Source organism: Sciurus carolinensis, chromosome 3, assembly GCF_902686445.1.
Source record: "Sciurus carolinensis chromosome 3, mSciCar1.2, whole genome shotgun sequence".
NCBI lineage: Eukaryota > Metazoa > Chordata > Mammalia > Rodentia > Sciuridae > Sciurus > Sciurus carolinensis.
In genome coordinates this window covers 22,080,633-22,206,907 of record NC_062215.1, presented here as the reverse complement: position 1 = coordinate 22,206,907, position 126,275 = coordinate 22,080,633, and the positions used below count along the sequence as shown (strand labels likewise).

The 126,275-nt window shown below is 46.5% G+C and overlaps 4 protein-coding genes and 1 non-coding gene across 9 annotated transcripts; 2 read left to right on the top strand and 3 right to left on the bottom strand.

The window, feature by feature from the left end:
- Window positions 1–4,836: 4,836 nt before the first annotated feature.
- Cdc6 (cell division cycle 6) lies at window positions 4,837–41,613 on the top strand. Its single transcript, XM_047544860.1, has 13 exons — window positions 4,837–4,944; window positions 5,655–5,868; window positions 6,680–6,961; window positions 7,087–7,286; window positions 7,529–7,704; window positions 8,038–8,144; window positions 9,175–9,314; window positions 10,011–10,111; window positions 11,270–11,334; window positions 13,341–13,543; window positions 13,901–14,041; window positions 14,342–14,516; window positions 41,487–41,613. The coding sequence occupies exons 2-12, from the start codon at window positions 5,691–5,693 to the stop codon at window positions 14,429–14,431; spliced, it is 1,683 nt and encodes a 560-aa protein (XP_047400816.1). The 5' UTR covers window positions 4,837–4,944; window positions 5,655–5,690; the 3' UTR covers window positions 14,432–14,516; window positions 41,487–41,613.
- Window positions 41,614–41,842: 229 nt separating this feature from the next.
- Rara (retinoic acid receptor alpha) lies at window positions 41,843–63,625 on the top strand. Of its 5 annotated transcripts, none has more exons than XM_047544862.1 (8): window positions 41,843–42,028; window positions 55,777–55,925; window positions 57,164–57,305; window positions 59,304–59,464; window positions 59,698–59,874; window positions 61,096–61,300; window positions 62,116–62,274; window positions 62,888–63,625. In XM_047544862.1, exons 1-8 carry the CDS (start codon window positions 41,851–41,853, stop codon window positions 63,103–63,105), a joined length of 1,389 nt encoding a protein of 462 aa, XP_047400818.1. In that variant the 5' UTR covers window positions 41,843–41,850; the 3' UTR covers window positions 63,106–63,625. The 5 variants fall into 5 exon arrangements, with proteins under 5 accessions (XP_047400818.1, XP_047400820.1, XP_047400821.1 ...); XM_047544864.1 differs by lacking the exon at window positions 41,843–42,028 and adding an exon at window positions 49,397–49,445; XM_047544865.1 differs by lacking the exon at window positions 41,843–42,028 and adding an exon at window positions 49,471–49,632.
- Window positions 63,626–70,449: 6,824 nt separating this feature from the next.
- On the bottom strand, window positions 70,450–73,179 carry Gjd3 (gap junction protein delta 3). The gene is made up of 2 exons (XM_047546066.1): window positions 73,099–73,179; window positions 70,450–72,322 (listed from the first exon to the last, which is right to left on the bottom strand). The coding sequence occupies exon 2, from the start codon at window positions 72,316–72,318 to the stop codon at window positions 71,425–71,427; it is 894 nt and encodes a 297-aa protein (XP_047402022.1). The 5' UTR covers window positions 72,319–72,322; window positions 73,099–73,179; the 3' UTR covers window positions 70,450–71,424.
- A 4,694-nt stretch (window positions 73,180–77,873) lies between these two features.
- Trnap-cgg (transfer RNA proline (anticodon CGG)) lies at window positions 77,874–77,946 on the bottom strand. The gene has a single exon. It is a non-coding gene; the product is annotated as a tRNA-Pro (tRNA).
- A 7,241-nt stretch (window positions 77,947–85,187) lies between these two features.
- Top2a (DNA topoisomerase II alpha) lies at window positions 85,188–111,123 on the bottom strand. Its single transcript, XM_047547339.1, has 35 exons — window positions 110,989–111,123; window positions 109,876–110,031; window positions 109,588–109,678; window positions 109,038–109,101; window positions 107,274–107,419; window positions 106,949–107,046; window positions 106,520–106,732; window positions 106,017–106,190; window positions 105,610–105,711; window positions 105,372–105,509; window positions 103,919–104,057; window positions 102,521–102,678; window positions 102,073–102,198; window positions 101,471–101,581; window positions 101,239–101,344; window positions 101,040–101,149; window positions 100,725–100,817; window positions 99,731–99,845; window positions 99,510–99,631; window positions 98,458–98,606; window positions 97,682–97,913; window positions 97,136–97,270; window positions 96,811–97,011; window positions 96,278–96,473; window positions 94,547–94,638; window positions 94,293–94,457; window positions 94,079–94,162; window positions 92,792–92,974; window positions 92,236–92,326; window positions 88,308–88,460; window positions 87,963–88,086; window positions 87,802–87,845; window positions 86,971–87,111; window positions 86,562–86,761; window positions 85,188–86,047 (listed from the first exon to the last, which is right to left on the bottom strand). The coding sequence occupies exons 1-35, from the start codon at window positions 111,007–111,009 to the stop codon at window positions 85,919–85,921; spliced, it is 4,602 nt and encodes a 1,533-aa protein (XP_047403295.1). The 5' UTR covers window positions 111,010–111,123; the 3' UTR covers window positions 85,188–85,918.
- Between the last annotated feature and the right edge of the window lie 15,152 nt (window positions 111,124–126,275).

The following is a 126,275-nucleotide window of genomic DNA, read 5'->3' as shown; positions in this document are numbered from 1 at the left end:
GGGATTTGTCCCTGCCCTCTTAACTGACAAAGGCAAGGAGACTGGCAATTGCACTGAGGGACTCCCCTCACCCTTTGGCTTCTCAGCTTGAAACCCAGATTTACCTCCAGGTAGAGGTGAGAAAAAAAAATTGTAAATAGACTTGCTACAGAGCAACTCAGGGTTGGGGTGTGTTTTAATTCTCCTGATCACTTGAAATAATCTGTAGGCTGAGTGCTTATAGGAGTGGGGGAGAAGTGTGACTCCAGGGTTCTTCCCTTCTGTGAAACTCTGGGGGGTGGAGTGTGGGCATCAGAGGCCCTTTGATGGCACTACACTGAGCTGTCCTTCTGGAAACCCAACCTACAATCAACTGCGAGTCAGATTCTTCACATTCCAGTTGTAGTCTTTCTTTCCCTGTTGAATATTAGTCCCTAGCTATGTAGTCAAGGTGGCTTTCTGTTAAGCCACCCTAATTTAGGGAATGGGAGGGAAGAGGGATGAGCATTATAGCTCTGCCTTCAAGACTCAGCTCTTAAAAACAAAATGAAACAAAACTGTAACCACCTTCAAAATCACATGCAAAAGAAGAAAAAAAGGATAACTGACTGAAGGAAGGGTTTGGTTCCATTCAACTCCACGTTCATTGTGCCTTTACTCGTGTTAGATTTCTGTGCTTTTTCCTTTCCCTCTGAAGTAATTAAAATCTTCCTTGATAATTGCTGTTTCCTATTTTCTACTCTAGTTTGTGACTACTTGGTGGGTTCCTTCTCTAATTGTCTTAAATCTCATTCCACTGGTGGCTGAGGGTGCCTAACCTTGTTTTCTCGTGTCTAACCTTTGTCCTTTTCCACAGTGACCAACATGGAAGTCGCAGTTAACACTGAATAAAAGACTAGAATGATGTGTGTGTGCATGTGTGTGTGTATGTGTCCATCCATCTACATGTGGATTCACTATTTTAAAACATAATTTATTGTATGATTTATTTTGGAGATATATTCTGATTTCAGTGCTCCTTTTCCCAAATAGCACTGATTTTTTTCCCCCTTCCCCTCTAAAATGTGTAATCTGGTCTCAGGTTCAATTCTTTGGTACATTTCTTTCTTCTGAATGCTGTGCAGTTTAATTAAACCTTGCTTAAAAACAAAGACAAAAAACTGAAAATTGTGTACTCTTGTCTGGAATACCACCACAAGTGGTGGCATAGAGAGGGAAGAAAACCTATTGTCTCATATTCTGGGTAAGTGTGATGCTTCGATTCCAGGTCACTTGAGAAGGCAGATGTACTGACTTACACAGAAGCAGCATGGCAGTTTCCTGAGAGTTTTCTCTCCTCTTCCACTATGTTTTGAAAATTGCAGTTCTGGTTAGTCATGCTGATTAGGAGATCCTGACAGTCATTATTTTAAATATGTTTACATATATATATATATATACACACACACACACACACACACACACACACACACACACAATTTGCTACTGAACTGCTTTTTGCCCATGATTTGAGGGAACCCAGGAGGCTCCCTGACCTTGTGTCCATTCCTTGTATCCCTTTTGTTTCTACCTGTATTGTATGGCTGATTCTCAAATTGACAGTGGAAGAAAAGATAGGGGCCTTGGGCTCATGTGTACATTCTTATGTGGGTGTTGGCTGTTTTTCTTCACTGCTTTCTAAGCTGAAATCTTAGCTGGTTTTTTTGAACTTTGATTTTAGGTGTAAAAAATTCAACCAGAGATTTTTGCTTACCGTGGTCAGCTGATACAATAACCACTAAGGTTTAATGAGTTTAACTTGAACTTTCATTACTAGCAAAGGTCTTGAAATCATTTCCTATACTGAATCATAATGGGTGTGTGTATGAATCATTCTCACATAATTTAGATATAAAAACCTTATGAGGAGGGTGAGGGGAGGGAGGGGGGAAAAATCTCATTTCATTTTCATCCATACCTACCGGATTGGCTGAATTCCTGATTATTTGACCCATCATTGTTATTAATATGATTAATAAACTACCTATTTATTGATTTAATTGTTCTTCCTGACTTTAAATAGCTCACAAATGGAGCTTGCCTAAGTGACCCTCAACTTCCTAACCCTATAAGGTTTCTTTGCCTCACTAGGATGGTATTGCTGGTATGTGGGGATGCCAGACAGGTCCTTTCAGTGTGCTTGGTTTCCTTTCCATGATACTGTGTATCACTGAGTTAAGTGATAAGGACACCAGTTTGTTCACTCTAATTACTATGGAGGCACAGCTCCTTACTTTGAATGTACCTCTTAAGTATTTCCTGACCCAGTTTAGCCATGAACTAGCTAACTGGAAGGAAGTTGCCTGACTTCCTAGTACTCTGCAGACAGAGGTAAGAGAACTAAAATATTAACCTCAGGAACTGACAGTCCTAGAAGATAACTTTGGAGAAGAGCATCACCTTTGACACCACTGGAACCTAGTCCGGATTGTTTTTACACATAATTGAATTCGTTCTCCACTCCTAGATTAAGGGATGTGAGATTGACTGAATGGTACTGAGGAATGAACCCAGGGGCATTTTACTACTGAGCTACATCACAGTGCTTTTTATTTTTAATTTTTAATGTTTTTGAGACAGGGTCTTGCCAAGTTGCTTAGGGCCTCACAAAGTTGCTGAGATTGACCTTAAACGTGTGATCCTCCTATCTCAACCTCCCTGGTTACTGGGATTTTACAGATGTGTGCCACTGTACCCAGCTGGGGTGTGATATTTAAAGGACTACATATATGCCATCCAACAACACACACACGATGTTCATGCAAAGAGTGGATGTCTACTTGGCAAGAATGTCCTTTTCATTCCTTCTTTTGGCAAACGTGTACTTTACTCTGTATTGAACAGCTATGATGAAGATGAATAGGCATGGTCTGCCTCCAGGGAGCCCACAGTCTAGTAAATAGACTTCAGGGCAGCTGAGGAATTTCTGAAGTGTATTAAAAGGCTTCATGGGAGTTAGACCAGAAGGATGGTGAGCTGTATTCCAGTGAGAACAGCAAGAACAGGCACAGAAGCAATTAACACTGATGGCTGCGTGCATAACAATACTAGAGGTTCATGAGTAGTGAAAAGGGAGAACTTCAATTAGATAACCTTTCAGAAACTTTTAAATTCTGACATTCTGTGACACACTGCCTGCTTCCACAGTGGTCATTCACTTTTCTTTGACCAGTGCTATATTTTCTGGTGGTTTCATCAACTCCAATATGCACGTTAAGTACTTAGGTTCTTCTGCTCTCTCCCGTTGTAAATGAGGTAGGTTGTTTATTCAAAGCTGAATATTATTAAGGGAAATTTTTAGATGCCCAGTTTGTAAATAGTGAAGGTGCATCCTGGATTCTGTTATTCTATTAGGTCAGAAATACCAAAGCATTCTAGTTTTTCTTTGTTCATTTATGGCAGCCCGTGTTTTGTAGTTTTTAGCTGCTAGAAAGCTTCCTCAAATATACTCCATCATCTCTTCCTATTTAGAACCTGCATCTGTTTAACCCTCCCCCTATGATTAAGTGGTAAAAAATGTGATTTCCTGTCAAATTCTTCCACTCATAATTGTGTGACTTTGGACAAGCTTACACAACCCTCTCTACACCTTGTTTTCCCCATTTGTAGAATGGAAATACCAACTTTGTGGGTGCTTGTGAAGATTAATAAGCTGATAATTGTTAAACTACCAAGCTTAGCTTCTAGTATATACTTAAACTTTCTGTATTGGCTCTTATCTCCTATATGAACTAAGTACAATTAACAATCATAATATTGTTACGTGCCTATTTCTCAACGTTATAAAAAGGCTCTATTTGATATTGAAGGATAAAAGATAAATGTTAACCATCATCTAGAATTGGGTTCTGGCCTTTAAAGGAATCTGAGACTTAAATGGGTTATTAGTTTTGAAAGCTGACCTGCAAATTACTGCTCTAATTTGTGTTTTTCATTAAATGCTCAGCTTGCCTCATCTACAACTTTCTTCCCTGGCCCTGAAGTCCCAGTTTTTGGCCATAACAGATTTTAATATTAAGGGGTCATAAATCCATTCCCCACAATGTGTGGATTGATGGTAAGAAGGTGCACAAGATATAACATTCTTATCCCAAACAGAAATAAAGGGTTGGGATAACCCCGTTTCTCACTTTTGAAACACAAAAAATACTGTGTTGAAGCGTAGATAATAGAACTTTACCAAGAAACACAGGTTCAGATGCCAGGACATCAGGGTTCAGGCCCTTTATGGCCAACAAAATAGTGTGACCGTAAATCCTGTGCACTCCTTTACTTCATGCGTTGCAGGGCTGAGTTAGAGATGAATAAAATGCTAGCATCATTCCTGGCACACAAAACCGCCCCCAAAATGATAGGTATTACGTAGTAGTGGTCTGAAAATCGAACCCACTGGGATAATGAAAATGGATAGTCTGGCAGTAAGAAGAACGACGACATATTGACCCCTCCAGTCGAAAAGAAGAACGCGGAAATAGAGTCGTGTGGGGCAAAAACTACACTTCCCGCCCGGCTTTGCGGCTTGGAGGGCTCGCCTAACTAGAATCGCATCCGCCACCACGGCGCGCCTTTCCGCGGGGGCCCCGGATGTACATGTCCGCCCGGGCTGTGGGCGAGGCCTCGCGTTGGCTCTGAGACCTGGGGCTGTCTTATTGGCTGTAGGCTTTCCAGCAGGATTGGATACGAAGGAAGGGGAGGTGGCTAAGGCGCTTGGCGCGGCGGTGTCAGCCAATAGGAAGCGTGACTGGGCTTTGGCGCGAGCTGGGAATGCTGCGGCTGTGCAGATTTGGCGCGAGCTGACTTTTCTACTGCTGGTGTGTTGTTTATGTGGAGCTTGTGGTGTAGAGTCCCTGAGGCCGTGTGAGACGCGAGAAGGAAGCTGCACTGAGGTGATGCAGCCCTGAGGTTTGGAAAGGAGAGGATTGCCCGGTGAGGCCTGGGGTCTGGGAGCCAGCGGGTTGGGCGAGGGCTGCAGGTTCCCGTAAGGCCCCAGGTAAAGTGACGGGAAGAGAGCTGAGATCGCAGCAGGTCGGGGTCTCTGGGAAGAGGGATGTGGGCCCTCGAAATAATGTAAGGAACTGAAAACTGTAGGAAGGAAATGTTCCAGAGTTGAGAGCTGTGTGGCGTTGGGACTAAAAAGTGCAGGAGCAGAGGGAAGACCGAGCTTCAAAACTGTCAATGTGGCGGTTATGAGCTAAGTGGGGGTGATGTCCCGCATGCCTGGAGTGAGGAAATTGGAAGTACTGTAGAAATCAATTAAAATATTCTTACTGGGTCGCTCAGGTTAATAAGAAAGTGGACTCTGGTGCCAGAATGCCTGGGGTTAGTTATATCCCTTTTCTGTGATTTGGGGCCTCTGTGCTTCTCAGTTGTCTCATTTGTAATATAGGGATGATAATAGAACCTACCTCTAAGGTAGTTGTAAAACTTCAATGAGTTAATATGAGAAAATGCTTATAACAGCCTTTTAGGCATACTAGGTAGACAACACTGTTAGCTGTTATTGCATAGATTTGGGTGAGAAGCAGAACTGAATGCTAAAATACTAAAATAACAATTTACTTTTGAAGTGAATGTTGATCATAGGTATAAATAAGTTCTATGTTAGTTATTTTCCCTTCACTTTTACCTATTTACAGGCTGCCCTGTTCTTTGTATCCTGCTGTGTTGCCATCATGCCTCAAACCCGATCCCAGACACAGGCTACAATCAGTTTTCCCAAAAAGAAGCTATCTCGGACTTTGAACAAAACTAAAAACTCTAGTGTCACTAAACTAGAACCAGCAAATGTCCAGGCTATACCCTCTTCTCCTGGTGTAAAAATTCTGCCTCTCAGCCCTAGAAAACGTCTGGGTAAGCTTTCCTTGTATGAGTACAGCTTTTTGACTAGTAGCTCTCAACCTTTCTTTTCTCAGTGATGCCTGTTCTTTGAAAGACTTCTCTAAGTTCGGTTGAGACTACTCTATTCATTTTATTTATTTTCAGAATGGTTGCTAAGTGCTTACTAAACTTCAGAGTCAAGCCACTTATTGATATCACTTGCTGAACTAGTTAATAGATCTGGTCTTCAAGTCCTTAATACTGAACTTATTTCTGACATTGTTTTCAATTATGTTGCAATTATATGGTGTTATGAAATTTGCCTTCATGTTTGTGAAATCAAGAGAAACAAATGGATGACATTCTTAATATTTTCAAACCTTTTCTTATTTTAGAACATTGATTGGAACCCAGAACCGCTTAAATACTAGTCAAGTGCACCTTCAGCCCCAGAGCATTTCTTTTTAATGGGGTGTGATTTGGCTGTATCTGGAGATATTTCTGGTTATCACAGCTGTGCTGCTATTGGCATAATAAGTAAAAGCCAGGGATGCCGCAAAACACTCTACAATGCACCTATTGTTCCCCTTACAACATAGAATTATTTGGTCCAAGATGTCAGTGATGCCAAGGTTGAGAAATCCTGTTTTTTTACAACAATCTTAGAATTTTACCTCATTAGAACCTGATTTCTATGAAATAGTACGATTCAGTGACTCCATCTAGTGGCCAGTATTTGCTTCTAGGTGAGAAGGATGTTTATTTTGTGATGCTCAAGTAGACATTTCTCCTCTTTTCACTGTCTACTGCTATGAATGACCATGTTTTGATTTTAATGTTTCAGGTGATGACAACCTATGCAATACTCCCCATTTATCTCCCTGTTCTCCACCAAAGCAAGGCAAGAAAGAGAATGGCCCCCCTCGTTCACATACACCTAAGGGAAGGAGACTGGTATTTGACAATCAGCTGACAGTTAAGTCTCCTAGCAAAAGAGAACAAGCCAAAATTTGTCAAAACAAAATACTTCCCTCAGTTCAAAAAGAGCAGGAGATCATAACAAATTCTGAACAGAAATGTCCATTGGAGAAAGACTCTGCACATTTGAAACTATTCAAGCAAGAAGGTGCGTTCTTACATGCCAGCTGTTAGTCCAGCTGTTGTAAACAAAGCTGATGACTCCAAATGAAATCCAGTGGGTTTTTCAGTCACCTTCTGTTGTGTCTAGTTGTCCTTTTATGTCTGGTGCAGGTACTTGCTACCAGCAAGCAAAGCTTGTCCTGAATACAGCTGTCCCAGATCGACTGCCTGCCAGAGAAAAGGAGATAGATGTCATCAAGAATTTCCTAAGGGAACACATCTGTGGGAAAAAAGCTGGAAGTCTTTACCTTTCTGGTGCTCCTGGAACTGGAAAAACTGCCTGCTTAAGCCGAATTCTGCAAGACCTCAAGGTACATTGAGAATCTGAATTGTGATGTTTTTGCTAAAATGATACTTGGTTATTAAGGGTTGAGGAAGACTAAACATTTGAGAGATTGAAGGTTTCCTCAAAATAAGACTTCTTTTGTTTCATTGTCTAAATTTTTCCAAATGAAAGTAGAACTTCCTCTCGTATACTATTATCTCTCAAGTTACATCAAAGTTTACCTGAAGCCAAAATAACTCCCATGGTTTTTTGTTTGTTTTTTTCTAGAAGGAAGTAAAAAACTTTAAAACTATCGTGCTGAATTGTATGTCCTTGAGGAATGCCCAGGCTGTATTCCCAGCTATTGCTCAGGAGATTTGTCAGGAAGAAGTATCCAGGCCAGCTGGGAAGGACATGATGAAGAAATTGGAAAAACATATGACTGCAGAGAAGGGCCCCATGATGTAAGTATATCTCTGCTGCATATTGCTCAGTGAAAATCTGTAAGGTCTATTGCCCACAGAAAGAACGTTCACAATGTTTGCTCTATAAGAAGAGGTAGTTACATAAACTTGAAGAAAAGTATACTTTCTAATTTTAAATTGGAAAAAATGTTTTTTAACTAATTGCTGTGAAATGTTGGGGGTATCATTATAAAAGTGACTAGAGATTTGAATAAATTACAGTCTTCAAACTGGTCTCTGCTTTAGAAATATGACATAAAATTAGTCCAGATCAAATAGATTGAAGGCTTAAGAATGTGACTATGGATGCTAATTGTTTCTCTTTGTATATAGTGTGTTGGTGTTGGACGAGATGGATCAACTGGACAGCAAAGGGCAGGACGTATTATACACGCTATTTGAATGGCCATGGCTGAGCAGTTCTCGATTGGTGCTGATTGGTTAGTGCTTAGTTTTTAGTGTTACTTGGTAGTTCTGAAGCTTTTGGCTTTTGTTTGTTTGTTTCCAATACTGGGAATTGAACCCAGGGGTGCTTTACTACTAAACTACATCCCTAACCCTTATAATTTTTTCATTTTGAGGCAGTTCTCGCTAAGTTGCTTAGGACCTGCTAAATTGCTGAGACTGGCCTCAAACTTGTGATCCTCCTATCTTAGCTTCATTCAGTTTGGATAGGCATGTAGCTTAGTGGTAGAGTACTTGCCTAGCAGGTGTGAGGCCCTGGGTTCAATCCCTAGTATTGCAAAATAAATAAATCTGTTCAGTTTATTTATTACCTGTTATTTTATCTTAACCCAGCTTTCTGCCTTCATGCCAAAATAAGCAAATTACTATAAGATGCTAGTAATTTTAATCTAAGGAAAATTAGTTTTAAGTGACTTAGGAGCTGGTGCTATGGTGGCCTCTGTAGTCTTAGGTACTCAGGAGGGTGAGGCAGGAGGATCAAAAGTTCAGAGACAGCTTGGGTAACAGCAATACCCTTTCCATTCCTATGTTATATAATAACATTATATTATATTATTATTATAGCCCTATTTTATAAAGATCATTGAAGAAGCATTTCAGGCTTCTTTATGTTATTAATGGGCCTTATTATGTTATACCCTTCTGTCAAAAATGACCTAGGGGATGGGGGTGTAGCTCAAAGGTAGAGTGTGTGCTTAGCGCACAAGACCCTGGGTTCAATCCCTAGTACCACCTCCTCCGCTAAATAAGACATGAAACAATAGATTTTTTAAAATATTTGGTCCTGCTTATCAACAAATAATCTAAACCTACTTTGAAAATACCATTCTGTAATGACTATATACATCTTATCTAATAGGTACATTTTACATATTGGAGTGGGGAGGAAGGCAGGTCGAAAGCAACAATTGGATGCTGGTTTATAACTAGAAGTGTTTATCTTTCAGAGGGTTTAGTTTCCTTTTAAGATGATTTGACTGGTGATGATTTTTGCCTCCTCCTCAGGTATTGCTAATACCCTGGATCTCACAGACAGAATCCTGCCAAGGCTGGAAGCTAAAGAAAAATGTAAGCCACAGCTGTTGCACTTCTCACCTTATACCAGAAATCAGATAGCTGCTATCTTGCAGGATCGACTTAATCAAGTGAGTGCCAACTGTTATGCCAAATTTTGTTCCTTGGATGAACTTAGTTAAGGAAACCTAACTATCATTCTAAAATATTTTGCTTTGATTGCTTTACTAATGGTATGGGGCATTCCTATGGACCCATAGTGGGAACGTTTTTATGTGAATTTCCACACATGGCTCCATTTATTGGACTCCTCAGTGTTGAAATTAGAAAAGTTGAATGAATCACTCAAATGCTTCTTTTTCTTTTTTGGAACTGGAGATTGAACCCTGGGGTACTTAACCACTGAGCCATATCCCCAGCCCTTTTCATTTTTTGTTTAGAGACAGGGTCTCGCTAAGTTGCTGAGGCTGGCTTTGAACTTGAGATCTTCCTGCCTCAGCCTCCCTAGCCACTGGGATTACAGGTGTGCATCACCATGTCCAGCTTCTCAAATGCTTCTTTAATGGTCTTTATAAAATAGAACCTATGAACAAACTTTCTTTTGAAAGTGACTAAATAGTTTTGTGGGTTGTTGTTTTTTTTTTAATCCATATTCCTATAAAAATTCTTGAATGTGTGAAAACTGAAATATCTTCATTTATTTACAAACAGAAAAGGTATCTATCTCCTAATGAGTGGCCAGCCAGGTTTAGACTTAATTGTGAAAATATTTACATGTAGAACCCAAATTGCAGAGAAGATTTAAATTGTCTGTGTCTTGTCTGAAGGTGTCTGGAGATCAGGTTCTGGACAATGCTGCAGTTCAGTTCTGTGCCCGCAAAATCTCTGCTGTTTCAGGAGATGTTCGCAAAGCGCTAGATGTTTGCAGGTGAGTTATGGCACTGTAGGCTACTTTTATTTAAAAAACCTAGAAGTGGCTGTTAATTGTCTCATGTAACTCAAGTGAATGTGACTTAAGAGGCTCAATTCTGCTACTTTTACGCTCAGAAAAGAGGACTTGTTTCTCAGTGGGGAGCTCTGGATTTCCACCGTGTTAATGTCTGAAACATTATCAGTCCATTACCTACAGAGGGAGAAACAAATGAGATGTTGCTGGCACTCCCTGTGGTGATTATAGATTGGTTAATTACATTTGTATTAAAAAAGACTCCAGTTTACTTTTCCATTAGCTGGTCTCAAGCAGGTTTATTTATGAACCTGAACCATCTTTGCCTTTAGACTTTCTTCCCCTTCTTTCCTTTTGTAGGCACCCCTTCTTCCCTCCAGTTGGTAGTCCCCCCACAATATTCCAGACCTTTCTCCTTTCCCATCCCCCTGCCCCTCCTGCTGGGGAAAGCCTCTGTGCTGACTGATGAAATTTTTTCCCTCCCAGTAGGAACACTGGGTCCATTAAAATGATACTTGCTGTGCTGGCCCTCTGGTCCAACCTCCCCCTACTGCCTTACAGAAGATCCAGGTCTAGCTTATGGCTTCCTGTGGGCAAAGCACTTTGGAGAGAGCAGTGGGGGAGTAAGCTCTTCCTGTTGCTAGATTGCATGATCCTAAATTTAAAAGTTTCCCCTAGTCAGCAAACTACTTGAGTAAAGACTGTAGCTACAAGCAACATTCCTGTAGGCAGGCATGGTGTAGCCTTCACATATCTTATGTATATATAACTCATGACTCCCCTCTTAGGTCTGCTGTGTATGGATGGTGCTAGTTTTCTTTAGTCAGTCACCCACACTAATATCCTTTCTCCTACCCATGACATTTTTCCTCCTCCAAAATGTTATTGGCTCAATGTATGATGACCTACTTGGCATCTAAAAGAAGAACCATGTAGTGTTGAAGTTTCTCAAATCCCTGGTCCATGAATTATTTCAAGACAATTAAATCCCCTTTAACTGAGACATAACCCAGTTTTGTTTGGGGGCTTTAAATTTTTAAAACATGTTTTTAGTTAATGTGCCTGCTTTTGAGCTTGGTGGTTTGGTGTTGTATTTGCTTTGGCTCTGATTAAATTAATTTTAGAAATTTTTTTTTGTAGGAGAGCTATTGAAATTGTAGAGTCGGATGTCAAAAGCCAGACTATTCTCAAACCACTGTCTGAATGTAAGTAGTTTATCTCCTTTTGTCTTCCTTTATAATTGGAAGCTTAACTTTTCTGAGGAAAGAGGTAGAAAAATGAAATGAATGTAGTTAAATCCACACTCACCCATTTGTGTGTGTGCATGTTTAGTCAGTTTCATTTATTTTATTTTAATCTTGCCTGCCAATACCATAGTCCATGAATTACTGGAAATGAGCTCCCCAGGGTGTTACATAAATGGCTAGGATAGAGTCAGGTTTTTTTCCAAGATCTAGGAATGAAAACTGTCAACAGTAAGGTTGGATCAGCTTCTTTCTGGGTGCTTATGTTGAGTGCAAGGAGGTGAAAACAAAGTCTGGTAAATAAGGGAGAGTCGGGTAAAAAAAAGTTATGAGTTCATTTTGGGATATCTTAAGCCTTTAAACAAGTCTAGGAGGGTGGAGATACAACGATCATATTGCTACAGTAAACAGAAGGCTATCACAAATGGCAAAATTAACTTTCATTTCTCTCAGCCTTGTTTTAGCTGTGGCAGATGTAAATGACCATGAACTACATATCTTGTCGGTGTTTAATATCCAATGTTAATTTTTAGAAACAGGACAGTTTGATTTGGTTGTTTCTTCCTTCGTTTCTGCTTAAAGTTGCTATTAAAGTTGTTGCTATCACTAACTTAGAAAAGAAAATAACTTAAAATATTTTAGAAGTAGACAAATTTGTGTTTAGACTGAGGGTAGGCAATATATACCTAAGTGTATATAGACTTAAATACTGGTTTCCTGATTCTCTTAACCTCCTCCCTCCACCACCCTTTTCCCCTACCAGTAACATTTAGGCTTGTCAGTGGGTATCACTGGCACACACATTGTTAAAAGAACCTGTAAATTTCTGGCATAAATGATTAGACTATCCTAATTCCTATCTTTTCCTATCTTTTGACTTTTGATGTGTGTGGGATTGACTTAATGGTTCTCAAAAGCTATGTGAACATTGACTTCAACTAAATATAAGAGGGAACTTTCAAATACATAAACTTCTTTGAAATATAGTGAGTTCTGTAGCAATGAAGATATTCAAACAAAAGCTGGATAGGTGACCACATGTTGGGATTGTTTTAGAGCAGGCTCAGCCATTGGGTAAAGGGTAAGAATAGACATCTGAATTTCTTCCAATTTTAAGATTCTGTTACTTGATCTGTGAGCTCTGGTTTCTCCATTAGTCCTCTGCAGCATCCCATTTGTAGTAATGAAGTAGAAGCAAATTGTGTGGGGCAACTGCAAATGGTCTCAGGAAGTAACTTCCGGCAAAGATTGTTACAGAGCAAATCCCTCCTCTCCCTTACAAGTCATGCATCTACAAACAATGAGCCCATAGTCCTATGCAGCTTGTTGGCAGTTTCCCAACCTCTGACTTTTGAGAGGGTGCTGCTATCTGCTAGGATATCCAATGACATTTTCTCAAGTGTTACTCTCCTGCAGATCAACTTGGGCAAGTGAACCAAACCTCAAAGGTCATTTGAGGAGGCCATCTGAAGGACTGATATGGGATGACTTTATTGTCCACACTTTATCTACTCATTTGGTTCAAAATATTAGGTACTTTTTGCCACTATTTTCTTTTTTTTATGTTCTTAATTACTGGGCATAGTCATCATTTTTGCTTTGAGGTTCTATTCTTCTTTACCTCTGAGGCATTAAGAACTTTCAAGGCAGAAAACCATAGCTCTCTGTCCAGTCCTTACTCTTTCAATGAGATAGATTTTGTCTCTCCAACATTGAATTACACTCTACAGGACCAAATATCTCACTCAAATAACCCTACTTCCCAAGTCTTCCCACATTTCTTTGGCATCCTTCTGAAGATAGCATTGACTTTTATCCTTTGGCTCCTAGTTAGAGTTGGAACCTCTGCTTTGCCATCTTGTGACTGACTTGGATTTTGTTTAGCTAAAGCTTAGTATTATCTGTCACAACACACATACACATAATATTTGAAAAATGTAATGAAGCTCAACTTATTTACTTTATAGGTAAATCATCCTCTCAGTCTCTGGTTCCTAAGCGTGTTGGTCTTACTCACATATCCCAAGTCATTTCAGAAGTTGATGGTAACAGGATGACTTTGGGCCAAGAAGGAACCAAAGATTCCTTCCCTCTCCAGCAGAAGATCTTGGTCTGCTCTTTGCTGCTTTTGACCAAGCGGTTGAAAATCAAAGAGGTCACTATGGGAAAGGTAAGTTGGAAATCTCAGCAGATGAAGCTGAGGTAGAGATGAGAATCTGCTTTGCAGCACAGGTATTTTCCAAAAGGCCTATCATGCTCCAATTGATATGAATTTTAAAATGTATTTTAACAGTAAGAATTAATATTAGTACTGTATAAAAGGCAGCTGACTAAATTTCCCTGGGGATGTGCTTAAGCATTAACCATTAATCACCACCCTATCCTCCCTGACATTTCTGCATCTTTCTGTGAAGTTATTTAAAGTCCCTTTCCTGCATTACAGTATAGGTTTTTGGGAATTAATCTTCTGCATGCTTTTTCAAGGATGGTAACTTTTAAGCAACAGTTCTTCCTCTTTTCCTCCCAGTTATATGAAGCCTACAGTAACGTCTGTCGTAAACAGCAGGTGGCAGCTGTGGACCAGTCAGAGTGTTTGTCCCTCTCAGGGCTCTTAGAATCCAGGGGCATTTTAGGATTAAAGAAAAACAAGGAAACCCGCTTTACAAAGGTACGACCAACTGCTTCTTTGTGACAGTGCTTTTAATTGTCCTGTTTTGGAGAGTTGTCCTTTGCCAAGTAAAGATTCAAAATAACCACAATTAGATAAGCAATTTTTTTTAAGTTAGGGTTTTAGGCGTTTGAGAATAGAAGTGTGATGTGAATGAGATTATTTTTTTCCAGGCCATTGTAAAAAGCAGTGTTTAACTTGCTTGCCTCTAGGGAGAAAAGTTTAATATGGTAGAAATTAGTGTGGTAGCAACTTTGCTTTTATGAGTTCTTCACCATGAAAAATCTTTTCTCTTTTCAGGTGTCTTTGAAGATTGATGAAAAGGAAATAGAGCATGCTCTGAAAGACAGAGCTTTAATTGGAAATATCTTAGCTACTGGATTACCTTAAATTCTTCTCTTACACCCCACCCGAAAGTATTCAGCCGGCATTTAGAGAGCTATGGAGTCTTCATTTTAGTACTTTATACACTCAGGTCTGAAAACAAATATGACCTTTTTTTACTTGAAAGCAATGAATTTTAACCTATAGATTCATGAATATTAGCACAGATTAATATCTGTGGACCTTATTTTTACACATAAATTAAATGAATGAGTAGAAATTTTTAAATTATATTCACTGCCTCTCCCACATGGGTGTCTCTAACCAGTATGCTTGCAAGTGTACAGAATTGTGTTGTGGAATGTGTAACTATTTACCTCTAAGTTTCCTCAAATGTTAGTATATTTTCTTAAGAACTCAGAGATTAGGATAAGAAGAATGAAAAAAAAAAAAAAAAAAGCCCACATGGAGATTTGAAGAACATTTATTTCTTTTTGGAGAATATACTATGTTCATGGTGCTGAATTACCACATTGTGACATTTTAAAGACTCGGATTTTTTGGATACTCCTAACCTTGTGGGGGTGGTTAGAAGAATGTAACTCTACAGATTGTGAATATATTTATTTATTTTCAAGTTGTATTTGTCTTTTTAAGCATTCATATTTTAAAGAGAGCCCAGGCTTTCAGAAAGCAATGTGAAAATTTCTTACTAAGCTGTTCCACAGTTTTTGCTTCCCTCTAAGCCATTGGTTCAAGATGCTGCCATGTAGGGTTGGATTTTCATCTGAACGCATGTTTTTCTTGTCTTATTAGATGAATTAATCCATATGGTTATTTAAGACTCTGGTTTTGGTTTCTAGTGGCATTAAATGGCAATTCGTGACAGGGACACCAGAGGGCACCATTGCAACGCTACTTAAAGTGTAGGCTTGGGGCTGGGTTGGTTTTGAGGGAAGGGGTGGAAAGGTACTTAGGTCTGATTTGTTTGGGAGATTGCTGTACTTGTATTACTTGAGCAAATGCTTGAGATACAAACTGTGTGATATGAATGATCCAAGAGCCAGCGACTAAGACTGCTTCTCCCTGAGCTCTTCTGTTGTCTCCTGCTTTTCTGTTAGGGCCTGGGTTTAGGAACTTGATATGTGTACAAATGATCTGCTGGCCACTGTTTCGTTCATTCTGCCCACTGTATCTTTGTAAAGTGATCTGCACTGCAGCAGGTGGTATGGGATAGAAGAAGGGCAAGCAGAGAGGACTCTCTGAAATGAACACTACCCACTGGTGTATGTAGCTGGGAAGAATCTGTGAACGCAGGGCTGGATGCTGTTCTTACTCTCACACTGTATTACAGCATTCATTCCCTCAGGGCAATTTGCAAGTGGGGTACACAGTTCTGTATTGAAAAGGTTGGAAAGCATTTGGGGCTATAAGGGTTAACAAGCATAATTGCAAAGATTGTCCGAAGGCTGATGGAAAGCAGAGACTGAATGGGATTGAGAACAGATGCGAGGCTTGATTTAAATTACATTTTATTGGATGCTGCAGCCTTAAGAGACGTGACTGCTTTACAGTTTGTTTCCACACTGTGGGCAGCTGTCTGTTCTGTGTCCACAGTAGGATCCTGCCCAGAAAGGAGCGGCCTCCCCACCTCGTTGTGTTTGAGGCTTGGCGCCTTCCTCTTAACTGTAGAGCTGGAGTCAGGAACATGGCTTGACTCGCAGTGGGGCTGCTATGCCTCCTCCTTGGCTTCCAGCCAAGATCACATTTACAAATTCAAAGGGGCCAAATTTCTTTTCCCCCTCTCCCTCCTTTCTCTCCTTCCCCTGGTATTTGGAAATAGGGCTTTCTGTGGACTGGTTTGTTAGTTTCCTTTCCTTCAGTTCTCCCCCCACTGTCAATTTCTAGGTCATTGCTGCTCTTAAGACTTCAGCAATTGGAACAGGGTTGGTTCTGTCAATGATGCGTGAAGCAGACTTAGAGTCCCTGCTTGGCTTCCGCTGCCCTTGTGGGAGCAAAGGCTGATATATGTTTGTCAGTAAAGTCTTAAGTGTAATTCAGACAGCCGGGGAAGAAAGGAGGAAGAAAACTCTTTTCTTGCTATTTTTTTTCTCACTGAAGCCGAGAGCTACAGGAAGGTGGTAGAAGTTTTAGTGGGATGGGATGGGCCTGTGGTTAGTAGTTTTTGCCAAGATCTTAGGCTACTTCATATGTAGTAGTGGCAAAGATGCTGACCTACATTCTTTTTTTTTTTTTTTTTTTTTTTTTAAGATGGTGGGGTGTATGTCTGCCTATATCCTGGTTTGTCGTTTTTTTTTAATAGGTAGATTAAGCTTCCATAGTGTTGGTATTGCCATGGAAAAAACAGACACAAAAGTTGGTGTGAGTTTCAACCCCAGAGCTGCCCCTGACATTTCTGGCTCAATGAAGACTCATCTGTGGCTAGCTAACTTCAAGAGTGTGTGAGGTCCAGGCTACCCAGAGATCAGAAAAATTGGTAGAGCCCTGTTTTCTCCTACCTTCATTACTCCCTACCTTTAAGTGCCCTTTTAAGATGCACCAAAAAGAACTGCGAAGTGCCTGGTACAGTGGCGCACATCTGTAATCCCAGCAGCTTGAGAGTCGGATGCAAGAGAATCGTGAGTTCAAAACCAGACTCAGCAAAAATGAAACACTAAGCAACTCAGTGAGATCCTGTCTTTAAATAAAATACAAAATAGGACTGGGGATGTGGCTCAGTGGCCAAGTGCCCCTGAGTTCAATCCCTGGTACCACCCCTGAAAAAAAAAAAAAAAAAACTGGGAAGTCAGCTGAGTGTAGTGGTGCACACCTGTCATCCCAGCTATTTGGAAGGCTAAGAGGATCAAGAGTTTGGGATCAGCCTGGGAAATATGTGAGAGACTTTGTTTCAAAATAAAAAATGGCTGGGGATGTAACTCAGTAGTAGAGCGCTTACCTTGCATGTATGAAGCCCTGGATTCAAGCCCCAGTATGGCCTGGAAGTGGAAATAAGATATGGCTGAAACCATATTCTTTTAAAAAATACCTAGGTGAGGGGATGTAGCTCAACGATCGAGCATTTGCTTAGTGTACATGAGGCTCTGGATTTGATCCCCAGCACTGAAATTTTTTTTTTTTTTTTTTGTAATTGAGAGGTATTATGTTGATTACTATGGGAGAAAAAGAGGACCAAGATTGACAGGTTTTGTTTTTGTTTTTTCATATTGGGAATGGAACCCAGTGCCTCATGCCATGCATCATGCTAGGCAAGCATTCTACCAATGAACCACATGCCTAAGCCCAAGATCGAGATTTTATTTACATTGTATTTATCCTCACTGTCAGTGCCTGCTACCTGGTAGGTATTTAATAATTGTTCAATGATAAATGAATCAAGTAAGATGCTGCCTTTTCCCCATATTGACGATAGTTCTCAGCTGGAGGTAAACGTTGGTGCTTTTGTATGGAGGTAGAGCAGGCCCCTGTACCTGTAAAGTGTGCTTTACCTACAAAATGTGTCTTGGCATAGTTTTGGGGCATTTATTGGCCTTACAAATGCATTCCAATCACTCCTCTGATGTAGTTGTATTTTGCTTGAAGCAACTTCTGTGTTGCTTGAGGGAAACTGGCTACGGGGCAAGTCTTACCTGCAGGCTGGGAAGAGGGATTCTGTTACCAAGTGTCCCTAGATATGGACCAGAAACTGTGTCTCTAGTTGGCAGGGACATAGGAAGGAACCCACTTTTGATGTCCTACTTTTAACATCTGGGGAAAGTACTGGTCTCAGGTTCCTCCTGAAAAGATGGAACACCTTCTAAGACAGTCTCTTGAGCCGCAAACACAGCAGGTCTTCCTCTTAGAAGGGAGAAGGTGTGCTCCCCTGGCCTTCCCTTGATTTCCAACCCCAGCCCCAAGGCACTGGCAGTAGAAGCTAATTGGGTGCAAGGGGCCTGGGTAAAGGCTGAAGACTGGCAAAAGGAGAGGCAGCTCCGTTTTTTAAAAAGCTCTAATTGAGTTCTGAATCAGACTCACTCCCTTTGATCCCTCCTCTGTTTCCCACACTGCCTGAAAGAGCTAGATCAGCACTTTATAACAAGGGTGCGCCTGCTCCCCACACCCGCCCCCCCCTCCTGACGCTCTCTGCTGCCGCCATCCACTACTTGTCTCCTTCAGTTAAGATAATGAAGATGCTGAGAGATAAAATGTGTATTTAATAAGGGTGGGGGTAGGGAGGCGGAAAGGGGCAGCCAGGACCTTCCCTAGTTTGGGGCCTCGCCAAGACTAGCTGAAAGCAAAGCTAGAGTAAGACTTGGCCCCAGGGTGTGGGGGTTTCTGGGCCTCAATCCAGCTGACTTCACTGCCTGCTGTTTGCCCTAAATTCCCCCACCTCCACCCTCTCACCCTCATGCTCCTTTCTTTCTCTCCCCTTGCTCCCAATGGGAAAAAGGATTCTTGCTTCCACTTACTTTTCAGCTGGTAAGTTGGCCTTTGGTGCGGTGCCCCCTACCCCAGTGTCGGCTGCAAGGTCGGGCTAGGGCAGCCCCTGTAGCCAAGGCCTGTAGAAGCTGTGGGTTCACAGTGGGGGGTGAAAAAGCTGGAGTTAATGAAGACCAGCTGCTCGTCTGGGTTCTGCCTACAGCTAACTGGAGGCCAGCCTTTGGTGGTGGTTAGAGGTGGGGGGTTGGAGTGTGACCTCCATCCATGGGCACAAGGATATCCTGTGGCAGCTGGGCCTGTGCTGCTCTCTGAGCTTGGTTTCATCCTTAGTTTGTAAGAGAGTAGTCTGTTTCCCTCTTCCCCTACCCTCCCTCCCCAAGTAACACTCAGCCCTTATTGAGCTTTATAACTGTAGTGGTGGCCCAGCTGAGATCTGAGGATCTCCAAGTCCCTTTTGTAAACACTCATTAACTGCCTGGGAAGAACCAAGAGCCCTGTTTAACAGCTGGGAGAGAACTGAGGTACATTAGGGTGAAAGGCTTGACCTAAGCTCACCCCATGGACTCCACCCTGGGGCCCTCCATCCTTACTGTCTAGCTCCTTTCCCTAGTTCTTCCTGCAATACAGAAGGGGTGGTGGCCTCGCTGTTGCCCTCTCCCCTTCTAGGAAGAGGCCTGCTTTCTCCCCTCAAGTCTGTCATGGACTTCCCCTGGCCCTTCACCCCATGACATTTTCCCTGCTCTGCTGCTGGAGATAATGTGCAACTCTCCTTGCAAAATGTTTTCAGTCCAGCACTGCTGATTTCTCACCCATCATTTCCCTGGCCCACCTGGCCCACAAATTCTCCCTTTTGAGCTACAGAGAAATTGGCTATCCTAAACTGAGTCAGCGACCTGGAAGCTGATCGATTTATTGTGTTAAGAGGTCTTCTACCTGCTATATTTATCCAAAATGGTATCTGGGAAGACACTCTTTAACTTGCACATTCTGGTAATAAAGATCCAGGACCCTGTTGAGGGCTGGGTCAAGACACTAGCTGACCTCTAAATTCTGTAGTCTTTTCTTCCACTGACAGTTGCTATTTCTAGATATGGATATAGCCCAAAGACCCTTTTTGGTTTTTCCTTGTCTTCCCCAGCTACACCTGCTCAGACTTTCACCTGTGTATGCATATTGGCACACCCCACACTCCCAGACACACACCTCAGTCTAGTGATAAAAGTCTGCCAGTTTCTTGGGGTTGGGTTATAATTCAGTGGTAGAGTGCTTACTTAGCATGTGTTGGGCCCTGGGTTTGAATTCCACCATTGCAAAAGCTAAACAAAAGATTTTTGCCAGTTTCCAGTTGCCATCTAAGTCACCCTGCCATTTTTACTTGCTGACAATCTATTTTCCCCTGGGGTGGCCTCCTAGGCACTTTAAGAATAGTAGGTCAGAATGAGGGAGACTGCTATAGTGTCTGAGGAAGAAGACAAAAGTTGAGTACCCACCAATAATTAACGTTTCCTTCCCCAAATTCTTGGTAGCTGAATGGCTCAACAGAAGTGGTAGAGATTTACCCTCATCTCTTGCATCAAAGGTCGAAATCCATTGGCTCAGGACAGGCAGGAAGAAATTTTCCTTCTGCCCCTTGCCATTCTTGTCCTTAGCTTACAGCATTCATATGCTGTATTTGAGACCAGGAATGTACCTGTCCCCAGCCCATTACTCAGATTTCACCTTTCTGCCAGTGGGTTATTTTTCCCCCGTGGGTCCTCAACTCTGCACCTTACGACCCAGTCAGAGCTGGTAGTAGAAGGCGGGAGAGCCTACTGTTTAGAGAGTGGACTTTAGGACCCAACGGGAACCTGTGCCTCTAGCAGCAGCCTAACCCAGAAGCAGGGGGGAATCCTGAATCGAGCTGAGAGGGCTTCCCCGGTTCTCCTGGGAATCCCATCGCCCCCCTGCCAGCACACACCTGAGCAGGTAGGATCATGCACACCCCTTCCCAATTCTCCCTTTGCCACCTTTCGCCAGGCCCATCTGCTTCTGATCTTGCCGTTTCCCTTTTCACCAGTTCAGGCATTCCCATCCCTCCTCCCCCATTGCTCACTGTAGTCCTGGGATGTGGGAGCCTAGGAACAGTGGGGTGTCTGATAGCTCAAAACCCCTGCCCTCTCTAGCACCCCCCCCACATTTCCTTGAGGCAGTCTTCATTCTCCAAGAATGGAAAGTTGGGGGAAGGTCTGCCCAGGCCCCACACCCTTTGTACCCACCTTTGCAGTGTTGCCCAATACCCCTTCCCCCATCTCACCTAGACCAGAGAACTGGCAAGTGATGGGGTAACAGAAAGTGGAAAGAGCTTGAGGGACCTGAGCCTCCTAAGGGATTTCTCTCTTGCTTTCCTGCCTAAAGAGCTCAGGACTTTGACCCCACTCCCTACTCACCTGGTAGGGGAACCAATGTCCCCTCCAGGTTCATCTCACACTTGGGTAGCCAAGGGCTTTGCTAGAGGGTAGTGGAGATTATGTGCATTTTAGTGACCTTTTCCTCTAGGGTAAGTTCTTTCAACTTAGAGCCTTTATTTCTGCCAATACCTCAATGCCTATTTCAAAAAGCTCCTGTGTGTGTGTGTGTGTGTGTGTGTGTGTGTGTATGTGTGTGTGTGTGTTTTGGATAGAGGTTTTTGTGTGCATCTAAGAGGGGGGATCCAAGAGTATGGCCCAGGCCAGAACAGGCTCAGTCCAGGTGACTGGGAAATGGGGTGTAGACAAGACTGGGGAGGTTGACCAGCCATGCCAGCTCCCTGGGCTCCTTGGCTTTCAGAGTCTCAGGCTCCTGGTGTTACCCTAGAACTGGGAGGTCCCCAAGCTTCTGCCCTCCTGCAGGCTCTCCGGAAGAGGTCTGAATTTCACCTACTGTTGATATTGGCATATTTTTCTCTCGTTGTGGACTGACAGTCTCTGCTTTCTGAAGATCTAGGGCATATTCTGGTTTAGTGGGTTTATAGAAAGGGTGAATGACCTGTCTGAGAAAACATGTGTAAGTGTGTATTTTGCCTCAGTGAGTAGTAGACTATGGAGAAGGTTGATAGAGACTGGTCACACTTTGAGGAAACCCCTCAGGTTCTTAGTGTATAGTGGGGGTGGGTGGCATGTACCTAACTGGTAACTGTCTAGGTTTGAAGTGTGCTCTACATTCCTCCATGGCTCCCCAGGTCTCCTGAGGGTAGCCTCTGGAGGACAGGATAGATAATGGAGTGGCTTCAGACTTTACTCTGCTCTTGATCCAGGAAAGAAAATAGAAATTGAGTGTGAGCAGTGGACCAGGAATCAAGAGGCCTGAATTTGAGACTCAGCCCAGGGCCACTTAACTGTGCATTTATAGTCTTTCCTTTCTCCACGCCTCAGTTTTTTCATTTGTAGAAATTATCAGTAGCAAGCCAGATTTGTCTGACAGAGACACTGCCATTAAGACCCCATAAGATAATGTATGGTAAAGCCCAGTGCAAACAGTAGTTATGACTGGAAGATTCTAGGATGGGATCCTTTTTTTAAATCTAGGTCACTCTCTCTTCCTTCAGTTTCCTTCCCCCATCCTCGTCCATCTGGGGGACCTTGGAACCAGGCATAGCTGTTGCCCCAGGTACTGCAGAATTCCCCTAATGCAGATTGTAGATGTCTCCAGAGCACTTTGGTCAGAGTACAGATCTCTCCACCCTGCTGTTTTTCCTCTGAGGCTCCACAGCTACTCCCCTGAGCCCTGTCTCCACCTTCCTTCTGCCATTCCTGCTTTGTGTCCTTGTCTCTGTCTCTCCCCTGCCCAGTGGCCTCCTTGTCCGGCTCACTAGGCAGGAGCTCTAATCGGATTCGACAGCTGAGATATGTGTGGTGGCTGAGAGCAAGCGGGAGGGAAGCCAGTGGGAGGATGGTATGAGGGCTGCCCCTGGCACTGCCCAGGCCTCCTGAGCACCACGTTGGGCCTACTCACTGGTTGCTTGGCTTGGCCCCAGGAAAGGGGTGCCAGAGGAAGCTCAGTAACAAATGGGCTGGGGGATGGAGATTATGGCAGGGGAAACACACTGGGCACCTGAGGACCCTGTTGGTATTTGATGACCTTAATGTCAGTACCTCTGACTTTGACAAGGAGGTGAGAGCCAGGCTTGCCCCACACCTTCCAATTCCTATGGCTTCTTTTTCTTCTCTCCTCCTGTTGAGAAATACATTCACTTTTCCCATCCAGCCCTTTTGGCCAGTACCTCCTCATGGGTCACATCTGGGAGCTGCTGGGGGCACCATGTGTCTGTCTCTATCTGGGCCATTTCCTCCCCTCTGAGGTATTTCTCTCATTCACTCTCTGGGCTAGGCGCCAGGACTCCTGGGTTTCCCGCCTGCTTCATGGACAGGGCTCCCTCGCAGGCCTCCAGAGAGTCACTAAGCTGATTTCCTGCCTCTTGTATAGGGAGGGCATTCCCCTAGGACTGGGAGGTGTCAGAAATCCCAGGTGGGGTGGCGTGAGGGCACTGTAGCCCCTGGCACCATAGCACCTAGGCTTCTCCCTCCCAGTCTCTGACTCAGCTGGGGGGCAGTGCATGCCCAACCTGGCAGGCATGGCCTGTTCTCGCCTCCAGGCTTCTATCTTTACATGTGGGTGGCAAAGATCTTCTGCTGTCCTTTTTAGCTTTTTTCCCATGGTATCCTGGGGTGGCTGTGGAAACCCCTATATCTGCACCCATGTGTTTTGGGGAGCAGGGAATTAGCATAATTGAGGTTGGGGCACTATTTTGTCTTCCCTCCAGCTGGGTCAGGATAAAGGAAACTGGCACAAACTTCCCTACACCAATTCCCATTGCCTTAAAAGAGCAGCCAGTAGAGCCAGGACCTGCCCTTGCAGTGCCCACAATGTGGTTGGCACTGATTTGTCAGAAATTGGGAAGATTTCCTTCTAGACCGCTTGTGTCCTTTCTCCTCCACCCACAGGGTAGGGGCAGCTCTATGATTGTAGGCACTTATGGGCAAACCTCCCCCTAGGGAAGGGGTGTGGGATGCCCCTGAGATGGCCAAGTTGGCACTGGCCCCAGGTTGGAGTGCTGGACATGGTTCTGAGCTGGGAGTTGGTGGGGGAGGGCAGGGCATGAGCATCCCTGCCCCCCTCATTTCCTGCTCTTTGGGCAGCTGTGGGCGAGAAAGGCTGCAGGGACTATTTTTAGTTGGTCTGTCCCCTGGCAGGAGGGACGTGCAGAAAAGCACGGGGCAGGCAGAGGGGCTGGCCAAGGTGAGGGTAAGCAGGCAGGCAAAGGAGTGAGGAAGGGTGGTGGGGGGCGGCAGATTGAGCCTGAGGCATGTTGAGTATGAGCAGGAGCTTGCTGAGAAGGGTCTGGCCAGGTAGATGGGCCAGGCTTGGCACAGGAGTCCTGGGACCCCTCAGGGCTCTCTCTTTCCAAGTTTACTCAGAACTGGAAGAGACTGCAGAGGTTACCAAGGTTACAGGGGTTACAGAGAAGAAAACTGAGGCCTAGAAGGGAATGTGGTTTGCCCTAGGACCCTCAACCAGCCACTGGCTGCATTGAGACCTGAACCCAGGCCCCTTGGTCACTTCTCTGGTCACTGACCCTCCACACCTCCTAGGACTTCCTTCCCCTACTGCAGCAGGGGGACCTCAGGCCAGCACACATAGTCTGTTTCCCTCTCTGCTTGTTTATACAGGGTCTTGGGTAAATCCCAGCCTGGTTTGTTTATTAAGTCTCTACTATATGGAGAGAGTCCATGCCCAGGCTGGAAAGAGGCTGGGTTTTGTTTGGGTGGCCTGTGGCCACTGGTGTGAATGGAGGTGCTGGACAGGTTCCAACACACTCACAGGCTGGCGAGCAGTGGGGCTTGGAGACACCTTACAGAAGGGACAGCCCTTCCAGCTGCTCCATTTTAGAGACTTAGAGAGGGTCAGGGATTTGTCCATAGTTGCAGGATGAGTTAGGGACAGATGGAAAACAAGGACACAATCTCCATACTCCAGAGCCCTTTGTGAGTTCCCTCCTGCCAAGTCCAGGGCCTCCCCACAACAGCCCAGTAGGTCATGGTGGTGGTTTGCCATTCCCCTCAAAAAAGGAAGGGAGTGAGTCTAAGGAGTGGAGGGATTAGTACAGGCTTTTGATCACTAATCTGAAGGGAGCCCTCCTCTGAAGCCTGGAGGCAGGAATGAGTATTTGAGAATTGGGGGTTCAGGGGAAGAAATTTGGTGCAGAATTGTGGTCCTTCAGAATTCAGTCTGTGTTCTGTCTCCCTGAGGGCCATCATGTCATGCAGTTGCATGGGAAGCCATTCCTTGAACTATGAAGTGAATGGTGCCCCCTGGAGTTGTCCAGGGCCCAAGCTTGGTACATCCATCTCCTTACTTTCTTGAAATTAGCTTCAGACTCAACTGGGAGGAGGTGTTTCAGACAGGCCTCAATCCAATACTCTCTCCCGCATCTTGCCTCCTTCCTCTCAACCTCTCTGGTTCCTCTGCTGCACACTCCTCCCCACCAAGCAGCTCCCAATGGGCCACAAATTATGGTACAGGAACCCCTCCCCCACCTCCACTCAGTTTCTCTGTCTGGGGTGGTGGTGCTGATTTATCACACCCCTCCCATCAGTCCTGCTGCAGTGTGTGAGAAATCAATAGTGCAAATGGATTGAGGCTGTTCAGCTTGTCAACTCCCCTTGGGCCCCACCAACTCCACTGGGACTCTTGAAGTTACTCAGTCCCCTTCCACACATATACATAGATATACACACCTAGTCGTTGGGGCCAGAGCATTGAGCATAGGAATTACTCTTTGTGTCCATCTCTGTCTCTTTCATTCTCTGCTACATAGGCTGGGCTGGTCTTAGCATGACAAATACTCTCGAACATTTATTTCCTAGTTTGGGTGGAGTGGGGGTGGAGGAGCTCAAAGGGCAGTAGGCTGCCAGCCAGAGGTGGGGAGGGAGGCAGGTGGGTGAGGGAGATGGTGGGGGCACGAGCTGGAGAAGAGATTGGGTGACAGCCCACCCCATTAGCTCTGGTAACTCAATCCCTGCACCCCACCCTCCTGATTTCCCTCCCTCTCAACAACTTCAGCAGCTGTTGGCAGAAGCAAGACTGGCAGACGTATATGTGTATATGTGAGTGCATGTGTGTGTATGTGGGGGGTGGGTGAAAGGGGCTGTGGGGGCAGGGGTGCTGCCAGGACATGTTGAAGGAGACTCAGCCTGGGTACAACTTGGGTGGCAGAAGGAGGTGGGGCAGGTAGGAGAGTGGGTGGTGAGTGATGGGCAGGGGGCAGGCTGCAGGGGGGCAGAGCAGCCCAGGGGTCTCACAGAACTTGTCAGCACTGGAGCAGGGCCTGGTGTGGTGGGGGTGGATAGTAGTGAGGGGGCAGGGGCAGGCACAGCCTCAGCTCACTCCAGGATGCCGAGGCACCAGGGGGCGCATGTAGCCACAGAAGGGCACAGCCTACCCCTGTCCCTGATCCCTGGACTGTGCCTGTAGGGCAGTGCAGTCCCTGTGGTGACTAAGTCGCTTCTGTCCTGGGGCTGGCAAAGGGCCAGACTCTGCTCTTCTCGGTAGGTGAGTCACTGCCCTGGCATCTCCCCCGGATGCGGCTGAGTCACCCGGCCATGCCTGCTAGGCAGGTGGGCACCATGCTTGGGGAGGAGGTGGAGGGTTATGTGTGTAGCCCCCAGTGCCTTCTCTGATCTATCTGGCATGTGCTGGCCCCACCCATAAACCTGCAAAGCTAGGCGAGGATGGTGTTTCTCCCATGGACTCTGTTGAGAGGTTAAAGGAAGAGGCAGCAGGCTACAGAATGAAGTGGAATATGTTTGATTTGGAGTAAATGGTGTCAGGGGTGGGGGACAGGGGGCACTGAGGAAAGGACTGTGGGTTTGAATCCCAGCTCTGCCATTGACAAGCTATATGACCTTGGCAAGTTAATTTACTTTTTGAGCCTGTTTTGTCATCTATACAATGGGAAAAAGAGCCTTGTCCCCTTCAGGACTGAGTCAAATCAGTTGGGGTCATGAAGGTAACTGTGGGAAGAGCATCTTTTTTTAATAATCTGGAAGTAGGGGAGAAGAAGGATCAGATGAGGCTGGTTTCAGTAGAAGTCTCCTACCCTACCTGCATCCAGGTGGTCTTGGAGGGACAATTTTTCCCCATCCCCTCTTCAGATTCCATTTAATGAAATTCTTTAGGCATTCCTACAGGCTGTGAGAAGAGAAGGTCTTGTTTTGCTAGAAGTGTGGGTCCTCCTAGGGCTATTTTGTATCTCCTTTGACTATGGGGGAGCTGTCACTGGCTGTTGCACCTATCCAAGCTCTCTCTGGTTTCCTGTCAGTCTGAAAAGGGATCTTTGTTTTGGGAAACCAGGGCTCAGGTCCTCTGCCAACCTGTCTCCTGTATGTAGGGGAAGGGTAGGCACTCCAGGAGGAGTGTCTTTCCTAAAGAGTAAGGTACCCCTTGACTGGTGGCTCTTCTCCCTCTGCTGGTCTTCTGTTGCCACTTCCTGAGCACTCTTCTCCAGTGTCAGGTCCCTGGTGGAAGGAGCTGGAAGCTCTGTTGCGAGTTCCGCAGCTGGAGTCCAGCACAGCTGGAGTTCAGCTGCTACTGGGGATTGAAGATTCCTACTCCCTCCACCTCTCCTGCCTCCTAGAGTCAAGCTTCAGTGAGACTGGACTGTGGACAGGTGGTACTAGATGCCCTGGGCAAGGGAATACTCCAAAGGTGTGCTGGCTATGTGTTTGTACATATGGATGCAGTCTTATGGGTATCTGACCTCTGTGGGGTTGGGTTTGTGTGTGCATGAATGTCTTTCCTCATCTGCACATGGACCTACTACTAGGTCAGTTCAGAAGCATGCCCCACCCTCTGTTTCATGCCCTTGTGTGTGCACACATGTCTGCATGTGCTTGTTCTTGCTGGATGTGCATACATGTGTTTTGGGAGTGAATACATTCGATCCCTGAATGTGCAGGTAGGTATACATTTGTGTGAGGATGTCTGAATCTCCACGTGCTTGAAAGAGTGTACCTGAATCCATATGCTGGCAGGTGTATGTGAAGGTCGTACTGGTGGGAGGCAGTGTAACTGTGCATACCCGCTTGCATTTTTCTGTCTATGAACCTTCCCCTCTGGCCTCAGCTGGTAGGACCTAGTCTGGCTGGGAGGAGCCTGTGGAGGCTGGAAGTGGGCTGACTCTAAACCCCCTCCTAGGCTGGATCCTCACTTGGGTGGAGGCCCCTGTTGTCGGTGGGGCTCAGGCTGGAAGGCCCTTGGTGGGCGGGGGGGCAGGGTTTGGGGAGAAGGGGTTAAGCGTCAGCGTCTACATCTGGGAGCCATTGGCGCATTCCTGCCGGCTGAGCACATGTTTGCGGATGGATCTGGACGGGACAGGGCGGGAGGGACTGGGCGGGCGGTTCGCACCGGCAGACGGAAATCCAGACGGGAGCTGGAGACCGCCCCGGCCCAGCGGGCGGGAAGGGGTCTGGGGAAAAGCTGCTTGCCCTGCTGGGTCAATTTTCCCTTGCGGACTTCAGGGCAAAGCGTCCCACTAGCCCTGCCTGTCCAGCCTTTCCTTCCTTCCAAGACTAGGGGTCTAAGACCAGAGAGAGACAACCAGATACTTCAATTCTGACCCGGTTCCACAACCCATGCGACCGTGGGCAAAACCTGGGGCCCACTCTTGGCCTCCTTTTCTCATTTGTCAAGTGTAGGTTGTTGGGTTGGCGGGTCAGGCTGAGAGGCTCTTCACTGGAGTGACAGCCAGGGAGTGTGGCACTTCCCTTCCTGTGGGAAGTCCTGTGGGGGCACTTGTGGCCACTTCTCTGTCCCGGAGCGTGGTGGTGGAACAGTCCTAGGGACCTCACTAGGTTGTTCCCTAGTGAGTCTGCTCTCCTCACCCACCCACCCACAGTGTTCTGCTAGCGGTGGGACATGATCCTCCCAGAGTAGCAGGCAGGGAGGGGACTCCTAGCTGTGCTGGAGACTGGGGTCTGCAGATGGAGCGTGATCCAGATTTTGTGCAGCTGGAACATGAATGAGAACCTTCCAGGTTCCTCCAGTCTTGCAGAGAAGCTAGAGTCCGGATTTTCTAGCATAGATGGATACTCCTGGGCGCCCCTACTGGAAGGTCAAGAGCTACCCTTTTGGGGAAACATGCTTCAATGGGGCCTGAGGGGTTGGGTTGGGCCCGGATTCCTCCGACCCACCTGGAACTGGAGAGGTGTTTGGGGGGAAAAATGAGACCTTCTGGTGGGAGATTTACTCCTGTACTCCTTTTTTATAAATGAGAAAACTGATGTTCAGAGAAGGGAAGTGACTTGTTCAAGGTCACGCAGCTCTCAGATCCAGCTGATCCTGGAAAATAGTAATTATAAGAGACAGGGCCTTGACAGTGAGGGCAGGAGTCACTGCATTCACTTCCATGTTTCATCACCTTCTCTCTTCTTTCTCCCTTCCCAGGTTTAGGTTTGTGGGATGTGTGTGTGTTTGAGAGAGAAAGAGAAAGAGAGATATGCACGTCCCTGAGAGTGTGGGCCTGTGGTTGGAGAAGGGAGTACAGGTTGGAAAGGACATTGTGGTCCTTTCTCCACTGAGCCCTATTTTCATGCTTTCCGCAAGACTTCACCCCCTTCTAGCTGTGAGTCTCACATTCTGGCACTGAGGGAGGGATCCTCTCAGATTCCCACGGTCTAGCCTTCAGCTGGGAGCGTCTCCTTTAAGACTCGCCCTTCCCTGGGTCTACTAAGGAGAGAGGGGCGGACTTGAGCCTGAGAACCCGCCCCTGACTGGTGATTGGCCGGTGGGCGGGCAGGGGCGTGCTTGAGGGAGGGGGGCCTTCCCCCCACCCCTGCTCCATACCCTCCGCCCCCCCAGTCTGGGGCTCCGGGTAAAGTTTCAGCCTCCGCACGTGACTCGCCATGGCCGCTGCCGTCGCCCCGCGCCCCTGAGCCGCGGCCCCCCGGACGGCTCCTCTCCCGGGACCCCACAGCCCTGACGCCAAGCAGCGCCGAGGCGCCGGGTTGGACAGACGCCGTGCCCGCTGACTCTACAGACGTGTTGCGTCCCCCTGCTGCGAGGTAACCTCTCCCCCGGGATTCACGGGAGCCCTCGGCTCCCTCAGGCATCAGGGCCCCGTGGCCTGCTCTTGATAGGAGCCGCGGGTGGGGACCCAGTGCCAGGCAGTTCCGACCCGAACCTGGGGGTTCCTGGGCTTCCCAGCCGGCAGCCTCCGTGTCCAGGGTGGGGGAGCCCCTTCTGTGCGTCTGTCTGCGCCGGGTCTTCGCGCGCAGCCTTGAGGCGTCTGGGGCAGTCTGCCGTGCGTGTCCTCGGCGCTCGAGCTGTGTCAGAACCGCCACTGGGAACTCCTGCTCTTTCTTTTCTCCTCAAAACCAAGCAAAACAAAAAGACTTTCAAACCTGTTTGGGGAGAGATCCGATGCCCAACGGACTAGCCCCCTCCCTCCTTTCTCCTGTTACCTGAGCCGCCCTGTGGTTTGGGGAGAATCGGCAAGGGGTCCCACCCCCACCAGAGGGAGCTGATTGGGGGGCGGGGCCCGCCCAGCTGGTGTCCCACATAGAGTAGGGGGAGCCCTCCGAATTGGGTGCGGAGCCAGCACAGTTGGGTGGGGGGTGCCCTTGGGTCTTGTGTTACAATGGGGTTTTGGAAGCCTTGGGGTGGGGGGAGACCGAATAGACTGGCCGACCTTGCTCTGCCTAGGATGTCTGGGACCTGGTGCCACCCACGAGGCTTGGAAGCTGCTAGCCAGATGTGTGTATGTGTGTCTGGTGGCGGGGAGGGAAAATCAACTTGGCTATATCCCCTTTCCTCATCTTTGGGTACTGCCCTGCTGTCAGGCTGCTCCTTAGGAAGAGGGACAGGCCCCCAGTGTACTAACCTGGGGGTGGGAACCAGCTTACATAAAAATCAGATTTTAAAAAGTCTACTAGCCTTGGAGAGGTTTCTTTATCCTTCATCCTATCTTGGATGGGATGCACAGTATGTTGGCATGGAAGGGTAACCCCTGATCCCACCTTGTGTCACTCCCTCTTCTCCCACCAGATTACTTTCTGCCTGCTGCCTGTGTATGTGTGTATACACACACAGAGCTTTTAAATATATGTCTACACACATTATATATGCGTGTGTGTGTGTGTGTGTACTTGCTTTCTGAGGGGATTGTTCCTGAGAACACTCCCTGACTCCCCACCCTCTGTTTCTTACCCCAGCCCTTATTTCTGTTCCTCACTCCCCCCACCTTAGTGGGGAGATTGAGTGATGTCTCTTAGGCCTTTCCCTGGCTGTAGTCTTCATAAGGGTAATACCTTTTGGGGGGAAGTCATTCAGTAAGGACCCTCCTGGGACTTGCTAGGAAATTGGGGGTCAGGCCCCCAAACTCCTCAAGTTCCTCCAGGGCTGTATGGGGGAGGCTGAACTGGGGAAGCCCCAGGTTGGAATGGGGGTGGCTTGGAGCTTTGGGGCTTCCCCCTGGAGGGGTGGAGATGGTGAGTCTGGGGGAGGGAACAAGGGAAAGTATTTGGAGTTGGATATGTGGTTCTTCCTCCTGGAGGAAGAAGGGGAGTGGTTGTGGAGTCAGGGAGTTTGTGGCTATGAAAGGTGGTGCACAGGGGAGCTGGGACATCAGTACTGCAGGAGAGTTCTGCCCCCTCCCCCCCCAACAAAGAGGTCAACAGGGTCAGACTTGAGTAGGCCTTTGGGAATTGAGGATCTTGAATTTGCAGGGACTTTGAGAGTATGAGCTAGTGTGCCTGAGGCCGTCACTGCAGGGTTCCACCACCAGACTCTTGAGGCAGTATAGATGCAGTGGCAGTTCTGAGAGGACCCTGGGATTGGAACAGCTTAATCCTGGCCGCCTCCTCCTATAGCTTCCTAAATCTCACTCCCTTCAGTCTGACCCTAAATGCCCCTGCTGCCACCCTGGGATACCTCTCTAGTTTCCCTCCTACTCCCAACCCTGCGGCAGCCTGGCAGGAAGCTAGCTGTAGGCAGCCCCATCCTGATCACCCCTGTTCCTCCCCCGCTGGGCATAGTCACCCACTCATGCCATGACGTGGTTCCTGCCACCCTGTGTAGTGTGGGGGAGAGGACATTTCTTAGTGGCCTTCAGGTCTGTTTGGGGGATATCAACCCAGAACCCAGTTAATTAGCTCCCCTTCCCTAAACCTTTTGGTTTCTGAAACTGGCTCTGCCCTCTGGGACCTATCTCCCCAGGTCACTCCTTGCTCAGGTTCTAGAGTTGTAGATGGGATGGTCCTCAGAATTGTGTGATTTGAGGGTGGGGCCCGCCCCCAAATACAAGACTCAGTATGTAGATTTCTGTCCTCTGGGAGGCATGAGCAGGGCAGGACTTAGGCTTGGCTGGAGGGGTAGGTGTCTTGAGCATTGCCTCATGGGGTCTGTTTAGGAGCACTGCTTGGGATCTGGGGTGATGGACATTTGGGGAAGGTAATCCTATCCCTGTGACGATTAAGCAGGATAATCTCCACTTGCCCAGCACCTCACGCCCCTGTCTGGTGCTAGTGGTTTGGGAGTGTGGGAAGCTGGCAGGGCCCCTGGCAAGACGTCCAGAGTTGTCTTGGCTTACTGGGTTTTGGGAAAGGAGTGTGGCAACTGATACCCTCGGCTCCCAGGGCTTTGGCTGCACATCCTCTCTGACGCCTGCTCTTTCCTCCCTCTGCTCTCCTCTCCACCCTCCGGCTGCTGTCTGGAGCCCACACGGTTTGTGGGGGGATGTGGGGCGGAGGGCAGAGACTGAATCTCTGTGTGTGTCCAGGGAGTGTTCTGGGAATTGGCAGGACTGGCTGAGGGTATTTGGGTGTCCCTGCAGGGTGGGCGGTGTGTGGGGACCTGGCCCAGAGTGTGAGAATGTGTCAGAGTCGGTGTGTCTGTCCCCAGTCTGGCTTGGGTGTGGGTGTCTCTTGCTTCGTCTGGATCTTGCCTCCCGCTCTAGTCCTCATCCCCCTCCTTCCCCCCACCCCAGCCAGGACCGCCTGCTTACTCTCCCTCTCTCCCCACAACTGGAGCCTCCCTTGCCTGTTCCTGGAATTTGGAGAGGAGGAGGAGGAAGAGGCAGGCAGACAGACCTCCCACACTCTAGCCCGCCCGCCCGCCTGGCATCATGGGGAAATGAAATAGGTGCTGTGGAACTAAGTTTTCCCTGGCTTCCCCAGACCCTCCAGCACACAGTGGCCAGCCCTTACAGACGGGCCATGGGCTGCCTGCCTCTTTGGGCAGTGAATCTCCTTCTACTTAGTATCCTGCCCCACAGGGCCCCTGCTGGACCTCCAGGCACCACTTTCAGCCTGGGGAGCCAGTGGGGGGATTAGGCTGCTGCCAACTTGGCCAGCACCTGTTGCCAATCCCAACCCTGTAACTGGAGCTGACTAGGGAGGGGGCTGCAAAATGACAGGTGGAATTTCTGCAGCCAGGCAACCTCCCCACCCCCACCCCCAACTGGATAAATCTTTCCCTCTTGCCAGAACAAGGAAAACCTGCCCCTTGCCTCCCCAAGTGTCAAGCTGATCTCAGGGTTGATGCCCTGTCCTGCCCGATGACTCCCATCCCCATCACTGACTGCAGAGCCAGGCTGCACTCCTTCAAGTTTTCAGAGTTCTGCTGCCCTGGCAGGCTAGGGTGTGTGTGTGTGTGTGTGTGTGTGTGTGTGTGTGTGTGTGTGTGTTGGGGGGATGGCTGGGGGTGGTTCTCTGTTAATGTTTTAATTGCATAAAAACTGGGAGCTCAGCTCTGGGCCAGTGGGGAGTCTGGGTCTGGCTGGCCGCCCAGTTTGGGCTAAATATAGTCTGGGACATCTGCAGAGAAGAGGAGGGGGGTGGAGGGAGGTTCCATTCCCCCCCACCTCCAGCCAAGGTGCCCTCGTCTGGGCAGGCACCTTGGAGCAGGGAGTGGGATTCCTCAGCACAAAAGGCAGGGGAGAGGCAGCAGACGCTAGGCACAGTTGGGATCTTACCCACCTGGAGACCAGTAGATACTTGAGATGGACCCAGAGGCTCAGGACAGGACCTGAGTGGGATGTTCCTGCTGGATCCCCCACCCCCGCCCCAGACCGCCCCCCAGCTGCCTGAGGTCAGGTCATCTCCTTATGTTACTGTGCCCATCCAGCAGTGTGTCACGGTGACCCATTCACTGTGTGCCTGTGTGTACACACCTACCTTGGAGTGGCTTCCTTCTAGCCCCTCCCCCTGAAGCCTCTGTCCCCTGGGTCCTACTGCAGGTCCCCAACTCTCCTTTACTCTGTCCTTTGCCCCACAGTGAAACCTTCAGTCCAGGAATCGAGACTTGAGAAGGGGAAGCTGCGGTGGGGAGTTCTCTGATCTCCAGTCACGGCAGGAAGTGGAGAGGAGGGGGACTAAGGGGGGAACAGTGAGTGACAGGCGAGGAGGGAGGGCCCTGTCCACCGGGCACTGACTGTGCACATGATGATGGGGGATGGCAACCCTCCCAGAGGTGCTCCCTTTCCCTCCAGCTCCAGGTGGGGGAAACTCGAGGGACAGCTGATGCCCCAGGGGCTGTGAACAATCGTTGTCACCCCCCCCAACAGTGAGAAAAAAATGTCTTCCTGTCACGTGGCTGTCACTTCCTGTCCCACTGTGGTTCCCGGGGTGTTTGTTGTTGGTTGCCATGGTGATGGCTGCCGTAGGCACTACCCCTGGTTCTTGTGGGGAGAAAGCTGCCCCTCCCCTCAAAGCCCACAGTTGGGAGGGGGACTTGGGGGACCTGACTAGGGGGCCTTTTCAGACTGAGTGTGTGTGGTCTCTGATGCCTTAGGTCCCCCAGGGCCCCCCAGACTTCTGTCTGTGGGAAGGAGTCACAGCCACCTACTCAGACTGAGTGTTGGGGAGACTGTGACCGCATCTGGCTGTGCTTGACTGTGTCTGTGACTGTGCGTCTGACTGATTTGGCAGCCCCATCTAGCCTGGGTCCCTTTGCCTCCTAAGACCCCAGTTCATGAAGCCCCTGCCTTCCCTATTTCCCTCGTACAGTTTGGGAGCCCTCTCTCATCTTGTGTTTTGATGGACACCACCTTCCCCAGGGAATTTCTGTGGCTTCTTGGGATCCAGACTGGAGTGTGGAGGGGCTCTGGGCAGGGTCCCCTGGGTGTTTTGGGGGTGGAGATATGGTGGATCTGTAGATGCTGCTTTCTTCTACAGAGAGTCAGTCAGCTTCTCCCTGATTTTGCACCCCTGTTCTTTAAGGGGAGGCTGTGGAGCTCTGACCAAATTTCCCTACCCACTGTGGGCTTTCCTGATCAGCTGAGTATAGAAAGGACAAGAGATCCCCCTAGTTCTAGCCCCAACCGAGTGGTTGGGTGTGGAGTAGGAAGTTTCTGGGGGGTCGATGGGTGTGGGGTATGGGGCGGGGCACAGTCTGACTCAGGCCTGGTCTGGGGTCAGAGCCAAAAGGATATCCTGAGGTAGGAAGGGGGGTGTTCCTGGCTTCCCTACAGCTTAGGTCCCCAGGGAGGGATGCTGGGAGGGGGCTGGTAGCATCTAGTCCTGTTGGCAGTTTGCCCTAGGATTCAGAATGTGGCAGGCTCAGGGTTGGGTCTGAGCTGAGGCAATGAGTGCTATAGCCTATCCCCCTACTTGCTGTTCTGTCCCTTTTCTCTGTGAGTCCTCTGCTCCCCAATTGTGAGCAATTGGTGTTTCCTGCTTGATGTATTGCCCAGAGGCAGGGGGCGGGGGCAGCTGCCAAGGTGAGGGTGGGGAAAGCCCCATGCCAGGCTGGGTGTGATGATGGTGGTTTCCAAGCTGGGGGGTCCCCTTAGTGCCCCATTGGTCCCCCAGTAGACAGAGGTACGTTTGTATGGTCCATGCACTCCTGTGGTCTGGCTGTGGCCTCAGCAGGCTCATTTCTTCCTCTTCCTGTTTTCTTCCTTCCCCATCGGTTGGTCCCTCTCCCTGAATCCTGGGCTGCCCCTCTGCCCTTTCACCTACTCTGCAAGGAAGACCTAGTGGGACGCTTCAGCTCTGGTTCTGGGTGGATATCTCCATTACCCTGGGCTTCAGAGATCCTTAGCATGGCCCCAGAGGGCTCTGGAGTACATTCCTTGGGGTACCTGGCAGACATCCCTGCTTCTTCCTGGGCCTGGGCTTGGGTTCCTGCCTGGTAGTCAGTCACTGCTAACATTGTGGGAACTGGGAGCCAGGCAGCTCTGTGGACCTGGGGCAGGAACTGAGGCCATGTAGAGTACCAATTGCAGAGACATCCATTCTTCTGGAATGCGATGCTGTCTTGAGGCAGTGGGCAGTGGTAGCCCCCTGCAGCACTGCCCTCCCCTGATGTCTGTGAGGATATGTTCAGGGCCTGCACAAACTGGGGCAGGTTTTCAAACCAGTCCTAGTTACAAAGAGGCTGGGGTTCCGTGAGGCTGGCGGGGAAGAGGTGCCTTCCACCTGTCCTCGCCTCCCCCAGGTGATCTGTCGCAAGCTCTCCTCAGGTGGTCTCCTTCAAAATGATGCTGGGCTTGCCTTGGAGGAAGAGTGAGAGCCTTGGCTAGGGGGACCTGACAAAAAAGGAAAAAGGGAGTAGTGGTCATCATGCTCCCCAGCCCTGGCTGCAGATGGAGGGGAGTGGGGGAGGGGAGAGGTTGTGGCTTTGTGTGTGTGAGTGTGTTTTCCTGGAAAGTTTATAAATAGTCCCAGCCCACTGTTCTAGCTTGAAATGTGCCCTGTCCCTCCCTGCTTGGCCAGCTTGGCTGCCGGCTCCTGGCAGAGTAGGGGGTCCAAAGGAGGCAGGACTTTGTTCCTGCCAGGGCTGGAGTCCCTCCCACCCAAGTTGAGCTTGAGCTCCAAGTATCATTTGCATATGATTCATTAACTGTCTAGAATGCTTAGGAAAACCCCGTCTCCCTTTCTTATAAACTCTTCAATCCTTGCCTCCTTCTCTCAGTCCCTCCAGAGGGGACTGCTTGACTTCTATTCCTGGGCAACTGTTGTACAGAGAGGAGCAAATGAATGAAGAAGAAGGCAGGCTAGGCCCAGCTGGGCTTGGGGATCCCTGGCTCCACTCCCCAGAGGATAGGGGAGGAAATGGTCTATTTCTCTTCCCCTTCTTCCATCCCCAAATCCAGAGGTTTCCCTTTTTTGGTTTGTGAAATGCAAGAAGGGAATTTGGGAAAGGGTTGTGGTCAGGCCTCCACCCACACCCCTAATATCCCTCTCCCACATCCCTCTTCTCTGTCTGGGGGAAGCAGACCCTGGAAAATGGGTAATGTTTCCTCCCAGCCCTGTCCACAGATGCTAGCGGGAGAGAAGCAAACTGCTGAGGCCCTGGGGGATAGTGAGAGGTGTGGGGAAGGAGGCCCCGGTGCCCATGTCTCCCCCTGCACCAGGCTTCTGCTAGGTGCTTTCCAGGGCTTCATCTCTTAAATCCCACAACCAGCTGTTTAGGTAGGCAGTTCACAGGCTAGAAAACAGATGCTTAGAGAGGTTAAGTGACTTGCCTAAGGTCGCCCAGAGTGACAGAGCTGAGATTTGACCTCTGTTTTTTTCTACCATTTTCAAGGCTCAGGCAACTCTCACATTTTTTTCTCTAGGGTGTGATACTGGCACCTTTTAGGGTTGAAGAGGCCCCAGTGAACAGGGACACCTGGCTAGTGATCAGCATTCAAGCCCCCATCCTTTGTTGCTGGGCTCAGTATATTGGAGGTGTGGGCCTGTGGTTTTCTCTCTCTTGAGAGAGGGTGTCGTGGGCAGTGGAGGTGGCTGGCATAGGGTGGGGGTTGGATGTGGGTAGTTTGTTTTCCCTCTCTTTGGTGCTGGTTTCGATTCTCTGATGGGGCCTTCTCTACCCCTGTGTACAGCGTGCTGGGGCCCAGGCCTCTCCATGAGGGTCATGGCTCCCAAGGGACTTCTGAGGCAGGACCTGTGCCCTTTCAGTCCCATCCCCCATCATCCCTGTCCTTGCCCATTCCTGTTCCCTGGTTAACCTGGCCCTTGGCCCATTTCTGTGACCTTTGCCCCCTCCCTTGGCTCAGGGTCCTCCCTCTCCAGGGAGCTGAGCAGCTTTGGACTGAAGTTTGCTGCAGACTGAAGTGGGTTAGGCTATTCGAGGTTCAGGGAAGAACTTTCAGCCTGTCCCTGGGGTGTGTGTCTCCAGGCGGACATTGAAATCTGGTCCACTTTCAAACTCTTAAGGGTCAGAGTTGAGGTGTTCATTCTAAAGTGGCTGTAGTTACTTTTCTGGGAGCAATGCTGAGCTCCAGAAAGTGCCCTGCTGGGCTCCAAACAGTCCAGGTGTCTCCCAAATCCCCAAAGTGGATCAGGATGCCTGGGGTCTGGAGTGAATGGCTTTCTGGGCCTCAGCCTCGACTCAGGAGGCCTCCCTTTGGGTCAGCTGCTCCCTGAGCCTCACCTCTAGGGAGGCAGGCCTCTGGATGTGAATCTATTTGAGTGTGGATCCTGATGTGCATTGGGGAGGCCATGTACCTGGGCTCTGCTCACAGGGAGGACCTTGGAGCATTTCCTGACAGTAGAGGTAGGCCCAGGGAACGTGTACTTTGGGAAACTGTGGGGCTGTGGTTGTGTGTCTTCTGGGAGTGTGTATAGGGGCCCATGCAAATTCTTCTATTAAAAAATATTTTTTTACATGTCAATAGACCTTTATTTTATTCATTTATTTATATGTGGTGCTGAGACTTGAACCCAGAGTCTCATGCATGCTAGGCAAGCACTCTATCACTGAGCCACAACCCCAGCCCCCCTATGGAAATTCTGAACTGTGTTCACTACATGGGGGAGCCCAGGTGTGAGATGGTATCTCCAGGTTCCCTCTCCTCACGTGCATGCCTGCACACACAGGCTGGGGTTGCAAGCATGCTCTTGCCCACCCACATGCTTTCTGTAGAGCTGCATGTGTGTTTCTGCAAGTGCATGGTATATGTGTGTGTGTGCGGGTCCAACTGTAGGCACTGATGAGGTTCAAGCAACCCCTCCTTTCCTTGCCTGGCTCCCCCAGCTCAAGTTCCCTTTGTGTGGGGCCCCACAGGAGTGGGGGTTGGGGAGCAGGGTGGCAGCTGGTCCAGTGGGTGGGGCCCCTGTTTCTCTGACTTCAGCCTTTGCTGCCTGAGAGGGAATCAGCAGGGCCTGGGAAGGGAAGGGGGCACCTCATTCTGGAGTGGGAGTGAGGAGAGAGGCCCTATGCTTATCATAATGGGTAACAGTAAAAATCATGGTAAATAACAAAGTCCAGATTTTACTCCAGAGGCAGCTGCCTCCTTCTTACCCAGTACCTGTGCCCTCCCTTAATCTTTCCCTCAGTCTGACACAGGGAGGCTGGCTGACTGGTCCAGCTGGGCTCAGAAGTCTTGGCCTCTTCCAATAGTGGCCTTGGCAGGAAAACCCCCTTCCCAGGCCTGGTCCCCAGCCAAATGCAGGCCATGTACGTGTCCTCTGGTCTCTGTGTTTAAGCCCTGGGGCTTGGAGCTTGGAAGCTGGTATATCCTGAACTCAGTGGGTGAGGATGGAGGGTGTTAGAAAGAGACAGTCCTTGTTTTGGGTCTCTGTAGCCCTGTTTCTTTTCTTTTAACAGCTTTATTGAGATGTAATTCACAATCCATAAAATTTACCCATTAAAGTATATAATTCAATGGTTTTAGTTTTTTCACATGGTTGTGCAACTGCCACCACAGCCACTTTTGTAGGATTTTCTTTTTTTTTTTTCTTTTTTTTTTTTTGGTACTGGGGATTAAACCCAGTGCCCCTGAGCTATATCCCCAGACCCTTTTATTTTTTATTTGATATGGGTCTGGCTAAGTTGCTGATACTGTCCTCAAACTTGCAATCCTTCTGCCTCAGCCTCCCAGTCATTGGGATTACAGGCGTGTGCCACCAAGCCGTGCACTTTTATAGCATTTTTATCACTCCAAAGAGAGCCCCTGTACCCATCACTTCCCATTTCTCTCATATCCACACCCGAGGGCCTGATAACCACAAATCTACTTTCTGCCCGACTTGTTGCTCCTGGATATTTCATATGAATGGAATCATACAATAGATAATCTTTTGTAATTATCATATTGTTTTCAAGATTTACCCAGGTTATAGCATGTGTCAGTACTTCATTTCTTTTTTTGGCAGACTAGTAGTCCCTTGTGGATAGTCGACATTTTATTTATCCTTTCATGAGTTGATGCACATTTGAGTTGGTTCTATTTTTTGGCTATTATGAACAGTGCTGCTCTGAACATTTATGTACAAGTCTGTTTGTGGATTTATATTATATCTCTTGGGTAGATACCTAGGAATGGTCTTGGTGGGTCATATGCTACCTCTGTGTTTAATCTTTTGAGGAATTACCAAACTGTTTTCCAAAGCAGCTGTATTATTTACATTCCCACCAACCTTGTATGAGGATTCCAATTTCTCCATGTCCTCAACAGTACATATTATTGTCTGTCTTCTTTATTATAGCCATCCTGTAATATGTGCATACATTTATTATTCTTGAAATAGTACCTGGTGGGAGAAGGGAGGGAAAGAAGAAAGACTGGGCAGAGTTTCTTGTGCTTTTGATTGGCTGTGATTTGTGTCTCTTTTATTTTTACACACACACATACACATGTATATGTATATATATATATATATATATATATATATATATATATACATATATATATACCCACATTTCATATACATATATATATATATATATATATATAATTTTTTATTTATGACCCATACCCAAATGGATTTGAAATATCCTGTTGTGGATCTGTTTCATTTTTTTCTCTCTGCTTTGTGCTGCCTATCTCACTGTCATAGAATCTCTGAGTTATCGCTGCCTTTCTACCCCTTGGTGTTATCTATGCATATCCTCTGGTCCCAGCTGTTGAAACTGGGTGTGGATCTGTGTACACACTGCTAAGGGGGTCATCTGGCCTCTTATCTTTGGCCTACCTCCCACCCCATTCCTCAGTGTGTTGCTTCTGCAGAGAGAAGCATGTGGTGAACTCTGAGATCAATCTCTCTCTTGCCCCTTTGTTGCTAGAGGTGAAAGACTTTCCACCCTGGGCAGTCCTGGCCTTCCTGACACAATCCCTCCCCTGGACCATTATGCTTTTAGGCATTAGAAGTGATACCTAGGAGTCTTGATTTCCATTTTCCCATCTGTCTGTATGCAAATGGGCCTCATCCCCAGGCCTGTGGAACCAATCCTTCTGGGGTGCTGGGGCCTGGATTTGGGGGGGAAGTGGTATAAGAGGGGCCCCTTGGCTTAGGAGTCATTTTTCTGAGAAGTGCCAATGCTTTAGGGAAGCGGCTTTTCCCCCCTCCCGCCTCCCCAAAGCACACGTTGTTTGCATCTTGACCTCAGGTAACCTGCATTGAGGAAGGCTAGCCAGCTGTCTGCCTCTGCTGCACTGATATTTTGGGGTGACACTGTGGACCCTTTCCCTAAGGATTCTGGGTGAGAGGCCCTCTGATACTCCGGGCTATGTCCCCATCTCCCCAGCCTGACTGTGCTATCCTGCCACCCCAGCAGTGCCTGGGCCCTGCTCCCAGGCTGGCTCTGCTAGCCAGGCATGGTGCCAGCTGTCTGCTCAGCTTGGTGCCACAGGAAAATCTCCGGCCGCCCAGGTTAGGGAGCTCCACGGGGAATCCCATGTGCCTTCTCCGCAGTGCCCACTCACTTGTCTTTTCTCCTTTTGCAGCACTACAGGCCATGGCCCCCCTGGCTGCCTAGCTGGAACCCATCGAGGAGTGGCATACCTTTTGGTACCCTGAAGACCAGCTTTGAACCTTCCCAGGAAAGTGACAGCTCACAGAACTGCTGAACCAAAGGACTGAGTCTTGGGATATCCTCCAACCCACCTGGCCCCCGACTAGGGTGGGGGCTCCAGAAGGCTGAGATTGGTTTGTTGACATTGGACAGCAGCTTCAGGACAGAAGAGGGGGGTGGGTTGACCACCCAAACCCCCTCTGGGCCCAGGCCCCATGTCCCGAGGAGGGGCAGCCTGAAGCCCACCATAGCACCCTGCCAGACTGTGTGCCTGTCCTTCTGACCGGCTGCTTGGCATGGCCAGCAACAGCAGCTCCTGCCCAACACCTGGGGGTGGGCACCTAAATGGGTACCCGGTGCCTCCCTACGCCTTCTTCTTCCCTCCTATGCTGGGTGGACTCTCCCCACCAGGTCCTCTGACCACTCTCCAGCACCAGCTTCCAGTTAGCGGATACAGCACACCATCCCCAGCCAGTAAGTCTGGGTGTTGGGGGAGGCTTTGTGGGAGGGGGCTGTGAAGGGCAGCAGGCTCAGGGCTTGGGCTCTTGGCACATCTATTTTGCTAGGTGTGCAGTGAGTGGCCAGGTCTTCTCCAGACCAGGGGGACTCTTGCGTTGGGGGCTCAAGGATGAAAGTCCCACTGCCTGTAGGCTTGTTTGCTGTGTTTGATGTTGCGGGTGGCAGAGAGGTGAACCATGCTGTTCCCAGCCCTGTGGAATCCCTTGTGCCCCTCTCCTGTGCTCTGCCATTGAGGGCCTTTATAAATAGCTCCAAGGACTGGACACAGAGGCTGGAGGTGGATAAACAAACCTCTCAACATTTGGTGGAAATGGCAGCTCTGTGGAGAGCTGGAGAGAGCTGCCCCTTACCTACATGTCCCCTCCCAGGACTCCGAGGGAAAGAGCTTCTAAGAAGTAAAGGCAGGTGACTAGAGCCCTCTGCTCTACCCCACTAAGCACCCTGTTTCTTTTTGGGGAGAGAGTGGGAGAGGGACTGGCAGTTGAGCCTGGTGGATAGGGTTAAGCATCCCAGGAGAGGGCGCTCGGCTTGGACTCTGGCCTTGGACACATGCATGGTCTTGGCAGAGCCTGTGTTTTCTGCCTCCGCCCTTTGCCGTGATGGTCACCCATTGGCTGGGTGGGGGTCTCAGTACTCTTCCCTGGCTGGCCAAGCCAGGTAGTGGGAGGTGGCGGTGGCTATGGCCAGCTGGCAGAGTCCAGGCCTGAGGCCTGCCAGGCCGCTTACAGTAACTCTGGCCCCCAGGGCCCAGCCGGGCGCCAGGCCAGGGCTGGGGAGGAGGGAGCTGGGCCTGGCCTCGGGCAGGAGGGGGTGGAAACAGCAGAACAGGCCATGGACGGCTGGCTGGCTGGTCAGCTGCTGACCTGGGAAATGTGTCCCACCTTTCCTGGCCATCAGGGACTGAACACCCTGCCCTGGGCACCCACTGCCCCTCCCACAGCTACTGGCAAGCTGCCTGGCACCACTGCCCTGTGTGCCTGGCTGGGCTGGGTCAGTGTCCCCTTCTTGATGTGGGGGCAGCACTCTCTCCCCGGAGCCAGGGAGTCTCTTTGTCCCTGGGGCAGGCCCTGGCTGGGCGCCTCACTGCCCGCACTGGCCGTCTGCCCACTGCCACCACTGCTTCCTGGATCGCCTCCTCTGGCTCCACCACAGCCCCCTCCCTCCCACCAGCCACCAGGAGCAGGGACTCTGTATCTGTGTTCCTTAATGTCCCCTATTTTGTGCCCTGGGCTTGGGGGCAGACAGGTGCTACCTCAGTTTCTTCTGCTAACCCTTTTTGAAACCCTCATCTTCTGTTGCTGCTCTCTCTTCTCTCTACCTCACATAGGAGGATGAGGCAGATGGAGTTTGGGAACCCTGATTCTGGTCTGGTCTTTTAGTTTCTGTTGGTGATGGGGGAAGGATAGCCTCTGGGGTTCAGGGTTGCTGAGGATTGGGTGGGTACATATATGGGAATATTTGCTGCATTTAAAGGGAGCAGGATTAATAGTCCAATCTCAGGTCACGAGCTGGAAGAACATCTACTTCTTGCCATGGTGGGATTTTTTAAGGAGGAAAGGCGTTGGGGTCCTGCAACCTGGTGCCCGTGGATAGCTTTTCCTTCCCCAGGTGATGGGAACACACTCCTACCTGGGGCCCAGACTCACTGGAGGGTTGGAGGTGGAGGCTGGGGCCTGGCCCCTGTCCTTGCCCATTCTGTGCCAGACAGAGCAAATGCTTTGCCCTCCCCTGAATGTTGCAAGCTCCTTCCTCTTTCTTTTAGAGGTAGGTGGGGAGGGATTCCTACCCTGGTAACCCTTCTACCCAGGGTGGGGTACCCACATTTCGGGCAAATGTGACCTTCTTTGGCTTTCCCCACCCAGGTTAAGCAATGTCCCCTTCCTGTCCCCTCCTCTGTAAGCCTGTTAGTTTCTAAGCTCCTCCCCCACTCCTAGTAAACAACAACAATTTCTCTTTCCACACAGACCCCCAGCTTCTGAACCTCTGAGCTTCCTTTCCTGAGATCAGAGGCATGGCTTTGGGTCTGAAGGGTTCTCCTTCCTTCTCTTGCAGGGGTGGGGGAGCCTGGTGATCAGAGCTCTTCAGCTCTGTGTAGGGAAGCAGGACTGATAAAGATGTCAGATGTCTGCCCTGGAGATGCAGGCAGCTTAGCTTCCCTCTTGGGGCTGGCAATGGGGGTCAGGCAGTTCTGGGAGAAGCGGGATTGGTGGCCTTCCATTCCTCAATGATATGCTCTGGGTCTCTGCCACTCTTTTTTGTAGGAAGACTCACTGATAAGCCTCCCCTCTTCTTGTTCCCCACTAAGCAAAGGTGTTGGGATGGTTTCTCCAACCCATCTCAGATCTCTACCCAGGTAAAGTGGAGGCAGCATCTTAGGTGTCCTGGGTGTGTCCTTTAGAGACCAAGTGGCCTGTGGGAGGACAGAAATCCTCTCTGGGTCACTGTGGGGAGGGGTGGGCATTGTTCTGCTGCCTGCTGCATCCTCCCAGGCAGCCAGGGTGGGAGGTGGACAAGAGAGTATGAGACCTCCCTCTCTCCCCTTTGTCCTTGGCCTCTGAGGACTGGTGTTTACTGTGGAGGTTGGGGATGCTATGTGCATTATGGAGGGTGGGGGTCAGGGTGGTGTGTTTTAGGGGTGGGAGGTCAAAGTTGATTTGGGTGTTGAGAAGGGAATCCATGACTTGTATTTGTTGAGAGGGTTCCACAGTTGAGTATGTTTTGGGAGAATCAAATCCAGAGCTGGAGAGGGGGTGTCAGCTAGCTTGTTTGTGTGCTAGGGCTGGGGGGTGGGACATGATTTATGGCATAGCATGTGTGCTTAAGGGGGAAGTGATCTTCAGACTGTTTGGGAGGCGAGGGTCTCTCTTTCTTATGCTTGTGTCATGGCACTGCTCAGCTGTTGGTCCTGGGAATTCCATGGGCCAAGGGGTCTGACTGGAGGCTATGGAGTGGGCATTGGAGCTTCCTGGTTAAAACTTGGACATCTGTGCCACTTACTATGTGTGATTCCCTCTCAGAGCATGTTTCCTCATTTATAAAACAGGGATATTACCAGAATCTAACTCAGAGGACTGAGTTAGGCAAGATCATCAAGGTATTGTATTCAGCTGTGTGTGGCACATGACCCCTGTGCCATTGGACCTAGGTTGATTGTAGGTGGGAACTGGAGAGAAAGGGAAGCTCTGGAGCACTTACTGTGGGTCAGGGACTTTATCTGGGCTTTACAAATCTTAATCCCTGCAATTTTGGGAGAGGGACCTTACCCCATTTACACAAGAGAAAACAAGACTGTTAAGGTATGGCAGAACCCAACCCCGAGGACTGTTGAGCTGGGCTGTTTCCCACCACCCAGATAGGCAAGTCTGGGGGGACTGTGGGAGACACTTCTGGGTGTGGAGAGTCTGGAGGGAATTCTGTGCCAGAGTTGAAACTCCCTCTTACTGAGGCCCTTCTGTACTTTAGGATCTCCTGCCCCCTCCCAGGGGGTGCAAGGAAGGCACCAAGCCACACCCCCTCTTCTCTGTTTTGGATCCTGAAGGCTGGAGGAAAGGAGAGATAAGAGGCCTGAGCCAGATCTCCATCCTGTCCTGGAAGTTGTGGCTGCAATCTGTTCACACCCATCCCCACCTCGCATCTGCTGGGTGCAGTTCACAAGAGTTTGCAGAGCTTAGTGGGTACCCTCCCCCCATCTTCAGACAGACACTGAAGGAACAGCATGTAAAAGCCACAGTTCCTATTATTCTTATTTTGTTTCAATTTGTGGGGTGGGGGCAGGGAAGTTCAAAGCAATCAACAGATGAGCCAGGGATGGGAGCCTGAAAGAGTGGCTCCAGATTTTCCATCCAGCAGTTTGCTGTGTGTCAAGAGATGGGGCGAATGGGGTGAATGGGGTGAGCGGGGCCTGAGACACAGAGGAGGGGGTATGCCTTCCTCCTCTTCCACTCCCTCTCTTTTGCAATCTGTGCCTGCTCCCTCCATCCCTCCCTTCCCTTCTTCCCATTCCCAGCCTAGGGGGAGGGGATGCTGCTTAGCAATGCCTTTTCTGGGGGTCCAAAATGCAGAGTCAGCTGAGAGCACTTTGAGGCGGGGGTTGTTTGAATGAACATGGGATCCCTCACGTCTTATCTTCCAGCATGGATAAAGCACAGACTCCCTCGGGGAAGGATCCCTTCATGGAATGGCAGAGGAGGCTCAAGGAAAAAAGCCTTTCTTTCTCTTAGGGGAGTCAGGTTCTGAGGCATTGTGTCCACATCATGCCAAGGGATGTGTGCCCATGTGGATGTGCTAGTACAGGACCTGGCAACCCTGTGAGGGGTAGTATCTGTGGAAAGAGGAAGTGGTACCTTCTCTGAGTCACGTTGGGGTGGTACCTTCCTCTCCCTCCTTGGCCAGGATAGACTGGAGGCCACTCAGCTCTGGTTATATCAAATAGAGGTCTTTCCCTTCCTGAAGGTGACCTGACACCCCTCTACCTTATCTTCCCCCAAGGGCAAAAGCCCTAAAATACAGCTTTTCCTGTGTGGCCTTGGGCAGGTCACCTAACCTCTTTCTGAGTCTGTTTTATCCTTTTTGAAGAAAGACTCCTACTTCGTCCCTGGCTAGACTAGTTGCTGTGAGGCCACAATGACCCACATGCTGGTGATAGCCCCAGTGAGTTTCAAATACCTTGCAAAAACAGTGATAACAAGGGGCAGGGTGGAGCTGGGCATTGTCTTAGGGGATGGTCACCCTGTATTCACACCTGGCACCAGGCCTCATGATCTGTTTGATGTCCCCACTAGTTGAAGTTGGGGACAGGAGGGAAGAAACACTCCTTGGCACAAGTGGGAGCCAATTCAGCCCACTCCTGCTGTGGTCTTGCTAAGCACAAAGCCCTGGAGGAGCTGGATCTGGGGGGATAAAGCTGAGGAGGATGGGGTCCAGGCCTCCACATCCTGCTGCTGCCAGAACCTTCCTTTTCCCCTCTTATCCTACTGCCCCAGAATGTTGTGTTCTGCTTTGACCTGCTGCATGACCTTGCAGTTGCCCAGAACAGGCACCTCACCCCAGCTTTTCTCCTCTAGCTCTAGAAATCCTATCCATCCTTCAAGGAACATCTTGAATGCTGCCTCTTCCCCAAAATCTTCACAGATGTTCCCCTTTCCTTGCCACCCTCTTCCTCCCTCCTTTGAGTGCCTGTGGCTCCCTCTTTTTTTTTTTTTTCCTTTTCTTACAACACTCTTCTCTTTGCCAGTTACTTCTCCCTTTCCTACAGTGAGCTATAATCGTTTGGGAGATCTTGCCCTGACCACAAGGGACAGTCTTAGGTCCCTTACCACTTTGCAGCTGTGAGCATAGAGCCTATAACATAACTGATGCCAAAGAGCTACATCATTGGGCGGAAAGATACCAAGGGCACAGAAGTACTCTGTCCTCTTCTCCAGCAGCCTCATTCGCTGCCAAGCCTAGCATACTTATCCCAGCCCCCAGTATTCCTTCTGCAGCCTTGACCCTCACTTCTGAGCCCCACTCCCATCTGCTCAGTAGCAGGAGGACATCTCTGCATTGCTGTCTCAGGAACTTTGCTGTTGTATAAGTTATACCAGATACCACCTTTCCCATCCCCCACCCCCATTAATTCTTCCTTTGAAGTAGCTTTTGAATTCACCTTCTCTGTTCCTCACTACTGCCAGTTTCCTAGGCTAAACTACCTTTGCCTTTAGCCTAGACTCCTGCAGCAGCTTCTAAGTAGTCATTCTTGCCATTCCTTAATCCCTTCTTTTTGGTGGTGCTGGGGATTGAACCCAGGGCCTATGTGCATGCTGGGCAAGCACTCTACCAACTGAGCTATATCCCCAGCCCCACTTTAATCCATTCTTCACACAGTATGAAGATCTTTATGGTATAAATCAGGTCTTGTTTCTTTGCTTGTAACCTTTCTGTGACTTCTCTTTGTGTGTAGGATAAAATCCAGAAGCTTACTGAAACCTACAAGCCTACATAGTCTGGTCTTAGCCCACTTTCCAGCTGGATCTGATGCATCTTTTTCCTCTTCAGTTTTATCTGCCTTCATCCTAGTCTTCTGTCAGTTCCTTAAATGAACTCACCAACTTTTGTACCTCCAGGAGCTTTGCACAGGCTCTTTTATTGGAACTGTAAGCTTTCCTATTTCCCTGGTTTCTGAATTTCTACATTTTTCAGGTCTCTGCTTTGAATTCTTCCCTGACCCTTGCACCTTCATTAATTATTTCAGAGTACACTACACTTGTGACATAATACCACATATCTATATATACATACACATATGTATATAGATTAGTATATATGTATATGTGTGTATATATACACACACACACATATATATAGATACACACATACATATACATACATTACATATTAGTGTATGTTACTCCAGAAGGTCTCCAGGGTATCCACTTTGTAGCAGGCACTCAGAAAATATAGTTCACCTTGAGTTGGCTTGATGGGAGCATGTGCTCTTGGTGGCAGAAACTTGCATGTTTATCCAGAATTCACCTACCCTTGCTGAGAGTTCAGTTTCTTTTGTTTTTTCTTTTTCTTTTCTTTTTTCTTTTTTGGTGGTACTGGGGATCAAACTCAGTCTCATGCAAGCTAGGAAATGCTCTACCATTGAGCCACATGCCCAGCCCCAAACCTGTTGATTTCTTGCAGTTGCTGTGCGAATTCAGTGACAACATATGTAAAGCACCTGGCTTCTAGAAGGATAACCTTGTGTATTAAATTCCTATCTCTTCTTTTTACAGAGTAGGGTAATAGGATACCCCTCTTCCAGGGGTATCCCCTTTTTCTAGGGACCTACCCAACCAAGGCCCTTCTTTCAATGAAACAGACATCCTAGACATCCTGAGGGCTTCTGAGAGGAAGTGGTCAGCAGGAAGATACCAGACCCTCCTTTTATCTCTCCAGGGCTGGACCGTTTGGCTGGCTGCGGATCCTGGTTCCCTAGCTGGGAGACACCCTGGGCGGGGCTTTGCTCACCGGAAGCACGCAGAGTGGGGAGGAGAACCCCCTCTGCTTGTGTTTGTGCCAACTGCACTGCGCTGCTGTGTCGGGTTCCGGCGGGCGGGCTGGTGGCCCGAGTCACACGTGATGTCACAGACAGTGACACAAGCCGGGTGTCTCATTCAGACACAGTACCCAAGCTGTATAATGTCACACCCGGGACACCCGGCACGCGGCGTTCGTGGCTGTGACGCTTGACCGCAGCACCCAGGCCCAGCCCCGCCTTCGGCCGTTCTCCGAGTGTCCGGGAGAGCTGGCCCAGCCGATCCGGGCAGGGAACCGGCGGGCGAACCTTGCGGGCGGGCTGGCAAGCGGGTGATGTCACGGGCAGTGGTGGGTGGGTCACTCGGAGGTGAGGCGCCGCCAGGCGAGTTCAGCGAGAGTTCAGCCGCATTGCATTAGGCAAATGAGGCCGGGGCTGGGTGGGGGTGTGTGTTAAGAGGAGGACACCGGGACCACCCCACCTCCCCTGCCTCGGCAGCGCCTGCCCCGGGATTGACCAAAGCTCGCGGGGAGGCTGGGAGCCGGAACTGGGATGAGTGAGACGCCCGCCCCTCTTCCGCCCGCACCCCTCCTTTTCCCGTACCCTGCCTCCGTCTGCACTCGGCGTACTCCTCCTTTGGTGCGTTTTTCTCTTCCTTTCCCTCTTCTTTCCCTCTGAGGATCTCCCCACTCGCTCTCCACTTGCCTCCCTGCGTTTCGCCAGCTGTAGCCTGACCCGCCCGGAAAGGGTTAAGCCAGGGGCGGCGCCGGATCGGGGCGGGGCGGAGGAGAGGGGGTGGGACCGGAGGGAGGGGGCTGTAGGGGCTGGGGGGGGCCTCGGCGCGCACACCGGAGACCCAGCTAGCCGCCCGCGGCCCGGGCCTGGCGGAGGCGGGGCCGTACGGGGTTCCCACCCCCACCCGGAATCCTTGCCCCGGAGAAACCCGGGAGTCCCGGAGCGCTGGAGGAAGTGCACCGAGACCCCCCCACCCCGTTCCGATCCCGCCTCCCGCCTGCGGACTTGGGGAGCCGCCGGACTCTTCTTCGGACACCGGAGACTCGAGACGGGAGCCCCCTCGAGGTGAAGCCTCCGAGTTCCCGGGCCTCCGCCCGGCGTTCCCTGGGAGCGCCGAGGGACCCCAGTCTGCACACGCAACTTCCCGCTTTTCACCTGGGACTGGTGGAGAGAGCGGTGGACTTAGACGTTGGCACTTAAGGACAAGGGCGCCCTGTTGCCCGGGTCACCAGTTGGGGCGAGGGGACGTATTCCTTGCCCCCGGCCTCTGCTTGGATGGCGCGGCCGGCTGAGTGAGGGGGCGGCGCGCAGGACTTCCCCACCTGGACCTCTTGTTTTCGAGGGGGAAGATGTACGAGAGTGTGGAAGTGGGGGGGCTCGCCCCCACCCCTAACCCCTTCCTAGTGGTGGATTTTTATAACCAGAACCGGGCCTGTTTGCTCCCGGAGAAGGGGCTCCCCGCCCCGGGTCCCTACTCCACTCCGCTCCGGACTCCGCTTTGGAATGGCTCAAACCACTGTATGTACCGGCCTCCGCTCTGCTATTGTAGGAGGTGTGGGTGGCGGTAGGGCTTCCACTCTTCCCCAGGGATGCAGCCCTGGGCGCGGTAGGGGTCTTGTCCGTGCCCTTCACTTTCCCTTATCTCACTTCCACTCGAGTGCCCTTGCTGGACAATTGTCCCCAGTAACCCTGGGTCGCTGTTTCTGTTATAATAGGGCTGAGGAACTTTGAGGGTTCCTCCTTTCAAGGAAACGTTCGTTCACCTCTCTTGCACTTCTTCCAGGGCACTTGGAGCCCCAGCCTCTTGCCCCCAGTTTATATCTTCTTGTTTGGAATCCCTTAGCTTCGCAGCAGGCTGGAGGGTGGGTTAAAGGTGGGCTTGTCTGATACTAGAAGGGGGGTATCTCCTCTCCCTAGATCCCACCCCTGCTAAAGCCTGGGGGAGAGCCTCCTCCCTGCACATCTGCTGCCCCCAGCCCCTGCTCTTATGTCATTAGAGTGGGTATCAGGGGAGAGCTCCCTGTCTTTGGTGTTGCCAGTGGGGTGTGGCAGAAAGGGGCAATTTCACCAGACCCTTGTCTAGTGTCCTGACCAACCTTTATATCTTAGGGAGGGGCACCTGGTTTATCTGGGGGTGTCTTGATCCCAGACACTGGCATCCTAAAGGATTCTTTCTTCAGGAATGGAAGAGAAAGCTACTCTTTTGGGAATAATCCTTCCTCTAGTCCTAATCTGGGCTGAGTTTGTTTTTGTGGGTCTGGGGCTATTCTGGAAATGAGGAATATATCATTCTCTCCTAACTCTACTGGCCAACAAATTCTTTTGTTAGTCTAGGAAATAGGGTCAGGTCTTGTGCTGTCCCTAAGAGGGGCACTGTGAGAACCCTGATATCCTGGCAGCTGAGTACCTTCTTCAGTCTGGGTTTAGGCTGGAGAGGGAGGGGTTGGGTGCACACCTGGGTGTGTTCATGCCCAGCTGTGAGGTATATACACTGGGTGGGCAAGAAAGGCGCTCGGGGGTTATTGTTAGGTGACTCAGATTTCTTACCCTATCCAGCTCTGTGCTCAGCTCTTCCCAGGAGGTTCTCCCACCTTCCCAGACCTGCTGCCGCCCTCCTGCCTGCCAGGGAGGAGGGGTGGATTGGATCTCAGGGGGTCTGGCAGATTGGAAAAGGTTGAAAGGCAAAGGACTTACCCACCCGCAGCCTTTCGTTTCAGGAAGAGACCTGAGGTGGACAGACAGCCCACCTCTGCCCTCCCAGAGACACCTCTACACCAGCCTTTCCTATTATCCTGCCCCCTGACCTTTGCCTCTGGGGCTGAATCAGCTGTGAGGCTGCAGACCCAGAGGGAGGGGTGAGTGACCTGGGCTTTGGAAAAAGAGGGAGGTGAGAGAGGTGACATTAGAATCTTTTCCATTACCCCAGCAATGGAGGAATAAGCCCTCTCTTAGACACACACACACACCCACCACAGGGATAATTGGGGCAGGGCTGCCAGGCCCACCCCTTCCACCGCCTTCTCTAGAGCACTGGGGAAAGCTGGAATCAGAGCCCTTGGGCTTCAGCCCCTGTCTCTTCTTTAGCCCATGGGGACAGCTCAGCTCTTCCTGGCCCAGAACTAGAAGGGAGGAGGATTGCAGAGGCCTGCTTGTGGTCAATATGGTGAGCCTGCTTCCCCCAACCACTGGACATGAGGAAGTGCAGACCTGCTTTGCACTCAGCCTGGGGTGGGGTAGAGCTAGAGGCCTGGGCTCCAGTTCCCCTAGTCAGCATGGAGGTGTGTATATGGCAGCCATGGGGTGTGATTTTGCTCTGAGGCACACAGAAGGACCTGGAGTTTAGGTGGCCACTAGACCCTGTCTAGAGTGCATTGGACGAATGTCACCTCTTGGTGTGGTGATGCCCTCTTGGGACTGGAGTCATTCATTTCCAGCCTCCTCGTGGAGAATTCTCCACTCCCCCTAGCATCCACCAACGGTAGAAAAGAGCAGGTTGGCTGTGGGAGGAGACCTGCAGGATCCGCAGGGCTCTGGGGACCTTGCCTCCCTCTTCACAGCCCTCGTTTCGGTGCACTAGAGGACAAGGGGTGCACAGGATGTGGCTCCCCATCTGTCCCCCACCAATCTCCGCAGCTCACGCCTCCGCCCGCTCCCAGACGTCCAAGAATGTGAAGCACGTGGATGCCCGTAGTGGGGGAGGGGAGAGATGCTTATCGAGCGGCCCGCTGGGCTCAGGGCTTTCTTTCCCTAGCTGGCCGGCGGTGCTACACTGGGAACCACCCCCACCCTCTCCCCTAGAGTAGGAAGGGCAGTAAAGAGAGGGTCTTATGCCCCCTCCCCAGCTCTCCCCAGGGGCTGTGAAGGGAGCTGTGGAGGAGAGGGCGCCAGCTGGATTGGGAGGGGAGCCGCTGGCCAGGGGCCCGGCTGATTTCCTGCTGATCTCCTCCAGGAAACCGGCCCCTTGCGCGGGTCTGCGAACGGCTCTGGGGCGTGGGGACTCCGAAGTGCTCAGCGCGCCCGCCCAAGAGGGGGAACTGGGGAGGGGCACCCTGGCAGCGGTGGCGGGAGGGGACGCCGGGCTTCCTGGGCCAGTTCCAGCCCTCTGCTGGGCGCTGGAACTTTGAGCTGAGAAGGTGTGGTCCTTCTTCAGCCTGAGTCCTGGTGCAGGAAGAGGAGAGATTTGTGGGCTGGAGCCTCTGGGGAGGGAGTCCTGCCGGGAGGGGCCAGGGCAGTCCCTCCTGGGTGGTATCTTTCCCTCTCCCCCGCATATGCAGAATTGTAGTTGTGTTCTAACTCCACTCCTGCAGAGACAGACAGAGCGCCTGGAGTCCCCTGCCCTGGCCCTCCTGCCTTGCTGGTTGGAAGCCTGGGGAAGTGGGGACTGTGCCCCAGGCTTTGGGTTCAAAGGGCAGAGCAGGAAGCCTCTGAGCTGGGTTATCTGGGTGACAGGTGGGGATATGCTGGGGTGGGGGTGCAGACTGTGTTGCAACCTAAAAAGTAGCCAGCCAGGCTGCTGTAGGGTGGCTGAAAGGAGGCTTCAAACAGCCCAAATTGTAGCCCCATCCTTGGGTCATGTCCCCCATCCTGCCAAAAAAATTATAAAAGCACATTCTTTCAGCTCCATAAACAACCCCTGGACTTTGCCTTAGCTTCAAATTTCTATGGGCCTTTGCACCTCTGGTGTCTCCCTGACTGACTGCTCTTCATCCTGGTATCTTCCATGTCTGCCTCTGCTCCCTCTTCCTATCTATACCCCAAAGCTCCTTCAGTCCTCTCCTCCTCCAGTCTGGTTCATTTTAGAGGGCAGGCTTAGGGCAAAGGGTGGGTTAGAAGGGGAGGGGAGGTCAAAACTTTCTTCCCCTGCCTGTTGGAATGCTGACCAGGATTCTAGGCTACAGCCCCCCACCTCCTTGTCCTTGATGCTCCCCCCCAGTTTGGATTGTCTATTGTTACTGCTTTTACATCTTGGAAAAAGTTAGCACAACAAAGGGCTCCTTTGTTGCTCACCCCTCTGCTCCTGGCCTCACCCAGGCCCCCCAACCCCGCCCCCCCCAGCAGCTGTTCTTAGGCCTCCCTGCCTGTCTGATTTGCTCGACTGGCCTGGCCAGGGAGAATGAGATGAGGGAAAACCAGGCCAGGACAGTTTGGTGTTAGGGTGGAGAGCAGAAGGCTAGGGGAGGTCAGTGAATTCTGCTGGACTTGTGGGGGTATAGGCATAAGTGGTCCCTTCGCTGCAGGTTGCTCTCTGGGCAGGAAAGGGAACATGGGGCTATAGCAGTGCCTGTCAGCTGGGCTGACCAGCAAAGTGGTGCCCAGGCCTTACTAAGAGCCAGGAAAGCCTGCCAGAATTGTTGGCCTGGTTCCCTGTCATCAACTGCCTGGTATCCCCTGGTATGTTTGCAGGTAATGGGAGAGGGTAGTAGCATGCAGCAGCCCCCTTGTCCCCTTGCTTCCTTTCCTGGTTCCTGGACTTTGGGACCACAAAACTCATGTCTGTAAGGTGCTTGGACCAGGAACTGAGAGTACCTTTAAATGCCAGTTTCTCATGTGCTAGAGTGTAGGGAGGGGCTAGGTTGGGGTGTGTGAGGAAGCAGGCTCTGTGTCCCCAGGGAAGCATCCTCACTTATCTTTGGCCCTAAAGAAGTGGATGTGGCAGGCCTCAGGAGGATGCTATATGGCTCCTTGGGGATCTGGGATTGCCTCTGTTGTAGTTCTCATCTAGCACACTACACCCCCAGTTGCCCAGGCTCAGGACGTAGACATCCCCCACCCAGATCAGCCCTGTTCTGCCTGGGGTGATGGGCATGGAGCCAGGCACTGGGGAGATTTGGCCAGTGGGGGCTGCCCATGCTGGCTGGGTCGCCCCTCCTGGCTGCCCTCTTGGAGCTGAATAACAGAAGGAGAGGGGGTAGTAACCCGGACATAGTATTGAGGCCAGACAGACAGAGCATTGATGGGAACAGACCCCCTTTGTCATGCTGCTTCCCCCCAGACATCGGGTACCCAGAGTGATGGGTTCCTGGGGCCATAGGGACTCTTTTCCTCCCTGTCTTCAAGGGATCTCCCTTACTATCTCAGGGAGGCCCAGATTGCTCTACCCCAATATTTGTGATTCTTCTTTGCACACCCTGCCTTGAGTCCCTGGCCAGGGGATTGTTTGGGTGGAGGAGGGGCTGTGGTTGCTGGCAGAAGGGGTGGAGGGGGAGCGGAAGCAGAGGGGGCTGAGGGAGTGGCTGGCTTTGAATATCCTGTTGACCCCAGTTTCCTCTGCCCCCAGCTTGTGTCCTCTTCCCTCCCTCCTCATCAAGCCTTAACTCCTTCCTGCCTCTGGGGAGACTAAGCCAAGGTGCCTGAGGACCCTAACTTTGGAACCAGGCTGACTCCCACTCCCCACCCTCCAAGCACAGCCATTCACACACACACAAATCTGATGGCTTATGATCTGATCTTTCTGGTTTTGAAGGTGGGGTCCTGGGAAAGTAGGAGTGATGAGGGAGGTTGGAGGTGCCATTGGCAGCCTCCTTCCCCAAGAGAAGGCTGGGGAGTGCCAGCTTTCTTGAGACTGCCCCTGCCCCAGACTTTGACTCCTGCTGCAGTGGTGGCATAGGACCAGGAGGCAGGGTGGGGGCAAGGTATTCAGGAGGATGACCTAGGTCTCTAACTGCTCTCTCCTCTCTTCTCCTAGCCATCGAGACCCAGAGCAGCAGTTCCGAAGAGATAGTGCCCAGCCCTCCCTCACCACCCCCTCTGCCTCGCATCTACAAGCCTTGCTTTGTCTGTCAAGACAAATCCTCAGGCTACCACTATGGGGTCAGCGCCTGTGAGGGCTGCAAGGTGAGTTGAGGGAGTCATCGGGAAGGGTAGTCTTGATTAGATAAATGGGATGTCTCGGACGACATTGCTTTTGGGACTTGGCAGCAGCAGTAGAGGAGGAGGGGATACCTGCAATAGGGCTCCTCCTTGATGACGGGCTTCCCCAAACCAGAGGTCCCCTCCTGCCTGAGTTTCTTTCCCTGTCTCCATCCTCTTGCTGGCAGGGCGAACATTGCTCTGCCATCGCTGCCCAGGTTGCCATGGTGAGCTGGCTGCCGACTGGCTCTTGGCTGGGGACCCAGGAGGCCTGCCCCCGGTGGCCCTGCCTGAACCTCACCATGGCAGCTGGGCAGAAGGCATTCAGGAGCAGGCACTCTGCCTTGGCTTCCTCTTTAGGCACCCAGGCTGTGGGCTCCCCAGGTCTGTCTGGATGCCCCACCCTCATCTTAGACTCCTGGTACAGATGTAGCTGTACCTTCCCAGCAGCTTTGGGCCTAGAGTGTCCCGCTTCTCTCCCTGTGGTTTGAGTCTCTGTACTGGGCTCTTCCTCCAGAGATGGCTTACAGACTGCACAGCGTTAGACCTATGTGACTCTGGTCACAACCTAGAGTAGCTGTTCCCAGGTGTGAGACTCAGGTCTGCAGCAAAGAGCGGGCCTCAGACGGTGTATGTCTTCTTGTCCTGTGTGATTGTTCCTGGCTTATTCCTACCTAATCTATTTGGGTGAACCTATGTGTGGAGCTCCTGACAGCCTGGGTCTCTCTCTACTCGGTCCATGCATGTCTGTCTGGTTTGTGAATGTATGTCTTGGCACCTTGCTCCTGAAGTGTATGTGATTATGAGTGTGTGCTTCTTTCTTCACCTTCTTGGCTTCTTCCTGCTTCTCATCTCTTCTGTGTTCTGAGTGTTGGGCTGTGGGTTCCAAATCTCTGCCTCTTTCCCATCCAACCCCATGTGTTCCTATTCCTGACTCATCAGCAGCCTTGAGGTCTTGTCCCCAAAAGGGAGGAGTCGTTTATGTGGGTGTAGGTTGGAAGAAGACTCCGGCCCATGCTGTAGGATTGAGGCAGGTCTCGGGATTCTCCTGAGGACTATCCTGGGTGAATCAACTGTCTACCTATTCTGGCCTGCTCAAGAAGGTGATGGGCAAAGGCTTGGGGGCAGTAGCTGCTGGCACTCTTTCCCAGGCCAAGACTCCAGGCTGGGCACTGCTCCCACTGAGGGTGTGGATGACCTGACTCCCTGCCCTCCATACCCAGGGCTTCTTCCGCCGCAGTATCCAGAAGAACATGGTGTACACGTGTCACCGGGACAAGAACTGCATCATCAACAAGGTGACCCGGAACCGCTGCCAGTACTGCCGGCTGCAGAAGTGCTTCGAAGTGGGCATGTCCAAGGAGTGTGAGTGCCACAGGGCCAGGGGCCAAGCCCCACCCCAGGTGGGGCCAAGGTGCTCCTGAAGGCCAGGGGAGCAGGGCCGTGTGGATGTGTGTGCACATGCGTGGATGTGTGTGCACATGCGTCGACGTGCGTGCTTATGGCATGCAGGCTCGTGGTTGAGGATGGCTTGTGTATAGTGCCAGGGCCTGTGTATAGCTAGCTGTCTGTGATGCCGGCTGGCTGTGTCCAAGTACGGGTCAGTGCTCAAGCCCAGTGTTCGTATAGCCGTTCCATATGCTTGTCTGACTGGTGTTTGTACATGCGTGCATGTGGATCTACTCCCAGGATGGCTTTCTTCCAGGCCCTGCTTGGTGTTAGGGTGGGGCTCAGAGGCATACCTGATTATGCATCTTTGGGAGGGGCCGAACTCTGGGAGGTGCTCGGTTGATATTTATGTATGGAGTGGGAACTGGCACAAGGACCCGAAGCCATTGTCTAGGTAAGTCTGGGACCTGGAGTTGGAAGAGAATTAGAGCTCCTCAGATCCCAGAGGAACAGGGGTTTCCAGTTTGGGCTCAGCTGAGGCCCAATGGGAGGGAGGGAGGGGAAGGCTGGACAGGGAGATCCTCTTGTGTTGAATCATGGGTGTTACCGTGGTGACCGGTGATTGATGATGTCAGAGATAAATGACGCTGACAGACTCCTCCTTGTCTGCGTGGCCGTTGCTATGGAGCTTGAGCCTTGGGGGATGGAGTGGGGGAGGGGGGCCTCAAGACCCCCTAGCCCTTTGTGGGGAAGGTAGTGAGGAGGGAAGTGGGGTGGGGGTTAGAGGAAGAGACGGTTCTGACTGATGCACCAGGAGCCCCAGACGGGAACAGAGGGGACCTGGAGTACCCTGCCACCTCGTTCCTCCAGGAGACAGAGCTGTGTGGTTTTGAGCTCAGGAAGTGATGCTCCCTGCTGTAGAGTGGGTGACAACTTGGGACCTGCAAGCCTGGGACCTTTGCTGAAGGGCCGTCACCTCCTCCTCCCTCTGGCCACCTTCCGTTCTTTTCGCTTTTCCACTGCTGAAGGACCAGTATGGGGACCCCCTCTCCCTCCCACTGACAACTCCCCTTCTCTCCCTCCTTCCCCTCTCCCGGCTGCTCTGTGCCCCGGAGCTGAGCAGCTGCCATTTCAATAGAATTAAAGCTTCCGAATGATAAACGTCTTGTCACAGCTGCAATTTTCTCTTCCCAAATTATCCCCCCACTCTCCCTCTCCCTCTCCCTTCTCTCCCCTGCACTTTATTGAATTTGCAGAATCGACATGAGTGATCTCCAAATTATGCCAGCTCCCCCCCTGCTGCCCCCTTCCCGGGCCCCCACCCCCACCTTCCCTTCCTCCCGCATCAGCAGCCACCACCACCGGCCCTGTGAGTGATTGTGTGTCTGGGATAATCGGCTGGTAACGACCCCATCGCTTCTTTAAAGCCGAGTGGTGTGTGCGGCTCAGCGCCCCCGGTGATTTGTCAGCTCCCCGGCTAATGGGCCGAGAGATTCATCCGCCTAGCCCCCACTCTGAGGCTGGGGAGCCCTACTCCCCACCTGCTCAAGGAGCTACTCTGAGCCACTTTGTACTAGGGATCCCCAGGGAGACTCCGCCAGGAGGGCCAGGGTGCTGAGGAAGGTCCTTCTTGGGGGCCGGGGAAGCAAGGCACAGAGGAGGGAGTGTGTCCCGGCCCTATTCCGGTGCTCTGTGCTCGGAGTGCAGGCCAGAGTGGGTGCATGGAAGCTCGGGGCATCACTGGCTGGCTGTGGGCCATGTGTGAGGAGGGGCACAGCCGTGGTCCTGGGGCCCCCCAGGTAGGACTAGGGCTAGAGCCAGTAGGGATGCCTTTCCTGCCCGAGAGTGCATTGCGTGTCTGTGTGCTCGTGACAGCCAGGGTGACCTTGGCAGCTCTGTGTGGTGGGAAGTGCTGGACCCGGGGTGGACGCTGCAACAGCAGCCCCCTAAGCTGCCCGTGTCCTCCCTCCACAGCTGTGAGGAACGACCGAAACAAGAAGAAGAAGGAGGTGCCCAAGCCCGAGTGCTCCGAGAGCTACACCTTGACGCCGGAGGTGGGGGAGCTCATCGAGAAGGTGCGCAAAGCGCACCAGGAAACCTTCCCTGCCCTCTGCCAGCTGGGCAAATATACTACGGTAGGTGCCCCCTGGACGTGGGGGTGGGAGCGCCCAGCAGGACGTCCCTTCTGCTGTGCTTTCCCCCTCGGCCTGGCTGGGAGCCTGGCCGGATCTCCTTATCTCCCTTCTCTCCTCTGCTGCCACTGCCTCCCTCCGAGGAGCTCTCAGGAAGTGGAGGCTGGCTGGAGGGCAGGTCTCGGGAGCCAGCATGGGTGCCACTGAGGAGGCCCTCACTCTCCTCCCTCCCCCAGAACAACAGCTCAGAACAGCGTGTGTCTCTGGACATTGACCTCTGGGACAAGTTCAGTGAACTCTCCACCAAGTGCATCATTAAGACTGTGGAGTTCGCCAAGCAGCTGCCCGGTTTTACCACCCTCACCATTGCCGACCAGATCACCCTCCTCAAGGCTGCCTGCCTGGACATCCTGGTGAGGGTCTGCCCCCCACCTCCCCACTGTCCTGGGCACTGCGCTGTCTTTGGGGGATGACCTCTCAGCTGAAGAGCTACTCTCCTGAATGTCCACATGGAATTGACTTGTCCAAATGCCAACCACCCAAATAACCAGCCTTCCTCCCCCATGTGTCCACCTGTCCACTTGCCCACCTGTGCATCTGTCCACACAGCCACTCAGCAGCCCGCGTGCATGCAGTCCCCAGTCACCCAGCTCATAATAAGATTTACCTATGTCCCTCTGGCTAGTCCTTGAGCTGTGTCAGGAGCCCGAGGTGGACACACCACCATCCCCTCTCTGGAAAATCTTGCAGTGAAGAGGCCACAAGGAGTAAACAGGGTGCAGAATTGCTCAGTGCTGCCTGGAGGGAAGAGGAAGACTGTTTCCTCCCTGCCAAAGAGGGGTTTGATGCCCAGGCCACAGGGAAGGTGTCTCAGAGGAGTGCCCTTTAGGGGTTGATAGAAGGGACAGGTGAGAGGGTGTTCCTTCCCAGGAGCAGGAGATAAAAGGCCTGCTGCTGGGAGACCATGCTGGATTCAGGGGACTGCAAGGCACTTGGGGCCACCAGGGTGGACTGAACTGTGGTTTAGAATGCAGGTGACAGTGGGAGAACTGCCCAAGCCAAGACTAGGAAGAGGACTCTTCTCCGTGTCATCCCTGACAAGGGCTCAGTCCACCTACTCCCTTTCAGACACATCCAGTGTGGGGAACCGGGGATTTGGGAGGCGTGTGCAGCCGCCTGTCTCGATGCCCAACTGTGGGAGGCACCACCAGGGCGCTCGTAGTTCAAGTCAGTACACCTCGACTGAGCTTTGCCCTGTGAACTGTGGACACAGATCCTCCTAGTTCCTTGTCTCCTGGAAATTTGTGTCCCTTTGATTCTCTGTGGAGGCAAGATGACCTAGATCTGCACTGCCCAGTAGAGTAGCTACTTGCCATGTGTGGCTACTTAAATGTAAATTAATTACAATTAGACCCAGGTCAGTTCCTTTACCCACATCTCAAGAACTCAGTAGCCCCATAGGTCTGGTGGCTACTGTGCTGGATGGTGCAGAGAGAAGCTTTCCATCACGGTAGAAAATTGTCAGACAGCACTGCTCTGGCTGCCTGCCAGGTGGTCCTCTGGGGAGTGCTGGTTCTGAATGCCAGGGGTGGATGGAGCTTGAGTCCCTGAACCTATACATCCTCTGCACCCAGATCCTGCGGATCTGCACGCGGTACACACCTGAGCAGGACACAATGACCTTCTCGGACGGGCTGACCCTGAATCGGACCCAGATGCACAACGCTGGCTTCGGCCCCCTCACGGACCTGGTCTTTGCCTTCGCCAACCAGCTGCTGCCCCTGGAGATGGATGATGCTGAGACTGGGCTGCTCAGTGCCATCTGCCTCATCTGCGGAGGTAGGCGGGCCCCGGGTATGGGGGCCAGGTCTAGGATGGGAGTGCAGGGCCGTGGAGTCTTTGCAGGAAACACAGGCATCATTTGCCATGTCCCTCTCAGAGAGGGACACTGAGGCCCTGAGGGGCAGCAAGACAGCAGTGTCAAGGGCCTGAATTCTGAAATCCTGTTCTAGGGGGTTCAAGAATGAGCACGGGAGGATCAGTCTGCCCAGGTTCTATCCCCGGGCAGCTGTGGGACCCTGAGCAGGTTGCTGTTTGTTATTTTACATTTATTTTTAAGTTTTAACTTTTGGTTGCTGAACTTCTCCAAGCCTGCTTCAGAGCCTCTGCTCCTGTCAGATGGGGGCAGTAACAGTTGGTCTACCTCTTGAAGTTGAGGTGGGGGTTAAGGTGGTTTTAAAGAAGGCACAGTATTCATGGAGTAAGACCCGGTTAATGTTAGTTGCTGTCACCCTTTTGTGATGATTTCTGCCGCATTGTGCTGGCTTCCATACCTGGTGGGATTGGGACCCTGCTGGGAATCCTCCCTTTGCCTGAGGATGGCACTGCCTCTTTGGGGGTCTGAGCCCCACAAACTGGTCTGTTAGGAAGGGCTTTGGGCAGTTCTGGTCCTGATTTCTCTTTGCTTTTATTTAAGGGCCTCTGTTCCCACTGGGGACCCAGAGACCCCCTGCCTTGTGGGGAGGTCTGAGCGCACCCTCTAGGCCACCCTCACTGTGGCCTGTTCAGACATGCCCTCTAGTGGTCAAGACTGGGAATACAGCTGTGTTCCTGGTTGGGGGCAACTGCTCAGGGGACAATTCTGTGCTTCTCAGACCGGCAGGACCTGGAGCAGCCAGACAGGGTAGACATGCTGCAGGAACCACTGCTTGAGGCGCTGAAGGTCTATGTGCGGAAACGGAGGCCCAGCCGTCCCCACATGTTCCCCAAGATGCTGATGAAGATCACGGACCTGCGAAGCATCAGTGCCAAGGGTGAGGCTCCCTGACCTGGAGGGGTATAGACCCCCCACTTCTGGCCCAGGACCCACCTTCCTTGCCCAGGGTCCAGCCCCCTACAGCCAAGCTGGCACCAGCTCACCATGCCTAGACTACGTTGTACTGGAGGCGACTCCAGCCAGCCTGTCCCCACCCCTATCTAGACTATCTAGACTATCTAGACTACAGTTCCTGAAAGCTTCAGCCAGATGCCTTTGCATGGTAGTTCAGGGCACGGCTCTGGAACCAGACCCCATGGCTGTTGACCATGAGCCAGAATCTCACAGCTCTGAACCTCCATTTCCCACCTGAGGAGTGGGGCTAGTGAGTGGAGGTGCGAGTGAAATAATCCACAGGCCCAATGCCAAACCCAGGTAGGCAGTCTGACCCTGGAGCCCAGAGTTGGTACCACTTTGCCCCATTGCCTCAAGTCCCTGAATGTGGGGGCTCAAAAGAGCCAGCACATGTCAAATAACTGAGTCCCAAGTACAGTGTGTGGTGGGTGCCCACATCCCTGTGTTGGTCCTCCTGCCTCCCGTGGCCCTCCCTCCTGGGGCTGAGCTTGTCGGCCTGGGCAGGGCATACTGACCTCCACCTTCCCTTCCTGCAGGGGCCGAGCGAGTGATCACCCTGAAGATGGAGATCCCAGGCTCCATGCCACCTCTTATCCAGGAAATGCTGGAGAACTCGGAGGGCTTGGACACTCTGAGCGGACAGCCAGGGGGTGGGGGACGGGATGGGGGTGGCCTGGCCCCCCCACCAGGCAGCTGTAGCCCCAGCCTCAGCCCCAGCTCCAACAGAAGCAGCCCAGCCACCCACTCGCCGTGACCACCATGCCACTTGGACACAGCCCTGGCCCCATGTCCCGGCTTTCTCTGCCTCCTACCAACCATGCAACCCTGCCAGCCCTGCCCCCTTCGGCCTCCCAGACAGAACTGGGGACCTTCCCAGGGGACAGGAGGGAGGAGGCAGCAACTCTTTGGACAAAGGCCTGGGCTCGCGATGGACTGCCCTGCTCTGCAGCCTGTGCTGGCGTCGGGGGCCAGGCAGTGAGCTGAGAGAGGACCCGGGCCTGGACCTTGTGTTTGTCGAGACAGCCCTGGTCACCTTGCCATGTCTTCATCACCAGCAATGCCGGGACCTGGCTCCCCACCCTCCGAACTCAAGCCATTGCTCCCCGGTTGGGGAACCTCCCCCTGCCTCGGTTGGTGACAGAGGGGTGGCCGGGGTGGGGGGTTCCCCCTGTATATACCCTGCCATACCAACACCCAGGTATTAATTCTCGCTGGTTTTGTTTTTTAATTTTTTTGTTTTGATTTTTTTAATAAGAATTTTCATTTTAAGCACATTTATACTGAAGGAATTTGTGCTGTGTATTGGGGGGAGCTGGATCTAGAGCTGGAGGCGGGTGGGTCCTGGGGGAGGGGAGTGGCTCAGAAGGGCTCCCCCTCTCCTTCGTGTCCCTGTCCCTCCAGCCCTCCTCCTCAGCCTTCTCCTCTTCAGTTGTCTCTTTAATACTGTGAAGTACTAACTTTCCAAGGCCTGTCTTCCCCTCAGCAGGGGGAGCAGCCAGCCCCCTTTTCCCTCTGCCTAACCACTGGGTGTGCGACCCTAGGGGGGGTCCTGGCCTTTGGCATCTGCCTCCACCCAATAAAAGTGGGGGAGGGGGAGGGGCTGGGGTCCCTGGGGACATGTAGAGTGAGTACTCTATAATGTCTCTGGGCCCACATCATCCAAGCCCCCAGCCCCACTGTGAAGGGGCCAGCCAGTGGGTCTGAGCTGCCCTTGCCCCCAGCCTCACAGCCACCAGCACCCCAAGGGGCCCCTGGACACACACACACACACACACACACACACGCACACACACATGCGCACACACACACGCACGCGCGACAATTGACGGGCTGATACACTTAGCCCAAGTTCCTCCATTTCCCTGGCCTGTCCCCCAATCCTGGCTTGCCCCACACCTGTGCCCCCTTCTTTTCCCGCAGGACGGGTATATGGGGGATCCCTTTCCCTTACCCCTGCACCTCTGGGCTCGGGAAGCTGGCTCTGCCCTGCCCTCCTGGCCCCGGGGCTGGGGACTCATCCCCCGGAGCCCGCTGGCGCACCTGTTACTGTTGGACTTTCCACTGAGATCTACTGGATAAAGAATAAAGTTATATTTATTCTACACGTGCCTCAGCTTTGCTGCCTCCACCCCCTTCTCTTAGTGTCCAGGTAGGGGGCTTGGGATAGGGGCTTCCTGACAGGCTTTGGGCCCCTGCTGTCAGACACAGGCACTTGAGGGGGTCAATGGTTTGGCCTGGTTGCTGCTCCAAGCTGCCCTCCAGCAGGGCGAGGGTCTTTGGAGACTGATGGAGAAGCCAGGCCTGGTCTTGTGTGGCCTTTGAATGGGGAGGGGAGGGGGGGGAGGAACGACCACCCCTGCCTTCAGGAACCCCTAATCGGGAGAGAGAAACCAGAGGCTGAGCTTGGGTCTCAGAGGAGATCGACTGTGGAAGTAACCACTAACTTGATCGTGGCAGGGGTGGCAGATGGCATAGGGGCGGGGGGTCAGGGCTTATGGCAACCTAACAAGAACATGAAATTGGGGTGGAGGTTTAGGCAGCCAGCCCACCCATCCCTCTTCAGGAAGGACGATCCAGTCTTGCCCTGCCCACCTGAAGCCCACTGTGGGGGCAGCAGGCACAGAGGACAGATTGCAGGAGAGCCTGGATGCTGCTCATCCATATGTGTGTGGCAGACCCCAAGGACCTTCAGAACCAATTCTGTCCATCCCTCATGTTACATCTCAACCCAGAGGACGCAGTGTCCCTGCCCCAGGCTCACAGGGTGAGTTATAGCAGGGTGGGTATCAGCATTTAGGGCTCCAGATTCTCGATCTAGGCCTCTTCACTGGATTCCTGGAACTGCGCAGAAGCCTCATACACTGGGGATGATCGTGGGAGGAGGTCAGTTCAGTCCTTTGCAAGGAGAATCAAAGGGGTCCCCCAGCAATTTCTACTTCAGCCACTAGGTGGCAGCAGCTCCTCACTGAATTCACTATCACAGAGCCTTGGGGAAAATGGGGTTTTCCTCTAGTAAAGGTTTTCTAACACTTTATGAAACAAATAAAATTTAATATAACATACCTGTACATACATGCTTTCAAAATAGATTCCATCACAACTGCACTATAAAGGAGGAAAGGAGTGCCATGTGCTTCAATACGATGATTTGTGCTATTTTTACAGGGTTTTTGCACGTGCTAGGCAACTGCTCTGCCACTGAGTTGCATGCACCCCTAGACCTGTGCCTCTTTTTAATTTTTTTCTTTATTGAGACAGTGTCTCACTAAGTTGCTGAGACTGGTTTAAAATTTGTGATCCTTCTGCTCAGCCTCCCAAGTTGCTGGGATTGCAGGCATGTGCCATGGAACGTGGGCATGTGCCTTAATTTTCAATGATATCATTCGGTTTTAAAATAAGTGAGAAGGTTGGCTGGGCCGTGGTGCATGCCTGTAATCCAAACGACTCAGGAGGCTAAGGCAGGAGACCCCAAGGGATTTAGTAAAACCCCGTCTCAAAATAAAAAATAAAAATTGCTGGGATGTGGCTCAGTGGTTAAACACCCCTGAGCTCAATCCCCAGTAACAACAACAACAACAAAAAGTAAGTGTAGAAGCCATTCTGTGCAAGAAGTCCAGGAAAAATAGAGTATAGGTGGATGTTGAAATAAAAACTGATGTAGTCTGTGTTAAAAAAAACCCTTGCAAACAAACAAACAAAATCCTTAATGTTTCATGTGTAAAACAGAATCAGGTACTGGACTCGGGTAATTCAGAGGCTTTTCACTCTAAATGTCCAGTGGGACATTGTAAGGTTGTGTGTGACGATTTTTCTTTTTTGGGGGTACTGAGGATTGAACCCAATGGTGCTTTACCACTGAGCCACGTCTCCAGCCCTTTTTACTTTTCATTTTGAGGCGGGGTCTTACCAAGTTGCTGGGGCTGGCTTCAAACCTGGGATCTGCTCCAACAAGTGGCTAGGATAGCAGGTGGGCAGCACCGTGCCTGGAGGGTAACTTGGCATTGGTAGCCCGTTCCCACTAAATGCCAACAGGGTCCCTCATCATGGTGACACCTGAAACAGCGGCCCCCCCCATGCTAGAGAAGCCCTCTGGGTTTGACGTCGTTTTTTTATTGGCCAACAGTTGCTGTGAAGAAGTCGCTCACCTGAAGCACTAGTGACATTTTGGGCTAATTCTTTGCCCTGTGCCTTAACAGTTTCCCTGGCCTTTTCTGGTTAGCTGCTAGCAGTGCCTCCTCTCCAGACATTGCCAGATGTCCCCTGGGCCAGTGGGCAGATGGCCCAGGTTGAAGCACTGCTCTAGAGTCTGGTCAACACGGGCTGATGTGCTCTGCCCTGAGCCAGGGTCTGACCTCCACAGGGAGACCCAACCAGAAGACGATGGGTGACTGCAATACTGGGCAGAGGTGTCTACCAGGCCTGGGGTGGGGCTCAGAAGCCTTCCTGGGAGAGGTGGCCCCTTTCAACCCTAAGCGAAAGAGCTCGGCCAGGTACAGAGGTGGCAAGGAGATTTGCATGATCAGAAATTGTCAGCAGCTTTGTGTTTTAGCCATTTCCAATTAAAAAAATTTTTTTTCAGGTGTCCATAGATCTTTTTTATTTTATTTTATTTATATATGTAGTGCTGAGAAGTGAATCCAGTGCCTCACACCTGCTAGGCAAGCGCTCTACCATTGAGCCACATAACCCCTGCCGGCCATTTCCGATTTTGATCACAATGGTGAGAGAGGTGAGGCCATGGGGGCTCAGGTCCAGGCCGGTTCAGGAGCTGGATCCAGTTTAAGCCTCCAAAAGGTGTTTGGGTTGGACTTGAATGACAGGAGCAGAGGCCCCGGGTGTTCTCCAGGTCCACCAGTGACGGGGCCGCCCTGGGCGGCTCTGAGGGGTTGTGAAAGGTAAGCACAGGAAGGAGAGGCTGAGGGGGCTAAACAGTGGGACTAGGTCACTAGGTCCAGGAAGGCAGGGGGTGGGGCTGGCAGAGCCAGCAAGGTTGCAGAACAACTGGGAAAGTTGGGGTTGCTGTTGGGGTGCCATCACCCTGTGGCTCACTCCACTCCAGTCACACTCCAGCCACAACAGCCTCTGTCCATTTCTGCCTCTGGACCTTTGCACCTGCCATTCCCCCCACTTGGATGCTCTTCTTGGAGACAGTTTCATGGCTAGCCCCTTGCTATGTTCTCAAGTGTCACCTCCTCGGGGATGTCACTCTCCCCTTCTTCTGACAACCACCTGACATGTATCCTGTACCTATTGATTGTTGCCTTCCCTTCTAGAACATCAGCTCCCTGAGTGCATACACTAGAGCTCAATATATGCTCCACACCATACAGCAGCCACCAACCACGCATGGTGACCGAGCCTCGGAGATGTGCTGGTCCAAACTGAGATGTGCTCTAAATGTAAAGTTCACACCAGCTTCGGAAGATTTTGGGTAAAAAAATGTAAAATATCTTTTTAATGTTGGCAATAAGCGGAAATCACACTATTTTGGATAAAAGGAATTAAAGAAAATATAGTCCTAAAACTGACTCCACCTGTTTCCTTTTTGTTTTTTAATGCGGTTAATGGAAAACTTGAAAATCCATATGTGGTTCACATCCTATTTTTTTTTTTTTTCCAGCAATAGTGGAGATGGAACCCAGGAGCACTCTATCTCTTAGCTACACTCCCAACACTTATTTTTATTTTATTTTATTTATTTATTTTTGGTACCAGGGTTAACCACTGAGGCACTTAACCACTGAGCCATATCCCCAGCCCCTTTTTATTTTATTTTATGTTAGGGTTTGGATGTGAGGTGTCCCCCAAAAGCTCACATGTGAGACAATGCAGGAAGGTTCAGAGGAGAAATGATTGGGTTGTGAGAGTCTTAATCCAATCAGTGAATCAGTCCCTGATGGGATTAATCGAAGCCATAGTGTGGTTGAAGGAGGTGAGGATTGGGGTATGGCTGTGGTTTTATATTTTATATCTGGAGAGTGGATTCTCTCTGCTTCCTGATAATGCAAACTGCTTCCCTCTGCCACACTTTTCAACCACGTTGTTCTGTCTCACCTTGAGCTCTGAGGAATGGAGCCAGCGGTCTATGGATTGAGACCTCTGAAACCGTGAGCCCTCAAATGAACCTTTCCTCCTTTACAGTGGTGCTGGTCGGGCCATTTAGTCACAGCAACAAAACAGCTGACTAAAACATTTTATTTTTTGATTTTGAGACAGGAACAACTCACTAAGTTGCTTAGGGTCTCACTAAGTTCCTGAGGCTGGCTTTGAACTCGAGATCCTTCTGCCTCAGCCTCCTGAGCCACAGGGATAACAGGCAAGCGCCACTGCACCTGGCCCTAACCTTTTAAAAAAATTTTATTTTAATAGAAGTTCTTCCTAAGTTGCCCAGGCTGGCCTTGAACTTGAGATCCTCCTGCCTCAGCTTCCAGAGTCCTTGGGATTATAGGTGCCTGTCACTGCACCTGATTCCTCACATATCATTTTATCAAATGATGCTGATCTTGATCTTTGCCTGACACATGGTATATACTCAACAAATATTTTTTGAATGAATAGATCTAGAAAACAGCTATACATCCACGTCTGCACTGAAGTACTGGGGACCAGGCTGTAGACTGGACTCTCATCAGAGATGGAGGGGCGCCACGGGAGGGTAGGTGTGTACTCAGGCATGGTCATGGCACTGGCCTGGAGACTGCTTCCGTTTCTCATCCAAAACTTTTTTCTGCTAGTGTGTATAGTAGGGGGCACGCTACCACTGAGCTACAGCCCCTGCCCCTTCTAATTTTATTTTGATACAAGGTCTCCCTAAGTTGCCCAGGCTGGCCTCAAACTTTCCTTTTTTTTTTTTTTTTGGTACTGGAGATTTAACCCAGGGGCACTTTACCAAGAGCTATACTCCCAGCCCTTTTTGTTTTTAATTTTGAGTCAGGGTCTTAGAAAGTTGCTGAGGGCCTCACTGAGTTGCTGAGGCTGGTCTCACACTTGGGATCCTCCTACCTCAGCCTGGTGAGTAACTGGGGTCACCGGTGGGCACCACTGTGTCTGGCTCCATTGAACATGTTTTATTAAGCACTATGTAGACACAATGCCATGGATCATGAATGGAGAGACAGCGAGCCATCCCTCAGGAGCACAGGACTTAGGGTACTGGCTTCTTCCTTCCCTTGCTTGAAGGCATCTATTTTTTCCCTAGTGAGACAGCAGACAGGCAGGCATTAGTGAGGGGAGGACAGGCTGCAGAGGGAGGCTGCTTCTGGCAAAGAACAGCATGTCCAAACTCTTGGAAGCAAAGCAGGCATGGGCTTGTTAAGAACGGAAGATTTGGTATGGTTTGGAGCACAGAAACCACAGCAAGAGGGCTGGGGAGATAGCTCAGTTGGTAGAGTACTTGCCTTGCAAGCACAAGGCCCTGGGTTCAATCCTCAGCACCGAAAGAGGCCATGGGGCCAGAGGCCTTTGAGTGGGGCCCGGCTCTCTGCAGCCTCTCAAGGCTCACCAGGGTGCTGGCCTTACCCTGAGGGTGAGGGTTTCAGCAGGGAGGTACTGAGCAAGTCTCTTAGGCTGCTGCGTGGCACACAGGAGGGGAAAGAGTACAAGGAACTCCGGGAACTTGGGAAAAGAGGCAGAGTGGGCACTGAGGTCAACGGCAGAGCCAGATAAGCAGGGTTGGATGGAGTCCCTGAGGTGTGGTGAGACGGTGGCCTCTGGATTTGTCATTTGGTCCTGGGTGATCTTATGGATGATGTCCTCACTGGAGTGGTGAAGGAGGAAGATAGATGGGGGTAGAGGAGAGACAGGCAGGCACAAGGCAGCTGAGTGGACAGTCCTTTGAATGCTGGTGGGTGGGGAGAGTGAAGGTGGGGAAATAGGCAGGAGCCTGTTTCCGGGTGGAAGGGGGAACGGCAGTGGGCGAGAAGGCTGAAAATGAAAGAGGAAACAATGACACTAAGCTGGACACAGAGTCTGAGGCAGGAGGATTGCAAGTTCAAGGCCAGCCTGGACAACTGAGTGAGACCCTGTCTCAAAAAAAAAAAAAAAAAAAAAAAAAAAAAAAAAATTAAGGAAGGGCTGGGGATGTAGCCCAGTGGTCTGGGATCAGTGTCGAGTACTGAAAACAAAACAAAAACAAGCAAACACACACTAGTCTGTCCTGCCCACTAACCAACTTGACTCTGCCTCCAAGTGAGGGCCCAGCCACCCTGACCCAGGCACTGGTGGAGAGCGTGGGTGCGCTCACAAGCCTACAGGACGGAGGCCTGCCGCTGTGAAGGGGTGCCTCCTCCCCCCACTTCCCATGTGGCCTCTCAGGAAGGGACATCTTCCTGGGAAACCCTCAGGTGGGCTGGGTTGGGGCAGTAAGAAGGGAATCTTATGGCCCCTGCTGGCCTTTGGATCCTGGCCATCTGTGCAGTACATGCCAGTGATCACACACCCGGCTCACACAGGATGTCCATTACACATGTGCAGCAGCACACATAGGACATATACGTGTCTGTGTGCACATTTGTACGCATGCACTGTTCACTCAAGAGGTCCATGTGTCTATGTGAACATGTACGCACAACACATTTAGGAGGGATGAGTTTGTACACGTGTGAGCACCTGCATGCATGGATCTCACACAGGACTTGCATGTGCACACGCGTCACAGCGTAGTCATGTGTTCATTTGTGAACACTCACCAAGAGTCCACATATGGACATCACTCCTCTCTGAACAAGGACAGCGCCTGGGAATCTGGTCTCACAGTTGGTTTTGTCTCTACTGCAACCAGGTCACTAGCTGCCTTCCTCCTGTCCACTTCCCTTCAGTCCCCCTGGCCTCCTCCCTTCCCAACAAGATCAGGGCATCAGGGACGCGCCTTAGTTCATTCTCTGCGACCCCAGCATGGCTGCTGCCGGCGACACCTGAGCGCATTACTGCAGCGCTACGCCTCCCCGGGCCGGTCCACCGCGCTCAGGCAGGATCCTGCGGCAGTCCTTTCGGAAGCCTCTTGCTTCTGCGGTAGGGACCCGGGTGGTGGGGTTCGCCCTCGGATCTCACCGTCCGCACTGGGCAGGGCCCACCGCTAGATGGTCAGGTCCTGGCGGACAGTGGCCAGTGACGCCTTGCTGCGGCCACTGCCCCCCTCGCCTTCTTCGCTGTCACCCGCCGGTGCCCGATGCGCATAGGCGGGTGGGGCGTAGGGATCGAGGCCCGGGCGCCGCGATGGCAGGGCGGGCGGTGGCGGCGGGAGCAGCTTCCGCGCTTCCTCGTGCTCACGGTTGCAGCGGTTGTCGCGCTCCCCGGAGCGCGAACGGCCCTTCCAGAGCAGGTGGCCCAACTCGGCCACGCTGAGCAGCGCCGAGAGCAGCCCTACGGCGAAGTAGAAGACCACGAACACCGTCTTCTCCGTGGGCCGGCTCACGAAGCAATCGACGGTGTGCGGGCAGGGCGGGCCAGCACAAGCGAAGTGCGGGGCCACGCGGAAGCCGTAGAGCAGCGCCTGGCCGCCCAGGAAGGCCAGCTCGGCCAGGAGGCGCAGCGCCACGCTCAGCAGGTAGCAGCGGCGCGCGCGGCGCGCGCGCAGGGCGCAGGGAGCGCCCGAGCCCTCTGGCCGCCCGCGCGCACACGGCGCTGCCACCTCCGCGCCGCCAGCCTCCGCGCCTCCAGCCTCCTTGCTGGCCTGGTGCATGGAGTAGATGACGAACAGCACTGGCGGCGCGGAGAGCAGCAGGATGTGGAAGAGCCAGAAGCGGTAGTGGGAGACTGGGAAGGCGCGGTCGTAGCAGGTCTGGCGACAGCCCGGCTGCAACGTGTTGCACACGAATTCCTCCTGCTCGTCCTCGAACACGGCACCGCCCACGGTGGCCAGCACCAGGATGCGGAAGATCAGCATGACCACCAGCCAGAGGCGACCCACGAGTGGCGATTGTAGTTGCACGGCGTCCAGCAGCGAGCCTAGGAACGCCCACTCCCCCATGGTGCTGGGGATGCAGAGGATAGTGAGGCAGGGATAAATGGAGACCCCCGCCCCTCCCACGCCCATGAGGTGGCGGTCAGTTATCTCTAACTTCAGGGTGCACCAGGGTCAGAGAGGCCTGGGTTCAGCAAGGTTTTGTGGGAGTGAATGAGTTAACAGCGAAGTCCAGGACCAAGGGGTCTGAGTGGAGGAGGTGATTCCGCCTTAGGTTCTCTTCCCTTTGGGGCTGGGAAGCAGCACCCCTCTGGAATTTAGCCACGGTCTGCTTGGGCCTGCTTGCCCTGCCGGGCTGGCCCCTATGCTCCTCCAGATTCCAGATTTTTGGGAAGGGACTTGATAGACCTGTAGGGCCAGCGCTTGACTTGCACTTATGGAAGCTGAGGCCCAGTGGCCGCGTATGCACGAATGCTTTCCACATGCAAGGGCCATGCCTGGAGCCCAGGACGCCAGGCCCTTGGGACTCCTGGGAGCATAGGGGAACAGCAGGCAGAGCCACTGAGAATTTCTTTCCCTGCCCACCATTTCTCTGTTCTTTTCACTGCAGTGAACTCCTGTTGGGATTAGGGGGCTGACACAAAAGCAGCCCCCACTTCTGTAACTCTTCAGGATTCCTGTTCTGGGTGTTCCTGTCCGCTCCTAACCCAGTGGTGGGAATGCGGCCCTCCTCCCACCTCCTCCCAGGCATCCTTCAGAATCTCCTGAGAACCTCCCTGACACACACAGTCCTAGGGGTCCCTCACAGCCCCTCCGTACCCCCAGACCCACAGCTGACCCACTCACCAGGAGTTGGGGTTGAGGTGTTAGAACCAAGAGCAGGACCTTGGGAGACAGCTGGGACCTGTTCCTCCTGGTCCCTCTTTCATTTTCCCTTTCGGATTTGGCTGGGATGGATGACAGGACAGGATGGCTGAGAGGGGCTAGCTCTCCCCCTTCTCTTAAAGGGACAGGGTGACCTTGTTGGCTGGCTCCACCCTGGGAACAGATCCAAGGCCACACCCCTTGCTGGGCTCTGCCAACCCTCCCTTCCCACCCCTCCCTCATCCCCTAGCTGGATCTCCATTTGCAGAAGAGGGAAAGGGTTAACCAAAGTCACACCCTTTATTGAAGGAACCAAGGGGTTCTTGGAAGCTCTTCCTCAAAAGACACCCCCAAACTGGAAGGCCTAGATCTGCTATAAATGTTCCTTTTGAAGGTGGTCTTTGGTGCTAGGGGGAGGTTCATGCTGTGTTGGGAGGTAGGAGGTTCTTACTGGTGTTTAGGAGGCAACAAGCACCTAAAGGTTTCTGGATCCAACCCTGCCACTTCTTTACCCTGGATCCAAGGAAGCTGGGCCAGCTGACCCCCAAGTTTGGTCTAGCTCACCGTCTTAATGCTCAGGTCTCAACCATGTTACAGAAAACCAAAAGCATTATGCCTGGAAAAGCCATGTGGAACAGCATCAAGGTATCCAGAGTGGCTGGCTTTGGTAGTTAAACAAAAGCTCTGACTTCCTTTCTGCTTTTCTGTAATTTCCAGATTTATTATGATGAACATGTTATTTTACAAGCCTTCTCCTCCCATCTGAAAGCTCTAAATTGATAGTCTTCTGTTGTAGGTGGCCAGAGAGGCTGTCCTAGAGGGGAGGAAAGTTAGGGTGGCTGATGGGGACCTGAGCAGCTGGGGAGGGGCATTCTGGGTTGAGGTGTCTTCTTTGTCCCCTCTGCCTTCCTAGGGGTCTGCCCAGCTAGCACACTGTCCCCTGCTCACTTGCGTACCTGCTGGGGAGGGCCCGGAGCCTGGCACATCATTTGCTCATTCAGTCCTCCTACCAACCCTGGCAGGAGGGCACTATTTACCGCTGGGGAACAGACTCAGAGGGTCTAAGCTACTTGCCTGCAGTCATGCCACCAGCAAACAGCAGGTCCTGGCCTCACACCTGCCTGACTGGTTCTGGAGCACGTATTCTTAAGCCTGTCCTCCCTCTGACCTGGCTGGGATTCCCAGGTGATGTCCCAGGGCCTGCCAGGGCCTTGTCTGGGGCTCGAGGGTGCAGGCACTGGAGGTGGGTCATGCCTGTCCTTCTAGGGGGAAGAGCACTGGGCCTTGCCTCCTCAGTGACACTTCCTCTTGCAGTCAGCCACAGCGACCTGCATGGTTTTCCCTTTGCTGATGGGGAACCCCTGGTCAGCTTTCAGGAAGGGGTGGGAAATGCACCCTCCACCCGCACTGGCTCAGGGGCCCACCCAGCCTGGAAAAACTGTAGGCTAACCCTGCGTGGGTGTGCCAGGGAACCTCCCTGCAGGGGTGCCTTGGGAGTGGTCCTGGGTGGGGGGTGCTGCCCTGGATGAAGTCCAAAGGGAACAGCACGTGTTAGGGTCCCACATTCTGAAAACAGGATGTGTGGAGGGGGCACTGCTGACCTCCCCCACTCCCTCCTCTACCTGCCATAGGCAAAGTTGCTGCTCGTCCCCTGCCCTCAACCACAGGGGTTCAGGGTCACGCCTCATCTCTCCTGACTGTCCAGGATGGTCCCTGCCCCATCCCTGTGGCCCCTGCTGGGTCAGGTGGTTGGCCCAGCCTGGAAAAACCCCAACAGACCCTGTCTGGTGGGAGTGGAAAGGGAATAGAAAGGGGCCGAGGTGTGGATAGGGTGGGGTGGGAGGTGGACGGCCCATGGTCATCCTGTACTGTTCCCCAGTCCCCAAAGTCACGGCCAGACATAGGAGACTCTATAATCTCCAGGGCTCATCCTCCTTCTCAGATAGCGCTGTTCAGGCTGGGAGAGGCGTCGCTGACGATGCCCAGAGCACGGGCCCCTCTTGGCCCTGCTTGAAGACAAATACCACTCCAAGTCCTGACCTGCTCCAGTCTGTTCCAGACACTTCACCCTGGTCTGCTGGGATTGTGGAGACATTTCCTTCCTTAGTCACAAAGGGACACACATACGCAGGCATGCACGTTTGTACTTATCAAGTTAATACTGGTGCCATATCAAGACATAACTGTATTTTCTGTCTCCTGCACCGCTTCTATATTTTAAAGTCTAGTATACCAAGCCAGACACCATGGTGCATTCCTGTAATCCCAGTTACTCAGGAGGGCAAGGCAGCAGGATCCCAAGTTCAAGGCCAGCCTCAGTATCTTAGTGAGACCCTGTCAATTCCCCCCCACCCCACCAAACGGAGGGATTGATCCCAGGAACACCCCACCACTGAATCACATCCCCAGTCCTTTTAATGTATTTTTTTTTTTTTTTTAAACTTTGAGACAAGGTCTTGCTAAATTGCTCAGGCTGGCCATGAACTTGTGATCCTCCTGCCTCTGCCTACTGAGTTGCTGGGATTACAGGCATGCGCAACCAGGCAAGATCCTGTCTTAAAATAGAATAAAAAGGACTGGAGATGTAGGTCAGTGGTAGAGCACCTGCCTAGCAGGAGGCCCTGGGTCCACAACCTACTACAGCAAAAAACATCTTTACAGAAAAGCTGCATTTTAGTGAATGAAGCTTTCCCCAGTAGTCCTACCTAAACTTAACCCCCTACTTCCTATCCCCTCTTAGCTTTATTTCCTTTGCACTGATCACTACATAACATACTTTATTTTTCTTATTTATCCTGTTTATCACCTACCACCACCACCCGCGCGGTCTCCCACGCAAGCCTAGCATATAGGATCCAAGACTACGGGATTTTTGATGTTTCCCCCCTGTCTGTCCCCAGCACTTAGAACACTGGTGGAAGTTCCATAATCTGTTGGGTGGGTAAATGGATGAAGCTGAGGGGGGTGGGGAGGATGGAGAGCTCCACATTGGGTCGCACCCACAACTGCTCACTCTGGTCTCTACGCCTTGTGTTTAACTTAAGTGGCCAACTCTGTCTCAGGTCAGTACTCAGAATGTGCAATCCGGGGCAGAGAGGAACCCTAAGTAGGCTCATGGTCAGAATCTCTGGCCTGGCTCGGCGGGCTTTGTGCCAGAGTCCTGGGCAGGGAACGAGAGGGAGTGGGCAATGTGCGCAGGTGGCTGGTTCTTCTGGGCTCCTCACCAGGCCCTTCTGCAGCCTCGCTCTGCTCCCGAGCGCTCAGCCCCAGGCTCCCAACACACCCCTAGGGCTCTGCGATTTTACCTACAACTGGGACCCGCTTCCTTTTCCCGCCTTGACTCCTCCTTCGGCTCTAAGGTTATTAAGGCTAGGCTTGGCTGTAGGAGTAACAAGAACACCAAACAGCGGCTCAACCAACAGAGAACTCGTTGCTTTCTCGCCGGGAAGGTATCAACGGATTCACGCAGCCACCGCACCGCGCCGATGTGGCCCAGCCCCTTCCTACAGCGCGCAGGCTCCCAGAAACGCCCAGGGCTGTCACGTGACCTGTCTATGCGAAGTCCTCAGTTAGAACATGCTCTCTGGGCCACGCCCACCTGCAAGGGAACCTGGGAAATGTAGTCTTGATCCAGGGGACCACGTGCCTAGGAAGGGAGGTTGTGACCCTCTCACTATCGTGCATCTGCTTCTGGTATTGACCCTCCATGCTGAGTTGGGGTGTCGGGGACACTCAATTTCTCCCAAGTCTGCCTCTGTACAGTTTCTCCTGGAGGAAGAGGGAAGTTTCTCCAGTCACCTTGTTCGCAGGCCCTTCCAAGTGACTGCACCTTCACGGGCCTCTGCCAAGCCCCATCCTTTCTCATCTTTGGGCAGAGGGGGTCACTACCTTCCAAGAGGGGGCCTCTGCCTTTCTCTTTCCTCCTTTTCACCCATGTTTAGGTTGCACACGTAGCAACCTTACTCCAGTGTGGGTCCTGCATTGGCCTTCATCTAACTGGCCAAAAGGCTTGAGAGTCACTCTCTTCCTTTCCTTGAGAGCCCAGAGTGAACTGGCAGGTGAGAGAAATTGCTCTGAGACTAGGGATGAGGAAGAGTTTGACTCTATAAGAAGGCTCTTTTTTTTTTTTTTCTCTTTTTTAAATCGTTTGTTCTATCAAGACAGCAGAATACATTTTGATTCATTGTACACAAGTGGAGTACAACTTTTCACTTCTCTGGTTGTACACGATGTAGATTCACACCATTCATGTAATCATACATATACATAGGGGAATGACGTCTGTCTCATTTCACCGTCTTTCCTTCTCCCAACAGCCCCCTCCCCTGCCCTCATTTCCCTCTACACAATCCAAGGGTCCTCCATTCTTCCCTTACCCCGCGCTGCCTCCCCTGTTATGTATGGGCATCCACTTATCAGAGAAAACATTCGGCCTTTGGTTTTTTGGGATTGGTTTATTTCACTTATCATGATATTCTCCAACTCCATTCATTCACCTGCAAATGCCATAATTTTATTCTTCTTTATGGCTGAGTAATATTCCATTGTGTATATATATACCACAATTTCTTTATCCAGTCATTTATTGAAGGCATCTTGGTTGGTTCCACAATCTAGCTATTATGAGTTGAACTGCTATAAACATTGATGTGGCTGTGTCAGTGTAGTATGCTGATTTTAAGTCCTTTGGGTATAAATGGAGGAGTAGGATAGTTGGGTCAAATGGTGGATCCATTCCAAGTTTTTTTTTTTTTTTTTGGTGGTGCTGGGGATTGAACCCAGGGCCTTGTGCTTCCGAGGCAAGCACTCTACCAACTGAGCTATCTCCCCAGCCCCATTCCAAGTTTATTGAGGCAACTTTGCTTTCCAGAGTGGCTGCACCAATTTGCAATCCCACCAGCAATGTACAAGTGTACCTTCCCCTCCCCCCATCCTTGCCAACACCTACTGTTGCTTGTATTCTTGATAACAGCCATTCTAATTGCAGTGAGATGAAATCTTAGGGTAGTTTCGATTTGCATTTCTTTAATTACTAGAGACGGTGAACATTTTTTCATATATTCGTTGATCAGTTGTCTATCTTCTGTGAAGTGTCTGCTCAGTTCCTTAGCCCATTTATTGATTGGGTTATTTGTATTTTTGCATTAAGTTTTTTGAGTTCTTTATAAATTCTGGAGATTAGTACTCTATCTGAAGTGTGTGTGGTAAAGATTTTCTCCCACTCTGTAGGCTCTTTCTTCACATTATTGATTGTTTCCTTTGCTGAGAAAAATCTTTTTAGTTTGAATCTATCCCATTTATTGATTCTTGCTTTTATTTCTTGTGCTTTGGGAGTCTTGTTAAGGAAGTCTGGTCCTAAGCTGACATGATGAAGATTTGCACCTAGTTTTTCTTCTAATTGGTGCAGGGTCTCTGGTCTAATTCCTACATCCTTGATCCATTTTGAGTTGAGTTTTGTGCAGGTGAGAGATAGAGGTTTAATTTTACTTTACTACATATGGACTTCCAGTTTTCCCAGCACCATTTGTTGAAGAGGCTATCTTTTCTCCAATGTATATTTTTGGCATCTTTGTCTAGTATGAGATAACTGTATTTATGTGGGTTTGTCTGTCTTCTATTCTGTATCATTGGCCTACCTGTCTATTTTGGTGCCAGTACCATGCCATTTTTGTTACTATTGCTCTGTAGTATAGTTTAAGGTCTGGTATTGTGATACTTTCTGCTAAAAAGTATCTTTCAAAGTCCTTTTACCTCCAGCCCGTATGGCCCATCGTTTGTGAATGTCAAGACGTATAAGCAGTCACAATCACTGGCCTGTAACCTGGGGTCCTGATCTCTATCCGTCACCCCAGCCTCATGATTCTAGAGAGGTATAGGGAGGGTTCTCCAAGGTTCCTTCCCTTCCAGCATCTCTCAAGGAGGATGATGCAGGGTGGGATTTCCATTAGGTCAACTCCAGATCAACTGACTGGCTGACCATAGGTGACTCCCTCCCTGAAAGCAGTTCTCCTGTGCCCAAAGGACTGCACCTGGCACAGATCGTGGAATAAGGTTACTAGGGACAAGATCACTTTTTAAAAAAAAAAATTTTTGTGTATGCCATTATTTTGTTTTTTTTTATTTTTTTGTGGTGCTAAGGATTGAACCCAGTGCCTCACGCATGCTAGGCAAGCGCTCTTCCATGGAGCCCCAGCCCCAGCCCGACAAGCTCACTCTTGATAGAACCTCTTTTCTTCCAGCTAAAATAACGTTTATTGGTATATCTTTTTGACACTCACCAGGATGTACTGGGGACAGCTTGAGGCTGGTGAATATTTTGTCTGACTCAAAAGAAATGCAAATCTGACCCCTGAAAGTACAGAGGAAAAATGTAAGGGGGGGATACACAATGATATAATGACTTTGAAAAGCAGTTCCTTGGCTTCTTATAAAGTTAAGTGCACACTTGCCTGGAACAGGGACAAGCACCTGTAATCCCAGTGACTGGGGAGACTGAGGCAGGAGGATTGTAAGTTCAAGATCAGCCTGGGCAACTGAGTAATACCTTGTCTCAAAATAAAATTTGGAAAAAGGGTTGAGGACATAGCTCAGAGGTAGAACCCTCTTGATCCCCAATTAAAAGAAAAAAAAAAAAGGGGGTTAAATATACACTTAACATATGATTCAAAGATTCCATTCCTAGGTATTTACCCAAGAGAAATGAAAAAACATGTCTAAAAGGGATATGTACTCTAGAGATCATAACAACTTTATTCATAATAGACCCAAGCTGGAAACATCCAAATGTCCATCAGCAGGTGAATGATAAACAAATCCATGCAGTAGAATAACATTTAGTAATAACATAAAGGCACTATTAATACATATGGAATGGATGAATTTTAAAATACCATTATGAAGAATGAAAGAAGTCTGACACAAAAGTTTTCGTGTTGTGTGATTCTGTTCATATGAAATTCTAGAATAGGTAAAAGTAACTCTATTGGTGGAAGTCAGGTCAGTGTTTGGGGCCAGGGGTTGAGGAGACACATGTGTTTGGGTTGATGGAAACACTTCATCTCTCAATTGTTATGGTGGTTACACAGGATACACGTTCATCAAATGTCATCAATCTGTACAATTAGTATGGCTGCATTTTGTGTAGGTAAATACTTTGATATAGTTGATTTAAAAAGAAAAAGCAGTGTTGGTCTGTACTGAGCCTTTGATGTGATGATGGAAACAGAGTAAGACTCGTCATCATTTCCACATCTCTCCAGACGGCTCCTCCCCCTCCTCCCCTCACAGCACCTCTCCTGCCCCTCCCCCCTCCCCTCACAGCACCTCTCCTGCCCCTCCCCCCCCTCCCCTCACAGCACCTCTCCTCCCCTCCCCCTCCTCCCCTCACGCCACTCTGGTCCTTCTATCCCCCTTTATCATCTGCTTCTCTCCAATTCCTTGTGAAATAAAGTAATTTGGCTTGTTCCTAATAGTTTGAGTTTGTAACACAGGATAAGGATTTTTGTGCTCAAAATCAGTATCCTGGAGTTTGAATTTAAATTTATTAAAGCTTCAAATTTTTTTTAAATTAAAATTTTCATTTTAAGCCTTTGTTAAGGTCTGAAACGCTCCCTCAAGGTCATGGGCTGTTTTGTTTCTGGGTGTGGAGATTGAACCCAGGGGAGCTTTACCATGGAGTCACATCCCCAGTCCTTTTTATTTTTTATTTTGAGACATCAAACTAAAATCACTAAGTTGCTAAGGCTGGCCTCAAATTTGTGATCCTCCTGTCACAGCCTCCAGAGTCACTGACATTACAGGCAGTGTGCCGCCGCATCTGGCAAGGTCATGTGTTGAAAGCTTGGTCAACATGCTGTGGTGCTGTGTGGAGGGTGGAACCTGGTGGAAGGAAGTTAGGTCGGGGGCGTGGCCTTGAAGGGAATATTGGCTCCTCCCTCTCACTTTCTTTGTATTCTGGCTGCTGTAAGGTGAGTAGTTTGCCCATACTTCTGTCATGATGCTGCCTTGCTACAGGTCCAAAGTGATTGGGCCAAGGGACTCTGGAGTGAAACCTCTGAAACTGTCAACCAAAATAACCCCCCCCCCCCCCCCCCCCCCCCCGTCCCCCAGGTACTGGGGATTGAACCCCAGGATGCTTTAAAAGCAGGCCACGTCCTCAGTTTTTTTTTTTTTTTTTTTTTTTTTTCCCTGATAGGGTCTCACGAAGTTACTGAGGCTGCCTTCTAACTTACGATTTTCCTGCCTCAGCCTCCCAAGTTGTTGGGTCTAAGTTGTTTATCTCAGGTTTTTTTGTCACAGCAATGGAACGTTGACTAATGCAGCCTTCAAGTTCAGTTTCCACAATGTGTCATTCTGGTCGTACATGTAGTAATTAAGGTATAAAATGATAATTTTCACTTATTTCTTAATTTCCAATTATAATTTAAGGATTTAAATATGCCTATAGATAATAATTATAAACCTAACATTAATTTTTTTTACCTATAGATTTTTTAGTTGTTCACAGACTTTTTATTTTATATCTTTATATGTGGTGCTGAGAATCGGACCCAGTGCCTCACACGTGGTAGGCAAGCGCTCTGCCACTGAGCTACAACCCCGGCCCTAATTTTTTAAACACATCTAATGCCTGATGTGACTAACTGACAACTCTCACAAATAATATCTCCCTACATATTAAAACAACTCTTGCACTGGTGGCGCATGCCTGCAATCCCAGCAGCTCGGGAGGCTGAGGCAGGAGGATCACAAGTTCAAAGCCAACCTCAGCAACACATTAAAAGTGTTTTTCTAATGAGAGTGCATCAAGTGAACAACTCCTAAGTTAAATGGAACTCTATGTGACCTTATCTGTAGTATTCAGAACTGAGGACAACATATGTACTCTATCTAGGTCATCCTGTGTTCTTTAGGTACCAAAACGTTCTTTGGAGTCTTCAGTGCAACCTACAGACATCCTGTTTGGATTTACAAGTGCATTTCACTGTGTATGAGTGAAAGAGAAAACATCGTGATCAATTCCTGGTGAGATTCCAGTTCATCATATTAGAACTATAATCCATATTACTTTTATTTAAAAAAAAAAAACAAAACCAAAATTGGCAGTACTGGGGATGGAACCCAGAGTGTTTTACCACTGAGCTACAGCCCAAGCCTTTTTAATTCTTATTTTAAGATAGGATCTCACCAAGTTGCCCAGGAGGACATGGAACTCTTAATCCTCCCAAGTAGCTGGGATTACAGGAGTGCACCACCATGCTTTGCATCATACAAAATTCAGATTTAGAGAATATTTTTCCAAAGAATTACTAAGAATTCTGTATAGGCAAGAACAGATTATTATCTACCTTTTTTTTTTTTTTTTTTTTTTAACTGGTGGTGCTGGAGATCTAACCCTGGCTTGGTACATACTGGGTAAGGGCGCTATCACCGAGCCACACCCTAGCCCTATCCATCACTCTAGAAAAAAGTTAATTAAAAATTTTCTAACTGAGCATAATGGTACACCTCTGTAATCTCTACCTGGGAGGCTGAGGCAGGAGGACTGTGGATTCAAGCCCAGCCTAGGCAATTGTCTTAAAATAGGAGTTGGGGATGTAGTTCAGTGGTAGGGCTACATGAGTGGGCTGAGTTCAATCCCCAGTACCACCAAGAAAATAAAAAAACTTGGTTGAAAACCACTTTTAAAAATCCATTGCAGCAGTGACAGTGACACAGTGGCCCATCCTGTAATTCTAGCTACGTGGGAGAATTAAGTTTGAGGCCAGCTGCAAAAATTTAGTGAGAGACTCAGTAATTTAGCAAGATCCTGATTCAAAATAAAAAATGAAAGGACTGGGGATATAGCTCAGTAGTAAAGAAGTGCCCCAGGGTTCAATACCCAGTACCCGTCCCCCACCCCCCAAAAAAGGGTAAGTTTATTATTGAATCATCTAGCCATTAATGCAGTTTTTTTTTTTTTTGGGGGGGGGGGGACTAGGGATTGAACTCAGGGGCACTCGACCACTGAGCCACATCCCCAGCCCTATTTTGTATTTTATTTAGAGACAGGGTCTCACTGAGTTGCTTAGTGCCTTGCTTTTGCTAAGATTCTCCTGCCTCAGCCTCCTGAGCCCCTGGGATTGCAGGCATAATGCATTTTTCAAAATCCCTTTTCTCGATTGCTTTTGTAATTTAATGTCTCATATGCATAGGAAATAACCACATTCTAGAAAAGGTCTAAATGTCCCTAACTAAGTTTATTAAGCACTGGAATTTTTATCTCTTTGAATGCCAGTAGCCTAAGGAATAATGTGTAGAGTTAAGGAACAAAGCTAACTTTTTTTTTTAGCTAGTAAGGTCTTTACTGATCAGGAGCAAACTTCTTTTAAGAAATATTTCTGATTTTTCTTCTAATGAGGGTTTACATGCTTTTTTCCTCCACTACTTATCTTGTAAACAAGGCAGGGATTTCGCCTGTGATTTGTAACCTGCTATTTTCACTCAGCAATGTCATAGAACAGTTTTTCATGTAATTAAATATACATGATCATTCTTAATAGGTACCTGATATTCAACATTTACAATTTAACCCAATTGTTTTATCAGATGTCCTCTGTTATCAGACACTTACTTAGGTTATTTTCCATTTTATTATTATAGAAACTTATATAGAGTACCTTCCTATGTGGCTTTGCTTTGAAATAATTGTGGATTCGTATTTAGTTTTTTTTTTTTTTTTTTTTCCGGCACTGGGGATTGAACCCAGGGCCTTGTGCTTGCGAGGTAAGCACTCTACCAACTGGGCTATCTCCCCAGCCTGGATTCATTTTTAGTTTTAAGAAACAGAGGCAGGGCTGCTGGTATAGGTCAATGGTAGAGCATTTGCCTAGCATGTCAAAGGTCCTGGGTCCATCTCCAGCACCACAAAGCAAAACAAAAACGAAAGGGGCTGGAGATACAGCTCAGTTGGTAGAGTGCTTGCCTTGCACAAGGCCCTGGGTTCAATCCCAGTACCACACACACACAAAAGATGATCCATTGTCAACTTTTTCCACATTCTCCCTGTTCTATTTTTACACTTTGTAAAAATTATACCAAGGGTATTGACATTGTTATAAACCACTGGTTTTATTCAGACTTCCTTTTACTTATACTGTTTATATAGTTTTTTTCACATATATTATTTTTCTAATTAGAATCCTTAAAATGAGAATTATGAGGTAAAATAACTTGGCCTTTTGGTTTAGATTTTTTTGAAAGAGATTTTTTCTCCATGTCTTTGTTGATATTACCTTTGGGGATATGTTTAGTTTATTTAACTAATGATGACTTTACTTAAAGTACTATTTTTATAATTTTTTTTTTTTTTTTTGTAGCTGAGAATTGAACCCAGAGGCACTCTACCGCTGAACTATGCCACTAGCCCTTTGTTTAATTTTTATTTTGAGACAAGGGTTTTGCTAAATTGCTCAGGCTGGCCTTGAACTTGTGATCCTCCTGCTTGCAGTTTCTAGATTTGCTGGGATTATAGGTGTGCACCACTGCACCTGACTAAGAAAAAATATATATGTGTGTGTGTGTATACACATTTTTTTAGTATTGGTGATTGAACCCAGGGTCCCTTAACCACTGAGCCACATCCCCAGTCCTCTGTTATGTTTTATTTTCAGATAGGGTCTTGCTAAGTCCTTAGTGCCTGACTAAGTTGCTGAGGTTGGTCTCGAACTTTTAATCCTCCTGCCTCAGCCTCCCAAGTTGATAGGGTTATAGGAGTGTGCCACTGAACCCAGGTATTTTGAATTAAGATGTAATATGGGTCAAAAAAGGTGAGCAATGAATGGCTTGTGATGTTTAGAACATTTTATTGAAGTACAAAATTGTTGGAATTAAGCTAAATAGAAAAACATAGTAAATATTTACAAAAACATTGATAACATCACTCAAGTAACAATACACATAACAATGCAGAGAAAGGTCTTAAAAGGTTTACAAGTTGAAATTACGGAGATTTCACAAAAGGGATCTAATGGCTTACTGCTGAGGATGGTGTTAATGTAATATGAAAGATCACTGCTGAGGATGGTGTTAATGTAATATGAAAGATCTCTGAGCAAATGATAGATATCCCGCACTCTGCAATACAGTGAGTGCTCCCTAGATAGTTATCCTTTAGGAGATTCTGGTTCAGAGGCAGCAGAGGGGACAAGTCAAGAGTTGAGAAAGTCCTATAACTGGCCTAATTTCCTTATTTTGTTGACTGGGTTGATGTCATGCAGATAAGTTACGGTGGTTTTCTTCAGCCTCTGATGATATTCAGGAGGATATAAGCAATTTCCCATTTTTTGAACAAAAATTCAGTACACAAAAGGCTGAACAGAATCCTGTACTCGAACTATCAAGTTCTATCTGATGGAATATTAATCTATGAAACTAAGAAAACATGGAATTTATCATGCCCTATTTCATATTTGGTGAAAATAGAAAAGGAGGCAGAGTGATACTTTTAAATCAAAGTGCTTAGTTTTAGCTTAATGAATGGTCAACGATTTCCTAAAGTGACCACATAACTATCTCCAGAGTCCAGAAGAGTTTAAAATCAGATTTTAAAGACCAAAGAAAACAGATGTAAAACACAGAAAAAGTACAGAAGAAAACAATGCCCAGGAAAGAAAAGGTCACTATTCACTTTGCTCTGATAGTTGTATATTAAAATACCTTCCTAAAAAAATAATTCGGAGGAAAGGAAATCTAAGAATTTTAGGTAACTTTAAAAGCAGTTTTGGGCTCAGTAAGACCATTCCTTAAAATAACACCTCATGTTTTAAAACAGATCATCTTCATCTGACTCTTCCAGGTACTTTATAGGTTTCTTTGCCCGTCCAGATTTTGCCCGAGGAGCCACAGTTGAGTCCAAGTCCAGATGAAAGTCATCGCTCTCCCCCCGGGGCTTCTAAAGAGAAATGTCAAGTAATTTTGCATCATGTAAACCTGACAGCATAATTTCCAGACTATAATTCAAGGAGTTTTCTACCTTCTACTAAGTAGTAAGAAAGAGGTCCAATAAACTACTCCATTGACATTTAAATAAGTGGCATAATTAATTTGTGGGGGGGCGGGCGGGGGGTACTGGAGATTGAACCCAGGGGCGCTTTACCACTTAGCTACATCCCCAGTGCTTTTTATTTTTTATTTTTAGATATGGTCTTGCTAAGTTGCTTATGGGTCTAAGTTCCTGAGGCTGGCCTTTAACTTGTGATCCTCTTGCCTCAGCCTCCCAAGGTGCTGGGATTACAGGTGTGCCCCCCACCACCCTCAGCTGTATTTAACTTTTGTATGGCTAAACTACCCACAGCAAAAACTAATGAATTTGAGATTTAAATTTCTTAAAAACATCAAATTAATAGCAAAAATGTAGTTAGGCATTTCAAAACATTGAGAGCAAAATGACTAAACAGGGATAATACCTTGCTTGTGCCTGCTTTAGAAATGATTTTCTCAAAATTAGAGTCAGAATCATCAGAAGTGGATGGCTTCCTTTTGCGTCGATTCTTGGTTTTGGCAGGATCAGGCTTTTGAGAAACATCAGAATTCAAGTCTGGATCCTTCTTCGTTCCTTTTGGTGCAGCCTTTTTCTTGGTAGCATTAGTGGAGGTGGAAGACTGACCTGCAAGTCAACACAGGAAATCATTCATGGCTGCTCAAAATAAAGAAAGGTGCTGGGGATATAGCTTGGTTGTAAAGCATCCCTGAGTTCAAATTCCCAGTACTAAAAAAAAAAAAAAAAAAAAAAAAAAAAAAGTTATCAGTATAAAAAATTTATGTTGATTTGGAAAAGTTAGTTAGTATTAATCTATCTCAAAGATTTAGGCTTACTTTTTGCTGCTGTCTTCTTCACTGTCACAGTCTTTTTTGAAGACGGCTTCATAATTTCAGTTTCAGTTAGGAGATCGGCTGCAGGAGGGCTTGAAGAAGATGGTACACTGTCTTTAGCATCGTCAGCCTCAAGGTCAGTCACTTCAAGTGGAAAGGAAAACAGTGTATATCAGCAACATATGAAATACATTTACTGCTTTGTTCCTGCTATGAATTCTCATTTAAACATTTCTGGAACATTTATTTTATCTTATTTTATTTATTTATTTTTTGGTATTGTGGATTGAACGTAGGGGTGCTTAACTACTGAGCAACATCCCTAACCCTTTTTATTTTTATTTTGAGATAGGGGTCTCAATTAAGTTGCTTAGGGCCTTGCTAAACTGCTAAGGCTGGCTGGAACTTGTAGTCCTCATACCTCAGCCTCCAGGATCACTGGGATTACAGGTATGTGCTACCATGCCCAGCTTTCTGGAATATTTTAAACACACTCTTTAAAACAACAACAAAACAAAACAAATATATACACATATATAAAAGCAGATATTTTAAACACATGCTTACCTACAATTTAGTTCTAATTTCTGACTTCTTTATCAGCAAAAAGGTTTTATTTTTTGTATCTAGCATCTAGCACAGTACCTGGGACAGTTTGATTAGTTTTAGTATATTAAATGTGGAGTCTATTTATGTGCAAAACTGAATTAGCAATAGAATTCTAATAAGAAGTCATGTTTATTTTCAAATGAAGTTCTTGGATGTTATAGCCAAGATCAGAACCTAAATGGGCCCCATGCATCCCACTTAAGTAGATGTTTAAATTATACATACCAGACGTGGTACTTTTCTGTGGCTTCAGTTCTTTTTTAGTATGTCTAGAATAAAAAAAAAAAAAAAAAATCCTGACAACCAATTCTAAGTATGTCAAATAACAAAGATTATCTACTATTAAAAATGATCAGGATAAGACCTACATTAGATAAGATACTTACTTTGGGGGAGTTTTGGCCTTAGGTGGGCTAGCATCTGATGGGACGAAATCTTCATCTTCAGTTTTTTCATCAAAATCTGAGAAATCTTCATCTGAATCCAAATCCATTGTGAATTTGGTTTTTGCTGTTTATACAAGGAAAGAGGTCAACAGAAATATTTAATTTGCAGGCTGATGAAACATTTCATGAGCACATAAGCTTCACTTGAACCACCTAAAAAGATGCTTCAGTTTTTCAAAAGTTTATAATTTACTATTCTGACAGTAATTTCTGGAATTAACTATCCTGAAACTTTTGGCTATGCAAATCTGATAGCATATCTAGCTTGCTCTTTGGTCTTCTTACTTGCAGCTCTCCGTGGCTCTGTTTCTCGTGGAGGGACATCAAAATTACTTTCAGTACTGCTCATATCCGATTCAGAATCAGACCAGGGGTTTCTCTTTTTTCCTTTTTTGATAGGTTTAAATGGCAATGTAGTCTGTTTCTTTGCCTTGGTGCCTAGAAAGCAAATAGGCATTAACCATACTTATATTCTCAGGCTTAGTTTTCTTCATCTAGCATCCACCCATCCTTCGAATATTTATTGAGCACTGTGATGGTGCTGGGGAATATCAATGGTGAGGAAAAACAGATACAACACAATCCTTGTTCTTGTGCAGCATAGAGCTTGGTCATTTTATCCCATAAAAAAAATCATCTGTTTATGTAAGGCATGTGGTATATGTACATAAATATTAAGGTTTCTTTAAGAAAGAGAAGTTTGAGCTGAGGCCTGAAGGTTCAAGAGAAGTTGATTAGTTGAAGGTGGGTGAAGAAACATTCTAATTCAAGAGGTTGCACTTACAAAAGTTCTGGGAGGAAACAATATACTCAGAAAACTGCAAGTTCACAAATACTAGAAAGCAGAAGTTGGGAGATAGTGCCTGGTCTTGCTAAGGATATGACCGTATTTTAAAAGTTCTCTCCAGTTGCAGTGTGGAGATTGGAAAGGGGCAAGAATAGATATAAGAAGAGCAATGAAAGATTACTGCTGAAGTCAAGGTAAGGGTGACAGTTCAAAGGGAAAAGTGTCTGGGACTACCTTGAGGGGTGCTTAAAATTAATAGTTAAGTTTAAAGTTGTGTTAATTCTTTTTCCAAGTGTCTCTCATACCTATCCTTTGTTTTTTAATGTCCTTCATTTTGTCCCACTAAGATTACAAGGGCAGTTTCCTTATGGGCTTGACTGGGTTCTTTCTTTATATTCTTGTCAGGGGAATTTTCCTTCAGTTCACCTATTTCATGTTTCCTAATTATTCATTTTCCTTGACAACCTGGTGTTTACTGATTTTCTATTGAACATTTGTCAAGACTAACCCAGGTTTTATCACAAAGCCTTTATAATCTATAGGAGCCCATATGGATCTTGGCTTTTCTCTAGATTCCTAAAATGACTAGCATATACTACTTAACTTTCTCTCTCTCTCTTTTTTTTTTTTTAGTGCTGGGGATTGAACCCAGGGCCTTGTGCTTGCAAGGCAAGCAAGCACTCTACCAACTGAGCTATATTATCCCCAGCCCACTTGATAAATCTCTTGAGAGTAAATGCCACACTTTCCCACTTCTTATACCTTCAGAATATTGGATACAGTGGTAGGAACGTGAATGCGCAAAACACTTAGCTGTCCCATTAGTTGTATATTGTAAATATACAACTATGTAGGTTTAGTTAAATATGTGTTAAATTATAAGGTCACTATATAATATTGCAAAGCATGACACACATAAATTTTTTTTTTTGGTACTGAGGATTGAACTCAGGGGCACTCAACCACTCAACCACATCCCCAGTCCTATTTTGTATTCTATTTAGAGGCAGGGTCTCACTGGGTTGCTCAGCACCTGGCTTTTGCTGAGGCTGATCCTCCTGCTTCAGCCTCCCAAGTCACTGGGATTACAGGTGTGTGCCACCATGCCTGGCTCACATAAAATATTATTTAAAAATACTAGGATATTCCTATTTGTTTTATTTATTTTGTATATGAACTGATATTATATGTGTCCACAGAATTGAGCACATATTATCTATCTAAGGTATATGCTTAAGAATAGATATGGCTTCTATATACAGATCAATCAGCAGGATAACATTGAAAGTTCATAAATAAATCTCAACAGTCAATTGATTAAAAAAATTAAACAGGGATCTACCCTCATGAGTTTGGATTTGGCCAAGATTAGACATGACCCAAAAGCATAAGCAACAAGAACAACAACAAAAACAATAGGTAATTGAACTTCATCAAAACTTAAAACTTGCGCTTTAAAGGATACCATTAAGAAAGGGAAAATAAGCTGGCATGGTGGTGCAAGCCTGTGTGTGATCCCAATGATGTGGGTAGCTGAGACAAGAGAATAAGTTCAAGCACAGACTCAATAACTTAGCAAGGCCCCAAGCAACTGAGACCCTGTCTTAAAGTAAGAAATAAAAAGGGCTGGGGATATAGCTCAGTGGTAAACTGCCTCTGGGTTAAATCCCCAGTGCTCGCCCCCCAAATAAAAAGAAAGTGAAAAGAGCCTGGTGGCAGGAGTGGTATACACCTGTAATTCTAGCTACTCTGGGAATATCCTGGGAGTCTGAGACAGAAAGATCACAAATTCAAGGTCAGACCCAGCAACCTAGTGAGACCCTGTCTCAAAATAAAAAAACAAAACAGACTGGGGATGTAGCTCAGTGGTAGATTGTCTCTGACTTCAATCCCCAATATGGGATAGGTGAAAGGAAGGGGAGGGAGCAACGAGGGAAGTGAAAAGCTAATCCACAGAATGGGAAAACACATTTGCAAGTAATTACCTGATAAGGGACTTATATCTAGAATATACAAGCAACTCTTAAACAGTGAAAACAAATAATCCAATTAAAGAGCACGGGATCTGAGTAGACATTTCTCCAAAGATACAAGAAAAGATGCTCAGCATCATTAGCAAATATGGAAATACAAACCAAAACCATGGTTTACCCACTAGAACAACCAGAATTAAAGAAAAAGACAATAACAAATGTTGGCAAAGACATGGAGAAATTGGAACCCTCATATATTGCTCGTAAAAAATGGGACAACTGCTTTGGAACAGTCCTCAGTTCCTCAGAAGTTTAAACAGGGACTGGGGACGTAGCTTAGAGGTAGAACGTTTGTTTGCCTAGCATGAGCAAGGCCCTGGGTTCAATACCCAGTACCACAAAACAAAAACAAACAAAAAAAACCACACCATGCAAAAAAAGTTTAAACTGAACAATCATATAATCCAGTAACTCTACTGGAAGGTATCTACCCAAGAGAAACAAAAATTTGTACATGAATGTTTAAAGCAACATTAATTGCTGGATGTACTGGTGTACACCTATAGTCCCAGATACTCAGGAGACTGAGGAAGGATGATCCCAAGTTTGAGGACAGCCTCAGAAACTTAGAGATCCTGTCTCAAAGTTAAAAAAGGGGTGGGGATGTTGCTCAGTGGTAGAGCACCCCTGAGTTCAATCCTCAATACAGGGTTGGGGGGACAGTAACATTATTTATAATAGTTAAAAAGTGGGAACAATCCAAATATCTATCATCTGATAAACAAATAAAATGTGTTAGAGGATAAGAAACCTAATTTGCAAATCTGAAACAATTAGAAATTCAGAACATTTTGATTGTCAATATGATGCTCAAGAAATTTCAGATTTTGGATATTTGATTAGGGTTGCTTAACCAGTAGTCTATGCAAATATTCCAAAATCCCAAAAAACTACCAAATATGAAACACCTCTGATCCCAAACATTTTAGATAAGATACCCAACCTGTTTATCCATATAATGAAATACTGTGACAATAAAAAAGAATACAGTACTGATAAATCATACATGACTCTTGGAAACATGCCAAATAAAAGATGTCAGTCACAAAAGACTACATATTAAATATCATTTATATGAAATGCCTAGAACAGGTAAATCTAGACAGTTCATTTTTTAGTGACTGGTGGGAAATGGGGAGTGACTGCTAATGAGCAGATTCTTTTTGAGGTGATAAATTGTTCTAAACTACTTAATTACCAAATGATCTCTTCTAAAATGAGTCAAATCCCCAGGACAACGTAAAGTAGGTTCCCATATATTTCAGACATGGCCCTCTTTCATATTACTTAAATTCAACTCAACAGGAACATAGTGAAAATTCATGTGGAATGTACTAACAAACACAATTTTATCTCAACTTTATATGCTGTTTTCTTTAAAATGTTGTAATACCTGGTTCTTTTTTCTGTTTCTTCTCCAGTCTTTGTTTTAGGTTTTCTAGTTCTACACCATCCTCCTTAAAGGTTCCCTCAGTATTTTCACTCTAAGACAGCAAGATATATATAAAAAAAAAAAAATCAAACAAAAAAGATAATAATACAAGAATGGTCCAGTTCTGTACAATGTATTTAAAATAATATAGAGTCAAATATACAAATATGTATATGGTCAAGGAATGTTTTTCTTTGGGTTTTGGTTAAGAGCTCAGAATAAAGGTACAGGTATGACTTCTTCAAGATACTTAAATATTAAAAAAATCAAGTGCTTAAGAAAGTAAAGTTACATTTAGAAATGACACATTTCAAATTATGGGGGGTTAGAAATTTAATAAAATTTGTTCAATTTTAAGTGGAAATATACTTATTTAAAAAAAAAAAAAAAAAGATCCACCCTTCTCCCCCTTGTGCTAGGGACTGAACCCAGGGCCTTGTGCTTGCTAGGCAAGAGTTCTATCACTGAGCTATATCCCCAGTCCACAAAGTATGTGCAATGATTTCAAGAGTATTACCTTAATTTTCTTTTTAATTTTCTTTTCTGCCTCTGCTTTCATCTCTATGGTAACTCGGGGAATGACTCTTTTTCCTCGTGGAGAAGGCAAAACTTCAGTCACTTGTATTTTTTTTCCCTTTGCCTTTCCACCTTTCCCTGGTAGACCTACTTGTTCATCTTGTTTTTCCTTGGCTTCAACAGCCTACAGAAGGGATATAAGAATTCATTATTGGGTATAATTAATATGCAATAATAAAGGTAAGTGTGGATACAGAAGATTAGGTTTTATATGTAATTATAACATTTGACCTTTCTGAGGATAAAAAGAGGAAAATATTATGTTAAGGATAAATCTATCTATCTATCTATCTATAACATAAATAAACTCACATAAGAAAGGATTAAGTACATACTCAGTAATGTACACTTACCTAATCGACTGATAAGAACGAGGTAGACATTTAACCAAAGTGCCATAATATGAATTTGCATGTTAAGCTTAATTATGAAGTAAGATTATTTTTCCTATGCTAATTTCTTTGCATTTGGTGGTTCTGGGGTTGAGTCCAGGGGCATTCTTCCACTAAACTATATCCTTAGTTCTTTTTAAGATAGTGTCTTCCTAAGTCGCTGAAGCTGGTCTTGAATTTGCAATCCTTCTGCCTTAGCCTCCTGAATAGCTGGAATTACAGGTGCCACTGTACCAGCTATGTTAAAATAATTTTAAGAAACAAATGTTATTTGGAAGACTTAAATAATAAAAGGATCCTCTGAAACTATCTGACTGGTTTTCCCTGAAAGTAATTGGCTTTGTGTTTTTTTTTTTTTTTTTGCGGTGCTGGGGATTGAACCCAGGGCCTTGTGCTTGCGAGGCAAGCACTCTACCAACTGAGTTATCTCCCCAGCCCGGCTTTGTGTTTTTAAGTTGACTGAGTGGGTCTTCTTCCACATTTAGGCTCTCCTCATCTTAGTCCTAACAGGTCCTTCCTATTTAATTTTATAAAAAAAGCCCACTCCAAAAGCTTCTGGTAGTTATATTCCTGGCATTTAATAATTATCTGTTTTCCTGTGTTATTTTGGAATGTATCCTTATGCTGCCTATCACCCTTTCTATTTTCAATTGTGAAGTTTGACAAAAAAAAAGCATTGTGGAACACATTAAAACAACAACAATAACAACGAAGTGCCAGGTACTGAACCTAGGGTTATGTGCATGCTAGGAAAGCACTTGAACACTAAGTCGCATTCCTAGCCCCAACATTATTTCATTAATAAAAATTTAAAATGGGTGTTATAAACTACATACCTCCAATTCCTCAATAAAAGCAGCTAAATCTTCTTTCCACAAATCTGATGGACTCTTTCTCTTTAATGTGTTCAGCTCTTGCTCCTTTATAAAATTAACAGAAAATTAAGTCAATAAATGTGTATAAGTAGCACTTTAATGTAGAACAGCTAAGTTTTTACTTTAACCATTATAACAATGTTAAGCAACACACACCATTCTATCAATAACTCACCTTTTCATTTCTTTGTTTGCACAGTTCATCTTTCTTTTCCTTGGTTAGATACCAAAGGGGCATATCAAGAAGGTAGTTGAAGGTTGGCCCAGAATCTGTTACAGAGTCACCCTTTTCTGTCTCCTTTTCATTGTCACTCTCTTCGTTCTCTTCTTCATCTGGAACCTAAAGGACAAATTAAAATGTGGAATTAATAGAAAATGTGAAGCATAAACAGACCTAGTATTTAACAAAATTGCTAAACAAGAAGTTACCTTTTGCTGGGCTTCTTTCCAGGCCTTCACAGGATCAGAATCATATCCTCTCTGAATTAGAACTTTAATTAACTCTTTTTTAGGCTTATTTTCTATTAAAAAAAAAATCATGAACAGATAAGGATGTTGAGCAAGATTTTAGGACAAAGATAAAATTTTACCACATTGTCAAAAGATTAAACTGGAATTCAGAAGGTCTCTGTTGTGCATATATTTGTACATCCTGGCATATTGCTAAGTCTTCTCCTTAAACGATTAACAAATGTAAATTACAAGGGGGCAGTCAAATCATAGTTGAGGTTCTGATCTAATTATAACTCTTACAACAACATAAGAGAATCAAAATCTTTATTTAGAATACACTTCTACCTCAATTATGCTCCCTTATTTATTTATTTCTATACTTGATTGGTCAAGTTTTTAGTACTACCCATCCAAAGACTGATTTCTCTTAATCATGGTGACTGTATGCATTCCTCCCTTTTTTGTAATACCTCTCCTTCAGTGACAACTGCAGTCAATTTACTACACCTTGACCTAAGAGTAACTAGCGAAACAGTTCTGGAGTACCACCTTTAATCAATCAACTTGACACAGACTACACATTTAGACCTATATTCTTCAAGAAAACTGGATAGTCCCTAGTATTTCTTACTTCCATTCAGCTGAATACATTCTTTTTTGTTCCCCCTCAAGTCACGTCCAATATCACTCATCTTAGTCTTTCCTTAAGCAAAAATATCTGTGAAATAAGGAGGTTGATATGCTAGTGCTAGTTCTTGAAGTTCACATGAAAATGAATGTGTAACTAAGTTAAACGTTTTTGTGTACCATGAGAAAACTGGCTTGTGATCATAACTTGTTATGTTTTGGTATTTACTACGTAATTCATTGAAGTTAGCAGACTTACTTTCCTAGTTAGCCCTGGTCAGAGTTATTTCTTTTAGTCTTCATACCTCCATTTTAGTCAAAATATTTTCTTCCTCATCACTTAAATCCTGCTTTTGTTGCTTACAGAATTTCTTTAAAAAAGAAAATTCCTAAGACCTGTTTTGGGCAAACCTTAGGAATTTACTAGTCTAATTTACTTAGAAGTCATTTATAATCTCTTCCTTCTTATCTTTTTCTTTTCTATCAGGTTTACTATCTCTTTTTGTGATCAACAGTTGATACAAGGTCTTCTAGCTCTATTTCTCCCTGTCTACATGTCAACTAAATCTTGATTTTTTTTAAGATGCTTAATCTAGTGGGCTAGGGATGTAGCTCGAATACGTGCTTAGATTCACAAAGCCCTGGGTTCAATCTCCAGTACTGGAGTATGTGGGGGGTGGGGAGGGGGGCAGGTGGTGTACAATAAAAAACCTCAATCTAGGAGAAGCCATCTCTTGAAAACCACAAATCCTTAAATCAGATACATATATATATACATATATATATATATGTGTATATATATTTTTTTTTTTAAATTTTTTTTAGTTGTCAATGGATCTTTTATTTTATATGTGGTGCTGAGTATCAAATCCAGGCCCTCACACATGGCAGACAAGTGCTCTACCACTGACCCACAACTCCAGCCCCTTAATCAGATATTTAAATGAAATGTTTGTACTAATAACTAAGTGAACTAAATAGAGTTTGTCCTGCCTCCTCCGCATCATTGCTCTCACCAAAAATATTTTAAAGTTTAGCATAACTACAATATTAGTATAGGCAATTATTTTAAAAACATACCAATGATTATTTTGCCATCTATTTTCTCTAAGATAAAGCGAGCCTGATTATTCAGTTTAGCAGATTCAGCACCAAGCATTCCTAGAAGCCATTCTTTTCTTAATCCATAATATTTAAGCCTGAGTTCATAGAAGTCTCTTAGAATATCCAACACTGTGTCATATTTCTTTAAACAGCCTACATGGTCAAAAAGTACCTGGGAAAAGGAAAACAAGATTAGAGCCAAGAATCAATAAATTTGGTAAACTTCATTAAAGTAGCCTAATGTATCCTTTCAGAATTGCTATTAATTCTTTTTTTTTGTTTGTTTGTTTTTTGTGGGGCTGGGGATTGAACCCAGGACCTTGTGCTTGCAAGGCAAGCACTCTACCGACTGAGCTGTATCCCCAGCCCCACGATTAATTCTTAATATAATCTGAAACCTCTCTCACAAAATAAGACATCATCCATGAATGTGTATGTCAAAATACATTCTACTGTCATGTATAAAGAACAGATTAAAAAAATACATAAATTTAAAAAAGAAAACAAACCATAGAATTGCAGGTGAGACTAGTTTGGAGTTTGAAGACTTTGTGTAGCCCAACTCTCTCTGCCTCTGCCAATTTTTCCTCAGTCATCTTTACAACAAACTTCACAGTGGTATCTGTGTGGTATTCCCGATAGTCTGTTATGAGAGGGGGTGTCTTCTCAGTGCCATTTAGCATGGGTTCTAGGACCTGTTCTTTATATGTCTGAAGAAAGAAATAATCCTTTTGTAAGAAATCTCCTGAGCAGTCAACAGCAAAAATACAAAAAAAGTCTCCTAACCAGAAAACAAAAAACCCCACAAAACAAACAAAAATCACAATTACTTACTTGGGTCCACGTTCTGATGGGAAGTTCTGAGATTTCAATGGTTGTGGAATTAAGAATAGCTACTTCACCATTAATCACATATTGATTTGGAGCCAGCTCTTCAATAGTACCTTTGAAGTTCTTGTAACTTGGAAGCTAAATTGGCATCACAAAAAAAGAATGGCTTTTAGTTTTTATATTTTGGGGTACCAGGGATTGAACTCAGGGGCACTCAACCACTAAGCCACATCCCCAGCCTTTTTTTGTATTTTATTTAGAGACAGGGTCTCAGTGAGTTGCTTAGTGCCTTGCTTTTGCTGAGGCTGGCTTTGAACTTGTGATTCTCCTGCCTCAGCCTCCAAAGCTGCTGGGATTACTACAGGTGTGTGTGCCAGGCAAAAGAATGTCTTTTGAATGTGATACTAAAAACAGAAGTCACAAAGTTATTCAACAATAAATTTAATTATAAAGTATGAAATAAACTTTATATTTGCATCCTCTTTAATCATATTATCCAAACTGAAACCTGAAGAAAGATAATGTTGCTAACATGCACAGAATAGTCACCATTGGCAAAGGTTCTTCTCCATCCATCAAACGCCTGATGTTATTTACAACTTCACGAACATCAAAGTTGGGAATTTTGCAGGACCATCCAGTACCAATTCCTTCAGCACCATTTATCAGGACCATGGGTATAATAGGAATGTACCATTCAGGTTCAACTCGTTGGTTGTCATCATATAAGAACTTCAACGTATGATCATCTTTTGGTGGAAATAACAACCTAGCCAAAGGGCTAGAGAAAACAATCAAAGAATGTTATTACACAAAATACTTGCTTTCTGAAGTCAAGGGTCACTCCAGCAATTAGAAGTATGGTGTTCAATTTACAAAGGCAGGAAAACTAAGGATTCCATTTCAGACTTAATGTTTGAAATACTTATTAGATATCCAAGTGAGAACTATTGAGAGGGCAGTCAGACATCAAAGTTTAGAAATCAGGCATCAAAGTTTAGAAATCAGGGGAGAAGTCAGGACTGGAGATATAAAGCTATGAGACTGGATCATTTGGGAAGTGAGTATAGAGATCTGATGAAGGAGTCTTAGGGTAGGCCAGTATTTAGAGTTGGGGAAGATGAGAAGTACCAGCAAAGAAGGCTAATGAGGAAAAGAACCATCTCTATTGTAGAGGCTGAGTAATTCTTTGTTGTGAGGAGCTGACTTATGTACTGTAGGATGTTTATAGCAGTACCCAGTATTTCCTAATTAACTGAATTTTTTGTCATACGTCATTTCAAAACTGGCACTGTTAAGTCACTAGAAATTGAAAACATACTCACCTGAGCATTGTGAAGATGTATCGAGGGCTAGCAGAATCCTTGCCACCATGTAGCCGGGTACCAAATTGACCAATGGGTTGCAAGAGGTTCAGATTATTGCTACCCACAAAATTCTGAGCCAAATTGATAATGGTCATCATTAGTGACATCTGAGGGAAAAAAAAGATTGATTAACCTAACCAAAAGTCTTTTAATAATACACATTGATTATTATGATCAAGCCTCATTATAATCTTATAAATCTTAGGTTTATAGTGATTGTCCCAAGATAAATAGACAGCTGACCTAGTACCTAAACCCAAGACTTTCAGTTCCAAGTTCAGGGCTCTTGTCTAATAGCAATTTTTATCTATTAAATCCTATCAACTTGGAAGGAATAGTTTCTCCCCTAACCCTCAGCAAAATGAAATACTTTCACCTTTGTGTCATTAACACTTTGGTCATTTCTATTCTAGCATACATCACTTTATTCCATAAGAATGTGTGTTGCCCTTCTGGTTAAATTGTGATTATACCTTGAAAGTACAGAACATATTTTATATTTATTCTTATACTCCTGGCACAGGTAGACATTCAACAAATGTTTGTTGAGTGAGTATTTATGTAGTCCTCACTATATTTTGATTTAAAGCAGTAAGTAGGTCAACCATTACATTGAAATTTCTAGGCACTCTCATTCTTTAAAACTGCTTTACATAGTGAATGCAGAAATGTAATTCAATGTTATGTTAGTGCATAGTTTTATTTATCCTAGTGAGTCAACACAGACATCTGTGACAACTTATAACAATTTTCCAATTGATGGTCATTTTGCATGCCTAAATTTTGACATTGCAAAGATAAAATAAACATCCTTATAGGAATATTATTTCCAGAAGTAAAATTGTTTGGTCAAAGGGCGATCATATTTTCTTATAATTTAATAGATTTTACCAAATTATACTCTATTATGGATATAACAGTTTATACTTGCACCAAACATATTTGGAGAACGACCTTGCACTGATTTCTGATATAATGCTTTCAGGAAACATTATGGGTTGCATGTTTACCTCACCATGATGGTAAGAGGACATTTCTGCCACTGACCCAGCTAACTGGGCAACCTTCACCTCCCGCTTATCATTTCGTTTGAAACAAGTAAACAAAACCTTTCTCTGACCAGGTTTCAAACCTGTAAGATGAAAGCAGGGCAAACATTAGCATTCTCAATGTAATCATTTCTGGGCATAGATTTCCATCTTATAAAAAAGACTAACAAACTGGAACTCACCATCCACCATAGATGGGATAGATCTCTCATTATCAGAATTTGAGAACAGGATAAGTTCCTTGTTTATAAAGTCATTGTATGTCAGGTAAGTGGTAGTTTGCCCATACAAATAATCCTAAAGGATAAAAGGGAATACTACATTACCTAGTTTAAAATAAAACATTGGTCTTAACAATGTTTAACACAAAAATACAAGAAACCACTCAGAACCATCATTTCTATAATTCTGAAGTCCCCCAAAATATAATTGTGCACAGTATTTTATGTTTTAAAGATAATGCAAACTTAATTGCTATACGGTTAGAAAAAAGGTACATTGCCTTTGTAATTTTTTTCAGGACCAACAATACATTTATGTAACAGTCTAAATAAGAATATTTATAAAGTCATGCACAGTTTAATGATGAGAATACATTCTGAGAAACACATTAGCTGATTCTGTCCTGTGAATATCATAGTGTGTACTTAGATAAGCCTAGAAAGTATGTGTAAATAGGCTATATGTCATAAACATATAAGAGTACAGCCTATTGCTCCTAGGACCATGATGAACAAAAAAAACCATGATGCTAAATGAAGCACAAGAGAAAATGATGTCATCAAGAGACTTTGTAAACATGAGATGTGTGATGCTACTGCTGGCATAACACGGCATAATATATTATACAGTATAAATAATTGTATGTACTCTACTTTTATATGAATAGTAGTTGAATATCTCTGTTTACAACAGCATCGCCACAAACACGACTAATGCCTTACCCTATGATTTACTTCGTGGCTATGTTACTAGGAGTTAAGAATTTTCCAGTTGCATTATAATCTTATAGGACCACTGTTGATGGAAACATTGTTACATGATGCATAACTATAGTTATTTATTATGTTAAATTTCTTACTAAAGTAATTATTAAATAAGTTTAATTTGCTATAATATCAATCCTAAAAAGTCTATCAAATAGTACATCTTGTGGGATATATTCAAAATTTTTACCTCAGGAAGGCCAAGTAACTTTCGCTGTCTTCTATCCTCCATGAAGTGAGTTAACCATTCCTTTCGATCATCTACCTGCTTTTTGCTAAAGGCCTACAAAAGGATGTCACCATTATTAATAGGTTCCAAATATCTTTTCTATAGGAAATAAACAATGAAAAATAATACTATTTTCTAAAATATCTGGTTCCTTCTTTGGGATATAAGAAACATTCTATTTTATAAAACACTCATATAAAGATCTAAATGTATCAATTGACCAATGTAGTGATTTCTAAAATTAGAATATATATATAAAATACAACTCAAACTCACTAGGCTGATTGCAGCATCATCTTCGGGCCCAGAATATTTAAACTGAATACGATGTCTTTTCATATCTGCAAAGTATTCCTTAGCTTCTTTTGATGTACTGGTGCCCAAACCTACAAACCAAGGATACCACATTACCCCATATAATAAAGTATAATGGTATATAACAAAATAAAGAATTTCTGTGAATTCCATTACAAACCTTTGTAATACTTGACTTTCCATTTTTTATGGTTTGGAGTAGAACTTTTCCATTCTTCAAATTCAGGAAGGCTATAGAATGCTATTTCTTGCTTGTTTTTAGATACCTATGGCAAAGAACACATTGCTGTGGCTTTACACACTGTGGGCTCAACTGCATACCAACATACGTCATTGGAGTGATTCAGGTCTGAGAAAAAGGGTCTATTTTTGTATCCTAGAAATTAGTATACCTTTACAATGGGAGTGATAAACTCCTCCAGAAAACGATGTCGCAGAAGAGAGGGCCAGTTGTGATGGATAAAATTAATCAGCAAGCCTTTGATATGGGAACCATCTTGGTCCTAGAAATATGTGAAAAGCCAAAGCACAAAAGAACTGTTTAGAAACTTTAAAAATTAATAATTATTAATTATATATATATATATATATATATATATATATATATATATATAAAATTGACCTACTGGCAATCTTTCAAAAATTTTCCTATGGGAATTAAGAAAAAGGTGTTTAAATCTAAACTCACTTAAGCTGTACATGTAAAATTCTATAACATAGGCATATTTGATTAGATGTTTTTTAGCCATAATGAATAAAGCTCCTAGTTAAATAATTTCTCTTCATGGTGGGAAAGCAAGGAACAAATAAGACATTAGCCAGTATGGTGGTGCATACTGTAGTCCCAGTTACTCAGGAGGCTGAGACAGAAGGATCACTTGAACCCAGTTTGACACCAGCCTGGGCAACATAGTGAGACTATCTCAAAACAAACAAATGACAAAAAACGCTTGATTTAGTTTAACAGTCTAAAATATTTGATAATAAACCTGACCTGATCTGTCATAATCATTATCTTCCCATAACGAAGAGTCTTCAATGAATCTTCATCTTCATAGTTTTTCTTATACTGAAGACCCACAATTTTGATGATATTGTTAATTTCAGCATTTTCCATGATCTGAAATGGACACATACCAAAAAAGAATAGTTTTGTTTATAAATTTGAAAATAACAAATATGATGCTTGGGTTTTTGTGAGCTCTCATATTTTGAATTGCTAGTCCATAATAAGTCAGAAAAATCTCTTTATGTATATAATTTCTTCTTTTTCTGCTTTTGTGGTGCTGATGGAACCCAGGGCCTCATATATGCTAAGTGCACAATTTTTTAAAACACCAATCTGAGACTCATTTCAAAACACCCAATGAGAAAAGGGACTATAAGCATGAAATCTGCATTATAAACTAGATTTAGATGCTGAAGTTAGTTTTGTACTCTACCTGTTTATGAGAAGCTTCTCGGACATTGAGTATTTTACCTCTAAGAGGGAAAACACCATATTTGTCTCTCCCAACCACACCAAGGCCTGAAACAGCCAAAGTTTTGGCTGAGTCTCCCTCAGTCAGGATAAGTGTACACTCAGTGGAGTTTCGACTTCCTAAAGTAAAAATACACAAATTAATTTTAGCACATTTAGTTCAACCTCAAATACTATGTTAATAGCCTTGTATCAAAACATAAATGATTTAGAAATTCAATAATAAATTGGCTTAGGAGTGAAATGGAGACAATAATTAGCTATATATATTTTTTGTTAAATTCATTGTAAATAAAAACCACAATGCTCCTCCCTTATCCCTGGTTTCTCTTTCTACAGCTTCAGTTACCTATAATCAACCATGGTCCTAAAGTATTAAATGGAAAATTCCAGAAATAACCAATTCATAAGTTTTTTAAAATGCATACTGTTCTGAGTGGTGTGATGGAACCTCACAGTCCCACTTAGGACATGAATCATTAATTTGTCCAGAGTATCCACACTATGTTTGCTATCTACTTGTTAGACATTTTTTTAAAAAAAATTTTAGTTATAGATGGACACAATACCTTTAATTTATTTATATGTGGTGCTGAGGATTGAACCCAGTGTCTCACACCTGCTAGGCAAGTGCTCTATCACTGAGCCACAATCCCAGTCCACTTGTTAGTCTTTTAATAGCTATCTTGGTTATCAGATCAACTGTCTTGGTATCCCATTGCCTGTGTTCAAATAACTGTTATGTAATAGCCAAATGCTATACCATAATGCCTACATTATTCACCTCACTGATAACATAAGCACTGTTAATATATCACATCATGATAAGGGGGAATATAAGAAGATATAGTAATAATGTAATAACTTTTGTTACAGTACATTGTTTTATTAGTTCCTACTGTTAATCTTTTACTGTGACTGTGTCATCATGTATGTGGTGGGGGGCAGGGATCATAATGTATATAGGGTTGGATTCATGGTTCATGTTTCAGGTATCCTCTGGGGGTGGGGAGTGTCTTAGAATATATCCCCTGTGGATAAGGACTACTAAATCCTAGTTTCTTAGATTAACTACTTATACTGCTGCTAAATATCCATTTGATATTATACTGAAAATATTTATTAGGTAATAGGTCACTATTTAAATGTTTTGCTTTATGTCCATCCACAATCATCTCAACATTTTAATAGCTCCAAATTGGAAATGACTTAAATGTTCAATAACAGGGATTGGTTGATTTTTTAATTAAGTAATCTGTTGAATATTAAACATCAAAGGAAAATATCCATGGTACACTGCTAATGAATAAACAACTGAAGTAACAAGATTTAAAGTTTGGAAACATTTTTAAACATGTACCTGCATCATTAGCATCATCAAGTTTTGGAATTCCCTTGATTCTGTTATGTTTTACAGCTGAACACTTCTTGTTTAACTGGACTTGGGCCTTAAATTTTACCCAGTTTAGTATGCTTTCTACAATACCACAGCCAATTGCCTGAAAATGAGAAGATTCATATTAGGAAAGAGGGATTCTTTCAGAGTTCAAAGACAGCCTCAGCAACTTAGTGAGACCCTAGGCAACTTAGTGAGACCCTGTCTCTAAACAAAAACTATAAAAATACAAGCTGGGCTTGGTGGTACATGCCTGTAATCTCAGTGACTTGGGAGGCTGAGGCAGGGGGATGGTTAATTTGTGGCCAGCCTCAGCAACTTAGCTCAAGACACTGTTTCCAAATTAAAATGGCTGGAGTATACATTGGTAGAACAGTACTGGATTTAATCACCAGCACAAAAAACAAAACAAAACAAAACAGACAGACAAAAATCCTAGAATACAAATAAGCCCACAAGAAACATGAACATTAAAGATTGAAAAGAGGTAGAATAATTTCTGAACAGAGGTTGGAGGTTGGTACATTAATTTTGTGATCTTTCTGTGTTATCACCAGTGAGGGAAGCGGGTTCCTTTTGATTCATTCGATAAATATTTACTGTGAAGTTATATTGTGCTAGGTGCTAAGATACAGTGTCTAAAATAAATCAGACATGGTCCTTGTCTTCATGAGATATAAGGTGTAATATGGAAGATAGAAATAAGTGTGATGAGTTATGATTAAATGAAAAGTTTGCTAAACAATAATACAGGTTCAAGGTTATACTGAAGGGAACTTAGTTGGGGTGAAGAGTAGAAAATAAAGGCTCTGAGGAAATGGAATTTAGACTTCCTGAGTGGAAGTCATTGGAAGATTTCAAGAGGGCCAAGACAAAAATGTGTGCTTCAACACAAGAAGGTCGTTCAAGAGTATTGCAAAGAAAGGACTGAAACAATATGAAGATTAAGAACCTGTTACAGTAATCCATAAGAGATAATGGTGGGAGACTACTAACATATTCAAGAGATGATTTTTATTGGTTAAAGCAGAGATAAAGACAAGGCTTCCACCTTTTTATTTTGGTACTAAGTATCGAACCCAGAGATGCTTCACCACAGAATGGGTGGCCACATTCTCAGTCCCTGACACCTTCCCCACCACCCCAATTTTGAGACAGGGTCTTGCTAAGTTGCCTAGGCTGGTTTGAGCTTGCCATCCTCCTGCCTCAACCTTCCCAGTTGCTGGGATTATAGGCATGCACTACAGTGGGTTTTTATTAAGTTTTATTAAGACAGGAAATAGTTTTTTTGGTCTTTTTTTTTTTTTTAATTTTCTTTTCAGATTGGGAAGACTTGGAGAAATGCAGTATGGGAGGAATCATTTCTGCAGAGTTGAGAAGGGAAATTTTCTATTTTTATTTCTTTCTAAGTACTCACAGCTTTGATGAATTTTTCACTTAATTGGCATGTTGATCCAAAGCTCTTGGCTTGCAAAGTCATATTTTCTTTGGTCTGAGAGTCAAAGGTTGGATTTTCAATTAAGGCATTCACAAAAATCCACATGTGATTTTTCACCTGCAAAAAAAGTTGATATGAAGTCGCTAAAATGTCCTAATGCCTTCAAGACTTTCTTCTCCCTTGACTTTAGAAAAATAAAACTGCCAAAATACCATACCTGATGTGCTTTTACTGCAACACCACCCTTGTTCTTCTTCTTCACTACATCAACAAGTTTAGTCACAATCTGATCAGCTACATAATCAACATGTCTGCCACCCTAATAAGGAAAAATACCAAACTTTAAAAATTCAGCATCCTCAAATTATAACAATAATCAAACACTTAAAAATATGTAACTTAGCTCCTTTATACCAAGGTAGTCAAATACTCAAAATCTATTTCATTTATTAATAATAAGAATGCAGGGCTGGGGTTGCAGCTCAGTCGCAGAGCACTTGCCTAGCACATGTGAGGCACTGGGTTTAATCCTCAGCACCACATAAAAATAAACAAAACAAAGGTATCGCATCTATCTATAACTGAAAAAATATTTAAAATAATAATAATAACACAAAAAATTACCTTGGAAGTAGCAATGCTATTGACGAAACTAATTTGCTGAAAGCCTTTTTCACTCATTGTTAGACACACCTCCCATCTGTGGTTTACTTGTTCATGTATTACTTTCAATGGGTTGCCAGTTTCATCTAACTTATCCTTCAAATACATATCCACATAACTGCGGAATCCTTTTACCTACACCGGAATTAAAGGTGATGTTATTAACAAAAGTTATAACAAGTAGTACCATTAACAGACTATGCAGATTTTTAAAAACCAATGAAATTTTGTTCACTGACGGACTAAGAGAATGGTCACTAAAGAAGAGCACAAAAGTATTTATTTTAGGCGTTTCTTTGAGAAAGAAATTACCTTTAGTAAGTTTAAAATGAGTTTATTATTTCATTATTGTTTTTTCAGGAACATATATAAAGTGATAAGAAAAACAAATAGGAAGAAAAAAATCTATTTTGTACTTAATGATCAGATTCCCTTATGTCCTTAACATTCAAGCAAATACTCACTGGCAACTTAATTCCATTAAGAAAGACTTTGACATCTTTAGTGGATCCAGCAACATCATATGCTCTTCTAACCATCAGTGCAACAATATCTTTGTCTAGGCTTTGCATTTTAAACTTAGACAAATCAGGCTGGAAGGTGATACATGTAAAATCTTCTCCACTAAAAGGCTTGAGTTCCATCTCACCAGCTCGCCCCATGTTATCCATCCATGTCTATGGTAACAAATAGGAAATGTGAAAAATTCAAATCACTTCCCAAACAAGAACTAAATAACACAAATGCATGAGTACTGAAAATAACCTAATACATGTCATGAGTAATTTTTCCATGATTTATTTATAAATTGCTAAATTAAATCTAACATTAATGTCATTATAAATGGCTACACTGTAATTTATAATCAGTCATTAAGATTCCTATTTACTTGCCTGTTTGAACATTTTCTTGTATTCTCTACTGGCTGTTTCCACAGTAAATTTGGTGCTGAATATATTACATAATTTGGCTCCATAGCCATTTCGACCACCTAGGCAAATAAATAAAAATGAAAATAAATAAATAAATAAATAAATAAATAAAATAAAAATAAAAATTATTATCTCATTGAAAGCTTTATTTCTTAATCACTGGCAAAGTTATTCAATTATAAACATTTATTCCCATATTTTTAACCCTCATGCTATAGATAGTCATTTAAAAATATGATGTTTTTTCAGCAACAAGAATGTTCCCCATTTTTCCTCAATCCTTTACCTGTTACTTTCTTTTCATCATCATCATAGTTACTAGAAGTTAAGAGCTGTCCAAATATAAGAGCTGGGACATACATCTTTTCAACTTTGTGTTCAACAACAGGAATTCCTTTTCCATTATTCCATATACTAATTAAATTGTTTTCTCTAAGAAAAGAAGATTGAAAATTTTATTGTAAAACAAATGTTAAACTAATACTTTTAAATACTATTATTTCTAAAATATATAAATTTACAAGTCTTAATTACATTATGACTCTTTTCATATATGCCTTCTGAAATTGAGCATGAATAACCTTTTCCTCCATGCTTAGATAATGACACACCTGAAAGAGGAACGGGAGTGAGGGGATGGAGGGAGAAACCTTTTCCAACATCTGTGTAGACACTGATAATACTGAAAAAATACGAAACTTAAAAAATGTTAGAATAACAAAGGAAAATGAATTATGCCCAATGGAAAACAAAGGACAAAATTTGGAAACAATATTATATCACTTTTGTGTGTGTATGGTACTGTGGGTGAAACTCAGGCTCATACATGTTAGCAAGCATTTTATCTCCGGCCCATGCAAGTTTTAAGAGGATCATCTTTATATACTTAGTTCCCTTAGCTTTCTCAACCAACAAAGTACAAGGCAAAACAGAAGAGAAAAACATTATCCATCAAAAACTTCCCTGCTTGCCAATAAAATGCCAAAAGCTTATTTGGACTTATCTCTCAATTATTTTAAGTTAATTCTCAGAATAATTTAATTATAATGGGACACACACTATAGTTCTTATTCCAAATAGTATTTAACATTATCTATAAAAAAGACTAAAACTAGCTCAACATTTTTTGGAAGATTATGATATTAAGTACTTAGAAAGTTTTGAGTATGTAATCATTAACACATTATCAAAAAAACTCTAAGGCCGGATGCAGTGGCTCACACCTGTAAACCCATTTACTCAGAAGGCTAAGGTGGAAAATCTCAAGTTTGAGGCCAGCCCCTGCAACTTGGTGAGATCCTTTCTCAAAATAAAGGACTGGGGAAGCAGTTCAGTGGTAAAGTGCCCTTGGGTTCAATCCCCAGTACAAAAACAAAACAAAACAAACAAAGTATATTTTATGTGGTAATTGACCAGCCTAATAAAAAGGTGAAACAAGCACCCAGACACCATCCATGAAGGAATACTAGCATTTAAAACTAGAAATGTTAGATCAAATTATTCTCTATCGCCACCTGCTGGTTTGCTGTTTGAATCGCACATTGAGGAAAAAAATTCTACCCTCCCTAATTCTTCCAGCCATTATTGGAGATATTTGCAGAGGTATTTAGAGATTAAGTGTCATAATGTCTGTACTTTATTTTGAAATGATTCAGAAAAAATACAGATGAAGTAAATATCAAAAATGTAGACAACTAGCTGGGTGTGGTGGTGCACACCTGTAATCCCTGTGACTCGGCAGGCTGAGGCAGGAGGACTGCAAGTTCAAGGCCTTAATCAATTTAATGAGACACTATCTCAAAATAAAAGAGGCTGGGGACATAGCTCAGTGGCAAAGACCTCCAGGGTTCAATCCCCACTCTCCCCAAAATTTAAAAAAATGTTGACAACTATTGCATCTACATGGTAGGTATCCATAGGCTATTCATGTCAGTATTCTGCTTTTCTATACTTCTGCAAATCTTCATTTGGAAAAAAAAAAAAAAAATTCACTAGTAATCAAAGTAAATGCAAGTAACAATAACAACGAGATATATACAACAAGACTTACGGGTCAATAGTGACTCTAATACAAGACATTTTGGGATCCCTTTGTTTGTTGTCTGCAGCATTAACTGAAAGAAAATAAAGTACACATTTATAAGAAATTAAATTTTTAAGATGTGGACAAAAAGCTGAATGTGATGGCACATTTCTATAATTTCCAGTGACTCTGGAGGCTAAAGCAGGAGGAGTGAAAGTTGGAGGCCAGCCTTAGCAACTTACTGAGGCCCTGTCTCAAAACAAAACAAATAGGCTGGGAATGTAGCTCAGTGGGGTAAAGCACCCCTGGGTTCAATTCTCAGTACCAAGCATGGGGGCAGGTAAAATGATATAGAAAAAACATTTCTAAATAGCATTAATAAGGTGTTAATTTATAGCAACTTTTGTTCGTAGAACAGTCTCTAGGGAAAAATTCAACTTTCTGGACTTTAATAGACTGCCTCACTTTTGCCAACTAATTGTGTGAAATCATAGGAGGTCAGGCTAGAGGGTTTGATAGGAATGATAGTTCTTATGAAGGATTTGACCAGTAAACTTGTACGAAAAAATTTACTCACCTAGAATTTCATCAAAGATTTTGTACAAACCAGGAACAAAAGTGACTTCCCTATAGTTCATGCCAATATCTTCATCGTAAACCCACATTTGCTAGAAATAGGACAAGGAAATAGTTTTATTCTATATTAATTGTCATCATTACTATAAAGTCTTCTAAATGAAATACTTATATACACACACAAACACATAGGAACAATAGTTAGGCCAGTGACACTATTAACAGCAAATTAAACTGGAAAAGTCTATTTCAACTACTAAGTAACAGCACTTAATTATCTTGATTTTACCTGGGTCACTAATTCCACAGAGCCAATGTAGGTGTCTGGGCGGAGCAATATATGTTCCAATTGCGTTTTCTTTTGATAGATTCTTTCAATAGATAGTCTTTTCTTAGCATCTTCATTTTTCTTAATTTTGTTCACTTGCATGTTTTCGTTTACAGGCTAGAATTTAAAAAAGAAGAAAAGAGTTTTCAATCACAAATTTATTTGGAAATGATAAACAAAATATGTACCGTGATACACTTTAACAATCATATATCATAAACTGCAATGTTAGTGGATGTGGGTGGACTTTACAAAGCTTTGAACAAAAACGGCAAATTAAGTTAAGCTCAGCCAGGTTCCCAGGTGTCCGTTTGAAAAGACATTTTAGCCGGGCATGGGAGTGGCAAGCCTTCGAGCCCAGGGACTAGGGAGGCTATGGCAGGAGGATCACAGGTTCAAAGTCAGCCTCAGCAATTTAGCAAGACGCTGTCTTTCAAAATAAAAGGGCTGGAGATGTGCTCCGTGATAAAGTGCCCCGGATTCAATTCGTATATCTGACATGGAAACTTCTTGAACAAGGTATTTTTTTTTTTTTTTATGTCCATGGAAAAATGCACCCACTTCTTTCACCTATTGCATATTTACTGAATTGCCTCCGATATTCCCGGCACATGACAGCATGTGGGGATGCCATCGACTCAATCCCTAGGCCAGGTGAACATTTTGAACAGAGGAAGGACTTTTTTTGGGGGCCCACTGAGGTCGGCCAGCTCTTCAACGGGAAACACTGCCTTTGCTCTGCACCTTCCAAGATGGGCGACATTCAATGTCCTTTTCAACCGGAGGGCAGGCGAGCAAAGAGGGCTCTAGAATATAGCCACCCCAAGGCCGCACGCAACACTGCCCCTACGAACAGTAAAACCCGCAACACCCTAGAAGCGAGTTGAGCCGATAATGCCTCCCGATTAGCACCGTTAGGGGCTTCGACCTGTTCGCGATGCCCCGGGCCCAGAGTTGGGGGTAGACACCGAATATGGACGCCCAGATCTTCGCGGGCGGATCCACAGTCCAGGAGCCTCACCCCTCACCGGCGGCCCAGAGGCTCCGCCACCCGGCCCCTTCCGCGAGCTCTACCTGCAGTGGTGACACCTCCATGGTGATGGTCGTGAAGGGGCTCGAGAACCCCGAAAGCGACTAAACCGGCGGGATCCACGAGACGATCAGACACCGGGACGCTTCTCCACAGACGCGCGTCGGTTAGGAGAGCACCTCGAGTCTCTCAAGAGCCTTCGCCTAGCCCGCCCAAATCAGATAATCCAATCACTGACTCTTTCTCACCGGCTCTGTATGGAATAACCAATCGTAACCGGTATCTTATCTCCGCCAATGAACCACTGAGTAGGCCGGTCTGTTCGAATGAACCTATTAGGCAAGGGAGGCGGGACTAGGGCGTTTTCAAAACGCACCACTCGGAGTCCTAGTACAGAGACTGACGGGGAATCTGGCCACTGAGGAGGATCCGTTTATTCTTCCCTTGCCGAAAACTGGGGCGACCAGGCGCTTCGGAAGCAGGAGGGGCTTGCCAGAGGTGCCCGACCGACTTAAGGGGGAAGAAGGAAATGCATTCCCCAGCAACTACTAACCTACTTCAGACCCCTGTAATTAAAAAAACAAAACAAAACAAAATAAAATAAAATCGTCTGTTCTGAAGTCCTTAGCAAGAAGAATTGACGTTCCTCCATTTTTGAGGAAACGGAGCGCCGACTTTCTTTGCAGGGACTCTGGCCATTCGGATCAGTTTATAACTTCTGGTTTCTGCTTCCACCCCCAATAATTTATTTGCAAAGAAAAAGAAATTCCACCTTTGTGGTTTGGGCTTCCGTATAATGGAAGGATGTACAGAGAGGATGCAAAATAGAGGGCAGCATTCAAATCCCCAGCAGAGCTGTTCTGGAGAACAACTGATAAAAGGAATCATTATGATTATGGTCTCCCAGAGCTGAGGACTGGTTAGGGGCCTTCCTGGGACTGAAACCTTTCCCTCACACGGTCAGTGAGATACCCCACTACAGTAACTTTTCCTCTTCTCTGTGAACTACGCAGTCCAGAACGACTGTGCCAGTTTAATGAGGAAATGCCAAAAGTCCACTGAAGTCCACCCCTCCTCCAGCCCCTGTGTATAAATATTTGGACTTCTATTTTCCTTGTCAATCCACATGTTAAAAGGACCGGGAATGATTGCCCTTACAAAATACTAGGAAAAAATAATAATAACTGCACGATTTGAATGACTACTAATTCCATTCTTCCATTCATCACTCCCTGAGTCTGTCTAGGTTTCTAATCCAGTTTGTCAGTTTGCTAGTTGTGTCATCTTGGTGAAGGAAGCTTCTCTGAGCTTCAGTTTCAGAACTTTCAGTTTCCTCTGCCAAAAAAAAAAAAAAAAAAAAAGAAAAGAAAAAAAGAAAAAAAAAGGGTATAATAATATTACCACAGAGTTATGTGTAAGACGTTCAGAACGTTCAGAACAGTAAGCTAATGCTGGGGATGTAGTTCAGCAGAAGCTGAACATGCTGGAAGTCCTCTGGGTTAAAAAAAAAAAAAAAACTATCAGAGATAAGAAATAGGAAGCAGAAATTTGATGCATTGAATTCTTTTTTTTTTTTTTTTTTTTTTTTTTTAATTTCTAAAAGAGACCTGAAGTCAACCATTGTAAAGTAAGCCCAGCATGTCCAATGTTCACTCTGTTGGCAAAACCCAAGGGAGGACCCATGAAGAAAGGATGTGATGTGACAGGAAGTCAAGGATGGAAGTAGCCTACAGGATAGGATGACTGGAAAAGCTAAAGAATAGAGCTCTGGCATTGTTCTGGCTCCTGTCCTCTGGTTTGTACAGCAGTCCCTAAGCATTCTTAGTTCCACTGTGCTGACTACATGTGTTGGAAAAAAAAAAAAGTCAACTCTAGTGCACTTGATCACTAGGATCTCAGAGCAGTCATGACTTCCCCAGCAGGGAAAAATTCTTTCCAGTCACTTCTGCCCAGTCAAAAGACTGACTCCAAGGCCAGTGTGTCACTCTCTGCAACTTGCCTCGTTTAGACTGACAGAAATCAGCCACACTGCCTTCTCCCACCTGGAGCAGAGAGTCCCCAAGGTGGTAAGGTTATGTGGGCATGCTTCCCCAAGAAGGGCAGTCCAGCCTCTGCAGCACTGAGCATGCACCCTGTAGCTCATCCAGCCTGCAATACCCTGCAAGACCCATCTAGAGTTGAGACAACAGGAATTTAAGAAGCAGATTCCGTCTGATTCTCTGGGACCCAGTGTTAAATCTCCCCTGCAGTTTAGCATGATCCTGATTGTATGCGTATCTGTTCCAAAATCCCAGAAGCAGAACTGTGGCGTGAAGGACTTTGGAATTCCACACACCTGAGTGAGAGTTCTCCCTGAGCCTCAGTTTGTCTCCTCGAGTCATTCTCCTTTGTCAAAGATACAGAGGGTTGAATGAGATGTGGAAGCACTGAGGATGGTTAGCTTTCTGCCCTCTAGCGAGGGTCTCCTTGTTCTGACCCTCTGTTCTCTTCTGGGTACAAGTTTTTTCTCTTCCAGCCCTTACCCTTTCCCATAGCTTATCATAGGTGACCCTGCAGGACTTGTGGGGACTACTGAAGGACAAAGTAGGTGGGGGGTCTGGGGCAAATAGGCCTGGGAGGAAATTCCAGGTGCCTGCCAGACTCTAGTCCTGGGAGGGAAGAAGGGGTTGGGACTCAGTTCCAGGGGCTGTGTTGGGGGAAGGGGAAGTTTTTTCCTCATTATCTCCCCTCCCTACTGCAGGGGCCCAGCCTAGATACCTGAATTTTAGCCCCATCCTGGCCTTCACCTGTAGGGATAGTTGAATACTTGTTGGATACATGACCTTGGGCAAGTCACTCAGTCTTGGTGTATCTCCATTTCTTCTCTAAAATTGGGATAACTGGGTGTGGTGATGTGTGCCTTGTAATCCCAGCAACTCATGAAGCTGAGGCAGGAGGATCACAAATTGGAGGCCAGCCTGGGCAATTTAGCAAGACTTTCTGCAAATAAAAAACAAGAAGGGCTAGCGATTGTAGTTCTGAGTTTAATCCCCAGAACCAGGGGATGGGGTGGGTGGGGACAATGAAAGTACCTCTTTCTCAGCCTAGGGTGAAATAACCCAGGTAAAGTGCATTGCCTGGCATATAGTGAGTGCTCAAAACACATTTGCAATTATTATCTCTGCTCCTTTCCAGAACTTTCTTTCTCAATCACTCTCATAAATCCCTTCCTCCAAAACCAGTTCAAAATTCTCCTCCCTAGGAAGTCTTCACAGACATTCTTTTTAGTTGAAGCTCATTCAAGTCTTCTGAAGTAAATTTGCATATGTGCATGAGTTTCTTTTATAAGTATTCTTTGGTTGTTTTCTCTTGAATATGGTGTTTTTCTGGTCTCCCAGCTCAGCAGCAGGGGGAGGGGAAGTCCAAAGGGGACTGAGTCTCCACTAATCTGGAAGATACTAGAAGAAGGAACTGTTCTTTTTTCTCTTGTGGGCTGACTGGGCAGAAGGGGCTGGTCTGAAAGTGTGGCTGTGGATTTGGGGTTTGGAGATTGCTAAACTGGAGCCCTCTGGGAATTCCTGGATGAGGCTGGGCCAGTGCCAGGGTACTCAGGTGGTTAGGGCTGTGCTGGGAGGCTCCATTTACTTGGAGGCTGACAATTGGCAGGGTCTGGTTGGTCTTTTTTTCTTTTTCTTTCTTTTTTTTTTTTTAACCAGGGATACCAGCCTCAGGTTGGAGGAGGCTAGGAAAATCCCAAAATGTGGCCCATAGCAAAGGCAGGTTTATGAGGTTTATGGTCACTAGACAGTTGGGAAGGGAGTAAGGGAGGTTCCCAAGGGGAGCACTTTGGAACCAGAAATTAGTTCCCAAATCTAGTCAGAAGTTTCCCTTAGCAGTGTGGCAATCCTATTATCTTAATTTAAAACATGTACCTATCTGTTTTTTTTCTTTTTTTGCGGTGCTGGGGATCAAATCCAGGGCTTTGTGCTTGCAAGGCAAGCACTCTACCGACTGAGCTATCTCCCCAGCCCTACATATCTTTTTAAACAATTTTTAAACTCTCTCTATATATAGTTGTAGATGGACACGATACCTTTATTTTATTTATTTTAATGTGGTGCTGAGGCTCGAACCCAGTGCTTCACACGTTGTGAGATTTGTAGCTCCACCACTGAGCTGCAAACCCAGCCCAATGTAGATAGCTTTCGTTTGTTTATTTATTTATTTTTGTAATGGAGATTGAACCCAGGGGCACTCGACCTCTGAGCCACATCCCCAGCCTTTTTTTGTATTTTGTTTAGAGACAGGGTCTCACTGAGTCACTGAGTTGTTTAGGGCCTTGCTAACTTGCTGAGGCTGGCTTTGAACTTGCAATCCTCCTCTCTCAGCCTCCGGAGCTGCTGGGATTATAGGCATGCGCTACCATGCTGGGCATCCTCTGACAAGTACATATCATTTTCTTTTTTTAATATTTTGTTTTAGTTGTAGACACAATACTTTTATTTTGGTGTGGACATAATACCTTTATTTTGTTTTTATGTGGTGCTGAGGATTGAACCCAGGGCCTCACATGCTAGGCAAGCGCTCTACCACTGAGCCACAACCCCAGCCCCTGTACATATCTTTTAACTCAGCAATTTTACTTCTATGAGTACTGATACAATTTCACAACTGTGCTGAAGGTTTATGTACAGAGTTTCTTTTAATTTATTATTTTTGAGACAGGATATTGCTACATTGCCCAGCTGGCCTCAGATGCCTGACCTCAAGAGATTCTCCTGCCTCAGCCTCCCAACTAACTGGGTCTGCAGGCACATAATGCTGCATCTGGCTTCTTAGCACTCTTTAAAAAAATTTTTATAAGATATTATATATTTAATATTTAATATATATTTAATATTTATAATATATTATATAATATATATATTTTTTAGTTGTAGATGGACACAATATCTTTACTTATTTATTTCTATGTGGTGCTGAGGATCAAACCCAGTGCCTCACACATGGGAGGCAAGCCCTCTACCACTGAGTCACAGCCACAGTCCCTTAGCACCCTTTTAATTACTGTTTTCTACTTTGTTTTTCCTTCTAGTATTTCTAGTATTTACCCTAGCACCTGACAAACTATCTATTTGCTTTCTATCTCCCTGGACTAGATGTGAGCTTCCTGAGGGATAAGACTTTATATTCCCAGTGCCTGGTACATAGAAAGTACTCAATGAATATTGTGAATGAGTATTAATTAGCAAGTAGAGCCAAGGTAATTTTCTTGTGTAGCTGGGACCACAGGCACCTGTCACCCTGCCCGAGTTGTACAGGGTTATTTATTGCAATATTGTTTTTAACAGAAATAATAGAAGCAATCTAATGGAATGGAATTATATGCAGCTATTAAAGAAAATGAAGTTGACCTGTTATAGAAATATTAATAAAATATGTTGTTCAGTTTTTTAAAAAGTGAGGTGAAAATAGTGTGGGTAAATAAAATGACATATATATACATATATATATATATATACACACACATATATATATACACACATATATATATGTACTGAAAATATCTGTGAAGAATTATAAATAGGTGGAGGAGGAGGAAGATTTACTCTTCATATTTTCCCTTTTATCCTATTTGAAAAATTTAAAACCCATGGCTTTGTGTTAGTTTTATAAGTAAAAAATTGAATTTGAGCTAAGTAAACAAAATTTAAAGGATTTCCTTCAGTAATTATGGCCCTTGATCATTCTCTGTTCATTACCTTTTGCCAACATGTGACTTTCTAAGTGTTCATCTTCATCTATGACCCACATATAACCTTCTCACCTCTTTTTCCACACTTCACTGAAGGCAGGCACACTTGTCTATACAAGTTTGTGTGAGAATGTAGTTTTTGTAGATAGAGATTCTCAATAGGAATCTCAGTGGTAAGATGTCTAGAAGATGAAATCCTTTGATCAAGTTCTGGGACTGTGTGCTGTGGTGAGAAAACCCAGCTCCGCTGTGTTGTCACTAGTTGGATGATCTTGGGTAAATTCCCTTCTCTCTCTAGTTCTCAGTTTCCCCATCTGTAAACCTAAGTCTAGATAGACCAGTTGGAGGGGTGGGTTGCCAAAAGCTTTCCACAGGTAATGGTGGGGGTGGGGCAGTGAGGATGGGGTGGGGAGACCCAGGTTCTCCAACCCAGAGCAGAGTAGATTCACTTCCATACTTCCATCTTTTTATGTCCTGAGTTCTAAGATTTTTACTGAAAACAGCAATCCACTGTTCAGATTTTTTTTTAAATTTTCTTTCTTTCTTTTTTTTTTTTTTTTTTGTGCTAGAGATTGAATACCCCCAGTCTTTCAGTTTTTAAAAATCTTTGGGGTCAATGATTGCTAAGGTTCTTTTAGTTCTAGCACTGTATGATTCCAAATATGACATTTTGTGCATTGAGTTGGTTTAAATGAGCATACGCCTGCATCTTTGTCTTCCCAGGGCTGCACGGGAGCTCAAGCCTGTTGGGGTTGGACCATAGTGGATGTGTAGGTAGTGTATGGTCTCTTCTATGGTTTGGATATGATTGAGTATGTCTCCCAAAGGTTCATGTGCTAGAGATTTGTTCATCAGTGTGGTGGTATTGAGATGGTGAAACCTTTAAGAGGTGGGGCCTAGTATGAAGTAATTAGGTCATAGGGGTACCACCCTGGGGAGGGATTGATGTAGTTCTCACAGGACAGAATTAATTTTCCTGAGAATGGGTTATTACAAAGCAAGGCCACTCCACACACTTGGACCTTTTTGCATAAGGTTGGTAGCCTTTCTGTTTTTCTACCATGTTGTGACACAGCTGTGGAACTCTCACCAGGTTGCCAGTACCATGCTGTTCGGACCTTCCAGCTACTAGAATTGTGAACCAAATAAACATCTTTTCTTTTTATTCAGGTATTTTGTTACAGCACCACAGAATGGACTAATGCAGCCTCTGATTCTTTTCACTCCTTCTGTGACATTCCTTCCCCTACGTCCTTGTCCAGTGGCAGAGCTGATCTGACGTCCAGGTCCCCAAGACTTTCCTGTTACACCTTTCTAGTACCAGTGACTGCTAATGGCAGCTACTAGAACTGGAATTTGATGTATGCTTGCTGGAGACTTGGTCAGCAAGACCTGGGAAACAATAGTGAGCCCCTCACTGCTCCCTCATTCTGATTCTCCAACCCTTAACATCCTTCCTCTGTACCCTACTAGAATGGAAATGGCAAAGTGGGTGGCTCGGGGAGGCTGTGGCCCTGCCATCTGATGGCAAAGGTCAGGGCCGAGCTTCTCTGGTCTCTCAGCTTCTCATGCCAAGAAGAGACAGAATTGGGTTGAGTATCTAGATGACCCTTAGGCTACTTGGATGCATATCCCATGACATTTTATCTGGTCACTGTGGCACATGGAAGAACTCTGTCCAAGTCCTCCACTTAGAAGGAGCAAGAAAAAGGGACATCTTGAGGTGTCTTCCTTTGATACTAATCTGACAGCTGCCCTCCTGGTGATACTGCTATGGCCACCAGGGCCAGTTAAGGTCTACATGACCCCTTTCACAGATGATCTCAGGTACCAGGCAGATTGGAAAGGGGTGGAGTGGAGTGAGGAGCAAATCATTCATCTGAAGAAAAATTGAAAGCTATCTCTTGTTCAGGATGAAAGAAAATCTTGGTGTTCCCAAGGGCCTGCTTACACGTTTCTCTTTTTTCTTTCTCTTTTGCAGAACTGGGAATTGAACCCAGGCCCTCGTGTCAGTTTGGCAAGAGTTCTACTGCTGAGCTACATCTCCAGCTCTCTCTTCGTCCTCCTGGTGATGAAAGGTGAGAAAGCTATGGGTGGAGAAAGATGGGGATTGTCCAGAGGACAGTGAAAACTTGGTTGGCGCAGGCAGGCAGTCTTCTCACTAGATCATCTGTGAAGGGGGCCATGTAGACCTTAACTGGCCCTGGTGGCCATAGCAGTATCACCAGGAGGGCAGCTGTCAGATTAGTATCAAAGGAAGAACGCCCACAGACACCTTTGAAGTCGAGCCGTCTTAAATCCTGGCCGTCTCACTTTTTTGGGGCTCTAGACCCTTCTCTTCTCCTAGGTCACATTTGCTCATGTGTTTGCCTCAGGAGGGGTAAATGTTAGCCTGGTCAGAAAAAGTGTGGGGGAGAACGCCCATTTGTTAGTGGGAGTCAGGGTGGGAGGAGGAGCAGGCGACCAGCATTCCAGGGAGTTACTCCCCCACCTTTGACTTTGGGTTCTGGACACAGGCGTCTGAATTGAGGAAGAGGATGCCTGGAGCTGCAGAATCCCATCCTCCAGTCCACTGCCCTGCTGGGGGCAGGGTTAGTGGGCAGGGTTAGTGGGCAGGGTTAGTGGTGTAGCTTGAGAGCTACTATCTTCCTCTGAAGAATGAATGAATGAATCAAGACAGGGGAATCTAGACTAGCTCTCCAGACTTTTCCTTTCATTACATCTATTCATCCTTCTCTGCCTTTCCAGGCCTTGATGCTAACTCTATGTTTCAGTTCCTCCATCTCTTAGCCTTTTTCTTGGCTAGTACTTTGTACCCTGTTCTCTATGCTGTAAATCATGACCGAATATTGGAATCAAGACACCCAAGAAGGTCATAATAGTGATGTCATCAATTTGTAATCTGCTTTCTGGCATATTTGGACGTTCACTTATATAGATAGCTTCATTTGATGTTTCTAAACAGGCCTGCAGAGTGAAATAGGGATTGGCATCCCCATTTTACAGATATAGAAACTGAGGTCCATCCTGTCAAAGTGAAAAGCCCATAGTGCATGACCAATAAGAGCAGAACTGGGATTGGAACTCTTGGCTCTGATGCCCCACAGCATCACCATCTGGGGGTAGGAGGCTTCTCCCTTGTGGTTTATCGGGCATGCCCCTGGTGTGTGACCTAGTTTCTGCAGCTCCGTAGATCACCATGACTAAATAGGTGGGGTAAGGTTCAGACTGCCGGATTACTGATTCCAATCAAGTCTCAGGAAACAGCAAGGGCTGAAGGAATGAATGTAGGTTTCAGGAGAGAAGATGGGGGCTGCAACTGGGCCCTCCAGGCCTGAGAGCCTTGCTTCTGGGTCCACCCATCCCTATTCTTCAGCTCTCAAGTTCCCTTCAGGCCTCACTGGTCATCTTTAGGAGCACCCTTCCTTCTCTCAGACCAAGCACAATAGGAGACTGCAGCAGAAAAGTTCCCTGGCATGGGCAGCCTGGTGGGCACTGGGGCTTCTCTCCGAGAACACCCCATTTCCCACAGCTGGGGTTAGATCTGGGGTCTGGGACTGCATCCCCAGTAACCTGACTGAAGATACAAGAACTGTTAGATTGGTGCTGGAACTAGTTGCAGGGAGGACACAGCAGCCTCTGGGCACAGGAAACTGACACTGTAGCTGGAAGGGCAAGGGTTTCAGTGGTAGCAGGGCACCTGGCAGGGAGAGGAAGTGCTGTGCAGGTTTGGAGAAAACTCTGAGGCTGTGTTCTTCTGGAGGTATGTGTGTGGCAAGGTGTCAGCTGAAGGCTAGGTGTGCCTGTAGCACAGGTTCTGTTGACTCAGTTGGGTTTAAATCACATTGAGTTGAATGTGATCTTAGGCCAGTCTTTATTTTTTTTGGAGGAGAGGGTAACAGGGATCGAACTCAGGCACTTAACCACTGAGCCACAGCTCCAGTCCTTTTTAATATTTGATTTCGAGACAGGGTCTCTCTAAATAGGTTCTAAATAGGACCTTGCTAAGTTGCTGAGGCTGGATTTGAACTCATGATTCTCCTGCCTCAGCTTCCTAAGCCTCTGGGATTACAGGCATGCGCCACAGCGCCCAGTTTTAGGTCAGTGTTTTTACTACCCGGAATCTCATCTATATAATGGGTTTATAGGGTTACTATGGTAATCAATGATCACATGGCTAACACGTGTTGAGATTTACTCTGTGCCAGGCAGCGTTAAGTGCTTTACCCACATCATCTCGGCAAGTTTTTTTCGTAGTCCTGTGAGGCTGGGCTGGCATTATCCCTCTGTTACAACTGAGGGCATTTGAGGATAAGAGGAAAGATGCCGTTTGCTAAAGTCACAGAGCTAGTTAATGGCAAATCCAGGATTCAGTGCAGGCATCTTGGCTCCAGGCTCTTAGTCTCACTCACTTGGCTGGTCATGACTAATGACTTACTCTGGCTGGGCACTTACAATGTGGCAGGTGCCATTTTAAGTGTTGTACACAGATTCATTCATTTATTGTCTTAGCGACCCTAAAATAGTCACTTAAGAAAGACGAGGTCACTGAGGCACAGACTTACATCCTGAATCTATTCTAGGAATCTAGTTCAGGTAGGTGGACTTGAAAGTGAGTGCTCTAAAAAATTATTATTATTATTATTATTATTATTATTATTATTACTTAAATTTTTCTTTTTTTCTTTTTTCTTTTTGGTGCTAGGGATTGAACCCATGGATACTTTACCAAGCTACTTCCCAAGCCCCTTTTTTTAAAAATTTTGAGACAGGGGCTCACTAATTTGCTGAGGCTGGCCTTAAAGTTGCCATTCTTCTGCCTCAGCCCCCTGAGTTGCTGGGATTACAGGCCACTGTGCCTGGTTAAAAAGTTAATTTTTTTTTTGCTTAAAAAAAACTGAAGGGGTTGGGGTGGTGGCTCAGTGGTAGAGCGCTTGCTTAGCACGTGTGAGGTACTGGGTTCGATTCTCAGCACCACATAAAAAATAAAAAAAGATACTGTGTCCATCTGCAACTGAAAATATTTTTGAAAATTTTGAAGTAGGGCTGGGGTGGTGGATCAGAGGTAGAGCACTTGCCTCACATGTGTGAGGCACTGGGTTTGATCCTCAGCACCACATAAAATTAAATAAATAAAAAGGAACTGTGTCCATCTACAACTAAAAAATTTAAAAATTGAAGTATAACATACAGAAAAGTGTAGGAATTAATGTTTAGCTTAATGAATATTCACATAGTGAATATGCTATGTAACTAAGTAATAAATATTACTCATACTCCCTAGGACTGTCTCCATCCTTCTCCTTAGAGATAAACTTTATCTTGATTTTTAAAAACTGGTTTGAATTTTATATAGAATCATAGAGTAGTAATCTTTTGATCAACATGTGAGTCATCTATATTGTTGGATGTAGCAATAGTTTGTTCAAATATAGATTTACTATTCTACAATTGATTCCATTTTGGCTATTGTAAATAGTGCTTCTGTGAACGTTCTTGACCATATGTTTTGGAATGTACACACACATATTTCTATTGGGTGTGTATCTAGGGGTGGAATTGTTGGTTGCTTCCAAGTGGTTGTACAGATTTGTTTTCTTTAGTAGCATTATATAAGAGTCCCCTTACTTCACATCCTGGTATTGTCAGTATTTTAAATTTTTACCAATCTCTTGTGTATGTAGTAGTATCCTTCATGGTTTTCTATGTCTATTTTTTTTTTTTTTTTTGCAGTGCTGGGGATTGAACCCAGGGTCATGTGTTTATGAGGCAAGCACTCTACCAACTGAGTTATATCCTCAGCCCCCTATGTCTATTTATTAAATAAAGCATAACTGAAAGCAAGTACCCTTAACACCCGCTGTGTAGCTTCTCGTAATCATCCCATGAGCTAGGTAGGTATTTACAGGCAGGCAAATGGAGATGCACAGTTACTCCCTCTGGCCTTCTTCTACCATCCCCTCACCTTTCCCAGGGGCCCCTTCCTACTTTTCCCCATGGTGTTAGGATGGATGTCTGGTCACACCACACTGGGAGGCCCCTCAGGCCAGGATGTTCTCTTGGGTAGGGAGAGGAGGAGGAGGAGGTTAGGGTGCAATGGATTGGAGTGGGAGAAGAGGCATAAAGACTGGTGAGGGGTTCCTGGGTGTGGAATGATGGGGCCAGAAGAGAGTCTGGGAATAATGAGAAGGCGTGACTGGTGCTGTGTGCAAACCTCTAGTGCACACCTGGTGGGGACAGGGAGGCAGACAGCTGGGGGACAAGGACACGGTGTGTATGGGTATTGGGGATCTCTTTGGATTCCAAACCCTCTCTCTGGGATTTAATAAGTCTGAAGACCCCTCTGTGGGATTTCTTTAAGCTGAGAGACTTTTCGAGGGTCTCTATGGGTTCAGAGGTCTCATTAAAGGTAGGTGGCACTTTGTTCCTTAGAGCTGGGAGAGCAGGAGGCAGGTCTGGAAGCCCTTCAGGGAGTGTAGGGAAAGGACAGGGAGTCTCCTGTGATTCTGATCTGTCAGGTCAAAGGGGCACATTGGTAAGAAGCCACGCTTCTCTTTGGCACAACAGGTATCAGGGAAGGCAGGGCAAGAATTTTTCCTACCCTAACATCTAGCTCTGTCTGCTCAGGTTTTCTGTGTCTCCACTTTTGTGGGTGTACTGCATAGATTATCACAAGTTGCACTTTCTTCTTGCTTAAGTTCTGAGCCTGTGGCTCACTGGTGATGGCTCTGGCAGCAGAAGCAGGATGGCCCAGAGGAAGGTCTAGGGTTGCTAGCTGTGTGCTCTTAAGTGAACCTTGTCATCTCTCTGGGTGGTATGAAAGCTCTCATAGGCCCCAACATCATTCTTTTGGCTTGTCTCTTGTGCCGGCCGCAGACAATGAGAAAGGGGTGCTGTTGGTGCCAATGGGCCTGGAAGTAGTACATGTTCTGGATGGTTTGGAGTCGTGCCAGAATGGGACCTTGGACCAGCCAAAAGGATTTCAGAGGTTTCAGTTTTCCAGACTCTCAGAGCTGGAAGGGGCTTCATAATTCAGCAAGTTCCCCTCCCGCTTTTGTACAGATGGTAGAACTGAAGCTGAGGAAGGGGAAGTGGTCACAAAGCTGGCAAGCGGCAGAGCTGGCTGGCCTGGAGATAAAGAAGCCAGATTCTGGCCAGCCCAACTGCAGATGGGCTCTGCTCTCCCCAACTCCTCCCCGGCCTTGCTATTCACTTCTGGAGCCACATGTCTGAGGGAAGGACTAAGGTTCCATGCTCTGGATCCAGACTGGACTAGACCTCCCTCTGTGCCTTGGGGTCTCTGTGGAGATCCCGGCTCTCCAGATTGGGTCTCTGCAAGTATGGGACCCTACTGGGTGGAAGGTAGTTGTACTGATAGGCCATTGCTCATGTCTGCACCTGGGATAACTGTGGGGATGCCCTATCTGGGGCCTGGATGTCAAATGACATAGAGGAGAGTTCAACTCCTGTCTGTATAGACACAACAGACAGTCCAGGGTGTCAGGAAGGTTCTGGGAAGCCAAAGTTACCAAGAGGCCTGGGGCCTGGTCCCATACCAGTGCCATCTGTGCCTGATTCCCACACCACATGCACTCTATGTCATCACCTTCTGTCCTTATTGGTGTTTTGGAAGGCAGTGAAGCATAGGAGTTCAATGTGCAGTCTCTGGAGCCAGACTTCCTGGGTTCACATCCCTGTTCTTCCACCTTACTTGCTGTGTGACTTTGAGTAAGTTACATACCTCCCTGTGCCTCAGTTTCCCTGTTTTAAAAAGAGGATGATGATAGCACATATGTCATGAGGTTGTGAAGCACACCAGATCCGTGCTTACTGAGTGTTAACTGTCATTATTATGTGTATTTTGTCCACTCCATCAGATAGGATGCTTCTTAAGGCAAGCCCATCAGATTGGGGGTTCCCGGAAGGCAGAACCGCATTTCTCCATGTTAAGCTCTTTTTCTTCTTATCTGTTTTCTAAGAGCCCAACCTAAGCTCCTCAGATGTTGTTTGAAGTTGTAATAAGGACTCTGAGCAACAAGCCAACAAGGGTGTGAGGTGTGGAAGAGGCCAGGAAGCAGTGGCCTGTCAATCAGAAGAAGCTAGCATCTTCTCAGCCTGCAGGAGGCAGGGGAAGGCGAGGATCCTGCTGCTGTCTATGTGTCTGTGTGTTGAGGCGGGTGTGTGTACTTGATTTTCTATATTAGCCCTGAGCTGGGAAAGATGGCAGGGAAGGAGGGCTGGCTTTTGCTCCCAGTTGGCGCTCCCAGTCCATCAGGACACACCAGTTGGGTAGAAGAAACCAATAACCAGCACCTGCATCTGCACCCAGCTCCTTGAATTCCAGAGCCCTTTCTCATCCATTGCCTCATTTCCCCTCCCAACCATTCTGTGAGAGTAAGTCCAAATATTTTCTTTTTTGTGTGTGTGTGGTACTGAGGATTGTACCCAAGTCCTCACACATGCTCAGCTAGCACGCTACCAGTGAGCTACATTCCCAGTCTTAACCCCTTTTTTTTTTTTTTTGGTGGTGCTGGGGATTGAACCCAGGGACTTGTGCTTGCAACGCAAGCACTCTACTGACTGAGCTATCTCCCAGCCCCAACCCTAACCCTTTTTAATAAAATATTTATTGTGGTACAGGTTCTCACTAAGTTACCCAGGATGGCCTCAAACTTGTGATCCTCTTGCCTTAGTCTTCTGAGTTGCTGGGATTACAGGTGTGCATACACATGCATACACACACACACACACACACACACACACACACACACAGTCCTCCATCAATGAGCTAACCACCCCTTCCCCAGCCCTCTTTTTTCTTTTAACAAAGGATGAAAATGACTCTTTATGTCATCCTAGTGTGATCCTAGTGACTCCAAAGGCTAAGGCAGGAGGTTTGCAAGTACAAGACTTGCAAGTTTAAGGCCAGCCTGGGTAATTTAGCAAGACCCTCTCTCAAAATAAAATAAAAAGAGTTGGGGATTTAGCTCAGTGAGAGAGCATTTGCCTAGCATGGATTTGATCCATGGGGGAAAAAGAAAATGATCCCTCAAGATGTCTAAGGTCACATAGCTCTTTAGTGGCCATGTTGCAATTGAACCCAAGTTCCCTGATGTCAAGTCCCTTTATATACTGTCTCTCCCGGATGCTGCAGGCTAAGATGGGAACACTAAACCTGATCTTCTGAGACCCTCCTTTGTTCTGGGGTAGAGAGACAAAAGTCCTGCCACGAGGGATCTCCAGCCACCTGGAGCAGGGATGGAGGGAGAAAACACTTGGGATCTACTATGTGCTGGGTACTTTGTATAGTTCTTTCTTTTGCTCTTGCTGCAAAGTCCCATTTTCCAGGCAAGGCCTGAAGTTCAGGAGCTTAAGTAACTCTCTAGTGTGTCCCTAGTGACAAAGCTGGGATTAGAATCCAGTGCAGTCTGACCACGCTGACACCCATGCTTATTCCTCTAGCATGAAGGATGTGGCCCCAGGGTCACCTCCTCAGCAAAGGCTTTCTATGCCCTGAGTATAAAACTGACCACTTGTGCTTCTGGCTCCCCATAGTGCCCCATGTAAACATCCCCCCAGGTACCTGCACACTTCATA

What these genes read in the sequence shown, in the direction of transcription:
- Top2a (XM_047547339.1), bottom strand. Translation starts at nt 111,009, where the DNA reads ATGGAGGTGTCACCACTGCAG. An exon ending in GCAAACAAAGAAATGAAAAG is followed by an intron (nt 94,163 to 94,292) that starts GTGAGTTATTGA and finishes AATTTTATAAAG; the next exon opens with GAGCAAGAGCTGAACACATT. An exon ending in CTAAAGCAGGCACAAGCAAG is followed by an intron (nt 86,048 to 86,561) that starts GTATTATCCCTG and finishes ATTTCTCTTTAG; the next exon opens with AAGCCCCGGGGGGAGAGCGA.
- Rara (XM_047544862.1), top strand. Translation starts at nt 41,851, where the DNA reads ATGGCCAGCAACAGCAGCTCCTGCCCAACACCTGGGGGTGGGCACCTA. An exon ending in AGCTGGGCAAATATACTACG is followed by an intron (nt 59,465 to 59,697) that starts GTAGGTGCCCCC and finishes TCCCTCCCCCAG; the next exon opens with AACAACAGCTCAGAACAGCG. An exon ending in GCGAAGCATCAGTGCCAAGG is followed by an intron (nt 62,275 to 62,887) that starts GTGAGGCTCCCT and finishes CCCTTCCTGCAG; the next exon opens with GGGCCGAGCGAGTGATCACC.
- Cdc6 (XM_047544860.1), top strand. Translation starts at nt 5,691, where the DNA reads ATGCCTCAAACCCGATCCCAGACACAGGCTACAATCAGTTTTCCCAAA. An exon ending in TCTCAAACCACTGTCTGAAT is followed by an intron (nt 11,335 to 13,340) that starts GTAAGTAGTTTA and finishes TTTACTTTATAG; the next exon opens with GTAAATCATCCTCTCAGTCT. An exon ending in AAGAGGTCACTATGGGAAAG is followed by an intron (nt 13,544 to 13,900) that starts GTAAGTTGGAAA and finishes TTTTCCTCCCAG; the next exon opens with TTATATGAAGCCTACAGTAA.
- Gjd3 (XM_047546066.1), bottom strand. Translation starts at nt 72,318, where the DNA reads ATGGGGGAGTGGGCGTTCCTAGGCTCGCTGCTGGACGCCGTGCAACTA.